Source organism: Salmo salar, chromosome ssa06 (genome assembly GCF_905237065.1).
Source record: "Salmo salar chromosome ssa06, Ssal_v3.1, whole genome shotgun sequence".
Classification (NCBI taxonomy): Eukaryota; Metazoa; Chordata; class Actinopteri; order Salmoniformes; family Salmonidae; genus Salmo; species Salmo salar.
In genome coordinates this window covers 28,102,909-28,244,276 of record NC_059447.1, presented here as the reverse complement: position 1 = coordinate 28,244,276, position 141,368 = coordinate 28,102,909, and the positions used below count along the sequence as shown (strand labels likewise).

Here is a 141,368-nt window from a genome sequence, read left to right as displayed (position 1 = left end):
CCAGGGTCATTTGACCAGCCCTGACCAGCCCTAACCAGACCCCTCATACACTACCTGTCAATCAGCCGGCAGTTACATGTACGTTATTGCCTCTGGCACCTTGAGGTCTCTCACATTCCTCCTCACATTGGATTACCCTCTCTGTGATGTGATTTTGCTTAAACAAGGACTGTGATTTGTGGTTGTCTTACCTACCTTAATTGAATGCACTGACTGTAAGTCTGTCTGCTAAATTACCAAAGTGTACATGTAAAATGTAAATGTGACCTGGCCCTAGCTTCTCTGTCTGATTGTCACACTGTACCCCTCCCACCACTGACATCCCTCTTTCTTTTAGAACTGAGTCAATACAGACTCAAGTTATTCTATTTTACTCAATACAGAGGTCCTCACTACAATATTTTACATTTATTCATAATTAATACCAATAATGGCTTAGCATTTAAATAGCTCTTTTCCTTTAGTCTCAAAGTGCTTTGGACAAAGCAATACTTCAATATTTGTCCTGCTCTAAAGCTCTTGCTGTCTACCTCATCCACATCCCAGGGCTGCCTCCTCAACAGAAAGGGCTTTACTCCCTACTACACCAGCTTTCTACTGCACTAACTACTCTCCTACCCCACTAGCTACTCTCCTACTGCACTAGCTATCCTCCCAATGCACTAGCTACTCTCCTACCCCTCTAGCTACTCTTCTACCCTACTAGCTACTCTCCTACCCCACTAGCTACTCTCCTAAAGCACTAGCTACTATCCTACCCCTCTAGCTACTCTTCTACCTTACTAGCTACTCTCATACTGCACTAGCTACTCTCCTACCCCTAATAGCTATTTTCCTACTGCACTAGCTACTCTCCTACTACACTTGCTACTCTCCTACCCCTAATAGCTACTTTCCTACTACACTAGCTACTCTCCTACCCCTCTAGCTACTCTCCTACTACACTAGCTACTCTCCTACTACACTAGCTACTTTTCTACTACACCAGCTACTCTCCTACCCCACTAGCTACTCTCCTACTACACTAGCTACTCTCCTACTACACTAGCTACTCTCCTACTACACTAGCGTTGTACTACACTAGCTACTCTCCTACTACACTAGCATTGTACTACACTAGCTACTCTCCTACTACACTAGCTACTCTCCTACTCTACTAGCTACTCTCCTACTACACTAGCTACTCTCCTACTACACTAGCTACTTTCCTACTACACTAGCTACTCTCCTACTACACTAGCTACTCTCCTACTATACTAGCTACTTTCCTACAACACTAGCTACTCTCCTACTACACTAGCTACTCTCCTACTACACTAGCTACTCTCCTACTACACTAACTACTCCCCTACTACACTAACGTTGTACTCTACTAGCTACTCTTCTTCTACACTAGCGTTGTACTACACTAGCTACTCTCCTACCACACTAGCTACTTTCCTACTACACTAGCTACTCTCCTACTACACTAGCTTTAGCCCACTGCCCCTCTAACCTGGGACGAGCAGACTTTGATTGACAGTTTCCGTGACTATCGTTCAGGTAGAGAATGGGATCAGATTAAGGACAGAGGCACGATGATGAGAGAGATGAGTGAGAGGTTTGAGTCCCATTTACATTTTAAACACCCCTCTGCCCCTTGAGGAAGGAATACTCCAGCGTAAAGGGGAAGGGGCCTCAGAGGGAAAAGACAGATTGCTTTTTAAAAGATCACCAGATTGCACTGGAGAGTAGAGAAGACTTATTATAGATGTCTGTAAGTCTTTTGGGAGTTCTTACCCCAAGGCAGGGACGCAAGGAGTCCTTTTGAGCTTGTCAATCAAAGCACAGGGCATCTTTTATAGATTTTCATATTTCACTTGAAATCTTAATTGACTTGTTTTGACTGGGTATGACACCGTCTACAAAGACTGCTGTGGGCTTTTCAGTCATACTGTATGTGTAAAATATGGTTCATTTGAAAAGGGAAATCCATATGATTTTATGGATTTATTGTACATATTCTCACCCCCTTGGGTGTTTATATTTTAACAAGTTCCCATTTACTAGTGGAGTAGCCGCCCAACCCACAGCATGCTGTGTGCAGTACTGTATTTTAATGGCTTCTGCGCCAGAAGACAGCGCTGACGCTAATTAGCAGACATTAAACACTGTTATGGATCAGATTTAAACAGGCAGGGGGATCGGGCCTGGCCTCCATCACACAACACCTGCTAATGAGCCAATCACACAAAGAGACAAGGGTTAAAGGGGCGGGCATCTACTCAATGACCCAATCACATGCTAATCCCCAGGAAAAGATGCCTCCTTTTCTCCATTATACTGAGGCTTTGCATTTCTGAGTGGGGGGAAATGAATAGAATTCCCACAACACAAAATAAAACAATAGCAGCATTTCCCAGGCTGCCCAGACATCACATGGACATGGGTATGCATTTAGGTTGTGGGTAAGATCCAAAACAGCAGAGGTCCAGGGTCAGATCAGGTGATGGTGCATAAGTTAACTCACGATTCACGAACATAACTTTATAATTGTCTTCTGAACTACCTCATTACTACTTCATAACTTCTTCAGTTATGCATTCATGACTGCATAGAGAGAGATGCTGAGTCACTGGATGTGTAGGGCCCCTTAGGCTCTGGCTCAGCACTTAGGAGGTTGGAAAAACAAACTCTTCACTCTGTAGTTCGTCTCCTCTCTATCACTCCTCTGAGTGGATAGAAACTGTGCCACGCCACTGAGACTCCAGAGAGAGAGATAAAGAAAAGGGGAGATAAAAAGGGAGGGAGAAAGAGGAGATATGTAGAGAGACAGAAAGAGAGAGATAAGTTGAAAGCGCTAAAGAGATGGAGAGAGGAGTAAGTAGAGCATGGTTCTCCTCAGTATAAGAAGACTGACTGTGTCTCTGCCATGGATTTTTGAATTAAAGGAAGGTAGGTCGCTCCAGGCTCTATAGAGAGACCACTTCACATTCCTGAAGCTCTTGCTTTTGTTTTCACTTCCTTGTTCCGTTTAAAAAGTTGCTCTCCTCCTTCACGACCATTCATCATGTATTTCCCACAAGGCAGTGGTGCTGTCTCCCACCGAATACTGGACCACCCTGTCCACTCTCTCTCTCTCTGGCTCTCTCGCTCACCCAAATATCGAAGGCTGGGTCACATGTAGCATAGGTAAAGGGGTGTACATTGGTAAAACACAGATATCAGATGTAAATTGTGTAGACTACTCATCCTTCCCTCCTTCATAACCTCTCATGTTAAGACTTCTTTGGTGACATTTCCAAAGTCGTATCTAAGTATGTACACACAACGGGATAATATCCGAGACTCGCTATGTACAATAATAAAATATGTATCCTAAATTCACTTTGTTACCACTTTCATCTCTCACTTGTATATGCCTAGTCCAGCTAGCATAGAATCTCCTAACAGACCCAACAGGTGAACACACAGACATACAGACTTCCATTACAGCATCTAGCTAAGTGTACAGTGTGTGTTGTAGGGTAACAGTGTTACAGTGTTATGAGAGCTCACCTATCTGTTCCGGTCTGTGTGTCTGTGTCTGGACCTGGGCCTGGACCTGGGCTGCATGCTGCTGCTCCTGCAGACTCTGGCTGTCCACTGAGATGCCGCTGTCGCTGTGCAGCTTCTCCCCCTCCGGCGTCACCGTTTGATTGGCTGCTGTGGCTTGGTGGTTGTTAGCCGGCTGTTTGTTCTGCTTGCAGCTGTTCCACCTGGGAAGGTGTGAACGGAGAAGAAGTGAGTCATGCCCGCAACACTGTGTTCCCAGAAGTGGTTTAATTGATGTGATGCACGTAATGGACGTTTTGTGGTTGGGATGGTCATCAGGAAATGTGGAAGGGACGAGGAGTGATCAGTCATCAAACATCTCTGAAAGTCTTCCAGTAAACCTAAAGGACCAGCAGGGAAACAAGCCTTCTGGCTTCATAGTGGTTTTATCCTCAGTCATTTTTACTGTAATGTTGTCTCTGGCTGGAGCAGCCTCCTAGTCGTAATGATCCAATCTAATCAATCAGTCAATCAAAGCCTTTTAACAGACAGTGTTGGACCTGTTTATACAGTGGAAGGAGATAGATATTAAAGAAGCCCCGTAACTGTTTGTGTTGATGAAGTAGCCACTCGGATTTCAACTGGACTGCACTTTACAATCGATACTGGATTTGATGATGAGCTTGTTTACTTGGTACATGGTGTGTTTGAATCGGCGTGTGTGTGTGTATGTGTTGTGTGCAAATGCTTGTGTGTGTGTGTGCGTGCGTCTGTGTGCGTCATTTCTAATGTTTAATATGTCACTGACCTCTGTTAATCATTTTACTCTGAGTGTGTGACCTTTGAAATGCATTATTTGTGTGTGTGTGTATGTGCGTGCGTGCGCGTGTGTGTAATCATGTGGTGTAACTGGGTCAATGTCTTGCCATTCCACAACAGGCCTGAATATTTCACCATACAGTCGCTCTCTATCTGGCTCCCTGCCTTTCTTTAGCCATGGGCTACATCACTCAAACACCATCCTGCCTGTCATTCCCCTTCCCTGACTAGTCAACCTCTCTGTCCTAGTTCACTCTCTCCCTCCTCCAGCCTGAGCCCACTGTCTGCATACATGTATCATCCTCCCTGCTTTGTCTCTGGTCCTATCTGTGTGATAGCTGCTTCTATCTGTGTGATAGCTGCTTCTATCTGTGTGATAGCTGCTTCTATCTGTGTGATAGCTGCTTCTATCTGTGTGATAGCTGCTTCTCCCTGTGTGATAGCTGCTTCTATCTGTGTGATAGCTTCTTATATCTGTGTGATAGCTGCTTCTATCTGTGTGATAGCTTCTTATATCTGTGTGATAGCTGCTTCTATCTGCGTGATAGCTGCTTATATCTGTGTGATAGCGGCTTCTACCTGTGCTCATATCCTATCTCCCTGCTTTGTCTATGCTCCCACTCCATGGCCCCTCACCTTTTGAAGACGATGTAGGCCACCAGCCCCACCACCACAGCAGCCAGGATGGAGCAGTATATGGGGATGAGGTTCTCGTTGAAGCCCGGTCTGATGAAGTGAGGGCTGGGGTGGGCCGTGGTGCTCTCTCCCCCTGGGGAGGGGCTGCTGGAGCTGTCTGGTGGGAAGATGTCTGTGAAAGAGGGGGAAGACGGGTCCTGGGGAAAGGTGGGAGACGTGTAGGACGGGAGGAGAGGATCTAAGGAGAGTGAAGGAAAAGAGGAAAAAGGAGAGATTGCTATTATATAAGACAGGAAGAGGTCATTTTCATATGAGGTCATTATTTTATGGTAAGAATGTTTTATTTAAAAAATCACACACTTAACCAGCAGTAATAATAGCCAGTTTAGGAATACATTATCATTGGCTAAGCAACGTACATCAAGTCTCCTTGGAACCAGCACATTGTACTGTAGTTAGCACACCGGTATATCAAAAAGGGAATTTACAATGAGGACCAGGGAAATAAAAACAAACAAAAAAGATACTTTTCCCCATAATGAAAAAATAAAATGTCATAAACTATAACTGTATACATCCTTCTTCAAGTAGTTCTGAGCCTGGGTTTAGTCACGACGATGTCCCTAAGCAGATGTTTGAGTGACAGTGCACACATGTGAACGCTTGTTCCTATAGGCAGATGGGCTCCGGCTAAGATGCTATCTGGAGAAAAAAAAATGTTTCAAGAGGAGGGGGAGATGGGAGGCAAACTGTCACTTACCCACATAATAACCCAAGCCCAGCAGCACATCATGACTCTCTCACCAGGGCCGCATCCCAAAGGGCACCCTATTTCCTACATAGTGCATTACTTTTGACCAGAACACATAGGGCTCTGGTCAAAAGTAGTGCACTATTATATAGGGAATAGGGTGCCATTTGGGACTCACTCCAAGTTCTTCTCTATATGGGAGCATGACTGTGATCTCTGTACATAACATGGCACACACCATGTGGAGTACCCGCAGTACAAAGTCAGGGGCTTTAGAGGGTCAGTGTGTTCAGCTTAACCTCTGGTGCTACAGGCTAGGCCTGGGAGGGCAGCAGTAGGAACTCTCTCTCTCTCTCTCTCTCTGCTACTGGAGGGGTCTGGTTTTCATCACTAAAGAGGAGACATTTTTATAAATTGTCCCATTTCCTCTCTCTCTTTCTGTTTCTCTGTAAATTGCATTAATGATCAACTGCTATTTTCCAGTGTGCCAGCAACACCATGGCTGCCCAGAGGCCTTCTGCTTCTGCTTCCCTTGGCAACGTACATACAGCACAGGACAACTCAGTCATGTTCTTTGTAGTGGTTACCCTGTTATCTGCTGTGTCACGCACTCCTACTGTGTGTGTTGTGTAATAAAACTGTTATGCTTCAAGCATTAGATGTAGCTACAGTATGTCTGCCAGTATCCACACCTCGAGGGGAGTGTGGTGGATGGTGGTGGTGGTGGTGGTGGTGGGGATATGAAGGAGTAATCCCCAACAGAACAGAACCCCATACAGGCTTCCTCAACTCTCAAATAATATGATTTTCCTGTGTTTTATAAACACCGGGTCAGACCTAAAAGTCGGAAACATTCCACAGGGATGTTGGTCTGTTGACACCAGGCAGGATGGGTCCATGGACTCATGCTGCATACGCTAAGTCCTGACTGCCATCAGCATAAAGCAACAGGATCCGGGATTCGTCGGACCAGGCGACGTTTTTCCACTTCTCAATTGTCCAGTGTTGGCGATCGCGTGCCCACTGGATACGTTTCTACTTGTGTTTAGCTGATAGGAGTGGAACCCGGTGTGGTCGTCTGCTGCAACAGCCCATCCGTGACAAGGATCGACGAGTTGTGTGTTCCCGAGATGTCATTCTGCACACCACTGTTGTACTGCGCCGTTATTTGTCTGTTTGTGGCCCGCCTGTTAGCTTGCACGATCCTTGTAATTCTCCTTCGTTGTTGCTTATCCACAAGCTGTTGTCGCCCACAGGACTGCCGTTGACTTGATTTTGTGTTTGTTGCACCATTCTCTTCGTAAAAAGCACAGGAGGCCAGCTGTTTCTGAGAGACTGGATCCGGCGTGCCCGGCACCGACGATCAAACCAGACTCAAAGTCACTTAGGTCACTCGTTATGCCCATTCTATCATTCAATCGAACAGGAACTGAATGCCTCGATGCCTGGCTGCCTGCTTTAGATAGCAAGCCATGGCCAAGTGACTCACTGTCTGTAGGAGTGATCCATTTTTGTGAAATGTGGTGGTGTACGTAATAAACTGGCTGGTGAGTGTATCTTTCCACACTATGAGTGAGGTTGGTATAATACTGTGAAATTGTGAAAATTATGATAATGCCATTTTAGTTAAAGAGCTGTTTGAAAATACTGCCTGAAATGTCTGCCTGTTTTGGTGGGATGGAGTTTTGGCCTGCCTGGTGACATCACCAGGCTGTAAATTAGTTAATAGACCAATAAGAAAGAGTTCCAAACAGCCAATAACAGCTAGTTTTCAGTTTTCCCCACCCCACTTGAGAAATTGCTCTTTACTAAGAAGCTATTTTTCTTTCTTTTTGACCATTTTAATTCAAAACAATCACTGTAAAGTACTTAATTGTTACCCAGAAATGATCTGATATTGAGATAAAAATGGCTGCAATGGAACTTTAAGAACACAGTGAAGTATGAAATGGCAGTTCTGGTCAGTGATGTGGTCTCTTGACAGATTGACACAAAGGAAAGCAGTGAACCATCACAATAATAACGAACTGTCAAAATTCAGCACTTCTTTTTATTACTGACAAGGCTGTTTTTCAGGTTTTTTTCTACACATTGATTGAATGCATATTTATTTACGCTCCCCAGGGACACTGATGGGAGTCTTAGGGTACATTTGTTAAATTCTGCAGCTTGTTAAGACTCAGATATCTCCTAGCTGTTTCCTTGGCGATGACAGGACATTCCTTTGTCAGTAGGGAGGGATAGGTTTACTGAAACTGTAGAGAATACCGTTCCACACTGGACACTCCCTGCTCACAGCCACGTCACACCAAGACACAAAAATAAACTCAACCTATTTAAAGGCATGGTATCGATTTCAGGGAATTATTTTAGGCCAAGGTCAGGTCACAAGTGTGTGGCCAGTGGGAATGGTAGTCACGTTTCCAGTCTGTCAGTCCCAGTGCAGGTGTAACAGAACATGCTTGAACTTTCAGGAAGTGCGCTTCTCCTTCCATCTCTATTCACCAATCAGTTACAGTCGGTTTAGCATTATGGTGATAAAACAAGAGGATCCCAAAGATGAGATTTCCACAATCACTTCAAATTCAACTCTTTCCACTTTTTCCACTGTGAGTCATACAGTGCATGCAGCGACTACGTCAGCCATATAATTCTACAATGACCACACACACACACACCATTTATTCACACCTTTGGAGACGGTGTGTGTGAGTTCTGATAGCCGTGTCCATTTCATCCGGTACCCTACGGATGGCAATCTGGGGTGATCACAGTGAGTCAGAGTGACTCAACACTCACTGTCACCAACACAAGCTTGGTCTTTTCCTCCTTCTAGCTGTATCTCTTTTTTCTCTCTTTCTTTCTATATTCCATCTGAACCCCTTGCCCTCTTTCTCTCTGTTTTTCTCTCATATCTCATGCTTACCTGCATGTATGTATCAACCCTGTGCTGATCTAGAAAGTAAGGCAGTTAACTGGGAAATAAACCTGCGGCTCCAGTGCCTGTCTCGGTCGGCCTCTGCGTGTTACCCGTGTTTTAACGGTTTTATTTCAGCTTCAATGGATTTTAAACGTCTCTGAAACAAATAAAACTTCCCTGAGCTTTTATGAGCCCAGGCCTGTGAATAACTGTTTATTATAGGGAGTGGAGGAGGATAGAGAAATGCAATTTAATTGTATTTTATTTGACATTTTAGTTTTTTTATTGTAAAGTTAACCCTGTACAGTGCCTTCAGAAAGTATTCACACCCCTTGACTTACTCCACATTTTGTTGTTACAGCCTGAATTCAAAATGGACTAGATAGATGTTTTCCTCACCCATCTACAGACAATATGACATAATGACAAAGTGAACATGTTTTTTGAATTTTTTTGCAAATGTATTGAAAATGAAATACAGAAATATCTCATTTACATAAGTATTCACACCCATGAGTCAATACTTTGTAGAAGCACCCTTGGCAGCAATTACAGCTGTGAGTCTTTCTGGGTAAGCCTCTAAGAGCTTTCCAAGCTCTGTCAAATTGGTTGCTGATCCTTGCTAAACAACCATTTTCAGGTCTTGTCATAGATCTTCAAGTAGATTTAAGTCAAAACTGTAACTAGGCGACTCAGGAACATTTACTGTCTTCTTGGTAAGCAACTTTAGTGTAAATGTGGTCTTGTGTTTTAGTTTCTTGTCCTGCTGAAAGGTAAATTAATCTCCAAGTGTCTGGTGGAAAGCAGACTGAAGTTTCCTCTAGGATTTTTCCTGTGCTTAGCTCCATTCCATGTATTTTTTATCCTGAAAAACTCCCCATTCCTTAATAATTACAAGCATACCCATAGCATGATGCAGCCACCACTATACTAGAAAATATGGAGAGTGGTACAGGTGTTGTATTGATTTGCCACAAACATAACACTTTGTATTCAGGACAAAAAGTGAATTTCTTTGCCACTGTCAGGCTGTGGGTAACTGGTGCATGCAATCAGGCACAGGAGAGCAGAGATGAGTGTACAAGGTAACTTATTCCACGAACAGCACCAGTATAAAACAAATACTAAAGGTGCGTGAAATTACCGGTCACTCGTAAATAACGGGCGTAATAACGAACCCGGCAAACAATACCAGCCAACAAGTAACAACCTGAACATTATATACAAACACGCACACAAACATGGGGGAAACAGAGGGTTAAATACATGAACATGTAATTGGGGAATAGAAACCAGGTGTGTAGAAAACAAAGACAAAACAAATGGAAAATGAAAAGTCGGCGATGGCTAGAAAGCCGGTGACGTCGACCGCCGAACGCCGCCCGAACAAGGAGAGGGACCGACTTCGGCGGAAGTCGTGACAGCCACGTTTTGCAGTATTACTTTAGTGCCTTGTTGCAAACAGGATGCATGTTTTGGAATATTGTTTTATTCTCTACAGGCTTCCTTCTCTTCACTGTCAATTAGGGTTAGTATTGTGGAGAACTGTTTTAAAGTCACCATTGGCCTCTTGTTGAAATCCCTGGTAACTGAGTTAGGAAGGACGCTTGTATCTTTGTAGTGATTGGGTGTATTAATACACCATCCAAAGTGTAGTTAATAACTTCACCATGCTCAAAGGGATATTCAATGGGATGTTTAACCTATCTTCTAATAGGTGCCCGTCTTTTTGCGAGGCATTGGAAAACCTCCCGGGTCTTTGTGGTTGAATCTGTGTTTGAAATTCACTGCTCAACTGAGGGACCTTATGGACAATTGTATGTGTGGGGTACAGAGATGAGATAGTCGTTCAAAAATCATGTCTAACACTATTATTGCACACAGAGTGAATACTTATTGACTCAAATACATTTCAGCATTTCATTTTTAATTAATTTGTCCAACAACAACAAAAAAGTATAGAAACATAATTCCACTTTGACATTATGGGGTATTGTGTGTAGGCCAGTGACAAAAGATCTCAATTTAATACATTTTAAATTCAGGCTGTAACAACAAAATATGGAAAAAGTCAAGGCACTGTATTCCCTCCTTGGTTCCTTGCAGTCAAGTTGGGGTGGAGGACAGTTATCAAACATACCACACGCACAATGACCTCTTTATCTATCAGAGAACACTCTCCCACTGTCTCATTACGGCCTATCTCTATCTGCCTAGGCCTCTTGTAAACACCACACACACACACACACACACACACAGACAGACAGACACTTCTCTCTCCCCGGATTAAATTATTCAAGTTGGCGTTCTGCTTTCCATAGAGAGTGAGAGTTAATAGGGAGAGTGGGGGTAGAGAGAGAGTCAGAAAGGGACAGTATTAGGAGAGTGTATGGGAGCGAGTAGGAGGGGAGGGGGAGAGAGGAGGTGAGAGGATGGAGGAGTAGAGGAACAGAAGCGCTGCTGTAAAGTGCTCTGATTAGCAGGAGTAATTACACTGCAGCAATGAAGGCACTGAATGACCCACTCCTCCCCTCATCCCTTTTCCCCCTCTTTTCCCTCAGCCTAACCACTCAAGGCTGCTTCGGGGAGAAAGGGAAGAAGGAGAGAGGGGAGAAGAGAGGCTGAGAGAGAGAGTGGGGAAGAGATAAGGAGGGAGAGACAAAGAATGTCTCCCTATTTATCTAAGAAGGGTCTGTAGGTGATAAGCTGAGTCATGAACAGCTAAACTTTAGTGTTTAAGGAATTGTGCAACAACCCTGTCTCACACACAGTCTGCACACTCACCAACACACACAACCACATGGTGGAGGAGAGAGACAGCTGAGCTGAGAGATGAAGAGAGGAACAGAGAGGGAAGGAGAGAGGGAGAGATGTGAGCTGAGAGAGGATGAGAGAGAGTTGTGAGCTGAGAGAGGATGAGAGAGAGAGTTGTGAGCTGAGAGAGGATGAGAGAGAGAGAGAGAGAGAGAGAGAGAGAGAGAGAGAGATGTGAGCAGAGAGAGATAAAGAGAGGGGGAGAGAGAGAGAGTGTCTGTCTAAGTCCGTGTGGGTCCTGCAGTGTTCAGTGCTCATAAATGTCAGCCAGCGAAACCGGAGTGTGAGCAGGAGAAACCCCAGCACTCTTATCGACCCTCCAGTCCACACAGAACAGCACATCTGATGCCCCCCCCCCCTAATCATTCTCTCATTGTGAGTGATCGCCACTCGGAAACAGCTGGATATGAAGGGAGTATGTGAAAATGCCTGCTGCAGCTACTTAAACACACGTGAACACACACACACACACACACACACACACACACACACACACACACACACACACACACACACACACACTGTGTCAGCAAGATTGAAATCTAGTATCACACACATTGACTGAGTTAGACTCAATCAGATCAAGCGTTAACTGCTGAAGTCTGGATAATTTTTTACTGCAAAAACGGTTTGAATGGTCCACTGGCTCCCAGAGGCAAGATTTTGATTGGATGTTACGTTTCAAGAACCCTCCCCCATACGCCCGTAGAAGGGGTGCTGTGTGTTATGTGCGTCACTGTTATCCCATCCTGTAGCTCTAACTCCAAAAAGTTTTGGGACACTGTAAAGTCCATGGAGAATAAAGAGTACCTCCTCCCAGCTGCCCACTGCACTGAGGCTAGGAAACACTGTCACCATCGATAAATCCACGATAATTGAGGATTTCAATAAGCATCTCTCTACAGCTGGTCATGCTTTTGTTGTGTCTTTGGCTATGCCGGATTAAGTGATATGACATGCTATTCTATAAAATAATTTCTCTGTAATTAATATTACCTGATTAAGCTAATCAGGTTAATGTAATTAACTAGAAAGTCGGGGCACCACGAAAGAAGGTTTATAGAGCTGTTATCTTCCGAATAAACTCTTAAAGACCTGGTAATCTTTTACATCAATAGCAGTCAATATTTAATCGTCACATTATTCAGTGTCATCTGAAAGTTGTAAATTCTTGGTTATCTTCACGAACCCTGGCTAACAAGTTGAATCAGCAATACAAATTGGTTTAATTATTTATTTACTAAATACCTAAATAATCACAAAGAATTACATCTACACAGAATGGATCATACATTGATTACAAATTATGTCATAAAGAAAATGTCCCTGGTGGATGGAGCCGACATGACGGCTGGTTACACAAAAGGAAAGGGGGTTGGGTTTGAATGAAAGAGTGGGAAGACTGAGGAACAAAGGGTAGCTGCCTACGGCCCGATAGAGACATAGCTTCTCCCTATCGTAAATAGAGAATCTTATGCATTCTGGAAAAGGAAAATGCAATAAATATTTACTCTGAGCTGCGCTTCGATCGGTTGGTCGTAAATGGGAGGCAGGGTTGTCCAGCATGGATCTCTGGTCCTCTGAAGACTGTCTAGTGGTGAACTGGAGCATGGTAGAATAGATACTCTGTCCGTCCTCTCCTAGCCCACGTTTAGCAGGCGGACGGGGTAGCACTTCTTTAGTGAATAAGAGTTCAAAGGTAGGTCGTCACCTTCACATTGAAATTTGATGCCAATTTCGTTAGGTTCTTGCTGATGTTGGCTTAGTTCTGTAGGTGGTCTTTGTCCTTTCAACGTGGGGACTGCCAGTCCGCACGTCCTTGGAACAGCAAGTTACATTTTGGTCAAGGGGCTTATATAGGATTGGGAGAGAGGGTCGCGTTTCATAGTTTACACCCACTGTCTGTTCACATGGGCGGGGCCACTGAGTTGGCAGAGTTTACTCTATGACAAACCGTTCTCTCATTAAGAAGCTAAAATTACATTTCATCTTTTCACAAATAGTTTCATACTTAAACATTTAAATTGCACAACAATTCCATGTGAATCTGATAACTATAATGTGTAGACTTTCCAAGATACAGTTTATGTCGTCCTATCATCAGTAATCATGTCTCAGACGCCAACTGAACTGACATATTCATTAAGTCCCAACGCATACTTTCAACTGGTTGGATTAACATAATATGGTTCCGTTTCCCATCTTTTGATGTCACCAGACTCTCTCTCAATGTTAACAAAGAGATTTTCAATAGTCACATCGGTAGAGAGAGGAAAAAGGGGAAAGGTATTTATGGGGGTCATAAACCTCCCCCTCAGGCCGTCATGACACTTTCCTCCTGGCTACCCCAACCCCGGCCAACAGCTCCGCACCCCCCGCAGCTACTTGCCCAAGCCTCCCCAGCTTCTCCTTCACCCAAATCCAGATAGCTGATGTTCTGAAAGAGCTGCAAAACCTGGATCCATACAAATCAGCTGGGCTAGACAATCTGGATCCTCTCTTTCTAAAATTATCCGCCAGCATTGTTTCAATTCCTATTACTAGTCTGTTCAACCTGTCTTTCGTATCATCTGAGATTCCTAAAGATTGGAAAGCTGCCGCGGTCGTCCCCCTCTTCAAAAGGGGTGACACTCTAGACCCAAACTGTTACAGACCTATATCCATCCTGCCCTGCCTTTCTAAAGTCTTCGAAAGCCAAGTTAACAAACAGATCACTGACCATTTTGAATCCCACCGTACCTTCTACGCTGTGCAATCCGGTTTCCGAGCTGGTCACGGGTGCACCTCAGCCACGCTCAAGGTCCTAAACGATATCATAACCACCATCTATAAAAGACAGTACTGTTCAGCCGTCTTCATCGACCTGGCCAAGGCTTTCGACTTTGTCAATCACCGTATTCTTATCGGCAGACTCAACAGCCTTGGTTTGTCAAATGACTGCCTCACCTGGTTCACCAACTACTTCTCTGATAGAGTTCAGTGTGTCAAATCGGAGGGCCTGTCCGGACCTCTGGCAGTCTCTATGGGGGTGCCACAGGGTGCAATTCTCGGGCCGACTCTTTTCTCTGTATATTTCAACGATGTCGCTCTTGCTGCGGGTGATTCCTTGATCCACCTCTACGCAGACGACACCATTCTGTATACAGTTGAAGTCGGAAGTTTACATACACCTTAGCCAAATACATTTAAACTTAGTTTTCACAATTCCTTACATTTAATCCTAGTAAAACTTCCCTGTTTTAGGTCAGTTAGGATCACCACTTTATTTTAAAAATGTGAAATGTCAGAATAATAGTAGAGAGAATGATTTATTTCAGCTTTTATTTCTTTCATCACATTCCCAGTGGGTCAGAAGTTTACATACACTTAATTAGTATTTGGTAGCATTGCCTTTAAATTGTTTAACTTGGGTCAAATGTTTTGTGTAGCCTTCCACAAGTTTCTTAATATATCCACATAATTTTCCTCCCTCATGATGCCATCTATTTTGTGAAGTGCACCAGTCCCTCCTGTAGCAAAGCACCCCCACAACATGATGCTGCCACCCACGTGCTTCACAGTTGGGAGGGTGTTATTCGGCTTACAAGCCTCCCCCTTTTTCCTCCAAACATAACGATGGTCATTATGGCCAAACGGTTCCATTTTTATTTCACCAGACCAGAGGACATTTCTCCAAAAAGTACGATCTTTGTCCCCATGTGCAGTTGCAAAACGTAGTCTGGCTTTTTTAACGCAGTTTTGGAACAGTGGCTTCTTCCTTGCTGAGCGGCCTTTCAGGTTATATCGATATAGGACTCGTTTTACTGTGGATATAGATACTTTTGTACCTGTTTCCTCCAGCATCTTCAGAAGGTCCTTTGCTGTAGTTCTGGGATTGATTTGCACTTTTCGCACTAAAGTACGTTCATCTCTAGGAGTGTGAATGTGTCTCCTTCCTGAGCGGTATGATGGCTGTGTGGTCCTATGGTGTTTATACTTGCCTACTATTGTTTGTACAGATGAACGTGGTACCTTCAGGCATTTGGAAATTGCTCCCATGGACGAACCAGACTTGTGGAGGTCTACAATTTATTTTGATTTTCCCATGATGTCAAGCAAAGAGGGACTGAGTTTGAAGGTTGGCCTTGAAATACATCCACAGGTACACCTCCAATTGACTCAAATTATGTCAATTAGCCTATCAGAAGCTCCTAAAGCCATGACATCATTTTCTGGAATTTTCCAAGCTGTTTAAATTAGTATATGTAAACTTCTGACCCACTGGAATTGTGATACAGTGCATTATAAGTGAAATAATCTGTAAACAATTGTTGGAAAAATTACTTGTGTCATGCACAAAGTATATGTCCTAAACGACTTGCAAAAACTATAGTTTGTTCACAACAAATTTGTGGAGCGGTTGAAAAACGAGTTTTAATGACTCCAACATAAGTGTATGTAAACTTCCGACTTCATCTGTACATCTGGCCCTTCTTTGGAAACTGTTAACAAACCTCCAAACGAGCTTCAATGCCATACAACACTCCTTCCGTGGCCTCCAACTGCCCTAAAATGCAAGTAAAACTAAATGCATGCTCTTCAACCGATCGCTGCCCACACCTGCCCGCCCGTCTAGCATCACTACTCTGGACGGTTCTGACTAGGTGTCTGGCTAGACTGTAAACTCTCCTTCCAGACTCACATTAAGCATCTCCAATCCAAAATTAAATCTGGAATTGGCTTCTTATTTCGCAACAAAGCCTCAATCTCTCACAGTGCCAAACATATCCTCATAAAACTGACTATCCTACCGATCCTCGACTTTGGCGATGTCATTTACAAAATAGCCTCCAACACTCTACTCAGAAAACTGGATGCAGTCTATCACAGTGCCATCCTTTGTGTCACCAAAGCCCCATATACCATCCACCACTGCGACCTGTATGCTCTCGTCGGCTGGCCCTCGCTACATGTTCGTCGCCAGACCCACTGGCTCCAGGTCATCTATAAGTATTTGCTCGGTAAAGCTCCGCCTTATTTACATTTACATTACATTTAAGTCATTTAGCAGACGCTCTTATCCAGAGCGACTTACAAATTGGTGCATTCACCTTATGATATCCAGTGGAACAACCACTTTACAATAGTGCATCTAAATATTTTAAGGTGGGGGGGTTAGAAGGATTACTTTATCCTATCCTAGGTATTCCTTAAAAAGGTGGGGTTTCAGGTGTCTCCGGAAGGTGGTGATTGACTCCGCTGTCCTGGCCTTATCTCAGCTCACTGGTCACCATTGCAACACCCACCCGTATCACATGCTCCGGCAGGTATATTTCACTGGTCATCCCCAAAGCAAACACCTCGTTTGGCCGCATTTCCTTCCAGTTCTCTGCTGCCAATGACTGGAAAGAATTGCAAAAATCGCTGAAGTTGGAGACATATCTCCCTCACTAACTTGAAGCATCAGCTTTCTGAGCAGCTTACCGATCGCTGCAGCTGTACACAGCCCATCTGTAAATAGCCCATCCAACTACCTACCTCATCCCCATATTGTTTTTATTTACTTTTTTTGCTCTTTTGCACACCAGTATTTCTACTTGCACATCATCATCTGCACATCTATCACTCCAGTGTTAATTTGCTAAATTGTAATTACTTCGCTACTATGGCCTATTTATTGCCTTACCTCCTTACTCCATTTGCACACACTGTATATAGATTTTTCTATTGTGTTATTTACCGTACTTTTGTTTATCCCACGTGTAACTCTGTGTTGTTGTTTTTTGTCGCACTGCTTTGATTTATCGTGGCCAGGTCGCAGTTGTAAATGAGACAGACTTTCTTCTATTTCTCCATTCCCCCAGCGGTTCAGACGCCGGGCACCAACCACAGCAGGGATTCCCTTCAGGGATTCAACCTGAACATCCGTCGTCGCCCCTGAGATGACTCTTTTAACGGGTGCTCTACTCTGAAGTTCAAAACACAAAACTTCTGTTGTCCGGATTCTTTTGAGTCCCACTGCAATCTTCCACTGCTCTTCAGAAATACAATGAATCAAAATACGCCATTTTAGACACCTCAAACAGGTTTCCCACATATCCATCCTTACTCAACAAACGCATCCCAACAAGAAGCAATTCATTATCATCCACACACATATCTTCCACTCCAATTTTAGACAATTTCAACAAGAGTGACACACAGACGTGTGGACTACAGCACATCTGTCCTCATAGACCACCGGGGTGTCTTGGGAACAGAACAGTCATGGCAATAGTTCGACGGCGTCCACATGTTTACGTGTGACCTTATGGGTGTATGACTGTGGCTCCTTTCACATGTCAGAGTCCCCCTGACACACCACACAGGGCAGGGTCACCCAGAGCCACCCCATACTGCCACTACTGTCCCTAGCACTGTCCCTAGTCCTGTCCGTGGCCAGCGGAATACAACACAGGGTCACAGAGAAGAAGACAGAGCCCCGAGGTCAGAAGTGAGAGGCGCTCTGGTTGTGTGCTGTCTTTATCTCCACTGCTGGTGGTCCTCTATATGCTACAGCACAAGGCTGCATTGTACCCTACTGTACATCACTCATAATAGAAGGTCTGACATAGATGTTCACTCACTGTATGAGGCACACATGGTGCGGTTTGACTAGATTTCTGAAGTCCCTATGACTCTCTGACTCTCACGCAACTTATGAGTGATATAAGTGATATTCCCAATTCTCATATTTACTACTTTATTTTTTAGAGTCAGTGAGAAAGAGAGAAAATACTGTATATAGACATAATATGACATTTGAAATGTCTTTATTCTTTTGGAACTTCTGTGAGTGTAATGTTTACTGTACATTTTTATTGTTTATTTCACTTTAGTTTATTATCTACTTCACTTGCTTTAACAATGTTAACATATGTTTCCCATGCCAATAAAGCCCTTGAATTGAATTGAGAGAGAGAAGAAGGTGAGGAAAACAGAGAAAGGAAGAGAGGACACAATCTCTTACACTTTCATGTCTGGACTGGTTCATGTGATTATGAATTAGGAAGGTTCTGGACTGGTTCATGTGATTATGAATTAGGAAGGTTCTGGACTGGTTCATGTGATTATGAATTGGGAAGGTTCTGGACTGGTTCATGTGATTATGAATTAGGAAGGTTCTGGACTGGTTCATGTGATTATGAATTGGGAAGGTTCTGGACTGGTTCATGTGATTATGAATTAGGAAGGTTCTGGACTGGTTCATGTGATTATGAATTGGGAAGGTTCTGGACTGGTTCATGTGATTATGAATTGGGAAGGTTCTGGACTGGTTCATGTGATTATGAATTAGGAAGGTTCTGGACTGGTTCATGTGATTATGAATTGGGAAGGTTCTGGACTGGTTCATGTGATTATGAATTGGGAAGGTTCTGGACTGGTTCATGTGATTATGAATTGGGAAGGTTCTGGACTGGTTCATGTGATTATGAATTGGGAAGGTTCTGGACTGGTTCATGTGATTATGAATTGGGAAGGTTCTGGACTGGTTCATGTGATTATGAATTAGGAAGGTTCTGGACTGGTTCATGTGATTATGAATTGGGAAGGTTCTGGACATGTTTGTGTGATTATTAATTGGGAAGGTTCTGGACTGGTCCATGTGATTATTAATTGGGAAGGTTCTGAACATGTTTGTGTGATTATTAATTGGGAAGGTTCTGGACATGTTCATGTGATTATGAATTAGGAAGGTTCTGGACATGTTTGTGTGATTATTAATTGGGAAGGTTCTGGACATGTTTGTGTGATTATTAATTGGGAAGGTTCTGGACATGTTTGTGTGATTATTAATTGGGAAGGTTCTGGACATGTTTGTGTGATTATTAATTGGGAAGGTTCTGGACATGTTCATGTGATTATTAATTGGGAAGGTTCTGGACATGTTTGTGTGATTATTAATTGGGAAGGTTCTGGACATGTTTGTGTGATTATTAATTGGGAAGGTTCTGGACATGTTTGTGTGATTATTAATTGGGAAGGTTCTGGACATGTTCATGTGATTATTAATTGGGAAGGTTCTGGACATGGTCATGTGATTATTAATTGTGAAGGTTCTGGACATGTTCATGTGATTATGAATTAGGAAGGTTCTGGACATGTTTGTGTGATTATTAATTGGGAAGGTTCTGGACATGTTTGTGTGATTATTAATTGGGAAGGTTCTGGACATGTTTGTGTGATTATTAATTGGGAAGGTTCTGGACATGTTCGTGTGATTATTAATTGGGAAGGTTCTGGACATGTTTGTGTGATTATTAATTGGGAAGGTTCTGGACATGTTTGTGTGATTATTAATTGGGAAGGTTCTGGACATGTTTGTGTGATTATTAATTGGGAAGGTTCTGGACATGTTCATGTGATTATTAATTGGGAAGGTTCTGGACTTGTTCATGTGATTATTAATTGGGAAGGTTCTGGACTGGTTCATGTGATTATGAATTAGGAAGGTTCTGGACATGTTTGTGTGATTATTAATTGGGAAGGTTCTGGACATGTTTGTGTGATTATTAATTGGGAAGGTTCTGGACTTGTTCATGTGATTATTAATTGGGAAGGTTCTGGACTGGTCCATGTGATTATTAATTGGGAAGGTTCTGGACATGTTCATGTGATTATTAATTGGGAAGGTTCTGGACATGTTCATGTGATTATTAATTGTGAAGGTTCTGGACATGTTCATGTGATTATTAATTGGGAAGGTTCTGGACATGTTCATGTGATTATTAATTGGGAAGGTTCTGGACATGTTCATGTGATTATTAATTGTGAAGGTTCTGGACATGGTCATGTGATTATTAATTGGGAAGGTTCTGGACATGTTCATGTGATTATTAATTGGGAAGGTTCTGGACATGTTCATGTGATTATTAATTGGGAAGGTTCTGGACATGTTCATGTGATTATTAATTGGGAAGGTTCTGGACATGTTCATGTGATTATTAATTGTGAAGGTTCTGGACATGTTCATGTGATTATTAATTGGGAAGGTTCTGGACATGTTCATGTGATTATTAATTGGGAAGGTTCTGGACATGTTCATGTGATTATTAATTGGGAAGGTTCTGGACATGTTCATGTGATTATGGTGCTGGGATATGTGTCCTATTTTTTCCTCACTACCTTCTACTCTCTCTCTGTCTCTCTCTCTTTTGATCTCTTTCTATCTCTTTCTGTCTATGTGTCTCTCTCTCTCTCTCTTCTCTCATTTTAATCTCCCTCTCTCTGAACAGAGATGTCCCTGGCTGATCAGAAGCAGGTGTTTCTGCCTTTTTGAGAACCCAGAAACAGCTGTCAGTGAGGAGGAGGAGTCTGCCTCCTAAATGACACTTTACTCACTATGTAGTGTACTACTTTTGACCAGGACACAATACGGGCTCTGGTTAAAAGCAATTCACTATATAGGGAATAGGGTGCCATTTTGGACATAGCCTATGTGTGGGTGAGAGAGTGTTTCCTCCTCTCCTGATCTTTCTGGGTTTATCTTTTCTCAGTCTGTTTCACAACTAACTGAGAACTGCCAGCCGCGGGCAAGAGATGAGAGAACATTAAAAGAAGAGCGATTTATGACCCCCATCTGCCTGACAAGCATCTCCAGCACAGTGTAGCAGGTGTCCACGGATAACCCACTTGCATTTGCAACGTGGCATTTCTGGCCCAGGCAGCATCCAAGCCCAGCACACAAACCTCATAAGTCCCCCATCCAAAAAGTAACTAATCCTAGTAAGTGTCCAAGTTCCAAATTCCGAACCTAATATCCAAAACCATTACGGAAATCTTGTTTCCAAAACCCAAAATGAATGTCCATGATCCAAAACCAATATCAAGCCTTATTTGTATCACCTATACGAAACCTTGGAACATTCTAGTCCTACTGTACCAAAGGTCATCTGGAGGTGGCGTTAAGGACTTCTGTTATAAAGTTGATCATTTCCTTCATACAGTATATTTACTGGAACTCAAACCTGCTGGTCCCATAAACCTAACCCAGCCTGTGGAGCCAACCCAGGTCCCATAAACCTAACCCAGCCTGTGGAGCCAACCCAGGTCCCATAAACCTAACCCAGCCTGTGGAGCCAACCCAGGTCCCATAAACCTAACCCAGCCTGCTACCAGGGAGCTCCATATCTTGTAGCCCTAGCAGCAGTGGACCTCCCAGAGGCTGGGCTTATTATTCACTGACATGCCTGATTTCATGCCACTTCCACCCTGCTGGATTGACAGCTTCCTGGGTATGTGCTCCAGTGCTGCAGCCTGCCCTGTAGTGCATCTGTGTTCACCGTGCCTGCAGAGGGAATACCTGGCCTCTAGTGAGAGTTTGGAGATTATGCACTGTCTCTGTGTTGACACTCCACCACTTCTTGACCTCTGTGACCGCTGTTCTGTTTTTTCTGCCGTCTGACAATTTGGCCTGCATGGCCCTCTGACCCTGACTGTAGAACAGACACATGTGGAAGTCACCCCTGTTGACCTTCTAAATTCACATGGGAAAGAAAACATTGTGATAGAGACATACAGGCCTTTACTATACGACCCTGATAGGACAGGAGGGCAAAAGTTACCATAAGTTCCCAGACGTTACTGCTACTGGCTAGCGTGCAGGTTGTGTGTGTGTATGTTGCCGTGAGTGTGCGTTGGTTCTCTTACTGTGGCAGAGGGAGTCGCTGACGGGCGTGCAGGCGCTCAGCTCCACCTCGATGCCCTCATCACATATGGTGCAGGGCAGGCAGGGGTCCAGGGAGCTGTCCCGGTCGGAGTAGGTGTCGTCTATACACTCCTCACACATCGTGTCGTGGTTGTGCTCGCAGTGTGCCAGCACGCCCTGGCCTGCCGGGCACACCGTGCAGGGCTCGCAGCGCCCAGACACCTCACTCAGGTAGTAGTTGTAGTCACACACGCAGATGGCATTGTTGGAGTCAGTGCAGGGCGTCTGCATGCGCATCAGACCTGTACACATGGTGCAGGGGATACAGGTGTCTGTGTGGCTGTAGGTCTCTGAGTAGGTCTCACCTGGAGGAGAAGAAAGAAGAAGGGGATAGAGAACGATGAGGGGAGGATGAGACAGAGGGGTGAAGGGGAGAGGGGGATGGAGGGAGGAGAGAGGAAAAATGTATATGAGGAGGAGATGAGAGAGACAGTCAGTCAGTCTAATGACATGAATCATGTTTACTGCTGCTGTGTTCATCGAGAGGGGGGACACAGTGATCCAGTGGGTTCTGGATGATTTGTGTTCTGAGACATGAAAGGTGCTCTTGTTGAGGAAGGAGTCTGAAGCCCGCCGCGCTCATTACTATATTGATCTCTGTGTGGACTGTACCGACTGTACTGTAATGATATAGCTCTCTACTGCTCTGAACAGACGATGAGATGGCCTGTATTCAAAGTTAATCAAGCTGGGTTTGGCACAAATGATCACTGATCATTAGATGCTTGGCCACTCTTCATCATTTTAAAGTATGTTTCAAGCTATTTCTGAAAAGAATTCATACGTCTAACAATATTGAGATGTATTAACTTAGCGCACGCCATACGCATGTTTCCCATTGTAAATCAGACTTGTCATGAAACTGTGCGTGTGTGAACAAGCATTATAACTCTGCCAGGAAAACGCCCTCCATTCACCTGACTATAACACCCTTTATTTGCTGTATGATTTGGAACTGTTGGAATTGGGCCATGGGACGGCAGTTTCTAAAAGAGCAATGGCGAATTTGATCACATTTCTGTAGAGGTGTGGGCAGAATGTTTTAGTCTTTTACAGTGATGTTTTCAAACTAAACATGCATGCTGCCTATACTGAGTGACAAACACTTTATTGATTGTATATTCAGAAATGTTTTAATTAAATGCTACTTCTTTGCAAAAGACTAATTGTTTTGTTTATCAATAGATTATTGTGTTTCTTCAGTATCTCCTGCCTTGGGTCTCTGAGATGTCGCGCTCCTATCGCACAGCAATACTGTAGCATATACCCATACTGTCAAGTCTTTTACACAAGCTACCGGTATATTTACTGTGTAGGAAGAATGTATTCATCTGTTTCAGTAATTTATGCTGTATCTAGCTGTAAAGGGCAGTAATTTATTCTGTATCTGGCTGTAAAGGGCAGTAATTTATTCTGTATCTGGCTGTAAAGGGCAGTAATTTATGCTGTATCTGGCTGTAAAGGGCAGTAATTTATTCTGTATCTGGCTGTAAAGGACAGTAATTTATTCTGTATCTGGCTGTAAAGGACAGTAATTTATGCTGTATCTGGCTGTAAAGGGCAGTAATTTATTCTGTATCTAGCTGTAAAGGGCAGTAATTTATTCTGTATCTGGCTGTAAAGGGCAGTAATTTATTCTGTATCTGGCTGTAAAGGACAATAATTTATGCTGTATCTGGCTGTAAAGGACAGTAATTTATGCTGTCTCTGGCTGTAAAGGGCAGTAATTTATTCTGTATCTAGCTGTAAAGGGCAGTAATTTATTCTGTATCTGGCTGTAAAGGGCAGTAATTTATTCTGTATCTGGCTGTAAAGGGCAGTAATTTATTCTGTATCTGGCTGTAAAGGGCAGTAATTTATGCTGTATCTGGCTGTAAAGGGCAGTAATTTATTCTGTATCTGGCTGTAAAGGACAGTAATTTATTCTGTATCTGGCTGTAAAGGACAGTAATTTATGCTGTATCTGGCTGTAAAGGGCAGTAATTTATTCTGTATCTAGCTGTAAAGGGCAGTAATTTATTCTGTATCTGGCTGTAAAGGGCAGTAATTTATTCTGTATCTGGCTGTAAAGGACAATAATTTATGCTGTATCTGGCTGTAAAGGACAGTAATTTATGCTGTCTCTGGCTGTAAAGGGCAGTAATTTATTCTGTATCTAGCTGTAAAGGGCAGTAATTTATTCTGTATCTGGCTGTAAAGGGCAGTAATTTATTCTGTATCTGGCTGTAAAGGGCAGTAATTTATTCTGTATCTGGCTGTAAAGGGCAGTAATTTATGCTGTATCTGGCTGTAAAGGGCAGTAATTTATTCTGTATCTGGCTGTAAAGGGCACTAATTTATTCTGTATCTGGCTGTAAAGGACAGTAATTTATTCTGTATCTGGCTGTAAAGGACAGTAATTTATTCTGTATCTGGCTGTAAAGGACAGTAATTTATTCTGTATCTGGCTGTAAAGGGCAGTAATTTATTCTGTATCTGGCTGTAAAGGGCAGTAATTTATTCTGTATCTGGCTGTAAAGGGCAGTAATTTATTCTGTATCTGGCTGTAAAGGACAGTAATTTATTCTGTATCTGGCTGTAAAGGACAGTAATTTATTCTGTATCTGGCTGTAAAGGACAATAATTTATGCTGTATCTGGCTGTAAAGGACAATAATTTATTCTGTATCTGGCTGTAAAGGACAATAATTTATGCTGTATCTGGCTGTAAAGGACTGTGACACTTTCTGACAGAGAAAACGGTGGCCAATTGTTGTGGACTTCAATTCCAAAAATAAAACGCATTGATTTTTGTTCTTCTCACTAACAGCAAATGGTTGCATCTTGTTATTATGTTTTTATGAATAAGCGTGTCCTCATATCCCCCATTTGCACAACATACTTACTTGTCTGCTTGCAATACAATACTACAACCAATAGAAAATGTGCGTGGAGGAAAGCACAAAAATGACAACTATTGCGTCCAAACTGGCACACGCATGTTTTGTGGTATATTTTGTAGCTACGCAATGTTTATAAAGGAGGCCTCTGATGACTATTTCCTGAGCCAGTTGTAGTTGTCTTTATGAAGTTCCATTAGTAGAATGTGCTCTTCAGGAATGTTGGTGCTAGAAGTTGAGCCATGAAGGTGTTGACCCCAAACTGGGTTATTCTCATGCTGAGTGTTCTTAGCGGTACAAAGTCATCCATTAATATTGCATGTTCTTATAGAATTTTTTTCAGATATAATTGGAACCCTGCTGAATTATTCAGAGTCTGTTATTTTCGTGGCTGTAGGAGATGAGAGTGACGTTTGGTGGGAGAGGAGGGGAGAGGGAGGAGAGGGAGGAGAGGGAGGAGAGGGAAGAGAGGAGAGGAGAGGATAAGAGAGGAGAGGATGAGAGGGTGGAGAGGAGGAGAGGAGAGGATAAGAGAGGATAAGAGAGGAGAGGGTGGAGGAGAGGAGAGGATAAGAGAGAACAGGAGAGGATAAGAGAGGAGAGGAGAAGACAGTGGAGTGGAGGGGCAGGCTGGTTTGAATAACAGAACAGCGGGATCCCCACCGGATATAGGGTTCCCCAAATCCCTCTGTACTCCTGTGTGATGCTCTTCTAAATGGGGAACAGGAGAGAGGAGGCATCTTCTGCAATCTGTTCAATGTAGAGCTTTAGAGGCTTCCCTTGCTATTAGAAACAGCAAGTGACGCATGTTTTTGTGTGTGTCTGCATCTGCGTGTGTGTGTGTGTGTGTGTGTGTGTGTGTGTGTGTGTGTGTGTGTGTGTGTGTGTGTGTGTGTGTGTGTGTGTGTGTGTGTGTGTGTGTGTGTGTGTGTGTGTGTGTGTGTGTGTGTGTGTGTGTGTGTGTGTGTGTGTGTGTGTGTGTCAGGACGAGCAGTGAGAAGTGTTGGATGGCAGTTGTGTTCAGTAAGAGAGAGAGAGCGTATTGCTGGTGTGAAAAGCCCTGCAGCAATGTCCCAGTACTTGCCTTGCCTTGTAAGCTCCTCCAGCATGTAAACACAAGCACAGGCTGAGCCTAATATCTCTAACACCTTGTAAACAGCAGCACAGCTTACTACCTGACAACACAGGGTGTCATCTCCCTTACTTTAAACACAGTAGAAACAGAGAATGTGAGAGTTAACGGCATTGAAACATTAGTGGAGGATAAACAGAACAGGATTGGATAAAACAGGCTCATACTGTGAGAACAGGATTGGATAAAACAGGCTCATACTGTGAGAACAGGATGTTATTTCCTCTGAGTTTCCAACTCCAAAATTGGACCATCAAAAAGACCATCAAATAGTAAATATAAATTCATATGTGACAGGGCAATGGAGAGACCTGAGGTTGAGCTCCCTCCACTGACAGGTGGTGGCCCAGGTCCTGAGGTTGAGGTCCCTCCACTGACAGGTGGTGGCCCAGGTCCTGAGGTTGAGCTCCCTCCACTGACAGGTGGTGGCCCAGGTCCTGAGGTTGAGCTCCCTCCACTGACAGGTGGTGGCCCAGGTCCTGAGGTTGAGCTCCCTCCACTGACAGGTGGTGGCCCAGGTCCTGAGGTTGAGCTCCCTCCACTGACAGGTGGTGGCCCAGGTCCTGAGGTTGAGCTCCCTCCACTGACAGGTGGTGGCCCAGGTCCAGTGTTATTGTTCTCACATTTCTCTCAGCAGTCATTTGGCAGTGAGTGGTTCAGATGGTGGTCTGGTCTCTTTATATGGCTCTGGCTAGAGGTAGCAGAGCAGCTCTGACATTGACTGAGTGAGTGGGGCCTTCGATCTGGCGGATAAATAACTGACCTTAGGGTAAATAATGATTTGAAGTAGGACTCAGAGCCTTTGTTTTCTTTTCAGTCAGGCTTGACGGTACAACCTTTCCTCAACCTCCCCAATTATCCCGCAGTGCAACACGCCTCTACCTAATTTTAGCTCGCATGCATAAATCCCTATGCAGTCATGTTATATAAACATGTCTAAACATGACCGTATGCTCCAGAACCACGCACATGTAGGAGAGAGAGAGAGTAAAAATCATTTACCATGCCTGTCACCACCTGAGACCATGCAGAACATTAAGGTTAGCAACATCTTTCCTCTCTTCCTGAATATGATCCTCATGGTTCCTGTCAACCAGACCACCCTCCTCTAGATATCTAGCAGTATGATCCTCATGGTTCCTGTCAACCTGACCACCCTCCTCTAGATATCTAGCAGTATGATCCTCATGGTTCCTGTCAACCTGACCACCCTCCTCTAGATATCTAGTAGTATGATCCTCATGGTTCCTGTCAACCTGACCACCCTCCTCTAGATATCTAGCAGTATGATCCTCATGGTTCCTGTCAACCTGACCACCCTCCTCTAGATATCTAGCAGTATGTTCCTCATGGTTCCTGTCAACCTGACCACCCTCCTCTAGATATCTAGCAGTATGATCCTCATGGTTCCTGTCAACCTGACCACCCTCCTCTAGATATCTAGCAGTATGTTCCTCATGGTTCCTGTCAACCTGACCACCCTCCTCTAGATATCTAGCAGTATGATCCTCATGGTTCCTGTCAACCTGACCACCCTCCTCTAGATATCTAGCAGTATGTTCCTCATGGTTCCTGTCAACCTGACCACCCTCCTCTAGATATCTAGCAGTATGATCCTCATGGTTCCTGTCAACCTGACCACCCTCCTCTAGATATCTAGCAGTATGATCCTCATGGTTCCTGTCAACCTGACCACCCTCCTCTAGATATCTAGCAGTATGATCCTCATGGTTCCTGTCAACCTGACCACCCTCCTCTAGATATCTAGCAGTATGATCCTCATGGTTCCTGTCAACCTGACCATCCCTCCTCTAGATATCTAGCAGTATGATCCTCATGGTTCCTGTCAACCTGACCACCCTCCTCTAGATATCTAGCAGTATGATCCTCATGGTTCCTGTCAACCTGACCACCCTCCTCTAGATATCTAGCAGTATGATCCTCATGGTTCCTGTCAACCTGACCACCCTCCTCTAGATATCTAGCAGTATGATCCTCATGGTTCCTGTCAACCTGACCACCCTCCTCTAGATATCTAGCAGTATGATCCTCATGGTTCCTGTCAACCTGACCACCCTCCTCTAGATATCTAGCAGTATGATCCTCATGGTTCCTGTCAACCTGACCACCCTCCTCTAGATATCTAGCAGTATGATCCTCATGGTTCCTGTCAACCTGACCACCCTCCTCTAGATATCTAGCAGTATGATCCTCATGGTTCCTGTCAACCTGACCACCCTCCTCTAGATATCTAGCAGTATGATCCTCATGGTTCCTGTCAACCTGACCACCCTCCTCTAGATATCTAGTAGTATGATCCTGTCAGCAGTTAGTGATTGAAGGCTGATGGATGTAGTGTAAATGTGCCAATTCAGCCTGAGAAGGCCCCTCCTCTCACATCGAAGTGTTTCGACCCCATTAGATTAGCATCATTAATAATGCAGGTCTGGACATCCTTAAGCTTCTCCTGTGTCCATCCTCTTTCATCTTCTCCTTTGTCAGCACTATCCTGCTGTGTTCTTCTAGGGGACCATGGCCAATGGCCATTTCCCCACTAATGTCAGACAGCTTTCCTTCCTTAACTCTTTTCTCTCTTTCTGCTATGCTAACATAACATACTGACCTTTCACTGGCTCTTGTTTCTCTGTAGGGCTATACGTTAAACGTTCTAAAACATGCATGCCGGTTTCTATTTGTCTTTTAAAACTTGAAACATTTATTTAACAGTGTGTAATTATCGCCACGCTTCAGTTGTCTGCTTGGCTCGACCCCAAGGTTTACAACATCTGTTTGGGGTATTATTAACATTCCTATAATGCTATTATTAGGATATTAAAAAGCGAAGTCATATCTGGTGACAGTTATGTGTTATCCCTCATTAGCTCACCTAGTGTTGTTCGGGGGTCAGTGGAGTAATGCAGTAGTTTCCGCTGTAGGAGCCACTGAGGACTCTCAAACTAATTTCTCCTCATTCCCCCATTACCCACTGATCCACAATCAGTCAGTCCTCTTTTACGCACTCCATTGACTAAGGAAGCTGTGGTTCTCCTCTTTCTATGTCCTTCTCTCTCTCTGTCTCTCTCTCTTTCCCTCTCTCTCTCTAAATCCCCAACTGAACCCCATTCAGTCAGAGGACTTTCTAAACGCTTCATTGACTGGCCTTTTCTCTCTCCATCCCCACTGATCCCCAGTCAGTTGCAGCCCCCTTTGTGATGCTTCACTGAGAAGCAGCTCTGGATGTGCTGTGTCCCATGACAGGCAGAGAGAGAGAAAGTGGAAAGGACTGATAAATATTTTAGCGGTGCTGACGTTGGCAGGCGTCTAGACCTGAAAGGATAGGGCAATGAGGAGGGGAGGTGTTAGCAGGACAGGAAGTAAAGTATCCAGAGAGGAAGAAGAGGTAAATAAAGATGCTCCCATATTTACCATGAAACAGGAAATGGATGCTCTGAATGTTTTTTCACCTTTTAAAATATTAATACTTGTGCTTTATGAAATACTGCTTCTATCTACGTATACAGATTTTGTTATTCAGGTAAAGGTCCGTGTTTTCAGCCACTGACATCCATTTATAACAATCTCAGGCCCTATTTTTGTTAGTGTTTCAGGGATGCATCAAGCACATTAAGATTTTATTGGGACTAACAAAAATGGACAGGCAGAGAACAATTGTAAATTGGCTCAAATTATCACAAACTAATGCAATTCTGCTAAATTGTGGAATGTTTACCACATTATTGATACCATGTCTGTATCGTGGCTCAAGATAATTGTTTTCAAGGGCTTCCCGAGTGGCGCAGCGGTCTAAGGCACTGCATTGCAGTACTAGAGGTGTCACTACAGATCCGGATTCGATCCCGGGCTGTGTAGCAGCTGGCCGTGACCGGGAGACCCATGAGGTGCGGCTGACTTCCGGGTTAAGCGAGCAGTGTGTTAAGAAGCAGTGCGGCTTGGTGGCGTCGTGTTTCGGAGGACGCATGGCTCTCGACCTTCACCTCCCCTGAGTCCGTACAGGAGTTGCAGCGATGGGACAACACTGACAACACTGTTTTCTGCATCCCTGTGTAGGATATCAAATGGGCGTGGCGCACTGGTATAATTAGTCTGTTTAAATGTGTAAAGATGCAGTCATGTAACACCATGCAAGATGAATGAGCAGACCCTGCTCTTTGGTGCTTGATGCTCCCTCAGACCAGTTTTGTCCCTGTTACAGCCGATGAGTCACATAAAGACTGGTAGGGAATGAGAGTGGAGCGCTCACTAGTGCTTTATCATTTCCCATGAAAAAAAGTGACATCATTTATACATTTTAATTTATTAATTAAGGACTCTTAGGGCAGGGTTCAGTCAAACCTTAGAATACAAGTCCATATTAGGATGTCAAGCGGCTCCAGTTTCCTGCTGTAATCCATCACTTTGTGTAATTTGCTGATAATAATGATTAATTAGTCTCCATTCCTCATCCCCTCCTCTTCCATTTCCATTTCCCCTCCCTTCCAGTTGTTCTTTTACCTCTCTATGTATACTCTCTGGTTGGCTGTTCACCAACTGTCCAGCTGCTGTGGATGAGACTTTGATCTTAAACTGCCAAGCTCCAGGAATGTTTGGAGGTTATATTAAATAGTATGTGCATACCATGTCTTTACACAGGCCAGTGTGGTGTCTGTAGGAGCTTGTTATGGTAATACTATACCAAGCAGAAACACAGACCATCTTCTGACTAAATGACTTAATTGATCTAATTTTAGACCTCGTCTGTTCTGTGTCCTGCTCAAATTGTGTTGGAAACATTGGCATTCCTGGGAATTGTAAAGGACCTCAACTGAAGAATACTTTGTCTGTGAATTGTCACAGTTGTGAAAGAAGATCCTATTTGTATGACTCAGTCAACAGAGCAGACCTGACACCAATCAGGAGTCACAATACACTCTGACATTCTGCTCATCCACCACAACCATGCAGTGACCTTTGAGAACTACACTTTGACTTATAGAAGTGCTGTAGAATCCAGCTGACTCTCTCTCTCTCTGGATTCTATTTCTATGCTATGCAGTGACCTATGAGAACTACACTTTAACTTCTACTATGCATCTTAACTACTGTAAAGGACAACAACAGAAAGAGAGTGAAAGAGAAAGAGAGGGAAAATGGTGAAACAAACCCTAAGATGAAGTGCATATGTATGTTTGCATAAAGGCTCTTCCTCTCTGTAAGACGTTCTAGCACAACATTGGCACCTCTCCCGTCCCGTTTTATCCTCCCTCTGAATCAGTACTAATGGTTTTCAGCCTGAGTTGTAAGTGAACACATTTGGCCCCACTTACAGCCATCAAACATAGGAATTCCTGCCTGTTTCTAAATAACACTTTGTTATTAAAGCAGGGACAGAAGGCTTTTTTTAGTAATGTGCAAATTGGACAGTAACATTTTTGTTCAGGCTTTTTTCTGTTTTGATTGGATGGTTTTAGACGGTGGGGTATTAATGTGTAAATTGCTATTGATGGTGTAAATGAGTGCATTTAAGGTGAAATGTATAGTGTAAGTCCAAACAGTGTAAAAAAAGTTGTAATATACTGTATATATACTTTTTTAAATTCATTTTCGGGATATAAAAACACATTCAGTGTGTACTTAAACGACTAAAACCAGACATAAAGTGTGTAAAAAAGATAATGGACCTATATATTTTTGATAACATAATCATTGAGAACTAACAATCCCCAAAATAAAAACTAGACAGTCAGGGAGAATTGAAAATTCTAAAAACAATTAATTTAGCAGTATAGATTTTGTTATTATGTTTGAGCAAAAGAACACAACATTAGCCATTCTTTACCCCGCCAAGATGGGGGCTTCGAAAATTATGACGCGCTGACGGCCAACCGCGCCCCCTGACGCGCCCCCTGCCGCGCCCCCTGCCACGCCCCCTGCCACGCCCACCACCTAAGCCCCTTTTTGATCCAGAAGAAAACCTCTAGTTGTGCAACTGAAAATAGCTGTGTGTGCGTGCCTGTGTGCATGTGCATAATACAGTATGTCTGTATAGATGTGTACTTGTACATTTGAAGGATGAACTCACTGTCAAGGCACTGGGCGCAGACGGTCTGGTTGGCACCACACCTCCTCACCACCCCCTCTCCAGGTGGGCACACCTCGCAGCACTCTCCACCCTTGGTGTACTGGCCTGACTCACAGGGCACCTGCACCGCCCGCTCCGTCTTAGAAGCCACCAATACCCCAACCTGGCACAGACAGAGGAACAGACAGAAGGGTGTTAAAGCAGAGTTCACCCATAATACTGGCTCATAGAGGGGAACGTTTTGGAGGCAAAAATGACAGACAGATGTGTATTACAATCATGTTCCTAATCTAACCTCGTATCATGATTCGCAATAAATAATTTAGTCTACATTTAAATCACAGACAAATTCTTCTACAGAGCAATACATTGTCCCATCCTCAGAGAGCCTTTAAAGGCACATAAAGGCAAGCCTCAAGGTGCTCACCCATGACTGGTCCAAGTAACACCTATAAGCATATGTGCCTTTCACACTGAAGCTGTCAGTCTGCAGGGTGTTTACAAAGGCTCCTGAACCCATTCATTTATAAGGAGAAGATCTACCTTTGTTTTTCTAATACTTGATTTGTGTTTTCTTCCCCATAGGGGTTACTCTCCTCCTTATTTATTCGCTTGTAGTGCAAATGTTAGTTGAATACTGCTGGCTGGAGCGTACTGCAAGTCCAGGCGGGGCTGTTTCGGGAAGTAAAGCATTTGAGGAGCTTAACTTTTTCTTTAAGGCCAAGACAAACGGAGCTGTCTATGGGGCTATTGGTCAGACTCAGTACTGTTGATGCAGGCCCTGGGAGAGTTAACGTCCTTGTTTTTCTCTCTAATTGCTAGGTGTGGTAAAAGACAGATTCCTCTCTGGAATTTGCATAACAAGTCCTCATATTGCGCAACTTAAAACTATAAATTCACACACGCACGCAAAGGCCTACACACATCCTGCTTCCTGCTACACACAATCTTCTCTCTGTCTCTTTTTATTTCCACTCTTTTTCTCACTGCCTCTCGCCACTTTCCCTCTCTCTCCCCTTCTTTGTCACTTCCTCTCTCTCACTCTGATATAAATGCCAAACAGCTTCACAGGCACAGGACTAAAGCATGTTTTCATACATACAATACATTTAAATAAGGAAACAATAATGTGAAGCACATTCTGAAGTCATAATCATCAAAACCATTAGACTCAAACGCTTTAATGTTTAATGCCTCACATTTTACTAAGAAAAACTGCTGGTCTCTCTCTCACTGAGATGCCTTCTCTCTCTCTCTCTTTAACTGTCTCCCTCTCTCCCCCTCCCTCAGCCCCTGCTTTCATTCAGAAACAGATGCACTGAGAGCAGCCGCCAGCACAGCTCTCTCTCTCTCTGTCCATTGACTCTCATCCGCGCTGTACATTTCTCCCTCTCTCTCTTCCCTCTCTCTACCTTCTCTGTGTGTGCGTGCGTGTCTGTGTGTGCGTGCGTGCCCCCCCCAGTGATATCCCCCACATAATCTCAAACCCTCTCAAGGGCGCAACTTTGGTTTTAGAAGTGGGGGGACATAACTTTTTTATTTAATTTTTATCCAGTCGGATAAACACTCCAGTCTACCCGACCGCTTGGAGGCATCTGCATGGTCCTAAAGCACACCGTTGCATCGTTTTGTACCACAATCCAATGATAAAACTGAGGAGGACAAAAATGCAATTTCAGAACCCCCCCGTCGTCCTCAGTGAAAGTTACACCTGTGACCCCTCTACTCTTGGCATGTCTCCCTCTGTTGGGGAATTACCCAAAGCATTGTTAAACCACACATAAGCATATTTTCTTATCCTTACTAATTTATGCAAACCTTGGCTCTAAACCTCTGTTTTTATTTGAATATGGTCTTACACTATAATCACCAGGTCGGTGAATGTGAACTTGGAATGCCGCCCAAACCCCCAAGTTTATCTGTATTTGTGTGCATCTTGTCAGTGAAATAAACTGGCAATTTACCAGCTTCACCTCTGATAAGGAGCCTGCTACTCTCAACGTGATCTGAGTGACTGAAAGGTGCTGCATAGTCAATCCGACGTCTGCATTGGCCGTGCAGCATTTAGGGTGATATGGCCTCTGCAGAAGTCAGGGTATTCATACTTCTTGAGCTTAGCGGAGCAGCGCCGAACTGTTGTGAAGGAAGTTGTCAAGGAAGTGAGTTTGTGTTTATACAGGACCTCCTGACCTACAGTTGAAGTCGGAAGTTTACATGCACTCATGTTGGAGTCATTAAAACTCGTTTTCAACCACTGCACAAATTTCTTGTTAACAAACTATAGTTTTGGCAAGTCGGTTAGGACATCTACTTTGTGCATGACACACGTAATTTTTCCAACAATTGTTGACAGACAGATTATTTCACTTATAATTCACTGTATCACAATTCCAGTGGGTCAGAGGTTTACAAACACTAAGTTGACTGTGCCTTTAAACAGCTTGGAAAATTCCTAAAATGATGTCATGGCTTTAGAAGCTTCTGATAGGCTCATTGACATCATTTGAGTCAATTGGAGGTGTACCTGTGGATGTATTTCAAGGCTTACCTTCAAACTCAGTCCCTCTTTGCTTGACATCATGGGAAAATCAAAATAAATCAGCCAAGACCTCAGAAAAACTATTGTAGACCTCCACAAGTCTAGTTCATACTTGGGAGCAATTTCCAAATGCCTGAAGGTACTACGTTCATCTGTACAAACAATAGTACGCAAGTATAAACACCATGGGACCACGCAGCCGTCACACCGTTCAGGAAGGAGATGCGTTCTGTCTCCTAGAGATGAATGTACTTTGGTGCGAAAAGTGCAAATCAATTCCAGAACAACAGCAAAGGACCTTGTGAAGATGCTGGAGGAAACAGGTACAAAAGTATCTATATCCACAGTAAAACGAGTCCTATATTGACATAACCTGAAAGGCCGCTTAGCAAGGAAGAAGCCACTGCTCCAAAACCGCCATAATAAAGCCAGACTACGGTTTGCAACTGCACATGGGGACAAAGATCGTACTTTTTGGAGAAATGTCCTCTGGTCTGATGAAACAAAAATAGAACTGTTTGGCCATAATAACCATCGTTATGTTTGGAGGAAAAAGGGAGAGGCTTGCAAGCCGAAGAACACCATCCCAACCGTGAAGCACAGGGGTGGCAGCATCATGTTGTGGAGGTGCTTTGCAGCAGGAGGGACTGGTGCACTTCACAAAATAGATGGCATCATGAGGAGGAAAATTATGTGGATATATTGAAGCAACGTCTCAAGACATCAGTCAGGAAGTTGAAGCTTGGACGCAAATGGGTCTTCCAAATGGACAATGACCCCAAGCATAGTTGTAAAGTTGTGGCAAATTGGCTTAAGGACAACAAAGTCAAGGTATTGGAGTGGCCATCACAAAGCCCTGACCTCAATCCTATAGAACATTTGTGGGCAGAACTGAAAAAGTGTGTGTGAGCAAGGATGCCTTCAAACCTGACTCAGTTACACCAGCTCTGTCAGGAGGAATGGGCCATAATTCACCCAACTTATTGTGGGAAGCTTGTAAAAGGCTACCCAAACGTTTGGCCCAAGTTAAACAATTTAAAGGCAATGCTACCAAATACTTATCAAGGTGTGCGCTACTGGTGGAGAAGTCAGGTGCAGGAGAGGAGAGAGTTGTGAACAGGCACACACTTTATTAAGGCAGAGGCAAAATAAACCGACAGACGCCACTGCGTCAAAACCTCCAGCCAAAGTTAAAAGTGTAATGCGCGAAACAGTCACAAAATACGAGCAAATGTTGTACAATAAACATCCCTCGAAAAAGCCACAGACAAACGGGGAAAAACCCAGCCTGGCGCGTACACACAAACACGTAACAAAAAACAATATCACACAAAGACATGGAGGGGAACAGAGGAATAAATACATGCAGTGTGATTAGGGAATGAAAACCAGGTGTGCAGGGAACAAGACAAAACAAATGGAACAATGGAAAAATGGAGCGGCGATGGCTAGAAAGCCGGTGACGTCGACCGGGGAACGCCGCCCGAACAAGGAGAGGGGCCGACTTCGGCGGAAGTCGTGACAATACTAATTGAGTGTATGTAAACTTCTGACCCACTGGGAATGTGATGAAAGAAATAAAAGCTGAAATAAATCATTCTCTCTACTATTATTCTGACATTTCACATTCTTAAAATAAAGTGCTGATCCTAATTGACCTAAGACAGGGAATTTTTACAAGGATTAAATATCAGGAATGGTGAAACTGAGTTTAAATGTATTTGGCTAAGGTGTATGTAAACTTCCGACATCAACTGTACCTATCATCAACCAATCATGTCAATGAGGACCTATACGGAGCCCTCCGCATTGTCACAGAATTTGAGACGCGCACAGCGATGCGGTACGGAGCTCATTTTTGTCTCTGCATGCCTCCCCTCCGTAGACTCCGCAATTGCATCACACCATCCATACGGAGCCTCCGACCACATTTTCGGATCAAGCATAAATTGGCTTTAAGTCTTTAACTCAAACGTGTAGAATAAGACAATGCCCTCACAGACACACACACACACACACACACACACACATGTAAATGCACACACCAGGTCACATCCCCAGCCTTGAGATGCCTGCTTTGCACTCTCCCCGATTTCATAGTCAATTAGAGACTATTTCTGAATCTAATTCTACAAACATGCTCTATACTACCACAATGTTGTAAAGAAGCTGTCAAAACAGACTGCTCCTGAGTCATGTAGAGGGCTGTTCACATGGTGAGTGAGTGAACAAGCCTTATTAGACCAGCAGGTCTTGAAATATCAGGAGCCTATGACAGCCACTCAGCAAATAATAGCAAATAGTTTGTAATCATCCCCATCACCATTATCATTATCATCACCCAACTATCGAAAATTCACATGCATGTCATGAATTGCTCAAAACTTTCTGAACTTCAGATAAGTCACTACCTCCACTTCAACAGAAGCCTACTGCCAAAAAAAAGAAAATATGGGTATTTTAGGATTTCATGACAGGTTCATTCATAAAAACTGTTATTAGATCACATACGGACTGAAATGTTAAGGGTTTCATCAGTCATCAGTAAATGGCAGCGATCGGTTTCATATATGCATACTCAGTGTTGGGGAAGCTACTCTGAAAATATATTTTACCAAGCTACCAATTACTTCACACTGGAAGAAGTTAAACTGGGTATATGGGTGAAGTAGGCAATCATTTTTTTTCCAGCATTAAACCTGCCTAATTCTCACTTGAAACATTCGTTTTTTGGTTTCTTAGGCTAAATTACACATTCTGTTAACATATGACCTCAATTGCAATTTGTTATCTATGGCATTTTAGGTGCACATATTAACGTTTTTTAAGAACTAGTTTGGATGTAGTGAACTACTTTTTCAAAGTAACTTTAGTTAAGTCAAATATATATTTTCTTAAGGGTAGCTTTAGTGTAGTTTAACATCTTCCAGTGTGAAGTAATTGGTAACTTGGTCAACAATATTTTCAGAGTAGCTTCCCCTACACTAAGTATGCATATTTACCGATGACTGACCAAGCCTTTCATTTCAGTCCGTATGTGATCTTATCACAGTTTTGAATGGACGGACCTGCTATGAATTCCTACATTGTAAAAGGAACCTTGGGCTATGGCACCTGCCTATGAAAACCTTCCAGGATGGTTGTTCTATAAAGGATTCAGATGAAGAGCATAGGGAACTATAACTGTTATTATGATCAGTTCTGAGATGGGGGTGGTAATCACCTTCCCTCCAGCAGCTCTCCTCAGATTAGTATCGTGACTAATTTGCCAGCATTAGATGGAGAAATACGAGGGACAGTGCAGGGATCCCCAGTCCAATGCAACTACAGTGTTATAACGCAAAGTAATAAAATGCAAACAATGAACACGTTTCTCCCATGCTACCTATTCAATCAAAATGAAATATATCTTTATGAAATCAGAGTTATAAATCATGCCACTACTCACCACTCCAAACAACATCACCAATGATAAGGTACCCGCCATGCTTCGGTTTCCTACAGTGTCATAAACAAATAGACTATACTAAATGGATACTGCAAAGGAACATACAGGACGAATTGTTCATTTTAATTCCAGTGGAAATTCTTTATCAATGAGTCCGCAGTGAATTCCCCATGCTCTTCGCTGCCGTGTAGCGTTCGAGACCTTTTGAGAGTGAGATGCGTCGCATTAGTAGTTCACTGGTGCGTGCGTGCAGCGTCCAGGCGCAGACTGACTGTACTAAGCGCTATCCAGCAGTGCACTGCGGAGGCAAGAGTCGTGCACGAACTGAAGAGAGGCACGTCCACTCTTTCCCGATTTACCCTGTGACTTCTACAGTAGACGACTTGAACGATTTACACCTGGGATCATCAACTAGATTCAGACGCGCGTCAATTTTTTCTTGAGTGGAAGGTTGGGGGGCAAGAACATAATAACAAATAATTTGTAGACTTCAAATTGACCGCATTAAGCCCAAACAGATATAATATTTGACTAAAACATTATAATTCCAAACCTTGCTTGCATTTGTATATGGTAATGTGTCTCTATATTATACATGGAAATACTTGGGAACAGATATTCCAAATTAAAATAACTTGGAGCTGATTTACATTGTTTTATGTCCAACAATGAAAATGCAACAAAAAAAAACATAAAAAAACACCTGCAGTACAAATTCGGCACTCGGGCCGCCAGTTGGGGAACCCTGATCTACATAGACAAGAGACACGGATCAACTGGAGTCACTTTTCTGACACTTCATCTATCTCTCTCTCTCGCTTTCTCTCTATCGCTCTCTCTCGCGCTCTAGCTTTCCCTCCAAAGTGTTGCATTGCATGTTGTTTGCCAAAGAAAGCATCCCCGGAAATCTACCTGAAATCTACTGGGTAGATGCGTTTTTCACATGCAGTTTTGTTGATCATTTCTGATTGATGTGGTCTGTATTACTGCGTCAACTGTATATTAATGAATGAATTTCATGAGCTGGTGCACACCCCAAAAGTTGGTAGAGGTGCTGACCAACGGCGAGCAAACTAAGCAACAAAAAAAAGAGAGTCGCATACTCTATATACAAGCTCCCGGTAATGTATTGGGTAAACCACTAACGTTTTGGCATCACTGTGCCTTCTTCAGGGTCTGGTGTCAAGCACATCATCATTCTAGGCACAGCTTGATTCTTGCGCTTTTTACATGTTCACCTAGTAGGCTACGGTACGTAGGCCTATAGCCTACAATATTTACCAGCTGCACCCCAAAAATTAAATATATACAGTATATGTAGCGAACAAAAGAAGTGGGAAGCAAATCCAGACGTGAAAGGCAAACACCCTGCTCAACGCGCCAATAGGGTTAACCCACTTGGTGGGAATTGTAAAGTGGCTCATATATTGAGGACCGCCATACTGCCCCTTTCGAGCCGGCAGGCACGTCGACTTTCTTTCAAACCCCTTCACAAGTATCTCTGCCTTTCGATGGCCCAACGGCCGCCACCCGACTTGACACCAACGTAGTGAACAGAGGGATCGGCAAGCGAATCCTGGTCTCCGGCGTGAAAGGCAAACCCCCTATGCATCGCGACAATAGGGTTAACCCACTTGGTGGGAATTGTAACATGGCTCAAAGAGCTAGGCTTTTTACCAGCCACACCACAGTATCTTACACAATATAATGATGCACCACAAGAGGGAGACTGCTTCACTTGCATAGTTGGTCATCCCTGAAGTAACACTACTGTGAATGATCAGACTATCAAGGTAAGACAGTTCAATGAGGGATGTGCACTTTCAAGAAAGAAACAACTGAATTAATATTGACTCATGCTTTACAATCCATTTTATAACATAATTTCATGTCATGTAATTTCATACCAAGGCTTACAACCGTTGACCTACCACTTGTACTTATAGTACCATGACACAATGCCATATGGTAAGTGAATAGAGTGAGCGAGAGTGTGAATTTTCAATTGAGCAATTATGCTCATACACACACCTCTGGGATATGCTCTGTATTGAACCTGTCCATCAAAGCAGATCACATGGTCCATTATGTGGAGTTTTTGGACAGGCTCCATAGTCCTTGATGGTACACTACATTTGGGAAGGCCACTGAAAGACCACTAATGCACATCTGAGTTCTATAATTGTGTTTACTGCTCATTGAGGTATTTACACTTAAATGCAAACCAGTGTTGATGGCTATTGATCTCAGACAATTTGGCCAGCAGAAGCCACCAATCAGGTTGCAGCACACTGAACCTGCTACCGTCACGTCCCACCTCCACTCTAACCTTATTGTCCTCCTGACCCTGTTTGGCACCACCCCTTCTGTACCTATCAGCTGAGGGGGTCTGCTCTACTCTATGGGCTGAAGCCCCCTTGTATTGGCAGGCTGGTTGGGTTTCACTGTTGAGATCTGAATACTCTCCTTTATTGATCTCTGGACACATCAATGATCCCACATCCTCCCAGAAGACCAGCCCCCACTCCTCACACCCCCATGTCCCTCATCCAGAGGACACGGACCAACCAGTCACTTTAATCTAAAACATTGCATAGGAAATACACAAGTAAGAAAGTATTCTACTGTGTCACTGACATTTACAGATGGTGTCACTCAAGTTGTTTTTTGTTTGTATACATGTAGCCACAATATGACTCTTAAGACTATATTATTATCCATTATGGTAGGTGGTAGGCCTACCATAGTTTGTTGTCATACACTTGGTTGGTTTGTTAAGATGATTGCCATGGCAACTTGCTAGTGGATAAACAGCCCATTGAAAGAGGTGATGATGAATATGATGGTGATTACATGGTTATGGAGGTGTATAGAACTTATAGCTGAAATGTAGCTATCCAACTGGCCATAAATAGAAAAAAGCGAGTGAATGAGAGCTCTTTAAGTAGTGTTATGTATATGCTGCTGGTGTGCTGACAAGGCCTTCTATGAGTCATACATTATTCTCTCCCCACATATCCTGTTCCTGTCCTTATGATTAGTCAGCATACTGTAAGCCAATGTCATTCCACTCGGCAAGGTCACTCATAAAATACAGTCTTGATAAAGATTTGATGAGGCTGAACGTTTTAAAGGTTTGAATTGGTAAAGTAGCTGAATGGCCTATTCATTAGAATAAGTAATGAAACATGATAAGTTTCTTAAAGTACCTTACTCATGACTTTGCCTCATACAGTCTGTTACAGTTTGGTATGGTAACATGGACAGTCTCACTAAGAGACTAGAGAGGGTTGTGCTGAAAGCCTCAAAGATTACTGGCTGTCCTGGGACCTTCCCTCTGTGAGCTTACTGTACACCAAGCGCACCTTCAAATGTGCGGAAAAAATAATCAACGACCCCTCCCATCCATCCAATTACCTCTTTCAGCCCCTCCCCTCTGGTAGGCACATAGGTCATTCACCACCAAAACTGAACGTTTTAAAAACAGTGTTTTTCCCGCAGCAATCAGATCTTTGAACTCCCTTCAATAATATAGAGCTACACTAGATGGCCAAAGGTATGTGGACACCCCTTCAAGTTAGTGGATTCACCTATTTCAGCCACACCCGTTGCTGACAGATGTATAAAATCAGGCTCACAGCCATGCAATCTCCATAAAAAGACAGTGGCTGTAGGATGGTCGGTACTGAAGAGCTCAGTGACTTTCAACGTGGCACCGTCATAGGATGGGACCTTTCCAACAAGTCAATGTATCAAATTTCTGCCCTGCTAGAGATGCCCCAGTCAACTGGTGTTGTTATTGTGAAGTGGAAACATCTAGGAGCAACAATGGCTCAGCCGTGAAGTGGTAGGCCACACAAGCTCACAGAACAGGACCCCCGAATGCTGAAGCGCGTAACTCCTATTAATCATCTGTCCTCGGTTGCAACACTCACTACCGCATTCCAACCTGCCACTGGCAGCAACATCAGCACAAGAACTGTTCGTCGGGAGCTTCATGAAGTGGGTTCCCATGTCCAAGCAGCCGCACACAAGCCTAAGATCATCATGCGCTATGCCAAGTGTTGACTGGAGTGGTGTAAAGCTCGCCGCCATTGGACTCTGGAGCCGTGGAAACGCGCTCTGTAGAGTGATAAATCCCGCTTCACATCTGGCAGTCCGACGGACGAATCTGGCATTGGCGGATGCTAGGAGAACTCTTCCTGCCCCAACGCGTAGTGCCAATTGTAAAATATGGTGGAGAAGGAATAATGGTCTGGGGCTGTTTATCATGGTTCGGGCTAGGCCCCTTAATGCTACAGAATACAATGGCATTCTAGACAATCTGTGCTTCCAACTTTGTGGCAACAGTTTGGGGAAGGCCCTATCCTGTTTCAGCCTGACAATGCCCCCGTGCAGAAATGGCTTGAAGAGATTAATGTGGAAAATCTTGACTGGCCTGCGCAGAGCCCTGACCTCAACCCCATCGAACAACTTTGGGATGAATTGGAACGTCGGCTGCGAACCAGGCCTAATCGCCCAACATCAGTGACCGACCTCACTAATGGTCTTGTGGCTGAATGGAAGCAAGTCCCCGTGGCAAAGTTCCAACAACTAGTGGAGTTAGAGCCTATCAGCACAGTGTACTGGAGTTAGGGCCTATCAGCGCAGTGTACTGGAGTTAGAGCCTATCAGCACAGTGTTCTGGAGTTAGAGCCTATCAGCACAGTGTACTGGAGTTAGAGCCTATCAGTACAGTGTACTGGAGTTAGAGCCTATCAGCACAGTGTACTGGAGTTAGGGCCTATCAGCACAGTGTTCTGGAGTTAGAGCCTATCAGCACAGTGTGTACTGGAGTTAGAGCCTATCAGCACAGTGTACTGGAGTTAGAGCCTATCAGCACAGTGTACTTGAGTTAGAGCCTATCAGCACAGTGTACTGGAGTTAGAGCCTATCAGCACAGTGTACTGGAGTTAGAGCCTATCAGCACAGTGTACTTGAGTTAGAGCCTATCAGCACAGTGTTCTGGAGTTAGAGCCTATCAGCACAGTGTACTGGAGTTAGAGCCTATCAGCACAGTGTACTTGAGTTAGAGCCTATCAGCACAGTGTACTGGAGTTAGAGCCTCTCAGCACAGTGTACTGGAGTTAGAGCCTATCAGCACAGTGTACTGGAGTTAGCGCCTATCAGCACAGTGTACTGGAGTTAGAGCCTATCAGCACAGTGTACTGGAGTTAGAGCCTATCAGCACAGTCTACTGGAGTTAGAGCCTATCAGCACAGTGTACTGGAGTTAGAGCCTATCAGCACAGTGTACTGGAGTTAGAGCCTATCAGCACAGTCTACTGGAGTTAGAGCCTATCAGCACAGTGTTCTGGAGTTAGAGCCTATCAGCACAGTGTACTGGAGTTAGAGCCTATCAGCACAGTGTACTGGAGTTAGAGCCTATCAGCACAGTGTACTGGAGTTAGAGCCTATCAGCACAGTGTACACTGAGGCTGGGACCGGGCAGGTAGAGGCTGATCTCAGAGGTGGACTGTTCCGTATGAGGTCACAGCCTGGTGTGCATTTCAGCATGGAGTGGAGAGAGTGGACACCACATGTGTGTATCTATTGTTATGAAGGAAATAGGTTATCACCTGAGAATGGTTACAGAAAAGCCCAACATCTAAAAACAAGAAATATGGTTCCCTTACATAAAAGAGCAGCGGTTCAAATGTGGACTTTAGCCAAGACTGCAGCAGGGGAGCATTTTTCATTGGCCAGCCATCTTTGTGTTGTCACATTAATTTTGGCATTTACCGTAACCCTGACAGATTGATGGATTTCTGTGTTCAGATCGGATGTCAAGGGTTCAAAGAGGATGATGAAAAAGGATGCACAAAATGAGGATCCCATCAGGACCATTATATAAATGCCCCCTCTCCCCCTTAAAGTGTTATTATAGGAACCACATTCAGGTGGAGTTGCTTAGAAACCTGAAGATTCTTCATTGTTCTGAAATCTGTTTTCATTAGAACATCAGGTTATTGGGGGGGGGGGATCCGTGCATGACTCCATGCTCCCCCCTCAATCATAATGCGATGCTAAGTGCATTAGTTATGTGTTAATTAGCCCTCTCGTTAATGGGCTGACTAATGATATCCATTCTGTTTTGGGGCCTGCGGTCAACAAGTCCAAAATCACAGATGACTTTATCTCTCCCTCTGTTTCTTTTAGGGAATATTCCTTTGTTCTAGTTGTGTGTGCATGTATAACTCTCCCCTGTGAGTATTTTGCTAGATTGAGTCATGTTTACTATGCTTTGTACTGTGCCGAATTCCTCTAACTGACATGGACAGTGAATTCAAATGACAGCTCTGTATAAAATCAAAGGGAAAAATCAAAACGCATAGAACATGTTATACAGCACCCTTCATCATGCATTGTGTGGCTATACTGTATCTTCAAAGTGTAAACTCATACCTCATGTCTCGAGTCACAGTCCTCCTCTTACATCTGTGAGGCCAGTGGGAGTTGGGCTGGGGCTGGTAGGAGGCACTAACCATGACCAGACTTTGACCCAATCTACCCCTTGACTCTGTGGCTCAGAAGGGAAAGCTAGTGCAGAGTTATGGGTCATATTATAGCTCCCTGAGATGCTCATTCTATCTGGGAGGAGACAAGGGAAACCAATCCAACCACTGTCCAAGCCCAACCGTTGTCTCCACACAGCCCGTGATGGTGCAATGTGTTTACACTGACTCGACCCACGCACCCACTAACACCACCTTTCTCAGCTGACTAACCCAGCACCCACAATACTAACATAAACAATGGGCAGGTGTTATGTAATGGTTCTGAGTAGTTGTAAAGTCCCTCGACCCTGTTCCTGGTTACAAGCCTGGCGACAGGCCCATGTCGCCCTTCCGGCTCACGCCCGCTCCCCTGCTGTTATCTCGTAAGGCAGCAGCACGAAACCAAACAGAATCAGTGGTCAGGGTTGTGGCAAGGTGCACTGAGGCTGTGGAGACCAAGTTGTTAAGCACCTGACCTGTTAGAGGGGATGATCCTGAGGATATCACAGGGAAGTGGCCATGGCTCCCTGTGTTTGTACAGGTGATAGAGACAGACCTGTCTATTACAGTATGGTCTATCTGGCCATTAGAGCATTGAGGAGTGAGAGGGTGTCAGACAAATACAGACATGGTGGTCCTCTGTTGGCCCTGAGGATGTGGTCTGAGAATTCAGCAAACAGGATGGAAGTCCAGTGTGCCCCTGACATACCCCAGATGTAAGAAAGATGTTGTCTGTAAGCAGGCAGGTCAGCTAATAAACACAGCATCCCGTTTCCATTTGTGGGATAGATGCTAGGTTGTTCATGTTGTGTGGGTAGACTAGAATGGAAAACTCCCCACTGGGAACACACTGGTTGAATCAACGTTGTTTCCATGTAATTTAAATGGAATTACTTTGAACCAACGTGGAATAGATGTTGAATTGACGTCTGTGCCCAGTGGGTCCTGCCTCCCTTCTCCTACTGATTGTACAGAGTGTCGTAGAGCACATGGGGGCACATGTAGGAACCCAACCTGGTGGATGGATGCATAGCAGTATTTTGCAACTGGACACTCACCACCACATACTGGCAACAGAAAAGAGAGGAGTGATTGTCTTTAGTCTCCCTCCTGCTCTCCCCTCCCATTCTAATCAGTCTGGTTGAGCTACTAGCTCTAATCAGCTAAATGGATGGTCTGCTCTGGGTGAATATTGATGATGTTGGGAGGTGGGGACCTTAACCTCCCCTGGGGTCTTCTCTGGGGGAGGGAGATTATTATTGCATATTGTTGTGGCAGAATTAGAATTTTCCACAACAATACTGTTATTATTGTATTGTGTAAAATGGTGTGTATAACATTTCAAGAACATATCAGTAATGTATTTTATTATGAGTATATCAGTATCTGTAGTTTGCTATTTGCACTATGATATGGTTTCATTTGTATCTCTCAATACATACAATATGTATTGAGGGGAGGGGGGGGTTAAGGCATCGCAGCTATTTTGTTCTGGACACACGCAGCTAGTCATGTATTCAGCATATCAAACAGTGGAATGATCAAAGTGTCTTAGTGTATGTGAGAGTGCATGGGAACTAAGCCAGGAGACCATCGTTTAAACCTCTCATCCTCTGTATGAGTGTCCTGGGATCCTTAACAACCACTGAGACCAAGACCTCCACTGGATGTCTTCTTCTTATCTGTGAAATGGACAGCACCAGGGAGGAGAGGAGATGAGATGAGATGAGATGAAATGAGAGGAGAGGAGAGGTTACTGGGTTCAAGATAATAGAGGGGGGAGAAAATGGGTGAGAGAGGGGGCTGAGAAGGGGAAGAGATGAGTGTAGCAGAGAAAGAGGAGTCGAACTGAAAGAAAGAGCAAACGAGGGAAGGAGGAAAGGAGAAGTGTTAACACAGACAATCTTAGTGATGCGTATTGACAGCCAGGCACAGAGAGGGATTAATCTGATTGGTTGGTGGCCTGGTATTGAATAACCATCAGTGATAACCTGATCTCCTCTCTCTTCCTCCCTGCTTCCTTCCTTTCCACAATGTGATCTGATCTCAGGCTCTCATTGAACTCTGCAGGCACTGGACTTCCTCAGCTCCATTCTATTGAATAATATTTACTAATGAATTATTACATTTAATAGGATATTCAAAGTGTGTGCCTGATCCAATGAAATAAACCATATGAATAAATAATACGCCAATTGTGAAATGGCAATCCAAAGAATGCTTACTTACGAATCCAAAACATCCAAACACAAATGTAGGCCTACATTATGTTGATGTGTGTGCTTCAATATGTATTTAGTTTTGTTTGTGTGTAATTTTACTTGCCACCCAGGGCGGATGTGGAAAGATAAAAGTGTGCGTGTGTGTTTTCAAATCAAATCAAGTTTTATTGGTCACATACACATGGTTAGCAGATGTTAATGCGAGTGTAGCGAAATGCTTGTAAAGAAATAATACATAAAAAAACTAAATACAGCATAGTTTCCTAAGAACGCGAAGCGAGGCGGCCATCTCTGTCGGCGCCGGATGTCTGTCTGTCTGTCTGTCTGTCTGTCTGTCTGTCTGTCTGTCTGTCTGTCTGTCTGTCTGTCTGTCTGTCTGTCTGTCTGTCTGTCTGTCTGTCTGTCTGTCTGTCTGTCTGTCTGTCTGTCTGTCTGTGTTGCATATGCTTATTTGCACGGGTCAGTCTAACCACTTTGTTTGCCTCATTGGCAGTGATCAAAGCCTTTAACCTTGTGTGGCTGGGACAGGTTCAGTCAAGCAGCACACCTGGCTTCAAGCTAATGTCCTGGAAATCCCCAACAAGCAAACGAGGAGAAAGTAAATTATCTCTGTGTGTGTGAGTGTGTGTGCGTTTGCATGGGTGTGTGTGTGTTTGCGTGCATGTGCATGTGTTTGTGTGTGTTTGTACAGTACGTGTCATGCAAGTGTTTATACAGGATGTGTTTGTGGCAGTGTGTGTGGCATGCTTATGTCTCTATTGTTTTTGCAAATGGATGCTAGAATTTGCACTTTAACTCTTTCCCATTTCTCCTCCTCCTCTCTATCCTGCTGTATTTTCATCATCTCTCTCTCTAATCAGCAGCCCAATAAACCTCATCATAGACAACCTTACATGCTGCATCCCAACAGACTATATACTGCTCTTTGTGTCCCTTATCATTCCAGCCACAAAGCAATAGCCTTGCTGTTATATCATCACAGGGTCCTCTCTATACAAACCCCATCCGTATCAGAATTGTTTACAGGTGAAAAAGACCGTCCAACAACAATCACAGAAGTATCCAGACATGCCATTTCATAACAGGAAGGAATTCATATTAAGCTTTGTTATTGTGGCCACAGCTCTTGAGGCAACAGAGAAAGTTTTTCCATCCATCCCACTGCATCTTCATTCAGTAATACATGATGAGAAGTAGAGTTTATTAAAATGTCTGAAGGTTCAATAGAGCTCAGGGTCGGGTAGAGGTAAACCCAGTCATCGACTAGGAGAGGGTCTTCTCATAGCCTTCTTCTCAGTGGATTTGTAGCATCAACCCTGTCATAAGTTGTTAATGTACAGTATGTAGCAGAACAGTGGTTGAGATTGATGATTTAGCAGGTACCAGTCCCTAAGAAACAGACGCAGATTCAAAATGAACTGGAACTCAGTTTCACTGGTGCCCAATTATTAGCCTTAATTGTTTCCTGCAAAGTTGTACTTGAGGTTTCCCCCGACCTGGGATTTGCTGGTGGGGGTAGGGGGGACAGGAGGGGTTGTGGAAGGTTCAGTTCTTGAATAACTAGATAGTTAAAATAAAATAACATTTTATTGGGCACATACACATGGTTAGCAGATGTTATTGCGAGTGTAGTGAAATGCTTGTGCTTCTAGTTCCGACAGTGCAGCAATATCTAACAAGTAATCTAACAATTCCACAACAACTACCTAATACACACAAATCTAAGTAAAGGAATGGAATAGGAATATATACATATAAATATACGTATGAGCAATGACAGAGCAGCATAGGCAAGATGCAATAGATGGTATAAAATACAGTATATACATACATATGAGATGAGTAATGCAAGATATGTAAACATTATTAAAGTGGCATTATTAAAGTGACCAGTGATCCATTTATTAAAGTGGCCAATGATTTGAGTCTGTATGTAGGCAGCAGCCTCAATGTGTTAGTGATGGCTGTTTAACAGTCTTATGGCCTTGAGATAGAAGCTGTTTTTCAGTCTCTCTGTCCCAGCTTTGATGCACCTGTACTGACCTCGCCTTCTGGATGATAGCAGGATGAACAGGCAGTGGCTCAAGTGGTTGTTGTCCTTGATGATCTTTTTGGCCTTCCTGTGACATCGGGTGCTGTATGTGTCCTGGAGGGCAGGAAGTTTGCCTCGGTGATGTGTTGTGCTGACTGCACCACCCTCTGGAGAGCCCTGCGGTTGTGGGCGGTGCAGTTGCCGTACCAGGCGGTGATACAGTCCAACAGGATGCTCTCAATTGTGCATCTGTAATAGTTTGTAAAGGTTTTAGGTGACAAGCCAAATTTCTTCAGCCTCCTGAGGTTTAAGAGGTGCTGTCGCGCCTTCTTCACCACACTGTCTGTGTGGGTGGACCATTTCAGTTTGTCCGTGATGTGTACACCAAGGAACATAAAACGTTCCATCTTCTCCACTGCTGTCCCGTCGATGTGGATAGGGGGGTGCTCCCTCTGCTGTTTCCTGAAGTCCACGGTCATCTCCTTTGTTTTGTTGACGTTGAGTGAGAGGTTGTTTTCCTGACACCACACTCCGAGTGCCCTCACCTCCTCCCTGTAGGCCGTCTCATCATTGTTGGTAATCAAGCCTACTACTGTAGTGTCGTCTGCAAACTTGATGATTGAGTTGGAGGCGTGCATGGCCACGCAGTCATGGGTGAATAGGGAGTACTGGAGGGGGCTGAGCACGCACCCTTGTGGGGTCCCAGTGTTGACGATCAGCGAAGTGGAGATGTTATTTCCTTCCTTCATCACCTAGGGGCGGCCCGTCAAGAAGTCCAGGATCCAATTGCACAGGGCAGGGTTGAGACCCAGGGCCTCAAGCTTAATGATGAGCTTGGAGGGTATTATGGTGTTGAATGCTGAGCTATAGTCAATGAACAGCATTCTTATATAGGTATTCCTCTTGTCCAGATGGGATAGGGCAGTGTGCAGTGTGATGGCGATTGCATCGTCTGTGGACCTATTGGGGTGGTAAGCAAATTGAAGTGGATCTAGGGTGACAGGTAAGGTGGAGGTGTTATGATCCTTGACTAGTCTCTCAAAGCACTTCATTATGACAGAAGTGAGTGCTGCGGGGCAATAGTCATTTAGTTCAGTTACCTTTACATTCTTGGGTAAGCCAAGCGGTCTCTGTTTCAGGCCAGGTGCCAACCAATCACAGCTGATTTATCGCCAACACACAACCCAAGTAGATAAACATTATGACAGTTGTGTCCAGCAGCTTTTTAATAACAGCTTGTTTTTATTCATATGAAATCAGAGAGCATATGGCCCTATGCATATTAAGATGCACTCTTTATGGGGTATAGAAGTTCAGGCCTCCCCCTGATCTACAGTGTACCACCTCAGACAGACATCGACCCCTTGGGGCGTCATGACATTGGAGCGTGGAGAGGGGAAGGGAAGGATGGCTGATTATTTTTCACCAAGTCTAAATCATCCCTCTCTCGCCCTCCCTCCATGCCTGCTTCTCTCCCTCCCTCCTTTTCCCATCCTCTCTCCACCTGGAAAAATAGCAGGCGGTGAAACGTGATCACGTATGTGTGTGTGTGTGGGGGGCGCTGGGCTGGGCGCTGGGCTGGGCGCTGGGCTGTCCTACTAATGGAGATGAATGTGGGCTCAGGACTGTCTCCTGGGCCAAACGGCCACTGCACTGCCATCACGCTGAGAGATCCATTTCTCTCCAGCTTCCGTCCGAGCTGCAAATCTTTTTTAATGAGTGGGGAGGACTGAGACTCACAACTGGAGCTGGAAGATTGGGGGGGGTAGAGAGAGGAAGAGAAGAATAGTGACTGGAGGACTATCCTATGCTGAGTCGCCAGAACACGCTAACATCTGCTTTTCAGGGATGGAGTATTTTCAACCTAACTTCCGTTTCCCCTGAAAATCGGAAGTGGGAACTTCGCTTTGACGTCTTTCTATGCCTCCTACGTTAGGCTATTGGAGGACTGACGTAAGATAAAGGAGGATGGATGATAAAGCAAGAAAGAGAAAGAGGGAGGAGTGGATAAAAGGGGTATTGATATTCATGGGGGAATAATGCAGTGAGAGACACAGAGAGAGACTGACAGAGATAAAGAGATCATGATTGCAAACAAGTCACCTCTTTGGCTCACCGTGTGAGGAAGTCTTGCAAACACCAAATCTGCTCATCACCACTCTTTCCCTTCCTCCTCCCTTGTACACTCTTAGAAAAAAAGGTGCTATCTGGAACCTAAAAGGGTTCTCCGGCTGTCCCCATAGGAGAACCTTTCCACAGAGGGTTCTATATGGAACCTAAAAGGGTTCTCCGGGCTGTCCCCATAGGAGAACCTTTCTATATGGACCTAAAGGGTTCTCCGGCTGTCCCCATAGGAGAACCTTTCCACAGAGGGTTCTATATGGAACCCAAAAGGGTTCTCCGGCTGTCCCCATAGGAGAACCTTTCCACAGAGGGTTCTATATGGAACCTAAAAGGGTTCTCCGGCTGTCCCCATAGGAGAACCTTTCCACAGAGGGTTCTATATGGAACCCAAAAGGGTTCTCCTCCTCCTCTCCCTATTCCTCCCCCTTTCTCTCACTCTCTTTCTCTCTCTCTCTCTCTCTCTCTCTCCGTCACAGACCTGAAGTGTTTCCTAACCATGTGACCTGAAGAGGAAAAACTCCAAGCCCTTATTTATGAACAGTAGCTACCCAATGTGAAGACCTACAGTATTTCCCTTCCAGTTGTGAATCAGCCCAGTTCCACTGTACATGTTCTGCTTCTGCTGTAGAGAGATGAGTCATCAGCCAGTGGGCTGAGGCTGGGGCTGCAGCACCTGCAGACAGTCACAACACCACAGCACAGTCAGACAGTTTTTCATCCTCAGCTTACCCACCACCTAAGAGGGTCACGGCTCTCTGTCTTTGTTGCTGTCAATTCTTTTTACATTGACTCGAACAAGTCATCCCATGAGCAAACACAAAAAAAAGAGTCGCCCCTTGGATGGTATGATATGTTTCATGATTTAATATGTTACTTTTATGGCATGGACCCTGATATGTCTGTCTTTATACAAGCCTCATAAGATAAATAAAATAATCATCTAGGAAATGATCAACAATAACTGAATTAAAATGACTGGTATCTTGCATAATAATGTAGTGAAATATTTCATGTAGTGAATAGATACAGTAACCTATGTAGGAGACCAACCCCCCACAATTGCTTATCAGAGGGCTCCCTCTTGTGGAAACACATGACATTATGAAGTTAATATACTGCCTCACCATTAGCATTAACTCCATCAATAAATCAATACTGTTAATTAGTTGTTACCTGAACAATGATGTGAGGGCATCATTAGATAAAACAAACGAATCTATAACTTATCATTTATGTTATTGTTGAACATCTCTCCTCTAGCAACTTTCCTCCACTTCTGCCTCCCCTGCATCAGAGGGAACAGCAGGCTTCTGTGTTGCTTTACTTTTGTCACTGAGTTCCTGTATGATGTCACAGCTGCGATCCAGACTCTGTCTGAGGTCCAGCAAGTCTCTCTGCATGCCTTCCAGGATGTCCAGCTTAGACAGCTTCTTGTCAATGGATGACAGCACCTCCTGGCCACCATTATTTACAAGATCCTCCCCAACATCATTCATCTCTGGGCTGTTGCTGGTGAGACAGTCCTCCTCCTCTACTATGAAAGACCCCATGGTTTTCTTCCACACCATTTCATAATAGGAGTCAATGAAGGATTCAAGCTCCTCCAAATTACTGTTCCCCCATTGGTCAATCAAGGCCTGCAGGCCTCCTGTTCTGGCAATCTCCTTGAGGGTCCTGTCCCTCAGCCTGGGGTGTCCAAGGGACTGTATATCCACAATGTCTTCCTGTTTCTTCACCAGCATTCTTTCTGGTTCTTTGGGTTGCTCGACCAGGAGGAGAGCTTGGTGTCCTGGAGAGAACAGGGTGACTGGTTTTCTACCATTCTGTCTATTCCATCTCAGATGATGGCTCTGAGTAGATCCAGTGTGGAGACAGTCTGGGAAGTTCACCACTAGCGTCTGTCTGCCCCCCATGTTCCACATCAGCCCCTCCTGATTCCCCTGAAGCACACTGCCCATGCTGGACAGAAACCCCTCTACATCCAGGATGGAGTGATTTGCTTCAGTCCACCATCCTCCGCTGGCCTCTGGTAGTGCCAACTCCTGTCCACCAAAGTCTGGGGCTCCTGAGTCATCTGGGGTTAGAAGGTCCTCTGAACTAGCCACCTCACACACTGCAACACAAGAGAGCTCTGTCAGAATAAATAGTAAATACATCATGAAATGATGCACTGTAAGTTCTATCTAATGTGCATCAGTCTTGCTTACCATCATGAAAGGGAGGGTCTGTGTGGTTTGCTACAAGGACCTCTATGCCCTCTCCCATCACTCCATCCATCTCTGGCTCCTGCATCAATGTAAGACTCTTCCCAACCTGTTCTCCTCTCTGTAGAACCTCCAGCCTCTCCTCCACCAGCATCTCCTCTATCTTCTGTAGCAGCTCAGTGACCTGTGCACCAGTCCCCTGGATCTTACTGTCCAACACGTGATATCTGTTGCCACACTTCTCGACAAGCCTCTGGAGGGGCTCTCCCTCACTCTCAATGCGCTGCTCGATGGTCGTGTCCCCCAGCCAATCCCCAAAGGTGAATAGGACCATGGTTCTATTCCATACTTTCTCTCCGAGCGCCTCCAGGTGTTTTTCTGCTGTTCTCCAGACAGTGTGGCTGAAGGAGGAGCTCACATTCACAACCACCAGGACCACAGTTACCACAGAGGCTGAGGGAGACATCAGGGAGCCAGGACCCAGTGACAGCCAGCCTGGTGGGTCCAAAACTGTCACAGTCTTACCCCTGACCTTTCCTTGTCCTTCCACACAATCAGTGGCATGGCACCCTACTTTAAAGTGCTCTCTGCCCAGGATGGTGTTTCCAGCAGAGCTCCTGCCTGTGTTGCGGCCACTCAGCAGCATTATTCTCAGCTCTGAGGGACAGTAGAGCTCCCCTGTCACAAACAAATAAGAATACTGTCATGTATAACACGTCTACTGTGGACATAAAATGTATGAATACAAAGTGTTTCATTCACATTGTCAGATTTAAAGCTCTATGAACGAATGGAAAATGTTCATCCTAAATATTTCACACCAATATGAATAGAATCAGACACCTAAAGTGCATTTTGAGAGAGATTGATTTAGCTCACCTAATAGAGATCTGGCAGTCTCTCTTTGTTTCTGCCTCCTCGTCAGTCTCTCCCCTGCTCTTTTCTGTTCTTCCCTCCTCTTCTCCTCCAACTCCTGCAGAACGCCACCCTCAATCTTACAGTAACAACTGCTGCTGCATGACATCAGTTCCTCAATCTTTTTCATCAGTTCCGTGACCTGAAATCCTGAGTTGCTTCTATTGTTGAGGACATGATACCTGTTGCCACACTTCTCCACAAGCCACTGGAGGGCCTCCCCCTCACTCTCAATGTGCTGCTCGATAGTTGTGTCTCCCAGCCAGTCCCCAAAGTTGAACAGGATGATGATGTGAGCCCAGACTGTGTCTGTGATGAGCTCTAGGTGCTCCTGCACAGCTCTCCTGTAGGTCTCTGTGAAGGACCGGTCCACACGCACCATCAGCAGGAGGGCATGTGGACCAGGGGAGCAAAGAGATACACTACACACTATCTCCTGTCTGTCAAAAACAGGACTATCCTGAGAGAAGTAATTCATCCACCAGCCTGGAGTGTCCACCACAGTGACTTGTCTCCCGGCAACATCCCCTGCTCCCACCATGCATTGCGCTGTTCTCCTTCTGACCTCAAAGCTTCCTCCTTGACCCAGGATGGTGTTTCCTGCTGAACTCTTCCCTGAGCCCCGAGCTCCAAGCAGCACGACTCTGATTTCGGAGAGATGACATGACTCCCCTGGTAGAAAAGAAGGAAACAATGCAACATCATAATAGATAGTGCTTTACGCTGTCATTTTTTACAAGGAGCACATGTGCGCCTAAGTTGGAAAATGTAGGAGCACACAAAGAAATGTAGCAGCACAATGAGAAATATTTTTTTATTTTTTATTTTTTATTTCACCTTTATTTAACCAGGTAGGCCAGCTGAGAACAAGTTCTCATTTACAACTGCGACCTGGCCAAGATAAAGCAAACCAGTGTGACACAAACAACAACACAGAGTTACACATGGAATAAACAAAAGTACAGTCAATAACACAATACAAAAAGTCTATATACAGTGTGTGCAAATGGTGAAAGGAGGTAAGGCAATAAATAGGCCATAGTAGCGAAGTAATTACAATTTAGCAAATTAACACGGGAGTGATAGATGTGCAGATGATGATGTGCAAGTAGAAATACTGGTGTGCAAAAGAGCAAAAAAGTAAATAAAAACAATATGGGGATGAGGTAGGTAGTTGGATGGGCTATTTACAGATGGGCTGTGTACACCTGCAGCGATCGGTAAGCTGCTCAGATAGCTGATGCTTAAAGTTAGTGAGGGAGATATAAGTCTCCAACATCAGCGATTTTTGCAATTCATTCCAGTCATTGGCAGCAGAGAACTGGAAGGAAAGGCAGCCAAAGGAGGTGTTGGCTTTGGGGATGACCAGTGAGATATACCTGCTGGAGCACGTGCTACGGGTGGGTGTTGTTATGGTGACCTGTGAGCTGAGATAAGGCGGAGCTTTACCTATCAAAGACTTATAGATGACCTGGAGCCAGTGGGTCTGGCGACGAATATGTAGCGAGGGCCAGCCAACGAGAGCATACAGGTCGCAGTGGTGGGTGGTATATGGGGCTTTGGTGACAAAACGGATGGCACTGTGATAGACTGCTTCCAGTTTTCTGAGTAGAGTGTTGGAGGCTATTTTGTAAATGACATCGCCGAAGTCGAGGATCGGTAGGATAATCAGTTTTACGAGGGTATGTTTGGCAGCATGAGTGAAGGAGGCTTGGTTGCGAAATAGGAAGCAGATTCTAGATCAATTTTGGATTGGAGATGTATAATATGAATCTGGAAGGAGAGTTTACAGTCTAGCCAGACACCTAGCTATTTGTAGTTGTCCACATTTGAGGTAATAAAGCTAGAATCCTTCATTTTTGAATTCCAGGTCTCACAGCAAAGTATTTTGGCACATATGCAAGTAAAATGGTCGCACTGTAGAGCCCTGATAGAACAGAAATATTCTAAAATCTACTGTTGACAATATGGCAAAGCATTGTGTCCTAAGAACCATCTCAGTGATTACTCACCATTGAGCAGAGATCTCTGTTTCTGCATCTTCATCAATCTCTGCTGAGCCCTTTGCTCCACTATCCTCTTCTTTTCCTCCACCTCTTGTAAAAGCAGTCCCTCCATTTTAAAATAGCTGTCACTATTTTCTGTCACCAGTCTCTGCATCTTCCTGGACAGCTCTGTGACCTGATTTCCACCTGGTCCACTCTTCAAGTTGAGGCAGTGATACCTATGACTGCATTTCTCCACCAGCCACAGGAGGGCCGTGCCTCCTCTCTTGACTTGCTGCTCCATGTGCATGTGTCCAGGCCAGTCACTGCAGGTGAAGACGACCATACAGTGACTCCACACTCTCTCACTGAGGAGGGCCAGGTGCTCCTCTACAGCCCTGCGACGCTTCTCACAGAACACTGAGTTTGCCTTAATGACGATAAGGAAAATATGGGGTCCCGGGGTGCACAGAGAGACACTGCGCACTATTTCCCTTTTCACCTGCTGAGGCGTGTCCTGCACCTTGAAGTCACACCACCAGCCAGGTGTGTCCACCACAGTAACCCACCCACCTGCCACCTCTCCCACCCTCCTAGAGCACGTGATCCGCTCCTTGATGACAAACTCCTCCCTGTCCAGCAGCACATTGCCCACTTCGCTCTTCCCAGAGTTTCTGCCGCCAAGAAGGACAACTTTCAAGTCTGAGAGAGACACAAACAGGAGACGTGAGAGACAGAGTTACTGTTCATGCTAGTGCACATTTTGTGTTATACTGCCTGACATTAAGCTTCCATTTTAAAGGGACTGTCATTCCCACAATGATTAACGAAGAAATTGTAAAAAACACACACTTATAGTCACAAGTACATACACAAACACACAAACGTACAGTCCCAGGTACACACACAAACACACACACTTATAGTCACAAGTACATACACAAACACACAAACGTACAGTCCCAGGTACACACACAAACACACACACTTATAGTCACAAGTACATACACAAACACACAAACGTACAGTCCCAGGTACACACACAAATATACAAACGTACAGTCCCAGGTACACACACAAACACACACACGTACAGTCCCAGGTACACACACAAACACACACACTTATAGTCACAAGTACATACACAAACACACACATGTACAGTCACAAGTACAGTACATACACAAACAGACACAGATAGCATGCACCTGTGTGTGTATTACGCCACTATGAAACTACTGATAACGTGGTGTATTGACAACTTGATCAGATGTCTGTCACATGTTGCTTTATCGCACACAGTATGTACCTGCTACACACAGTATGTACCTGCTACACACAGTATGTACCTGCTACACACAGTATGTACCTGCTACACACAGTATGTACCTGCTACACACAGTATGTACCTGCTACACACAGTATGTACCTGCTACACACAGTATGTACCTGCTACACACAGTATGTACCTGCTACACACAGTATGTACCTGCTACACACAGTATGTACCTGCTACACACAGTATGTACCTGCCACACACAGTATGTACCTGCCGCACACAGTATGTACCTGCCGCACACAGTATGTACCTGCCGCACACAGTATGTACCTGCCGCACACAGTATGTACCTGCCACACACAGTATGTACCTGCTACACACATTATGTACCTGCTACACACAGTACATGGGGATATCATGGGGATATCATAAAAACATGAATAGTTGCTTTAAGTAATTGTAATGTTGCCTAGAAATATCAGTACACGCACCACATTGATAGAAGAGGGCAGTTAATCATCTTAACTTACATTAAACTGGCCATGTTAGGGTTAGAGTAATACTTTTACACTGATTGACGCTAAAGTTATTAAAAACAACTACAAGCCATGTGTAAATAGTCCTTTATATACAGTACAACCTTTTTCTCAAGTTGATATGTAAGACAATTAAGATGAAAAAACTTACCATATGTTGATGATTCTCTGGTTGCCATTTCTCTTGATCTTAAGCTTTATCTGTGCTTAGTTTCTCCCCAAAATTGTTACAATCCAACTCATTTTAGTCATCATGTCAATGCCCAGTAACAGTCCTTTTACTTCTGGCTTACAACAAGTTCCTGAAAGACTGGGGTGTCGCTTTTACTCTGAAGGGAGTGTACACTTGCCTTGATGACTTGTGATGTCTTTATGAGTCTGAAGGTGGGCAGTAATAAGCAGTAATAATGTTGTGTTTATAACCAAATGGGAAGATGGTAATTACGAGTGGTGAAGTTGTAAATATGAATGGAATGCATGAGAATAAACTGAGAATAAAAATGGGTTTAGTAGAAAGCAGATTATTCAGTAGACATTCCTATCGGTCCTAGACTATGGCGACATCATCTATATAAATGCAGCTGCCACTTCATTAAAGCTGTTAGTTGTAGTTTATAATAGCGCACTGCGATTTATTACGGGTGACAATTTTAGTACTCATCACTGCATTCTCTACAAGAATGTTGGTTGGCCCTCTTTAATGTCACGTATGTTGATATATTGCTATGTTTTCATTTATAAAGCCCTTTTACAAAAAGACCCACTGTTCTTAACATCATTACTAAACTGTGGACATACGAGCTACCACACCCGATCTCAGGGATGGCTAACTCTGGAAATTCCTTTGGTCTCTACTGAGTTTTCTTGCACCTTAATTGTGGATCAATTGGCCTCTAGGCCAATTCAGAAAGCTGATTGAGGACCTTATTACTGATGAATGTGTTTGTTTTTTATGACCGTGTTTTTCTTTCTGCTTGCATTTTGTATTTATATTTTGATGTGTGTATTTTCTGTAATTTATGTAATTCAGGGCTAATCTGTAAAATAAACCTTGGTCTCAGTATGACTCACTGATAAAGGTTAAATAAAAAAATGTACTTCCGAAAATGCTGGTATCAAGGTAATTTCCTTAGTAGGTGATGTCATAGTTCAGCATGTGGGGGAAGTTGGAGCTCAGGGATGACAGAAGAGCTTCCCAATAGTAATTACCAGTTGGAGGGCCATTCAACTGGATTTTTACCAGTCGTATATGTGGTATATACTACTTTCCCACTTGGTTATGAATGCAGCATAAGTAAGGAGCCAGCCATTTATTGCAGTTAAAGAGACATCAACAAGCCACTCCTCTGAGTCAGCATGCCTTGCAAAAGTAAAAGATAAGGAAGAAAAATACCCAACTTTATGACATGACTCATCCGTCTGAGTTTGTCATCTGCCCAGTCCACCTTTGTCATTGATGCAGTACATCTGTACAGTTATTATTTTATGTTGACTTGCCCATGACTGAGAGGCAGTATATACATCATGTTGTTAAGCATGTCTTAATGAATTGGTGCAGTCTGATTCCAGTAGGTAAAAACTGCAATCTTGCATACCAAACATTCATTTTGACAGCATTCCTAGAAAAAAATGGCAAACTATGCAATGGACAGACAATTGTCCATTGTTTTAAAATACTGCTACTGGAATTGTTTGTTGCTACAAAGTTGGATTGTTCATTGCAGTGTCACCAATAACGACCCAAACCTCACCTATATGTCTATAGTGTTTGCCATTCAAACAGATTATCAATAATCTCAAAGAAGGGAAGAAGAAAGGGAAAGGATGGATGCATTTCAAAAGTATTGGAACAGGTCCCTGCTAGTATTTTCTTCCTGATTTTTCTCGCTCCTCCCACCTCTGGTTACACCAATCAAAAACATTTCTCTGTTCATACGCTTTAGCTAGCAAGTTAGCCTTTTTAGCATCTCTGTTACACAATTGTGTCTTTAGGTCAAACCTGATTCAGCTTATCGAGAAGAAGGAACTAGCAAGCTAGCTAGTTTCTTCAACAGCCATGGGTGTGCAAGTCAAAGTCGAATACTGGTATGTTTATTTTCCATTTATTGGATTATTCGGCATTTTTTAAAGCAGCTCCCATGCGTTTTAGGTAGCTACTGTAGCTACAGTAGCTAGTAGCTCGAACCAGCCACCTTCATAGCGCAGAATACCCACTCTTTTATTATGAAACGGGCTATGTTTTATGCTAGCTAACGTTAGATGAATGTTTACCTTAGACATTGCTTGGACATTTCCTCCCAACTACTTTAGGGTTAATTATTCATCACTAAGCTATGTTTTTGTTTTGTCGTTGTCTTTAGCGGTGGATGAGGGTACGAGCCCCGCTATCAGGAGCTCGCGCGGGTTGTCACCGCGGAATTCACTGAAGCGGAAGTGTCGGGCTTCGTAGGAAGACAAGGTAAGTTGGTCCTTTCTACATAGCCTACTACAGACAATACAGGTACGTACAGTGTTGGTAAGTACACTAATAATGTGAAGTATTTTGACATCGCTACATGTTCTTCTGTGTAGCTATATACTCACTGGACAGTTTATTAGAGAGGTCTGTGTTACCCTCATGCAGGGTTAGTGCAAAGGTTGAGCGAGTGGTGACAGTGGCAGTGATGGGAGCGCACTGCCACAAGGACCCCCTTTGCCTCCAGAACAGCCTGAATTATTTGGGGGAATGGATTCTTCAAGTCAGACACATTCCAAAGAGATCTTGGTCTCCACTGATGCGATGGCATCATGCAGTTGCTGCAGATTGGATTGTGGTACATCACCGCCATCAGCCTGTACCATTGACACCAGGCAGGATGGGTCCATGGACTCATGCTGCTTACGCTAAGTCCTGACTGCCATCAGCATAAAGCAACAGGATCCGGGATTCGTCGGACCAGGCAACGTTTTTCCACTTCTCAATTGTCCAGTGTTGGCGATCGCGTGCCCACTGGATATGTTTCTACTTGTGTTTAGCTGATAGGAGTGGAACCCGGTGTGGTCGTCTGCTGCAACAGCCCATCCGTGACAAGGATCGACGAGTTGTGCGATTTAAAATGCCATTCTGCACACCACTGTTGTACTGGGCCGTTATTTGTCTGTTTGTGGCCCGCCTGTTAGCTTGCACGATCCTTGACATTTTCATTTGACCTCATCAATGAGCTGTTTTTGCCCACAGGACTGCCGTTGACTGGATTGTTTTGGTTTGTCGCAATATTCTCGGGAAACCCTAGACACTGTTGTTGTTGAAAAGCCCAGGAGGGCAGCCGTTTCTGAGATGCTCGATCCGATGTGCTTGGCACCAACGATCATACCATGCTCAGTCACTTAGGTCACTCGTTTTGCCCATTCTTCTAACATTCAATCGAACAGCAACTGAATGCCTCTGCCGGTCTGCCGCCTTTATACAGCTAGCCATGGCCACATGACTCACTGTCTGTAGGAGTGAACCATTTTCTTGCACCTAATAAACTGGCTGGTGAGTGTATGTCTTTACTATATTCTCAGACTACATTGTTTTCCTTGATTTTATGCTTTTCTTTCTGCAGGCAGTTTTGAGATTGAGATCAACGGGCAAGTAGTTTTCTCCAAGCTCGAAACAAGTGGCTTCCCATATGAAGACGACGTAAGTTGTTAACTTCTTACAAGGCTGTCATTTTATTGTCTGACACACTGTGTGTGTCAACTGCCAATGACTACCGCCAATGACACAAGATGTCTTGTCCCCCTGCAGATCATGGACGCTATACAGAAAGCTCATGATGGCAAGCCAGTGGAGAAGATCACCAAGAGCCGCCCGCCTTGTGTCATCCTGTAGATCTCCTCTCCCTCTATTCTCCAACCCTGCCCTCTCCTGACAGCAGCATGCTGAAGACAGGACAGTGCGCATCCATCACTGCCACTGTCATTACTCACTCAGCCTTTGCACTAACCGGGCATGAGAGTGACACACAACTCTACGTTGAAACTACACTAGCAGAGTTGGACTAAGACCACTGTCTTTGATTTAGAGTACAACCTGTCATAAGGTTTTGTTGTGCCTTCTCTCTCCCCTCTCTCTCTGCTCCCATTGAGGTGTTCCAGGACTTATATGATTACTGTAGCCCAAAGCTGAAAGGTTTATAGTATGATGACCCCAGTCCTGGCAGCTCCTATGTTATGGGATCAGAGAAATGGAGGAGACCGTAAGATCGAGGGGCAGACGGGTTGGGGGGAGCACCCTGTTATATTCCAAAAGCCTCATTGCCTGGCAGACAGTTACTGCCTGATTGTTCTAATTCCTCTCAAATAATACAGCACCATCATTGGCCAGACATAAACAAAGTTTTGATGAACGTAAAAGAGAAATGTTATCGAGTACCAAAAGCAAGAAGGGAAGGAGCTCAATTATTTTCATCCTTTTGTGAAAATAATAATATCACCAAGCTCTAAGCATCATAAGCCCTGTTTCACAACTTGTATCCTTTACCCTACTATGATGATGAACGTGCTGCTTGAGCCTGTCAATGGAATGTTTGTCAATTTTTTTCATAAGATGTGTTCTAAAGTTTATGATGTGGAGACACTTTAAACAAGGTCGAAGCTTAGACTTTTAAAAAAAATTCTGTTTGGTTCTGTCACTACAACTTTTATTTATCTTTAAAACGAGTGTATCTCAATGTCGGAACTTGGATGTAATCAAGGTTTTTATCTTCAGTTTTGTCCATCTTATAGCTAATCGGCCTGGATCATTCCAGGCAGTGTCTTTAACAGTGAACTATACCTCTGTTTTGAACTGTTCTCTTTAGCTGAAACGTGAGAAATACCGTAGTAGCCAAACCTCTTGTGAATTTGCAATTGTATACTGCCACTGAATCATAGATGATGCATTTTAATTGACTCTGTGGCTTTTATATATGATCAGCTTTACTATTAGTAGAGCTGACGTTGCAAGTAGATAAATCCTCAGATGTTTTGAAAGCCATCTCTCACTGCTCTGTCTATAACTGACGACACCTCATCAGCCCCTGTTTATGCGCACAGTTTATTGAATATCATCTCTGAATAAATAAAAAAATCTGTTGCCTGGGGCTGTCAAGTATGAATATCCATTGGGAGAACTTCTATCACAAAATAAAGTTATGGATTATTTAACTGTATAAATATGTTAGTATTGTCATAAACGTGTCATGCTCAAAACTACTTAACATGTTTTTTCTTCTCTTAGTTTCACTTCTGTAATAACTACTCAACTCCATTAGAATGGAGAACATGTCAGTTCTAAAGGGCTATGTAATAACATATTACCATATTATTAGAGTATTGCCTCATTCACAGGTCTGAACTCTCCATACAGTACATCCCCATGGCAACATAGCACCTCCGGTGTGTTACTCAGGTCTCAGTAATTACTCTGTTGTTGATGCTCACATTCATAATGCCACTGTCATGTGATCATTCTATGGGGGAACAGCTGTAGGCTACACCCATGCTGTAATGTCAACACAGAGCCAGCCATGACAACTGCAGTAGGAAGAGAAAAGCCTTTGGAGCAAGGAGCATCTTGGTACGTTTCATACATTGCGCCTGCATTGATCAAACCCTGCTGACTGGCTACAGTAAAGTGTGTCCGAGTTTATCTTCCTGTATTGAATGTGTTAAGCAGGTTTGCGGTCAATTTTAATTAGATTCAGGAAGTTAACTAAAATTATAATTCCACATTGAATAGAAGTTCATGGCAATTGGAATTTACATTTCAGTTTTCTTCCTGAATTAACTGCTGTTCAGCTCAAAATACCACTGTCATCAAGCTAGCTATGTACTTCTATTAACTGAAATGTTTCCCAACTCACTCTGAGTAGGAATAGATCCTCTCAGATATGACATTTTGTGGAGGTGTTGTTCCTGCATGTTATGGTCTTGACACTACACACATGGAATCCAATACACTGCCCAGCTATATTATTGTCTCAATACACATTTCAATGTTTTTCTAGAACTTATCCATTACTAAAGAACAGAATATAAACTTCAAATAACTCAAGATGATGAGCCTTTGGTGTCTCGATTGTCAATGGTTTTTGTTTTTGCAATGTTTTGTTGTTTTACATGAAAAACAGTTAGCTATCATGTAGTAACTTGCCTGTTTCAGTTGATCACTGGCCCAACCCTACCTGGGACAGTAAACCTGTAATCCACTATACCCTTTTAGACTTACTCATGACTAAGGAGGCAGGTTACGATTGCTCCTATTGTATTTACATATTGAGGATTCTTACTCCTCCTACATCAGTCATCCAGGCAAAACACCTTTACATCAGCGAAGCACAATCAAGAAGAAAGGAGTGAGAAGAAGAATCTGGGTCAAAAGCCATGGGTGTGGTGCAGATCAGAGTGGAGTACTGGTAGGTTTATATTCATTTATATTTGGGAGGATGCGTTTGTTTAACCAAGAGGCCGGAAACTATGGAAGTCATGGAACATTTACATTATGCAAACTATGGAAATATGGCAACTGCCATACCTTTTAACACTCAGGTTGAGTCTGTATGTTGTCGTTTTTATGCCGTTTTAATTATTCATCACAGTTTTGGTTTTCTATCACTGTTTCAGTGGCAAATGAGGGTACGAGCCCCGCTACAAGAAACTTCAGCAGGCTGTCGCTGTGGAGTTTCCTGAGGTGGAGGTGTCAGGCTTTGTAGGATGAAAAGGTCAGCTGGATAACCAGTCAATCACATTTATATTCTAAACCCCTTTTTACATCAGCAGTTGTCACAAAGTGCTATACAGAAACCCAGCCTAAAACCCCAAAGAGAAAGCAATGCAGATGCAGAAGCACAGTGGCTACAGTGAAATATATTGTTGTAATATATGTTGTAATATTTACCTATTCTTTTGGTAAAATACCAGTTTTCATACCTGTTTTATGTATGTGTCCATCAAGGTTAAACCTACATATTGTTTTGAAGAGAAGTGTGATGCTGTTGTTTCTGCAGGCAGCTTTGAGTTGGAGATCAACGGAGAGCTGGTCTTCTCCAAGCTGGAAACAGGTGGCTTCCCCATGGAAAAGGATGTGAGTACTGGAAGCTTTCTCCTCTGAAGTTGCAGAACTGTCAACTTCAGCCAGTTTGTTTACATCACTGAAATTGACACAAATGTTTTGAAATTGGCACAAATGGTCTCAACAATGTGTATGCCCCTTCAGGTCAGGGACGCTCTCCAGAACACCTATGATGGCAAGCAAGTGGAAAAGTGGACCAGAAATCGCCCACCTTGTGTCATCCTGTAGATCTCAATTCCCTCCTTCCTCCAACAGTTATCACTCAGACCAATGCTGCGGTCTGTCACCACTCACACAGCAGAGACTCTTTTCTGTTCCTTCTCTCTCTGCTCCCATTGCAGTGTTCCAGGACTTTATATGATTACTGTAGACCAAAGCTGAAAGGTTTATAGTATGATGACCCCAGTGCTGGCAGCTCCTATGTTATGGGATCAGAGAAAGGGAGGACATGGGAAGACTGGTTGGGTGGAACTTCCTTATTCCAGATCTTCTATGCCTATCTTTCTTACAGCACCATCATCAGCCAGATAAACGATCAATTTGAGCTGCTGAAGCCTGTCTCACGTTGTGTTACTGTGTATTGATCTCCCATATTGCAACTGATGCTTTGCAATTAGCTTTAAGTAGAACTGGTCAGTTGAGTAGATGAATTGCTTGTTATGGTAATGGAGGCCACCACCCACTGGTCTGTCTGCTACACTAACGAGACATCAGCCCATGTTCATCACACGCCATTTGAATTATCATCGCTGAATACTGTTATTGATTGCTGATGACAATGTTTGATACCCACTGGGAGGACTTCAATCTTGAAATAAAATAAAATGACATTGTTGGTTTTCTTCCTAATTGTTGTCATGTTCAGAACCCAGGCTTTACTGGCAACACAGGAGGAAGGAGGAGACCGCAGCCCATACAGACACTTGTTTTCACTCAGGCACATTTGTACACTAGAGGGTGACACATGCAACATCCTTTGCCTACAGTTTTCTATTACTTGCCATACTCACCTCAGTGTTAAAAAGTCCTATTCTGTAAAGTAATATTTGCTGAATTAGTTTTCACATTTATCTGACTTCTACAGTATGTTCTGCATAGTGTACTGTCTGTTAAATTCCTTTTGCTTGGTTGATGGTTTTGCACTTTGGCCCTTTATGAGTTTCTGCTCCTTGGGCGGTAAGTGTCTGACACTGGCTAGGTGGGTCCAGGCTACAGGCTCTGGTAAGGAGTGATAATTCATGCAAGCCTGCTTGCTCTATGCCTGATAGAGCCTATCGTCTCAGTCTATGAGCTCCATAGTACTGTCACCGCCATTTTGTGCCACACAATTCCCCTATCAGAACTTTATGAATTGAAGCATTCAAAATTAGCATTGTGTAATTCATATATGATGGGGTTGCCATGATCATTTTTGCAAGAGACCCCTCCATACCAGTCAACAGTAATTTCTCAACTCTGTGAAGTATGAATTTTTATGGTGTTATTGGTTTGTCATATGATTTGTTAGAGGAGATTCCCTCCTGCATCGGTTTCGATCAATTATGAAGCTAGTAAGTGACTGTATGTCACAAGAAGGATGCAACCAACAGCCTCTTTAGTTTGTCAATATTGTAGCTAATGGCCGGGAATACATTGTTCCTTGCGGGGATTGAACCGAGGACACCATGACTCCCAAGACAAACAACCCCAAGAGAATAACGTCCTCATCTATGTTCTGCATATTACGTACGATAATGCTAAAGAGGTACAGTACAGAGGCATATGGACACAGCAGATGGCCCTCCACTATTAATGATTACTGCCCTGTGCCACAGCAAAATCGCTATTTTCTCTATCCCTGTCCGTCTCTCTCTCTCGCTCTAACTCTCTCTCTCTCTCTCTCTCTCGCTCTCTCTCTCAGGCTTCTCCCCTTTTGATTCGTCCTATTATTTATTGTTTTCTCAGTAATTCAATACCTTTGATACTCCCTCAACAAGACACTCTATTATCATTCCCAGAATGCTTCAGTTCCTGCTTATAACGTTTAATTTACATATACATAACATAAAAGGCTGATCAGATCACATGTTCACAATGAGTACATTACAATACCATTTAGCTCTGAGACAGATGCCATAAATTGAATGGGAAATAGCATAGGCGCTATAGTAAATGGGGAAAAATTGTGAATGCAAAAGCCCAAGTGCAGTGAACATCTAGAGCCCTGAAATTCAACTCGAAGCCTTGAAGACAGTTCCACACCATTTTTTCATTGTTCCCCTCTAATAAGGGACTGATTTAGACCTGGGACACCAGGTGGGTGCAATTAATTATCAGGTAGAACAGAAAACCATCAGGCTCCGGACCTCATAGGGTAAGAGTTGAGTACCCCTGCTCTAAAGTAAACACATGGGTGTGGTCCACTGCTTATCTAGTAACCCCTCTGTCATGAGCATGGATGAACACACTGTCATATTTCTAATTTCCAATTCATGCTTTTCACAGATTGATTCAGCATTAATTGACTACTGGCAAGAATGGTGGTGGTGCATCAATAACATTTGCGTTTAAAGTAACAACAGTTGTTGAGTGGTAACAGGGGATGTTATTGATTTCCTCAAGGTTACCTTGCCAAAAAAAAGAAAGATCCAACAAGCATTGAGCCAGTTATTAAAAATGCATTTCATACCGGGCTATACGGTTTTTCAATTACAAGGGCCGGCATTTACAGTAGTATAAACATTTTGTTATTTCCTTTACAGGAGGTGCACAAAATAGAGAAAGTTCCTCACGCATAGCTGGAGAGATCGTTCATACAGGTATTCACATACAAATACAGATACAGTATGCTGTGTGTTTTGTAGAATCAGAGCAAATGGAAATATAGTTAAATATTTCAATCTCTGTTCATCTCATTAAAATCCAGGATGGATGTCCCTCTCCTGTCTCATAGAGGTATGGTACAGGTCACCCACAGACCACCACTATTAGGGACTCTCTATATTTGCATAAACAAGATATATTTACTTGTTTCTACGTATGTTGCTGTCATGAGTTTCTACTATTTGAGAACCAAGACCCAATCAAGGCCCTAAATGGATCAAGGTTGATCTGATGGTCTGAACGTTAAGCCACATGGTGATGGGGGAGCTACAGTAGGTCATACAGTATGACATGTGTCAGTGGGGGCCTGGGTAACACTTTATTTGGATAGTCCATTTGTAGATGCTATACGGACTATCTACAGACTATCAGTAACATTTCAACTAACTATCTACTAACCCTAGCTCTAACCCTAACCTTAACCGTTATCCTAACCCTAAACTTAACTCTAACCCTAACCTTACTCTAACCCTTATTCTTAACCTAACCCTAACTGTAATATTAGGCAAGGAGTTGCTTATTAACAGATTGTTGATAGTATGACCATCTGTAGACCATCTACTGATGGAAAATCCGGACTATCTAAATAAAGTGTGACCGAGGCCTGCTTATAAGTTTGACAGCTCTTAATGGAAAAAAGTTTAATTTAATAATAAAACCCACTCAAGGTCATCATGAGGGGGAATCCCTCCTTTCATAGAAGGGAATCCATAGTACGTAAACAAGATGACGTCAGAAGTCAAGATGCTCACGTCCTGATAGAGTGCCCCTTTGCATACCCCCTTTCCCCTCCATGCAGGGTGAAGCTGGTCCTGTTGGTCCATACAGGTTTGGTCTCTCTGGCACCCTGTGTCCTGACTTGGCAGCATTCCAAACAGAGATGGCGGAGGGGAGAGAGGAGGGTTGGGATATCCCTGGCCCAAGGTGGGCCACATCGATAGGGCTGTTAGTCTGTCACACAGGCCTTATCTCTCTATCCCCTTTGGTGCTGAACGTAGTACAGCGTTTCTTGCCCCGGCGTACTTTCAAATGGGTGTTCCCTCCATTTTCTCTCTTTCTCTCTCTGTGCCTCTCCATCAGCCCCAGGTCACTCTATCATTGGGTACGTTTACGTTAGCATCGTGACGATCAACCTATTTCTACTGCCACAGACTAGGCTGAATCACCTTGGTGCAGGTAAGGGTGTGGCCTCCCAGTCCGGGGGTTCGTTACTGGGGTCTGTCATTGAGGGGGCTTGGGGGTCAGTGATATTGAGTGGAGTACAGGTGAGAAAAGGTGGGGATTTGAATGAAACATGTGACAGACAACTTTATCTAACTTTCCATGTATCTGAGGTTTATACTAAAATTGTATCATATATGCCTATCAGTGAGAATACATTTTTAGAATGACATAGCTGCAAGTTGGAGTTTGTCTTTCTACAACCCAAGTCTCTCAATTAGTCTGTTGCTAACTAACCTTACAATGACCCAGGTGTTTTTTTCTTGTTTGTAATTGGTACAAAAATTACTGTAAAATCTAACCAGCATTATGTGTGAGTTGTATAGTACAATTTAAGCTCTGTAGTGTTTGGTTGTGGCCCGTGATGTTTCAAATAACAGCTAACATCACACTTCTCTTCATCAGTTTATTTAGTGATGGTATATGTGAAGAAAGTTGTCTTTTTTAAGTTTTCCCGCTCACCTTAATTTAGTGGTCGACGGGGGTTTAAAAAGCTCAGGGTCACAAGGTTTGAGAGACTATGGCGGTAGTGAACAGTGTCTTCTTATCTGTCCATCAGCCTCTGTTGTTCCAATGTTATTCACATTTGCATAGTATTTCTAATCAGCATTGTTTTATGTGTATTTGGAGCACTACATATTTATTGTGTAACCAGATATATGAAGACACAATTTTAAGTTAATACACATTAAAATATTCTACTTCTCACTGTACACTTAAAGATTTGTACTGCCTGTCATTATACCACGAGTTACCACCAGCCTTTTTTTTTCTTTACTGTTTTTGGAGTAGAGTAGATCTGTTAAATTACAAGTTACTGTACAAAATAGTTGTTACAGTATGAGTTGTAATATTGTAAGTTACCGTAATGGATGACTAGAGCACTAGGGTGTCTGTCTGTCCTGAGGAGGGCGTAACCCAGAGATAAGACTCTGTGAGTCTCCTACTCAAACCACTGCAAGGGCCACACTGTCTCAACAGCTGACTCATGGTTAGGAGCACGGCTCATAGGGGCTGTGACATGAGCTGGTGGTATCTTGATTAAATGGGCCTCAAAATGTGTCAGAAGTGTGTTTATAAGGCTTACTTGTGTAGAGGTTCATATGCCCTGTTGGTTGGGCCTGTGACACATTGTGACCAATTTGGGTTCACTGTGTGTTTGAGTAGCCCATGAAAACATGACAAAAACAGTCCATTTAGAGTTGGCACCAGATTACCCCAGATAAAGTTTACCCCAGATTATCCCAGTTAGAGTTTACCCCAGATTACCCCAGTCAGAGTTTACCCCAGATTACCCCAATTAGACGTTACCCCAGATTACCCCAATTAGAGTTTACTCCAGATTACCACAGTTGGAGTTTACCCCAGATTACCCCAGTTATAGAACTGATGCAGGGGCAGTTGAGTCTCAGGTATTCCCAGAATTATTCTTCAGGCCCAGGGCCATAAGCCCCATCCCTCCCACAAAATGGTCACGATAGAGCTGAGAGGTCTAGACTAGAGCAAGGTCTTAATCGATGTCACTGTTTAACCATTGATTGTGACATTAGAGGGAATCCCCTTAGCTCTTCGGAGACTAAGCCATTGATACGTTTATATTTATAAGGCCATACTGAGACAGCTCCCTTTTCACCTGTGTACCTACGTTGTCCAGCAGAAAAGTGACAACTATTGCCTGCGCTCACATGTGCATTGTTGACTGTGCCTAAGGCCCGTACAGAGCTAGAGGGAAAAGGTTCATTGTTTTTTAAATATTTTTTTATTTAACTAGGCAAGTCAGTTAAAAACAAATTCTTATTTACAATGACGGCCTACCAAAAAGCAAAAGGCCTCCTGCGGGGACGAGGGCCTGGGATAAGAAAATAAAAAAAAATACAATATAAATATAGGACAAAACACACATCACAACAACAGAGACACAACACTACATAAAGAGAGACCTAAGACAACAACATAACAAGGCAGCAAAACATGACAACACAGCATGGTAGCACATAACATGAAAATAACATGGTAGCAACACAACATGGTAGCAGCACAAAAACATGGTAGAAACATTATTGGGAAAAGTCAACAGCACAAAGGTCAAGAAGGTAGAGACAACAATACATCACACAAAGCAGCCACAACTGTCAGTAAGAGTGTCCATGATTGAGTCTTTGAATAAAGAGATTGAGATAAAACTGTCCAGTTTGAGTGTTTGTTGCAGCTCGTTCCAGTCACTAGCTGCAGCGAACTGAAAAGAGGAGCGACCCAGGGATGTGTGTGCTTTGGGGACCTTTAACAGAATGTGACTGGCAGAACGGGTGTTGTATGTGGAGGATGAGGGCTGCTGTAGATATCTCAGATAGGGGGGAGTGAGGCCTCAGAGGGTTTTATAAATAAGCATCAACCAGTGGGTCTTGCGACGGGGATATAGAGATGACTAGTTTACAGAGGAGTATGTGCAGTGCGTGCAGTGCAGTGATGTGTCCTATAAGGAGCATTGGTGGCAAATCTGATGGCCGAATGGTAAAGAACATCTAGCCGCTCGAGAGCACCCTTACCTGCCGATCTATAAATTATGTCTCTGTAATCTAGTATGGGTAGGATGGTCATCTGAATCAGGGTTAGAGGAGCGATTACGATAGAGGAAACCAAGTCTAGACTTAACTTTAACCTGCAGATTTGATATGTGTGAGAGAAGGACAGTGTACCGTCTAGCCATACTCCCAAGTACTTGTATGAGGTGACTACCTCAAGCTCTAAACCCTCGGAGGTAGTAATCACACCTGTGGGGAGAGGGGCATTCTTCTTACCAAACCACATGACCTTTGTTTTGGAGGTGTTCAGAACAAGGTTAAGGGTAGAGAAAGCTTGTTGGACACTAAGAAAGGTTTGTTGTAGAGCATTTAACACAAAATCCGGGGAGGGTTCTCTGCCCCTTCCATTTGGAACAAGCTTCAAGTAGTCCTGGAAATTACAAGAGCTCCTACATTTAAATTTGTTTAAAGCAAGGGTAAACACTATGATATAAAATGAAGTGAGGGGCTGTCAGTGTTTTGACCCATAGTTGCACGACACTTCCCTAAACCATGTTGTTGCTTTTTTTAAACTGTAGTGTTTTGCTTTTTTGGCCAGGTCTCTCTTGTAAGACATTGTTCATTTCAATGGTAAAATAAAGATCAAATGCATGTCTGTATTTCATGTGTCTAATTCTAGTGTGTTTGTGTTTATTAATTTATGTCAATGTGCATTCACATTACAGGGTATGCACAAACGTTGCTGAAAGTTTAAGGACAGACGAAGCAAGCACTGACACACTCCAATGGAGAACGATCTGTCTTTTGGAGAGGTGGATGAAACACATTTTTATTGCAGTAATGCAGTAAATGGGATGGGCAAATATGAATTGTCAATTCAAAGTATTTGTAGCATTTTATTTACATCTTTTACTTTGACCATTATCTCCCCCCCCCCCATCTTTCTCTCTCTGATTCCATCCAGGATGTCATGTCCTATGAGGAGGAGAGTGACTCTGCTTTCCCATCTCCGATCAGACCGTGAGTGCTCTCCCCTCTTAAAAGTTCATTTTTTAAGTCTAATTAGCATTTCCTTATACAAGAAGTCCAACCTGAACAATATTTGAAGGAATTAAATGAATGGGTGAAAGAGTCTAAAACAAGATATTGTGAATGCAGCTACATCAAGTGGTTGTCTAGATTGTCAGTGAGAGTGATCAGTAGGGCTACTGTAAATGATTATACAACACCACCCCCCACTGGTCTAAACCAGCATGACATCCTTATCTGAGAAGGCAGGACTGATAATGCAGAGCTTGCCCAAGTCTCTCACTGAAGTCACCAATCTCTGGTAACACAGCCAGCGAATGGTTCTGAGGCTAATATACAGACATCATACAGGCTTTTGCTGCCCCTTTTGGCCAGAACGCCAAACACCAGGAGCTGCAGGTACTTCATGAAAGAAAGGAGCACAACCTGGCCTGTTGTCTGTAAGATCTGGTGAGACATGGACAGGTGTTGAGGAGCAGAACACCTGCGTCCCGTACCCCCCCTCACTAACCTGGTTCTCCCCCCTCCCCCTCCCTCCCCAGGACCCCACCGGGCCACAGTGGCAACTATGACCTGGAGCAGAGCAGGCAGGAAGAGGACAGCGACCAGGCCATCCAGAGCATCGTCATTCACACCGACCCAGAGGGTGAGCACTAAACGCCCATCAACACATTCTCTACTCCCCTCTGTATGTCTCTCCTACACAAGTACACCTCCTATGGAGTGCTAGGACTGAACACTACCTCTCTGTATTTCAGCCTATCTGAACCTGAACACCAACGCCAACACCAGAGGGGATGCTCAGGTAAGCCCCATTTGGGGTATAGCATCAAATAAACGGATACCTAGTATATTGACAAGGAAGTTGCCATTTTGAACCTGAGCATGATGTTGTGTGTGTGTGTCTCAGGCCTATGTGGAGCTGAATGAGCTCATGGGCAACAGCTGGCAGGAGACTGGCCGCTGGGTGGGCTATGAGGAGAATTTGAACCCAGCAACGGGCAAGTGGGGCCCCTCCCACGTCTCCTACCTCACCTTCAAGAGTCTGATCCAGCTTCGCAAGATCATGAGCACAGGTGGCTATCTGGAACAAATTCACTGTGTTTATCACTCAATCTATAATAATTTCTTGACATAATCTGGATAATTTCATGATGTTATTAGCAAATGAATCTTTTCTCAGAGCCACCATATGAAACCGTATTTCCAACAATAGATGACAGGCAGCAACAGGCCATGTTTGACCTATCCCAAAACTCTGTCTGTGTGTGTTCAGGTGCGATCATTCTGGACCTGCAGGCCAGCAGTCTGTCTGCTGTGGCTGAGAAGGTGGTGGATGAATTGCGGAGCAAGGGTGAGATCCGTGCCACTGATAGAGATGGCCTGCTGAGGGCTCTACTGCAGAGACGCAGTCAGTCTGAGGGAGCTGGAGCTCGACCCCTGGGAGGAGACATCGAGATGCAGACATTCTCTGTCACCAAGCAGGTAACACTAGGCTTAGGATCTATATCCCACCGCTAAATCTAAATATCATTCTAGCACTTCATGACTTCATTTAACCTCTCTTCCTCTTTCTTTGATAAATCTATCTTTCTCTCCCAATATCTCACTAACTGACCTTCCTCCCTTTGCTTTTCAGAGAGATACAACTGATAGCGTGGAAGCCTCCATTGTCCTCTCAGGTAAATCGTGTGTGAAAAGTGAAATACAACTCACCACCAACTTTTTACATTTATTTTACTAGGCAAGTCAGTTAAGAACAAATTCTTATTTACAATGGCGGCCTACACTGGCCAAACCCGGACAACGCTGGGCCAATTGTGCGCCGCCCTATGGGACTCCCAATCACGGCCGGTTGTGATACCGCCTAGAATCGAACCAGAGTGTCTGTAGTGACGCCTCTAGTACTGAGATGCAGTGCCTTAGACCGCTGCGCCACTCGGCCCAACTGGATACTCTGCCTGATTTGCCTATTCAACCATTTATTCTAAAGAATATGGAGACTGTAATCTAAGCTCTATATGTGTGTGTTTGTTCCAGGGGTGATGGACTCCCTGGAGAAGCCTGTCGTGGCCTTCGTCAGGCTGGGGGACTCTGTGGTGATAGAGGGGGCCCTGGAGGCCCCTGTGCCGGTGCGCTTCGTCTTTGTGCTGGTGGGCCCCAGCCAGGGAGGAGTGGATTACCATGAGAGTGGCCGTGCCATGGCTGCCCTTATGGCTGACTGGGTGAGAAAATAGGAGTGGAAAGAGGGATGGGACTTATTAAGGCCAAGGAGCGCAAGGGGGGAGGGGAAGAATGAGGAGATGCTTCATAGTATCTAGATAAATCTTTTCAGTGTTTTACAATAGCTAACCATGCTTTCCCCACGTCTCTGGTCCTACAGGTATTTAGTCTGGAGGCTTACCTAGCCCAGACTAACAAGGAATTGACCAATGCCATCGCTGATTTCATGGACTGCAGCATCGTCATCCCACCCACTGAGATCCAGGACAAGGGCATGCTCCAGCCAATCATTGACTTCCAGAAGAAGATGCTGAAGGACAGACTCCGCCCCTCTGACACCCGAATCATATTTGCTGGCGGGGCCAAAGGTCAGTCACACAGACTAACCCTGTAGTTACAACTAATCTAAATCTACATATAACTTGTTAATTCAATTTCCAAATTAGGGATTGTTTACGTTTGGCCTACATTTCCTTCTAATATGTTTTTCCAAATAAAATTGATGTTTAGAAAATGCAGAGATTCTGGAGATTCTAGTCTAAACACATCCAAAACACTTGCTCTGTCTGTGCTCATTTTGAGTCATTATTTGTTTTGTTTTTGTATCCAGCTGATGAGGCCGATGAGGAGCCAAGAGAAGACCCGCTGGCCCGGACAGGCATTCCCTTCGGCGGGATGATAAAGGACATGAAGCGGCGGTACCGCCATTACATCAGTGACTTCACAGACGCCCTCAACCCCCAGGTCCTGGCTGCTGTCATCTTCATCTACTTCGCTGCCCTGTCCCCTGCCATCACCTTCGGAGGCCTGCTGGGTGAGTTCATGTCTGAAGGAGGGACCCACCTAGTATCATAGAGGACAGGAGCACTGACTGACTCTATATAGGATTTGTGGGTAGGCCTGCATAACAACATCCCCCTGACCTCTGCCTCCAGCCGATAAGACGGAGCACATGATGGGCGTGTCTGAGCTGATGATCTCCACCTGCGTCCAAGGCATCATCTTTGCCTTCATCGCAGCCCAGCCTACACTGGTCATCGGCTTCTCTGGACCACTGCTGGTGTTTGAGGAGGCCTTCTTTGCGGTATGTATCATAGAACTTTCACATAACAGCTCAGTGAGCCCTAGCTCTGACCCCCGATGACAGTATGCTGAGCCATCACTGCTTCATGTCCTCAGGATGTCAATCATATTAGACATGATTTGCATTGGCTATTATGATAACTATGAATTTCAAAGTTACAATGCAAGTACATCATTAACACAAACAACTTATTTTTATAAATCCCATTGTCTAGTTCTGCAAGTCCCAGGAGATTGAGTACATTGTGGGCCGTATCTGGGTAGGCCTGTGGCTGGTGATCATCGTGGTGGTTATCGTGGCCGTGGAGGGCAGCTTCCTGGTCAAATTCATCTCCCGCTTCACGCAGGAGATCTTCTCCATCCTCATCTCCCTCATCTTCATCTACGAGACCTTCAGCAAGCTCGGCAAGGTACCACACATCACTCCACCTCATCTCCTCACATCCATCCCAACATTTACATCCATCCATCATCCTAAGCACTTTTTTATACCTCAACTGTAAATACAAAAATAAAACCTGTTTTTCTCCTTTCCTTCACACCCCTCCTGTCCTCTGCTGCTAATTCATCTACATACCTACTTTTCTTCTCTTGTTATTCAGATCTTCAAAGCTCACCCTCTGGTTCTGAACTATGAGCACTTGAACGACACCCTGGACAACCCTTTCCACCCGGTGGTCAAGGAGGAAGTAAAGCATCTTGATGATGGCAACATTACAGTGCTCGAGGTCATACATGAGAGGGCCTACCCCAACACCGCCCTGCTTTCCATGTGTCTTATGTTCGGGTGTTTCTTCATCGCATACTTCCTCCGTCAGTTCAAAAATGGCCACTTCCTCCCTGGACCGGTAAGAGCTACAGCTGTTTTCAACAGTGATGACTACTGTATGTCTGTGAGCAAAGCGAACTTTTAACAACCTGGTGCTTACACAGTATTTTACTGCTGGACAGTATTGAAGAGAGATGAATCAGGATAGGGTCTTTTAGGGCTGGAGAGCCCCCTCTGTGTTCTGTGTGTGATAGCCTTCACTTCATATGTTTTCCCTATCACCAGATTCGTCGGATGATTGGAGATTTTGGTGTTCCCATCGCCATTTTCTTCATGATCGCTGTGGATATCACCATTGAGGATGCCTACACTCAGGTTAGTGATGTATAGGTTTGTGTTGCCTTGACTAAAAGGTGATCTCGGTGTATAACATATTACTCTATCCTTAAACTGTTTCATGTAAAAAGGGATATCTAGTAATAGATTAAATGCAGCATACAGTGAGGGAAAAAAATATTTGATCCCCTGCTGATTTTGTACGTTTGCCCACTGACAAAGAAATGATCATTCTATAATTTTAATGGTAGGTTTATTTGAACAGTGAGAGACAGAATAACAACAAAAAAATCCAGAAAAACGCATGTCAAAAATGTTATAAAATGATTTGCATTTTAATGAGGGAAATAAGTATTTGACCCCTCTGCAAAACATGACTTAGTACTTGGTGGCAAAACCCTTGTTGGCAATCACAGAGGTCAGTCGTTTCTTGTAGTTGGCCACCAGGTTTGCACACAGCTCAGGAGGGATTTTGTCCCACTCCTCTCTGCAGATCTTCTCCAAGTCATTAAGATTTTGAGGCTGAAGTTTGGCAACTCGAACCTTCAGCTCCCTCCACAGATTTTCTATGGGATTAAGGTCTGGAGACTGGCTAGGCCACTCCAGGACCTTAATGTGCTTCTTCTTGAGCCACTCCTTTGTTGCCTTGGCCGTGTGTTTTGGGTCATTGTCATGCTGGAATACCCATCCATGACCCATTTTCAATGCCTTGGCTGAGGGAAGGAGGTTCTCACCCAAGATTTGATGGTACATGGCCCTGTCCATCGTCCCTTTGATGCGGTGAAGTTGTCCTGTCCCCTTAGCAGAAAAACACTCCCAAAGCATAATGTTTCCACCTCCATGTTTGACGGTGGAGATGGTGTTCTTAGGGTCATAGGCAGCATTCCTCTTCCTCCAAACACGGCGAGTTGAGTTGATGCCAAAGAGCTCCATTTTGGTCTCATCTGGCCACAACACTTTCACCCAGTTGTCCTCTGAATCATTCAGATGTTCATTGGCAAACTTCAGACGGGCATGTATATGTGCTTTCTTGAGCAGGGGGACCTTGCGGGCGCTGCAGGATTTCAGTCCTTCACGATGTAGTGTGTTACCAATTGTTTTCTTGGTGACTATGATCCCAGCTGCCTTGAGATCATTGACAATATCTTCCTGTGTAGTTCTGGACTGATTCCTCACCGTTCTCATGATCATTGCAACTCCACGAGGTAAGATCTTGCATGGAGCCCCAGGCCGAGGGAGATTGACAGTTCTTTTGTGTTTCTTCCATTTGCGAATAATTGCACCAACTGTTGTCACCTTCTCACCAAGCTGCTTGGCGATGGTTTTGTAGCCTATTCCAGCCTTGTGTAGGTCTACAATCTTGTCCCTGACATCCCTGGAGAGCTCTTTGGTCTTGGCCATGGTGGAGAGTTTGGAATCTGATTGATTGATTGCTTCTGTGGACAGGTATCTTTTATACAGGTAACAAACTGAGATTAGGAGCACTCCCTTTAAGAGTGTGCTCTTAATCTCAGCTCGTTACCTGTATAAAAGACACCTGGGAGCCAGAAATCTTTCTGATTGAGAGGGGGTCAAATACTTATTTCCCTCATTAAAATGCTAATCAATTTATAACATTTTTGACATGCGTTTTCCTGGATTTTTTTGTTGTTATTCTGTCTCTCACTGTTCAAATAAACCTACCATTCAAATTATAGACTGATCATTTCTTTGTCGGTGGGCAAACGTACAAAATCAGCAGGGGATCAAATACTTTTTTCCCTCACTGTATGTATTTTGTGTGTCCCCTGGCAGAAACTTGTGGTGCCCAAGGGTCTTATGGTGTCCAACCCCGATGCCAGAGGCTGGTTCATCAACCCCCTGGGAGAGAAGAAGCCTTTCCCCGCCTGGATGATGGGGGCGTGTTGCGTGCCAGCCCTGCTGGTCTTCATCCTCATCTTCCTCGAGTCCCAGATCACTACGTTAGTAAAATCGTCTTCATGTCCATAGTCCCTCCACAACCGCCAAGCCTCCTCTCATTGTTTGACCTCTGACCTTTCTAGGCTGATTGTGAGCAAACCAGAGAGGAAGATGGTGAAGGGCTCTGGTTTCCATCTGGACCTGCTCATCCTGGTCACCATGGGTGGCATCGCCTCCCTGTTTGGGGTGCCCTGGCTGAGTGCCGCCACCGTGCGTTCTGTCACCCATGCCAACGCCCTCACTGTCATGAGCAAGGGACCCAAGCCTGAGATCGAGAAGGTGCTGGAGCAAAGGATCAGCGGCATGCTTGTGGCTGCCATGGTCGGTAAGTGCTACCATATAGGTTACTGAGATTTAGCTTATGCAGTCGATCCCGACGAACAGACAGAACACTGGGTGTCTAAAGAATAGGTCAGCACAGTCCTTTGTTGAGCTCCTAATAATGTCTGAGAAATGTTCGTTGTTCCTGCTATTCCCAGGTGTGTCTATTCTCTTGGAGCCTATCCTGAAGATGATTCCCATGACGGCTCTGTTTGGAATCTTCCTCTACATGGGTATAACCTCACTCAGTGGGATCCAGATGTGGGACCGAATGCTTCTGCTTATTGTACCCAGGAAATACTATCCTGCTGACGCCTACGCACAAAGGGTATGCTGCCTCTCTCCACGCCCCAATTGTCCTCCTTTCTGTTTCATAATTTTATATCATTATTTAATTTATGAAACATACCAGACAATTCCTACACAATAACACACTGTGGCAATCACAACGTAATTATCTGAAAAATCATACATTTCCTTTGCACTAACAAGTTTTACACCACAGTAAATATCAGGGGCGAAACTTTGGTTTTAGAAGTGGGGGAGACATCATTTTGTATTTTATTTTAATGCAATCGGATAAACACTCCAAACAGCCTACCCGACCACTCGGAGGCGTCCACATGGTCCTAAAGCACACCATTGCCTTGTTTTGTATCACATTCCAAAGATAAAACTGGGGGGGACAAAAATGCTATTTCAGAATGTGCCAGTCCCCAGTGAAAGTTATGCCCCTGGTAAACATAAGTATATATCCAATGTGTTGCCCCTGTCTTAACCCTCCTTCTCTCATCTCCTTACTGCAGGTAACTACTATGAAGATGCACTTGTTCACTCTGATCCAGATGGTGTGTTTGGGAGCTCTCTGGATGGTGAAGATGAGTGCCTTCTCCCTGGCTCTGCCCTTTGTCCTCATCCTCACCATCCCCCTGCGCATGGCCATCACTGGAACACTCTTCACTGACAAGGAAATGAAATGTGTAAGTGGCACACACATGTTTTAATGTGGTTAACTACAATCACAACACATACATATGTTTTGGGTAGGAGCCTGGTCCCAGGTTAGTACCTTATGTTGTCATGCCGATGAGTGGTCAGAAGATTTAGCTAAATCACATACACATGAGAACAGTATGGACCTGATGGAATCTGCAGAGAACATTTTCAAAATACCTATTCAGCTGTTGATCAATAGAATGTCAGTATAGCTATTCATTTTCTACATATTGGGTTCAGTATTATTTGTATTGGAAATGCTATATTTCAAATCATTTCAGGATGTTTAGAATAAATTCTGCCTCTAATAAATCAGTGTGACTCAACTAAACTGTGTGTTTCTCTAATGAGACTGTGTGATCTGTTGTAGCTGGATGCCTCTGATGGCAAGGTGAAGTTCGAAGAGGAGCCAGGAGAGGATATGTACAACGAGTCCCCGTTGCCATGAACACCTGGACACGATCTTTCACTTCTCAACTCGCTGCGAGGATCCAGTGAACTCAAACAATGCTTTAATAGGGACCGGTGTCTAACACATTTATTAGTATGTGCCATCAAAAAATATTCTTTAGGAAAATGTATTTTTAGCCAACTGTCCTGAAACCTCATTGCAATTGGGTATGTTTGTGTGCCAAGCTAAAATGAAGGTCTCGGGTAAGCATTCAAACCTTTTTAATGACAGATAGCCTAATATTCTACACTATTAATATGACAATTAACATTTATCTCTCAAATACCCAAATAATGCCAAAAATATAATCCCATCACTATTAGGCAGATAAATAGATAAATGCAATATTATAAGTCACACGAAAATGCTTTCTATGGGACTGTTATTTTAGCCTTGGTTCTGTAGCCTATTTTATACCCTAGTTACATTACTCTCCCTTGTTAGTTTGGTTTTATGCTTCATTGTGATTCATTGTGTGCTTATTGAATGAAAGTATTTTGTAGATGACCTTTTGTTCTTGCTGTTTTGTTTAGTTGCAAGCTAAAGTGTGAGTATGGAGTTAAAATCATCTTAGTTCTATTGTTGGGTGTCCAGTGGTGTCACTCATTCAGTTCTTATACCTAAATACATATTTACTTCAGGATGTAATGCTTTCGGGATGGCTAAGGTGAGAGGGATACATATAGGAAAATGATTGATTAATCACTGAATGAATTGTAACAATATAATGATTATGTGGGAGAGAAATGTGTAAATATGACAAATGAATCACAGCAATAAGATCTGACTATAGGCCCATTGCACTATTTTTTCATTGATCAGGGACAGGTGTAAAAGGACAGCTGTATATTTGGTTTATTGTATGTGGATGTGTGTTTGAATCACTGTACAACTGCTGTTTTGATTTTCACCCAACCAATTAAAAACATTTTAAACCCTTTCATTTTTTTATTTGAGACATTCCATCACTTTATTCATCAATGGTAGGAGGGCTGACAGTGCTGGTCCACAGGAGCACTGAGAAGGGCGCCACTCCAACACGGTTTAACGAGGCTGTGCGCTCATTGGAAAGTCATTTGTTTCCAATGGATCTGGCTGTCTGGATTGGATGGCTGGATTACGCCCACAAACTGACAAGGTGGAGTTGGAAGAAATTACATGAGTGAGAAAATGAAACCGTCAAATAGGCTACTAGACTTTGCAAATAGGAGCACCACTAAAAGTATAGGCCTATCCATGGAATACAATTCCAGTATCGTTTTCGCAATCTGTCAACAGAGTTAGCGCTGGCATGAATATGTTTATGACACTTTTTTCTCTCAAAATGTTCAGTAGGCTTTAACACTGCAGATTGTTATTAAATGTTATAGTTATTATGCTATAATTTGTGGAATTACTTTGATGTAACAACAGCTGACTAAAGTTCCACTTAGATATAGGCAGCTGTCTGGGACAAATAACTTTTACTAAAGTATCGGTAGTCTAAAAGATTTGCACTCGCTCATTGTCCTCGGTTGGCAACGGCGGGTCGGAGAGCTAAATGTAGAAAAATAGTATGGCTGTGGGTGATGCGTTCGGCAGCGGGGGAGAGATCGAAAATGCGGATGTCTTTGCTAAGAGAAATGGTCGGATCGAGAGAGCTACGCGTTGAGTGGAAGGAGAAAGCAAGTGAGATGGAGGCGGGGGGAAGTTCCCATCTCTGCGGGGACTGGAGCGCCTGTGCCCTGGACTGGCGGCGCAGTGCTGGCTAACATTCAACCCAACCCTTGTTCCACAACGAGCTCTACTCACGCTGAGACAGGTAAGGCTCACAGCCACCTCCGTCAATTCGACTGCTCAAAAAATATATAATCAAAATTATTTCCACAAACAATTTACGCTCAATATGGTTTATTTTCTCCCTTGAGTAATTTTAAAAGAACACCTCATCTTGAATGCGTTGTGTTAGCAAAACACTGACTACTGTAGGGTAGACCATTCCGAGGTCGCCATACCCGAATTTCCTCTCCTTTACCACGGGTAAGAAATGCGAACTATAGGGTATACATATGGTATAAATGTATAACATTTGCATTGATTATGGATCACCGTCTATTTGGAATTTAATTCACCAATGTATCTTATTTTCTGCTAAGAATTGATTATTTCCGCGCCGAGACCTCCATGCGGTTGTTGACAGAACCAGCCGCCTCTCTGGTTAGCCATCATGGATCTCAGTTTAATATCTCACCGTGTGGGCTCGCCCTCTATCTCGCTTGACAACCATCATTGCCAACCTGCGAAAACCAGTCTTTGGTACTGTTATAGTTGCCTATGATCCTGGTGCGGGCAGGTTAGTTGCACACCCAGGCTTACTTTAAACCCCATTTCTTGCTAAGCATGTAGTGCGCCATATGAGCTTGTCACGGTCGGTATCCTAACTGACTCTCGCTTTGCCTGTAGCATGGCGGCTCTGGAACCATCCTCGCGCCAGTGAACCATTTGCAATCTCGGATGTACAAATATTTCATTCTGTGTGGTGTCAACTTGATACAATGTAGCCGCGGATTGAAACCTTGTGAATGATGATAGATTGTAATTACGTATCCTCATTTCAATTCTGAAGATTAGCGAAGATTGTTACCATTTATTTCCCTTTTTCTTCATTCGTGTGCCTCAGTCTTCATGACCCATCCTCGCCACACGGCTACAAAACCTGGTTTACCCCGTGTTCAACAACAGCTGAAAGAAAAGTCGGGGTGGATAGAACCGTTTCACGGTGAGTTTGTTCATTTAAATCGTTGTTTTTCAAGAAACACAACAGTGAATTTGTCTGTCTGAGATGAATGATTTTCTAAACATGATTCTCTTTCATGGAGACGAGGTCAGTGTTCGGGTCGCAGTCGTTTGGAACTGGATTTTTTCCTATGGGTTAATGCAAAACTAGTAACGTTAGGCCAATAGGTAATATTTTGAACGACCAATTACAAATGCATTTATCTAGTTAACGTTCCCTGCTATATTGATTGCACCCTAAATGTATATACAAAATAAAAACGTAAATCATTATCCATGGTGAATCCCCTGAAGTTAGCCAAGCTTTAGCTAGCTACCATAAAAGTTGACTGGTCTGGTGGTGGTTTTCATATTTTACATTTACAGTAGCTGGCTAACTAGCTACTATACCTTTTTAAACCTTAAAATATTTAGATTATTGTCATTTAATTAATTTTGCAGGTGGCCACCGTGTTGCCTAACATATTGCTGTAAATTAATGTAAATCTGATGGTTGCTAACATAATATAGCTAGCGAGTTAGCAGCTAGCTAACCATTGCATTGAACCAGCGTAGTGCGGTTGTAGCTAGCTAGCGCGGTCGTTGGCTCGGTTGGGGTTTGTCTACCCCCCGAACCATCTTGTCATACCAGGATATTACTTTTAAATTTCCCCTAAACTGCATTGATTTATTGGGACACTAGCTAACTATGTCCAACCACTGTTTTAAACGCATCATTAGACCAGCGATAATTGTATCCCCCCTTAAACGCCCTGGCAGTCCAACACAAGCTCGTGCGTACCATATCACCAAGAACGGGTAAACAACAGGCGGGGTGCTGACTGCAGAGTCGCCATCACATATCCCAAATCGGTTACGCCTCGCGCAAGAATGTCCTGCTTTTTCGAGTCTTTTTCGGTTTGATTATGGTTGCCTGCTGCGATACTAAAACGATTAAAGCATAGAAACGGGTCTCTGATGACTATTCCCAACAATGTAATTTATTATAAAGCGTAATATGTATCCCTCTTTGGCCCCTCACAAGAGTCGGCCGATAGAGATTCAAGGCAGAGGCAGGTTTCAATTTCAGCTCAATGTTGCTAGTGTGGTTTTGTCGAGTGGTTCATTTGGTAGTAATGTTCCCTGGCCACCATTCCCCTTCGTTGGAGACCGAAAGCAGATCTCCCGTCCATAGTCAGCTGGTTGCCTACAGCTGCCTCTAAACGTTCGCTTCCTCCTTCTGTGGAACCTCCCCACCACCACTCCGAGAAAATCCTCCATTACCGATCGACAGAAAGCAAAATGAGTTGCTACTTTAATGTAGAATAAGATAGCCTATTTTCCAAATCGACATACAGAGAACATTACCAGTCGTAGCCTTCTGCGGTGTTATTTGAGATGTGAAACCGTCACAAGCTATAGCCTGTCTCACCGTGTAGCGTAAACGTTTAGGGGCGGTGTAATAAACATTAATAACCATCATGTCGAGGTCGATTTTAATTTCCAGGATTTTAAAAGGCTGGAATTTCTTACCTAATAGCTTGTTTGGAATGATTAAAAGCAGTCGGATTATCTCTGTCCAATAAATCTTGTTTTCAGTATCACATTTTACACACTTAATGTAATATGCAAGTCAATATACTAGTAGAATGATTTACATTTTTATTAACCTCTAACCTATGCCATTTCAAATGTGTTTAACCTCCAAGCATTATTTTTTCACACATATTTCCTAATATCACAAGGCATAGCATTGGCCAAAGTAGTTTTCTGTTACTTTCTCACATTTGCATGCATTAGGTGGATGCATAGGTAACTTGGCTATTATGTATCCTGTGTAGATTTTTTTTTTGTTGCTGGCACAGTAGTGAGAGTAAATTGTTGGTAAGATTAATAATGACTCACTGCACCTTGTATATTATTGACATCCATTAAAAGAAAGGGATAGTGTTTTATTAGGATCTGTTTTGTTTATGTGCAGGTTAAAGAAAGTACAGATGAATGGAGAAATGGATGCGTCCACTAAAGACCAAGGTGAGATCATAGTCAATCAACGTGAGATCATAGTAGTCAATCAAGGTGAGATATAGTCACAACATGGAACTTCTTCCTTCCATCCCCTTCAGAATATTGTGCAAAATGGAGAGATTCATGATTTATTTTCACTTCAGCCAGGATAATGGTTACAGGACAGGTAAGCTGATGTGTGTGTCCTTGTGTGGCTATAGTGTGGACGCAGGACGACCTTCTGAATCTGCTAGAGGCCATGAAAGTCAATCTTCCCCAGAAGGACCTGGCCAAGTACAAGACATCGGAATCCCATCTGGACTGGGAGAAGGTGGCCTTCAACTCATTCACAGGAGAGATGTGCAAACAGAAGTGGAACGAGGTCTCCAAAGTGGTACGCCATGTGTCTATTATGCTATACTGTGGACTGGGGTATTGTGTATTTGAGAATAAAAGTGTATTTCCAACTCTTGTCAGTTCAATATGTACATACTGCTTCTTTCCTCTGCAATGCGTTTTATGTTGTTGTTCTGTGTCTTTGATTCAGATCCGTAAATTTCGCACATTAACAGAGCTGATTTTCGATGCCCAAGACTTCATCAAGAACCCGTATAAGGGCAAGAAGCTGAAGGTGAGCTGCATATCCACTTTTTATGATAGTGTCTAATACTTTCACAGGTGACACATTATTTTCTTAGCAAATTGTCATCAGATGACTGATTTGACTGTCTTTTTGTGTGTAATTTTACTCATATTTGGTATTGTTCTTTTGTTTTATTTTTCACTGAACAGAAGCATCCAGATTTCCCTAAAAAGCCCCTGACGCCATATTTCCGCTTCTTCATTGAGAAGAGGGCTAAGTATGCCAAGCTGCACCCTGAGATGAGCAACCTAGACCTCACCAAGATCCTCTCCATGAAGTACAGAGGGCTGCCCGACAAAAAGAAGGTCAGAAGCAGGGAGAGAGTGGGAAGGAAAGGAAGAGATGCAATTAAAGGGAGGGATATAGTGACGTTTGGGATGGGGGGTAAATATGGCCTCCCTGGTAGATACAATTTATTTGAACTGAGTAATTTGCTGACGTTGCTCATGGTCGACTGACTTGTTTTTTGACAACAGAAAAAATATCTAGAAGACTTCCAGAAAGACAAAGAAACGTTTGGGCACAGCATGTCAAAGTTCAGGTAAGGTTCAAATTTAGGTTATCTGCAACTGGAGTAAATATATATTTGAAGGGGGATTTCTCCATTGTGTTTTAATTTGCTTGATGAGTATGTTTATTTTTATTTAACCTTTATTTAACTAGGCAAGTCAGTCAAGAACAAATTCTTATTTACAATGACAGCCTACCAAAAGGCAAAATTAGGTTAATGCAGGTTTAAAAATATATACTTGTGTATTGGTTTTAAAGAAAGGCATTGATGTTTATGGTTAGGTACATTGGTGCAACGACAGTGCTTTTTTTGCAAATGCGCTTGTTAAATCAACACCCGTTTGTCGAAGTAGGCTGTGATTCAATGAGAAATTAACAGGCACCACATCGATTATATGCAACGCAGGACACGTTAGATAAACTAATAATATCATCAACCGTGTGTAGTTAACTAGTGATTATGTTAGATTGGTAGTTTTTTATAAGATAAGTTTAATGCTAGCTAGCAACTTACCTTGGCTTCTTGCTGCCCTTGCGTAACAGGTAGTCGGCCTGCCATGCAGGCTCCTCGTGGAGTGCAATGTAAGGCTGGTGGTTAGAGTGTTGGACTAGTAACCGGAAGGTTGCAAAAATGAATCCCCCCCTGAACAAGGCAGTTAACCCCCGTTCCTAGGCCATCATTGAATAAGAATGTGTTCTTAATCTGACTTGCCTAGTTAAATAAAGGTGTAAAAAAAAAAAAAATCCACAAAAAAAATCGGTGGCCAAAAATACCGATTACCGATTGTTATAAAAACTTGAAATCGGCCATTATGATTAATCGGTCGACCTCTAATTCTGACTTAATGAAGCTCAGCCATGTGCTTCTTGTCAGTAACAACCACATCATCAACATTAAGGGACATGGGCAGCTGTGAGGAGGAGGGTTTATTCTACATGTCTTTAACTGTTTTCCAGAACTTCTTGGGGTTAGACCCATAGAGAGAGAACTGCTCCTTAAAGTAACTAACTTTGGCCTTCCGGATAGCCTGAGTGCACTTATTTCTCATTTGCCTGAACGAGAGCCTGAGTATGCGTGTGCCGAGCCTTTCGCTTAATGCAATTCTTGAGGTGGAGTAACTGCAAGATCACGGTCAAACCAGGGGCTGAACCTGTTTTTTAATTTTCTTTGTGTGCACGTTTAACAATACCACTGAAAATATCAAAAAAGAAGGTCCAAGCGTCTTCGACAGGGGATAAAGCTGATTCTATACCATTTTAGAGGCCAGTTCATGAAGGAAGACTTGCTCATTTAATATATATATTTTTTTAGCAAGCGTCTATGACACATCAGGACAGGTCGTTTCACTGACCAGCCATTACAAATGCAGGCTGTAAAACAGTGTTCATTAAGGTCAGAAAACACCGGACTGATACCGATCAGGATTATTTGTGAGGATAACATTGAGGAGAGTAGCCTTTTCTGGGTGTTTGGAGTCACAAGTAAAAAGTAAAATATCATTGTTATGCACTTTGTTTTTTTAAAGTTTTTTTCTTGGCTTTCAAAATAGCATCAGACCAAACACTACTCACCCAGTTCCAGGTTGGACGGTATCCTCAGGTCTCTGCTGTTTGTTTGCTAGAGCACCCTCCGTATAGCTTGGAAAAAGAAAACCTTGGTAGCAGTAATCTCTCCGGTTAATTCTGGTCAAAATTAGGTTTTAGGATCGAAGACCATGCTGTGGAGGGTAGCATCCTGCATATGTCCCTGCCGAAAAATCTAAGTTTTATCTAACTCCAAGTCTATCCTTTTGTAAAAAAACATGTTGAAAAATGAGAGCTCACATGCAGCTGTCTCTCTCTCTCACAGTAGTCATTGGGTTTCTGTGTGATTATAGGGAGGACCATCCCGACCTGGTGGAGAGCATGGCAAAGAAAGGTTCTAATGTGCCAGAGAAACCCAGGACGCCTCAGCAGCTATGGTACAGTCACGAGAAGAAGGCCTTCCTCAAAACACACGCAGACGTGAGTTACGCTTTTCAGGACCGTTTGTTAGCACCTACAAAAACACAAATGTTCACACTCAGTTCAACTTCAGCATGTTAGCATTATCTCCATCTGAAGCAACATATATGTTCTTGAATCTAAAATATCTGTTACTAGGCGACCACCAAAGACATTAAAGACAGTCTTGGGAAGCAGTGGACACAGCTGTCAGACAAAAAGAGACTCAAGTGGATTGCCAAGTCCCTGGAGATGCACAAAGCATATGAGGTGAGAGCATCCTCAAATATGAGGCACAAGACTCTGAAGATGGCCAAATTACTGCCTGACTTGGGTATTTCCAAGAGGGTTAATTGATTTTTAACCTGTGACCCCTGTTTGTTTTCCACAGGAGGTGATGAAGGGCTTCATTGAGACTCACCCAGAGCTCAACATGAGCAACGAGGACATCGTCAAGTCCACCCTCACCAAGGCTGAGAGACATCTGAAGGACAAATCTGATGGCAGGCCAGACAAACCACCCCCGTGAGTACTAATCCCCACCAGCACACTTTTAATCTCACCACTGGGTGATCACCCTGTTAACTGGACATGGTGACGAGGTTTGTGACCGTGTTGTGTATTCTGTGTGTGTTTTAGGAATGGTTACTCCATGTTCTGTGCTGAGTTGATGTCCAGTATGAAGGACGTGCCCAGTACAGAGCGCATGGTCATGTGCAGCCAGCAGTGGAAGCTGCTGAAACAGAACGAGAAGGACGGCTACCAGAAACGCTGCGAGCAGGTCTGTACTTCACTAGCAGGTGGACTGTTCACTCCAACGTTGACTTTTTGGACATACTGTCAGAAGTCTTAAGTGCTCAAGTTTTCACAATTCTGTTTTTCAGAGAAAGAAAGAATACGAAGTCGAGATGAACCGGTTTCTTTGTGTAAGTTTGTTTTTCTACATGTATGTGTGGGTCTATATACAGTTGAAGTCGGAAGTTTATATACTTACACGGAACCCAAACCGGCTGCGCGCGTGTGCCATCGTGCATAAATTTATTTTGGCCCCCCCACACCAAACGTGATCACGACACGCAGGTTAAAATATCAAAACAAAGTCTGAACCAATTACATTAATATGGGGACAGGTCGAAAAGCATTAAACATATGGCAATTTAGCTAGCTTGCACTTGCTAGCTAATTTGTCCTATTTAGCTAGCTTGCTGTTGCTAGCTAATTTGTCCTGGGATATAAACATTGAGCTGTTACTTTACCAGAAATGCACAAGGTCCTCTACTCCGACATTTAATCCACACATAAAACGGTCAACCGAATCGTTTCTAGTCATCTCTCCTCCTTCTAGGCTTTTTCATCTTTGAACTTATATGGTGATTGGCATCTAAACTTTCATAGTATTACCATGACGACCGGCAACACAGTTCGTCTTTCAATCACCCACGTGGGTATAACTAATGAGGAGAAGGCACGTGGGGACCTGCTTCTTTAAACCAACGAGGAGATGGGAGATGCAGGACTTGCAGCGTGATCTGCGTCAGAAATAGAAAGGACTTCTATTTTAGCCCTTGGCAACGCAGACGCTCGCGAGCAGTGTGGGTGCAATAATTGAATAACAGATTTCTAAATTTATTTTGCAATGCTCGTGCACGCGACGCTTGCGGTGTAGTCAGGGTATTAGGTTGGAGTCATTAAAACTTGTATTTCAACCACTCCACAAATGTTTTGTTAACAAACTATAGTTTTGGCAAGTCGGTTAGAACATCTACTTTGTGCATGACACAAGTAATTTTTCCAACAATTGTTTACAGACAAATTATTTCACTTAAATTCACTATCACAATTCCAGTGGTTCAGAAATGTACATATACTAAGTTGACTGTGCCTTTAAACAGCTTGGAAAATTCCAGAAAATTATGTCATGGCTTTAGAAGCTTCTGATAGGCTAATTGACATCATTTGAGTCAATTGGAGGTGTACCTGTGGCTGTATTTCAAGGCCTACCTTCAAACTCAGTGCCTCTTTGCTTGACATGGGAAATTCAAAAGAAGACAAGACCTCAGCCAAGACCTCAGAAAAAAATGTGTAGACCTCCACAAGTCTGGTTCGTCCTTGGGAGCAATTTCCAAACGCCTGAAGGTACCACATTCATCTGTACAAACAATAGCACGCAAGTATTAACACCATGGGACCACGCAGCCATCAAACCGCTCAGGAAGGAGACGCGTTCTGTCTCCTAGAGATGAACGTACTTTGGTGCGAAAAGTGCAAATCAATCCCAGAACAGCAAAGGACCTTGTGAAGATGCTGGAGGAAACCGGTACAAATGTATCTATATCCACAGTAAAACGAGTCCTATATCGACATAACCTGAAAGGCCGCTCAGCAAGGAAGAAGCCACTGCTCCAAAACCGCTATAAAAAAGCCAGACTATGGTTTGCAACTGCACATGGGGACAAAGATCGTACTTTTTGGAGAAATGTCCTCTGGTCTGATGAAACAAAAATAGAACTGTTTGGCCATAATGACCATTGTTATTTTTGGAGGAAAAAGGGGGAGGCTTGCAAGCCGAAGAACACCATCCCAACCGTGAAGCACAGGGGTGGCAACATGATGTTGTGGGGGTGCTTTGCTGCAGGAGGGACTAGTGCACTTCACAAAATAGATGGAATCATGAGGATGGACAACTATGTGGATATATTGAAGCAACATCTCAAGACAGCAGTCAGGAACTTAAAGCTTGGTTGCAAATGGGTCTTCCAAATCGACAATGACACCAAGCATACTTCCAAAGTTGTGGCAAAATGGCTTAAGGACAACAAAGTCACAAAGCTCTGACCTCCATCCTATAGAAAATGTGTGGGTAGAACTGAAAAAGCGTGTGCGAGCAAGGAGGCCTACAAACCTGACTCAGTTACACCAGTTCTGTCAGGAGGAATGGGCCAAAATTCACCCAACTTATTGTGGGAAGCTTATGGAAAGCTATCCAAAACATTTGACCCAAGTTAAACAAGTTAAAGGCGATGCTACCAAATACTAATTGAGTGTATGTGAACTTCTGACCCACTGGGAATGTGATGAAAGAAATAAAAGATGAAAGAAATAATTCTCTCTACTATTACTCTGACATTTCACATTCTTAAAATAAAGTGTTGATCCTAACTGACCTTAGACAGGGAATTTTTACTAGGATTAAATGTCAGGAATTGTGAAAAACTGAGTTTAAATGTATTTGGCTAAGGTGTATGTAAACATCCGATTTCAACTGTATCTAGTGAATGAGAGCAGAGGCAGTATGTATGTTATTTACTCAGTGTCTGTCTGTCTGCAGAGTATATCAGAGGAGGAGCAGCAGCGTGTGCTGGGGGAGCAGAAGATGATTGGCTTTAAGAAGGGCAGCGGGGGCAGCAAAAAGAAGAGCAGAGCAAAGGTAAGTCCCACAATGCGTCAGTATCACTCATCAGCTCCGCATAGTACACAATAACAATCATAAGGAAGTATGAAATGGAGATGACTGATAAAATTACAATCTCAGACAAAATAGATATTGACTGTAGTATGCATTATTTCAGAGGGGATCAATAAAGTTGTATTGAATTGAAAAAAGCTCCCATCGCTTAAATTGCAGCCTAGCCCAGAGAAGCCCAAAAGGCCCATCTCGGCCATGTTCATCTTCTCTGAAGAGAAACGTCCCAAGCTGCAGCAAGAGCGACCAGACCTGTCTGACAGTGAGCTCACCAGGCTGCTGGCACGCATGTGGAACGAGCTCTCAGATAAGAAAAAGGTACACACCCCAGTTTAATAAACACTACCATAGTGCAGCTGAGGGAGGGTTCTGAGCAGTAAGATGCAGTATATAAATATCTATGGTATAGAATAAATGCAGTACAATGCATGACCGCATCAATTAAATGGCATCGGCTTGTGTCGATGAAAGGGGATTTCTGGTTTCAGCCTCTACCTGTGATTGTTAGCTAACTAACTGACGTTGTCTTCCCCCTGTAGGAGAAGTACAAGCGCCTTGAGACGGTCCTGAAGGCAGAGTCTGTGAAGAAGGGACACGAGGAGCGCAGCCGGCTGCCAGACACCCCCAAGACTGCACAGGACATCTGGCAGCAGAGCGTCATAGGAGACTACCTGGCCAGGTTCAAGGTGGGTGACACAACTATGGCCTTGGATCAGGACTGCCTTTTAAAGCATGTCAACTCCTCCTTCTCCCCCTGTCCTGACTATCTACTTCATTCCTCCTGTGCTTTACAGAACGACCGGCCAAAAGCCCAGAAAGCCATGGAAGCCACTTGGAACACCATGGAGAAGAAGGAGAAGATCATGTGGATCAAGAAGGCAGCTGAGGACCAGAAACGATACGAGGTAAATGGAATCCAATGTGTCTGAAAGGCAGAGGTGAGCCCCAGAGATTTAAGTTCCCTTTGAGACTTACTGGCATTCTTTTTGCTGACAGAGGGAACTGAGTGAGATGCGCTCTCCTGCAACCATCATTGCCTCAGGGAAGAAGATGAAATTTGATGGTGAACCCAAGAAACCCCCATCGTGAGTATTTCTGATGGAATGCTTCTGTCTGTGTTTTTGATAAACTTACTTCACTGTGTTCACCTATAACTATATTGATGTAGGATATGTAAACGTACCTTTCAGGAATGGCTACCAGAAGTTCTCTCAGGAGATGTTGTCCAACGGAGAGCTGAACCACCTCCCTATGAAGGAGCGCATGGGGGAGATCGGGGGCCGCTGGCAGAGGCAGCCCCAGAAGGAGAAGGACCGCTACAAAAAGATCGCTGAGGAGAAACAGAAGCTGTACAAAGTAGAGCTGGAGCGGTGGCTGGCGGTACGCCGTCTTTGATTTGTTGCAGACACTAAGTCAAAATCAAATGTATTTATATAGCCCTTCTTACATCAGCTGATATATCAAAGTGCTGTACAGAAACCCAGCCTAAAACCCCAAACAGCAAGCAATGCAGGTGTAGAAGCACGGTGGCTGGGAAAAACTCCCTAAAAAGGCCAGAACCTATGAAGAAACCTAGGGAGGAACCAGGCTATGAGGGGTGGCCAGTCCTCTTCTGGCTGTGCCGGGTAGAGATTATAACAGAACATGGCCAAGATGTTCAAATATTCATAAATGACCAGCATGGTCAAATAATAGTAATCACAGTGGTTGTCGAGGGTGCAACAGGTCAGCACGGCCAGGTGGACTGGGGACAGCAAGGAGTCATCATGCCAGGTAGTCCTGAGGCATGGTCCTAGGGCTCAGGTCCTCCGAGAGAGAGAGAAAGAAAGAAAGAAAGAGAGAATTAGGGAGAGCACTCTTAAATTCACACAGGACACCGGACAAGACAGGAGAAATACACCAGATATAACAGACTAAGTGCATTTAACATCCTATCAATTCTGTGCCTGTAATGACCTGACAAATTAAAATGTCCCTGCTTTCACAGAGCTTGTCCTCACAAGAAAGAAATGTGTACAAGGAGTACAACTCACAAGTAAGTTGTCTGTGCTATTCTATTATGTGTTAGAGTGAGAGTTATCACAAACTCTCCCTGTAGTTGCTGGCAAATTAACATGTAAACAAACTGAGTGTTAATCTTAATCTCCTATTGTCTTCCTCAGAAAAGAAAAACCCCAGTGAAACCAGGAGGCACTGCAGCCAAAGTTAAGGCCAAGGTAACCAAGAAGTCGGTAAGTCCCAGCTCTGTTCAGTTTATCATTACCACTCTACTTTTACTACTCTGCTCTTAAGTCAAACATCATTCATCTCTGACAATCAATCTTCCCCCCAGGACACAGAGGACGAGGATGATGATGACGAGGAGGAAGAGAAGGAGGCTGCCTCATCAGATAACGATTCGTCCAGTGCAGAGGACAGTGAGGAGGAAGATGATGATGATGACGACGTTAGTTTTCAGACTTGTGTGAAATTCATCATTGCTGTTGGAAATTATAATGGTGCCCTTGACTGACATGACATGAGGCTAATGTTCTTGTTTTGCGACACCGCCTCTTGCAGAATGAGGAAGATGATGATGACGACGATGATGAGGCGGAGGATAAAGAGAACAAGTCAGAGGGAAGTAGCAGCAGTGATTCGAGCTCAGTGGAGACGTCGGACTCTGATTCAGACTGAAACACTGGTCTGTTGTGACCCAAGAGAGACTGAGCAGCGCTGAGCCAAGAGTTCAGGGAGCGCTGCCACTGTGCCGGCCCTGCTCTCTTCACAACCCACCACCAGAGGGAGCCCCTGCCCCACCATGTCCATTTCTCACTTGCTTTCTCTTTTCTGTGTTTCTTCATTGGTGTTCTGTACAAGGAGGGTGAAGACCCTACCACCACCACATCATGCCCTTCATCTGTTATTCCTCCAACCCTGCCTTGACCTGCTCCCCTGTCCAGCCCACACAACGCTGGGTTTAGGTGGGGACAGTTGGCTTCCTTTCTATATTCTGTGGCTAATAGGTTTCTATTAGCTTTTTTTTGGTGACTGTTGATTTTGGCCCCATCCTGCTTTGTCAGTGTCTGTCAGATGCTAGAGGCCACGGTTACAAAGGGGGGAGCGGGGAGTTGTGAACAGGCCTCCTAGAGCCAAAGAACCTATTTGTCTGGGGGATTATTTTGGGGTGGGGGGTGCAGGGGACCAAATAATTGCACTCTTGAGAATGTTTCCTTTAGTCTTTTGTTCTTCAGCGCCTCTCAACTTTCTTCCTGCTCTCAATGTGTATGTTTTAATTATTAGGTTCTTAACGAGGTGGTATCTTCAGGAAAAATTAAGCCATTATGAATGTCTCTTGTTGTTGCTGGAAATTTAGAGGAGATGTATTCATCCACAGTTTTTGTTAGATTTGGATGCATTTAGAAAAATGGCTTTTACCTGTCAGGTGTTGACAGGTGTTCAAGTTCAAAGGTGACTGACAGTCTATTTATTTATGCTACATAGAAATGCGTCCAAGCTATTTTGGGGGACAATTTCAAGGGTCTTTGTGGAGCAAGTCCAAGACAATTCTTTTTGACTTATGTTGGTTCTCATGTTGATTTTTCAGTTTAGATTTGTTCGTCCACTGGCCTGTTGAACAGAATAAATAATGAATGTTTCTTAGTGGTATCAAAGGAATATATCGTTTATCGATTAAGAGTTTTTTTTTTTGCTTGCCACTCTTACAGAGTAGTTATTTTTGCCCGGACTGCAGATATGAGATTTAATTCCAAACAGACTATGTTGTGCAATTTAATATTGGTTTTGATTTCTTCCTTGAACCACTGTTTTACACTTCTATTTGATCTAAAGCTGATTTAATGAATTTGTTTTAATAATGTCGAGGGCTGTGGTCAGTTCCATTTGAAATCAGGGATAGATTGAAATGGATCCATTTAGTTCTTTTAAATAAAATAAAATTGACCCCAACCCCGATATTCTTTTAGTCGAAGTATCCCAAAAAAGCTTTGCACTTAATGTAAGCCTGTCCCATACTTCCTGTGGTCAACAGTCAACTGTTCAGCCCCTTCATGTGTTTGTGTGAGAGCGACTGCATTGGTGTGTGCTGTCTGCATCCTGTGTTTGACTGTGGCTTCGATTATCTACCCTTCTCCATGTGTGTACTTCTCCACTCCCCAAGGATTCAAAAACATTTGCTTGGTGAGAGAATGGGCTGGACGGAGTTCCTAAAAATGTTTCTTACACCAGTCGCATGCTTTTAAATCCTTGTGGGGCAGTGAACGAGTTTGCACTTAGGGGAGAAGGGTACAGAACCCGACTGCAACCTGTGAAGGATGTATGTCCCATTACCACACAAACACCTTGATGTAGATTTTTTTTAATGCCCTTTTCTCAAAATGATTGAAGCCGAGTCATGTGTGGTCCTGTTGGTTACCAGCACAAGGACATGTGCGTTAGACGACCCACTGGACAGGTTATGTCATAAGTTTAACTTGTTTCCAGGACAGTACAATGGGTTAACAATGGCCCCAGTTTTAAATGGGACTGAGTTAGTCCATTTCTAAATCTCATAATTGTTGACTGAATAACACCAGCATGGTGGGCTATATATGATTTGGTGAAGGGAATGTGGGAAATGTTATGGAGGGTGGGATACTGGATTCGGGAAAAGGGATTTGGGGAAAGGTGTTGCCAATGGGGATACAACATACTGTTGTATGGTATTTGTAAATATTGCTTTTTTGTATTGTGCGGAATTACTTTGATTTGTAGTTTGATTTATTTGGCCAAGTCTTGTCAGTGGCTCCATCTGAGGCGTGAGTCCATTGCTTGCAGGGGAAATGTTTTTGATTGTATTTGTCCGTTTTTAGTTATTATCTCTCCCCATGTTGGTTTCTTTGTATAAATGACTAAATGAGAACGGCTTTACAGATTTGTACTGCTGATCATTTGACACATTTTTGATGTTTTCTATAGCGGAGGGTGTTATGTCCCTGCTATTTAAGCATTTGGCAAATAAACTTGGTCTTTAATAAAGTATACATATTACAGTCATAATTTTTTTACAAATGGTTGTAGGTGTTATGTGATGGATGTTGAAGACAATTGCCTACTGAAAATGGATAATGGACCACTTCAAATAATATGTTCGAAATGCCGACCAAACAATAGTGTCCTAAATAAATGGATAAATGAGAATTTCTTCAGATACTTACAACTAGCTATACCCTAATCTATGATTTGGTTGTTTCATGAGAACTAATCGATAAACGATAACCGTGATTATTTCACCTCTTCCCTTTCCGTCAATAACACAAATGGCCACTCGCGAGAGGGGGCGGATCCAGACATCCGAGGTTTTTTCTATTTAATTATTGCATATCCAATTATAAATTCAATGTATGCACTTGAGTTGATTAGAAGTTAATTTCCTTTCTCTGCCATTTCCCCCCTACTCCAGGCCAAGTAAAACGGCACGGAGAACCTCGGTGATCGTTTAGTGGGGTCTGTTAAGAAGGAAAATGGCAGCCTCTTTTTACATTTTCTTATCATTTCCCTTTGACTGCTACAACATGTATCATCCTAGCTAGATACAACGTAGCAAAGTAATCTATTGTCAATGTCCAGCTAAACTGTAACGGCTACATCATAGATTGGTCGTTGATGGTGAGTGCGAGCTGACCAGTATGATATTCTCTGTAAAGAAATAATTGAAATAATTGTACGTACCCGTATTAGTAAGATTATGTGCAATGAGCTGATTTGTTAGCTAGCTATGTTTTTGCTATCGGTAGCAGATATTAGGAAAATATTTGTTTTTCTAACTAGCTGTCTATCAGTTGTTACTGCGTTCTATCCTAGCTAATATCGAACGTTACGGCTAGCTACTACGTGCTAGCTAGCGCTGTCTTAATGCTCACTAGTCTCTAGACAATACAACTGTTCTGGCTTTACTTTCGTTTTTGTTCTGGTTCTGTCTTGTATTGTGTAGCCGCAACACCAAATTTACAAATTCAGTGAAATGTATTTGTTTATTTGTTTCAACAGCTAACCAAAACAATATCAGGCAGTCACCTCTGCCAACTATTAGCGAAGAAGAGGTCTCAACTGAGTGTCGGTGCTCCTTTGTAAGTGTTGATTCAGTCTCACTCTGGGACTTTTGTTGGGTTTTGTCCAACAAATGGATAATCTCTTGTCTCATCACTTATGTGTGTATTTCCTGTTTTCAGCTCTGTTGTCCCCATAGCTGTGCCATGTAGAAGGCAGTGATTCGCCTGTAAACTTTTGCAAATGAAAATGGAGGATATGTCTCTGTCGGGCCTGGACAACACCAAGCTAGAGGTGAGTAGTGGACTACACTTTTACCATCCTATCATGTTTGGTGGTAGTTGTCCTGCTTTAAAACAGGAAGTTGCTCATGTAGTTTCCTTTCCTTTGTGACTCTGCTTTGTTTTTTGCTGCCCTCCACAGGCCTTGGCTCAGGACATCTACTCGGACCTGGTGGAGGACGCCTGTTTGGGCCTGTGTTTCGAGGTGCACCGTGCTGTCAAACAGGGCTACTTCTTCCTGGATGACACGGACCAAGAAAGCATGAAGGACTTTGGTTAGGACCAGAGTGCTTTCTCCTGGGTCTGGTTATCTGGTTCATCTCTCTGCCTTTTAATTTGTTACTTTATCTTTAATGTATGTTCTTGCCTTGCTCCGTAGAAATCGTTGACCAACCAGGAGTGGACATTTTTGGGCAAGTGTACAATCAGTGGAAGAACAAGGAGTGTGTGTGTCCCAACTGCAACCGGAGCATTGCTGCGTCCCGCTTTGCCCCTCATCTGGAGAAATGCCTGGGCATGGGGCGCAACAGCAGCCGCATCGCCAACCGCAGGTCAGCAAGGGGCACTGGACATGGACAGTGCCCCCTACACTACAATGTGACATAGAAAACAAACCAATACATTCCTCAAGTGAATGGGCAATTCTGATCATTTTCTTGATATTGGTCTACAGAATAGCAAGCAGTAACAACATGAACAACAAATCGGAGAGTGATCAGGAAGACAATGATGACGTCAATGACAATGACTGGTCGTATGGCTCAGAAAAAAAAGGTGTGAATCCCTGTCTGAATTTTTTTGTGTGACTTTAGCTGAACAAGCACGTCTATGCCTGTCTTACACCCCTCTATTTTCCCTCTACAGCTAAGAAGAGAAAGTCAGATAAGGTATTTTTACATTCTTTGAAACAACATGTACCTTTGGTAAGTTTCGTTGCTGTGGAGATATTTATTCATGTTTTGTATGTTGTGTTTTTGTCCACATGTAATTGCAAGGGGGCCAATAGATAAAAAATAAGGATTTCTGGTATCCCTCTGTCCTTTCTGCTAGGGCCGGGATGATACCAGTATCGCGTTACTATCGTGGCAAGGAAACTTCTTTAGGAAAACAGCCCCAATGTTTGAAACAAACATCATTAAGTTGCTATCCAGTCACATTTATTTATTTTACAAGCTATAGTGCAAATTTTACAAACGGCAGCTTTTTAAAGGACCAAATAGTTAGCTCTGCTTTGTGTTAAAATTTTTCCCATGGAATTTTTTTTGCCATACTGATATTGTCCCAGCCCTACTTTCTGCTTGCAAGCATGGCAAGGATGAACATTTTCAAATTTTTTTTTACAAATTCAATTGGATCAAGGGGTGTGTGCTTCACTTTTCCTGTTGCATGCTTCGCTAGTTGTTTGTGATATGTTAATCTAGATCAGTGTGTATCTAAATTGACAGTTCTTCTCTTTTTGTGTATTATTTCCTTAGAATCCAAATTCACCCAGAAGATCAAAATCTGTAAAGCATAAAAATGGTGAGTATAACGTTACCTCTTGTAAGATGCAGATGAAGTGACAACCCATGTAAGATGCAGATGAAGTGACAAACTAGAAGCTGTGTGTCATTTACATTCCCTGAATCCTGACTGCATAATGCATTTCCCATCTGGAATGTAAATATTTTCCAATTGAAACACATGATTAGAATGGCAATTTTTCTTTTTTAATCTTAGTGGCAATCAGCAGTTAAAACAATAACAAGGCATCGTCCTCGCCCCTTATTCGGTAAAAGGCTGAGGGATTGTGCTAGAAATATTTTACCACTCAAATTAATAGAAAGAGCTATGGATACAAGGACTCACCATCGCGATATCAAAGTTATAGTTTTGAGGCTGTATAGTGTTTTGTTAACAAACATTGGAGTACAACAAGTTCTGATGGAGTATGACAGTTTTATTCTTCAAGAATCAATGGGTACATATCATTAATTTATAAATCCTAAAATGGATGTAGCAACTGCAGATTGCCTCTTTTAAATGTTATTTGTCAATATCAGTTCTCAATCAGCATTTATTTTACTGAAATTCACACTGATATTCATACTGCATTGCATACATTTCTATTTATATAATGCATTCTGATATACAGAATATTATATGTGTATGGTCTCATTGTGTTTTGTTTGTCGGGAGTTAGAATGTGGGAATGTTCTAGAGTCCAAACTCTCTGTAGCCTTGAAATGGAAGTGTGTAGGTGAAGTCGAACATAGAGCCCACTCCTGAATACACCCAATTTATGCCCCTACTTTGTGTGTTTGTGTGCGTGAAAGTTTTAGAGTAGTTGGTTGAATGGTTGGGGATGTTTTACACTCTGGTCGTTTCAGCATTGCTGGGTCCAAAGCCTTGTTGCAGATCAGGAAGCTCCATGCGTGCTGTTGAGAGATGATGCATTTCCTCAGTGATCGGAAGGGGCTGATTACTGCCGGGCCAGCTCTATAATGCCCTCACCCACGTCAATGTAGGGTCAAAGGTCAACCCGAGAAGGATCTGGGAAAGAACCCTGACGTTTTAGGGATAGTATATCAGGAAAAGAGTGCCTGGAGTTTGAACTTTCGTTCCTAAGGAAATTAACCTTAGCAGAGACCCAGGGTGTCTCCAAAATCCTCTATTGAGAATGTTAATGTGGCCTTCTGGATTCTTCACGATAGATGGCCATTGAAGGAGTCTGCTGCTTAAATCCAGGTCAAATGCACAATGTTAGCAGAATACTGATGTAGTACAGTATGAAAAGGATCAGAAGCAGCATTGAAGATCAGGATAAGCAATTTAGATATAAGGCAAAAGCCGACTCTTCGTGCTCCACAATCTCCTGTTTGCTTGATGATTTTAATTTGACATGGATCATGGTGCAAAGCTAATGAGCTTAGAATGACATACAGGAAGCTGACAATTGTGTGCAATAAACCACAGTTCAGCCTCCAGTTTTCAGTTCTTTGTATGTAATGTATCAATTTATTTTCTGTATTGTGTTATATATTGTTTAACTAGTTCGACACTTGAGTGAAAAAATCATGTCCGATGATAGTCTGGTCCCAGTAATGATAGACTACAGTCATGTCTCTAAAGCAGACCAGCTGCTTTTCTCTTAGTTTCTCAGGTGACTCAAGTCCTCTTGTGCATTATCCTATCCATTATCTACTTGACATATTCATGCTTTTGTTTGCATTTATTTTTGTTTTGTATCATGTCTTCATTGATTCTTGATTTCCTGATTGTCCATGTTTCTTTAAATGGAACTGAAATGAAACGGTGCTGCTAGCTTCTATGGAGCATCAAGGATGTTCCTATGTAATAAATGACCTGAACTCAATCCACACCAGTTTGATCGACCTGTCATTTGTGGCTTTGGCCCTTAAAGTGCTGCTCAATTTCAATCACAGATTGATTAAAATATATTTTGCCTTATGCTTATGCATAAATATGCTTGCTATTGTAGCACGTACATAATAATCATGTTCTCTTAACTCACTGGTCAATAGCTAGAGACCTTTGCTTCATCCTGTCATAAATTGTACATTTTACGTATGTTTTCTCAGACATAGGAATCAATTTTTTGTGACATGTAATATTGTGGATTTTGCACAAAATGTAATCACTGCTGTATTTCATGGTTGGTGGTGGTTGTGTGCATCATCTGTGTCTTTGGGAGTCAGTGGCAAGTAGACTGATAGATCATATGCTGTTCTCTTTTTCAGGGGAGCTTAGTAATAGTGTCAATGCAGATCCATACAAGGTAACCAGAATCCATTTTTCTGATGGTTCACACCTACATATCTATTAGTGTGTTGATGTCTGTTATCGTTCTCTCTCCCTCACTGCAGTACAACTATAACACTGGCATCAATTACGAAACTTTAGGCCCTGACGAACTGAGGTCTCTGTTGACAACAGTGAGTCATTTTCATTTATCCATTCTACCATCCATCCACAAGTCTAACTGTATATCAGATCATATCTAAAATCTCAAGACATTTATCAGCAGTGTGTATGACTGGCTTGTCTCTAACTACACTGCCCCCTGTCTGCAGCAATGTGGAGTGATCTCGGAGCACACCAAGAAGATGTGCACCAGGTAGGATTTACTCTGCACGCAGACACAGCACATGCACCTCTAATAGTCTTGTCATTTCCACCTAACGTCCTATCAGCTACACGGAGTGCACACGCATACCTTTATCACACAAACTCATTAATACTTTTTGTTTCTCAAGCGCTGGCACTAGATGTTAGCTTGAGTCAAAGTTGCTGATTATGATCATGATGAGCCATTCAGGGTTGTACTGTGCCAGACAGACATCTTCCTGGAAGTTTGATGTCAATGTCAGGACGTCCTGTGTCCATCCCTCAGCCTGCCCCTTAGTATGGACCTTACCAGGTTCTCAGAGGTGTTTGTTAAACTAGCTAGTAAGGAAGGTCTTCTGTGACTTGAATGACGTGTGTTCCGGACAAGTGGTAAACCTGTGGCCCAACTCCATTATGGAGGCTGCCAACAGACACTCATGGTTACTGTTCTGCATGTTGTTTCTGTGAGACCTTTAACATGATCAGTTTCATTGGTGTGTTGTGATCATGTGTAGTTGGGACTGATTTTTGGGGTACACAAGTGGCAACTCTATATGATTCTCAATTATTTTCCATTTCCTTTCTAACAGTATTTAGATGATTGGGGTTGGTTATTGGCTAATTTTCTTTTAAAAAAAAATGTATACTGAACAAAAAATATAAACTAAACTTGTAAAGTGTTTGTCCCATTTTTCATGAGCTGAAATAAAATATCTTAAATGTTAAGCTACCTCCCAACGTCATTTTGGAGAATTTGGCAGTACATCCAACCGGCCTCACAACCGCAGACCACCCGGCTTCTTCACCTGCGGGATAATCTGAGGGGGGGAGGGGGGGGGGTAATAAAAAGTATTTCTGTCTGTAATAAAGCCCCTTTTTGGGGGGAAAAACTCATTCTGGCTCCCCAGTGGGTGGACCTACAGTATGCCCACCCATGGCTGCGCCCCTGCCCAGTCATGTGAAATCCATAGATTAGGGCCTGATTTCCTTCTATGAACTGTAACGCAGTAAAACCTTTAAAGTTGTTGCATGTTGCGTTTATATTTTTGTTCAGTATAATACCAAATTGTGTAAAATTAGTGAAACAATTCATATTTGATTGGACTAAACAACAGATATTTTCCAATTGGACTATGTAAGACCCTGATTGGACACTGCCTGCTTTACGTGGTGAGAGACTAACTGGACACTGTCAGTGAGCAAACAATCTCTAACCTCCAAACTCTGACACCTGACCCATCATCTGATTGGTCACTGGCAGTGTCTTTCTGTCTCCCACTCTTGTCTCTGCCGTGGCCCTGGGTAGGCGGGGCCACTGTGCATTGTGGGCAGATGTTTCTCAGGTGTTTGTAATGCCACGTTGTGTCCCTGCCAGGTCCCAGCGGTGCCCCCAGCACACGGACGAACAGAGGAGGGCCGTCAGGGTGTTCCTCCTGGGGCCGTCCGCGTGAGTGTGCCCCTCCCCCGCCCCTCAGACCTCCATTGGTTCTGACTGGTTTATTCCTAGAACTGATATATTCGATCTTGATTGGTACCTGTGGTGTCCCTAAATGTACAGGTGTTTGCTTGAGGAGTTGTATTGAATGACTATGTATTTATTGTGGATGTTTTGTGCCAGTTAGATGGACAGGCCTTATCATTGTGGGTGGACTATGTTAGTTTGCTACTGTATGAGCACTCATGGGGCCAACTGTATGGCCTGGATGTGTACTACAGTAGGTGTGCTGTATGGCAGATTGAATGGCTCCACCATGTGTACTGCTGCTGTCTCAGTGGCTGGTCTGATCTGAGCGGCTGTTGTCTCTGTCAGGTCGTCTCTGCCCGATGCAGACACAATGGTGGAGAGTGACTGCTACGACGCCTCAGATGGACAGGTTCTCATGAGTCGCCTACAGTGGGACGGATCCTCAGACATCTCCCCCTCCGATTCAGCCTCCTCCAAAGCCAGTAAGAGAACCGAATTCAGATCCACATTCTGTACGTTCATTACAGTGGAAGTCGGTCTCATCTCATCCCCCACTCCCGATCTCTCTCCCAGGCACCAACAACTCAGACTCTAAGAAGCCCAAGAAGAAGAAGAAGACGTCTCTTGGCCTAAACAGCACAGGAGGAGGGGGCGGCAGTGGGAGTGGAGGCGGCAGCAGCTCCCAGAGTAGTCTAGTAGGCCTATCCAACAGAAAGAAGAAGCCCAAGCTTCCTGTTCCCCCTGCCCCCAGTATCTATGACAACCTAAACTAGGGTAGTCCCAGTCTGCCCCCCCCCCCCGCAGAAGGTGACTGGATGGTGACATGGAATTCTGAACCATGCTTCATCCACTCATCCAGCTCCCCAGCCTGTCAAGTCATGGTCTCATACCTAACAGAGGTACAGATACCTGTGTCCTCTCAGTGGCAAAGATGATAACCCATTAACTCACATCCACTCACACACACATTAATATCAGCCCTGATTAGCCCAGGGGTTGTAACTTCTCTTTATTCATAACTGGACACAGCACCCCTTCATTTGAACGCCATTCTTATTTGTTTGTTGTTGAAGACAATATTTTGCAATTCCAGTTATAAAGAAACATGGGTCATAGATTATTCACTTTAATTATGTTTTTGTTAATCAGTGATTTTAGGCTTCAGACATGGACCAATCACACTCCGCTTTTTTGCACTCTGATCTGTTTTCTCCTGAAAACAAACATTGCTTTCTTTTTGACTCTGTCTCTGTTTAGGAGGGGACTTGTGGACTAATTGCATCACCTTACGACTACAGCTTTGTTATTGTGGTGGGGGATGCCAGTGTCATCTTGTTGTTTCACCAGTATTGGGGTACTTGATGGTGGCTTTATCCGTACTAGCATTGTATTGCACAGTGGTGTATGTGTGGGTGCATGTGTGTATGAATGTTTGTTGTGTAAAGTTGACTGTTTTCCATGTTGTGGGCCTGTGTGTGTGATTTCATTTGTTTTCAGATTACTATGCATCTCTGAATGTGCCATTGTGGTTGAGTCAGTATATGTATAATTTTGAATATTTAACTTTTTTGGTTTACATTGACTGTGTCAAGTGAGAATCTGTATTTAATGTCTGCACTCAGTAAATGCAGATGTTGACATGTATCATGGAGTGAGCCCGTGCGTTTTTGTATACCGATACATGTGGTATGAACTATGTAAAAGAATCATGATTTAATTGGATCTTGTATACATACACAGCTTCATGCTAAACAGTGCTTCTTCCCTGTCTATCTTTACTGTTTCATACTCAGTCTGAATTTTCTCCAACCTGCTTCTGCTGCAAATCATAATATCACTCTATACAGGTTGTAGATCTCGCATTGCTTCCTGTTGAATAATGCTATAGTGGAGTCAACCTGCTTTTTTCTCAATAATACTCTAGGTCAATCTGCATCACTTGACTTGCAAAGTCTGTCTCTGCTTACGTGCAGTGTCTATGCGCTTGTAGGAATTCAAATCTGCCGCCACTTGCAACAGAAGTGCAATGGCTGTTGCATGGGATATTTCAGACTGTTATTCTTGCCCTTTTCAGTTTTACTCTAGCTAATGAGTTAAGTTTGATATTGTTATTCATTCCTGTTTGAGAGGCCCACCAGACTACTTGCTAGGGAGAATCTTATATACCCTGAGTTTTCATTTAGAACATTCAGCCAGTGATTAAGTATGACATCACTTTAATGTGCACTAAAAGAATCAACCTTCACGTGAAAAAACACCTATTTTGGGTATGGCTGATTTCATTTGTCCCTCTTTACGGACAGGGTAAAGAATGGCCTGTATTACTAATGCTGCGTAACTGTTTATTTGTGTGTATCAGTGTGTCTCTGAACAATATGAGTGTGGACAAATGACGCAATAGAAAAAGTGTCTTCACAAAACAAAAACAACTTTTTTCATGCACGTGTGTGTGTGCGCATGTGCAAATATGTCAATTGTATTTTAATGTGATGCACAGCTAGGTTCTCTTTATATCCCAGTTCCCCATGTGTACAGAAGTTTCTTTGTCTGAGTAAAATCAAGTGCCATTCAGATTTCTTGCGTTCTGTCATTTTGTCCAATATCAGACATACTCCCTCTTTACACAGGGACTGATTGGTTTGAATGTCTTTAAATCTGAATCACAGCACTGAAGCCAGAGGAAAACAATCGGGATAAAGAGATTTTCCCTGTCATCTGTGTCACATTCCCCAACAGAAATCCTGATGTGTCCGATGTGGTTTTATCCCATTCATTCTATGTACAGTAAATACATATTTACAGTATTTTCTAAACCAAACATGTTGCTTATTTTCATGCATTAACTTATATGGTTTAAAATAAAAGATATTAACGTAGAGTAATTCAAGCAACAAAAATCCTTAAACTGTTTTGCCTTGCAATAAGGCAGTTGTTACAGTCCACAATAACTAAGGTGAAAGCTCATTCCCAAAGAACTGGAAAGAAAGTAGAAATATAACCAGCACTCCATACATGGCAAGTGGTTTCAAAGTTGCTCTAGAGTCAAGTCTTTAGTTGTATAATCTTAATTTTGTTTCCGTTGCAAATGAGGAAATGAATTGCTCGTTCAAACACGTACTACAAAAAGACAAAACATTTCTGGAACGTTAACATGTATATAATGACGAACAGGCTATGTGAAGCCAAACTGGCCAGAAGATATTGCTGACACAGTGGACCAAGCAGCCTGTGGTCCTGGGTGTGATGCTGATGGTTCTGCCCTATAAGGACCAACAGGAGCTGGGCCCACTCAATGTTTTTCTGAGAAGCAAAATTACAGCTCAGTATTATCTCTGCTTCATACTAACAAACACACATTCCAGATAACTTGAATCTCTGCACATACAATCAATCTCACATTATGCTATTTGCTGGTGCATGCACAAACACACCCACTCTAAGGATTCCAGTTGAGCTCTATGGTGTCTGAGGCAGAGGCCCCCTGACTCCATTCATCCTCCTGACACAGTTGTTATTCCTTCTCATTCTCCTGCCCAGATGAGGGACCTTCCATCCTGCCTCCTCTCCCGCTCACCGGCTGTGCATTCCAAAGATGAGGAAGCTGAAGAACACAGTGACTCCCACCAGGGAGATGGTAGCAGGGGCGGTGAAGAACTGACGGTAGTTGATGCGGAAGTACCAGACCACGGCTAACATCACCACAAACACAGGCACCACCAGGCTGCTGGTGCTCAGAGCCAGGCCTGCAGCCCTGATTCCCCCACTAGCCCCAGAGCGAGCTGCCTCCTCTGGGCTGGCCTCCCGCAGCACCTGGGACACGTGGCAGTGGATCACACTGTTGTGAGAGATGTTGAGGGAGAGCAGAGTCCGTTTGGGATCCTGAAGCAGCTGGCCCTGGTAGATCAACTTGATCTGACGCTCCCGCCCCGAGAAGTACTTACTAGAGAGGAGAAAGAAATGTCTCTAAGACTGTATGGGAAAGATATGCATGTTCAATAAATCAAAAAAGGTTAAACACAGAAAATGTATAATGAGAGCTGCCATATAATACTGTAATGACCCTGGGTTTATAAGCACGGAAATTGACTGCCACACGAGCATGCTTTTACGGCAGTCGATAGTGCGCTGGACTTCGGGCTAGAAGGTCGAGGGTTCGAGACCTGCACCCTGCTGTTTCATTACAATACTAACCTCTTCAGTAGACCCACTGTATCCTGGGGACTCAGGACTGCCACCTCTTCTGTGTCATTCAGGAACTTCAAACGAACCGTGATGCTGGTGCAGGAGACCACTGGGCTCAGCTTCTGAACCTTCTCTTCTTCCTCATAGTCATCCTCTTCCTCATCATCTTCATCATCATCATCATCAGGCTGGTATGTCTGAGGTTTCTTCCCCTGGATATTCAACAGCAGGTCCACTCCAGCCCCTGCAGTCCCCTCTCCTGTTCCCTCACCATCTTCCCTCTCAGACCCAGGCTCCCCCTCCTCTGGCTTGTTCTCCTGGGAGGGTGGAGGTGTTTGCTGCTCTGGGGTGTCTGCACTGGGTGGCCCTCCACTGTAACTGTCATGGGCCCCCAGCCCGATTAGAGAGGCGTGGGCCCCGACTGTAAGTATGGTGCTCAGGATGTGGTCTCCCCGATCTTCCACTTGCGTGGAGAGCCAAGCCAGGACCAAGGCCAAGACCAGGAGTAACACACCGCTTACTGCAGCCACCTCGCCTCCCATCCCATCCATTGTCAGTGCACACACCGCCATCTCTGTCCTTAGTGTCTGTGGTATAGCAAAAGAGAAGTGAAAATAGTGCATAGATACATATGAGTAGAAAGCCTATGACCTGTATTACAACTGTCAGGGACAGAGACCTGTATTACATATGTCAGGGACAGAGACCTGTATTACATATGTCAGGGACAGAGACCTGTATTACAACTGTCAGGGACAGAGACCTGTATTACAACTGTCAGGGACAGAGACCTGTATTACATCTGTCAGGGACAGAGACCTGTATTACAACTGTCAGGGACAGAGACCTGTATTACAACTGTCAGAGACAGAGACCTGTATTACAACTGTCAGGGACAGAGACCTGTATTACAACGGTCAGAGACAGAGACCTGTATTACAACTGTCAGGGACAGAGACCTGTATTACAACTGTCAGAGACAGAGACCTGTATTACAACTGTCAGGGACAGAGACCTGTATTACAACTGTCAGGGACAGAGACCTGTATTACAACTGTCAGGGACAGAGACCTGTATTACATATGTCAGGACAGAGACCTGTATTACAACTGTCAGAGACAGAGACCTGTATTACAACTGTCAGGGACAGAGACCTGTATTACAACTGTCAGGGACAGAGACCTGTATTACAACTGTCAGGGACAGAGACCTGTATTACATATGTCAGGGACAGAGACCTGTATTACATATGTCAGGGACAGAGACCTGTATTACAACTGTCAGAGACAGAGACCTGTATTACAACTGTCAGGGACAGAGACCTGTATTACATATGTCAGGGACAGAGACCTGTATTACAACTGTCAGAGACAGAGACCTGTATTACAACTGTCAGGGACAGAGACCTGTATTACATATGTCAGGGACAGAGACCTGTATTACAACGGTCAGGGACAGAGACCTGTATTACAACTGTCAGAGACAGAGACCTGTATTATAACTGTCAGGGACAGAGACCTGTATTACATATGTCAGGGACAGAGACCTGTATTACAACTGTCAGGGACAGAGACCTGTATTACAACTGTCAGGGACAGAGACCTGTATTACAACTGTCAGGGACAGAGATTAAGTGCTACTTCAAAGCAACCGTCTATAGTTTCGTAAGTGATGGCCTGGAAATGTTGTCACAAAAGTTAGCTATCTAACCGTAGCTACCCATCTAACTAATGTCAACCCAGTTAAAACACGTCACTAATGTGTTTACTACTACATTGTGCATCCGCTGGAGAAGCTAGATACAGAAGAAAAATGTTTTTCAATGTTTATGCTAACGTTAGAAGACATATTGGAGGTTAACTAGCTAGGTATTAAGTTAGCTAGCTAGCTAGTAATAGCAACAGGGACGACCTTCGTTTGCTAACTTTCACTACATTGTCAAAATGCTTTCTATCGATGTTCTTATTAAATGCACACACCAGTTATATGCGCATTTGAATATAAAAGGTGCGCTTACCTGCTATGTAGTCAAATCATGTTTGACGACATGCTACCATGCTAATTTAGCCACAGCCCCGATAATAAAACTGGAGTAGAGGGCCACATAAACACAGATGACGTTACGCCACCAGCGCGTAGGTCGGTTAGTGCTTTCAGGGATCCTTGGGACGTCCAACTCTTGTGTAGCTGGCACGCAAACGGGCACAAGCAAGGAAACAAATACTGGTATGAATCTAAAATACTAAAAAGTTTCCTCTCCTCGTATTCTCTCTCCTTCATGTGCTGAAAATAGAGTACAAATGAAAGCAATAGTGTACCTGTCTGTAGTGTGTGGTTGCTTTCACCTGTGCAGATGAAGCAGCCTGGGAAGTAGTTGAGAGTCATACAGTCTGAGTTGTTGTCAATACATTCTGAGATGTCTTTTCATTCCTACCAATCGTCCATACAAATACAATTCATACAAGAACATAAATTAGTTCAGAAAAATAGTATCACATTTTCATAGGCAAAATAGAAAGTTGATTTATTAATAAATTAATACAGAAAACACAAATTATTGCAACCATTCTTTTAGTTATTGTAAATGCAAATCATTCTCTCTCTTGGCTTCTGTCCCATGTGTTCCACTTTATTCACCGGATCTCCCCGTCATTCCGAAGTAGTAGATACTCCATCAGAGAGCTGGGGATGTCCAATCTACTGATAGTTGCGTCGATACCTTTTCCTAAGTGGCGGCGCAGAGCACAGCGGCATAGGTGCTGCAGGGAGCGGGGCTGGCTAGTCATCTGCCTCACAGAGTCAAAGAAACCCTGGTGCGTCTGGGAGAGATGGTGAGGGATGGTGTGGGAAAGGGAAGAGGACATTAGATGGTTCAAGCAGTGAAGGAGAGAGCTGAAAACGGAGGAAAGGACAAACCTCATGTATCTCAAGAGGGATAGACTGCATCCATTCCTCACAGGAAGGGACAACAGCATAGCAGTTCAGCATTACCTCCAGAGTGGCAGGGGAGAGGAGGCAGGGTTTCAGCATCTATATGGAGGCATTCTGTGGGTTATTATTATTATTATCATGCCCTCCAAAATATATTGTCTACGTAGAATTGCTAGCTTTAAAACATTTTCATTGTGCCCCCAAATGAAATAAAATCAAGCTTTTGCTGGTGCACGTCTTTCATCCCAATAAAATATAATTAAATGGGCCCAAATGCAGCCTCCAACTGGCATTTTTACACCCAGCTTGGCCCAACTCACTTTTCCAATTGCCCACCCTGACATACCAAGCTTTTACCGGCCTTGGCACCGTGATTTAGGAGGGAGCGTGCTACAGCCTCAGGATGCTGGTCTGGATAGTCCTCCACCACCTGCAGACAGGAGAAGGAGAATACGTCTGTCTTATCTACCACTCACTGATTATGAAAATTATAAATATAATTAAATAACCTTATGTCCAAATGGATCTTACACTATGACCACAGAACTCTCCTTAGCACCCTCATGCCCCCCCCCCCCACCACCACCACCATATGGGCCGCCCTTAACCCCACCTGTAACAGACAGTCCATGGGTGTGTATCCTGCACAGTTCTGCACATCTGCTTTGGCTCCATGTTGTAGTAAAATTTCTACAATGCGTGGGCTGCAGTTACTACAGGCGTTGTGTAGAGGTGTGTGGTGTTTCCTGCCTGCAGTGCAGGGGTCAGCCCCAGCTCCCAGTAGCATCTGGACCACGCGGAGGTACCGCCCAGCCTCGGCAGGCCTCTCAGCCCCACCACAGGCTGCATTCAGGGGGGTCTCCCCCTCACGGTTCCTGGCTGACACGTCAGCTCCATGGGACAGAAAGAGCTTCACATGCTCCTCCAGACCCCGACGAGCCACCACATGGAGGGGCGTTAGCTTTGTTTCACTGGTCAACACATTGACCTCTGCCCCACCCATAACCAGCAGCTCAGCACACCTGAAGAGAGTAGAGACACAACCTTATGATCTTATCATTCATTAGCACCCACATCAACAGACCCGCCTGCCATATAACTTTTAAAACATTCCGCTATCTATAAATAATAGAAATGATCACCAGGCATAGTGTCAGTATGGCTAAGAGCGCTGTAACTCACTGAAATGTCTGGGCTGTGCTGCAGAGGTGAAGGGGTGCACTGCCGTCTTCTGCCAGCAGGTCAGGGTCTGCTCCGTGGGCTAGCAGCAGCTGGACACAGCTGTCATGGCCACCTATACAGGCATCATGCAGGGCTGTGCTGCCACCAGGGTCAGCATCCACCTCCGCCCCTCGAAACAGCAGCTCCTCCACACAGCCTGAGTGTCCCTTGCTGGCTGCCAGACGCAATGCAGATGTCTGCTTGATCTTGGAGCTCATGGTCCACATCCCTGTCAGAGGGACAGAGAGTATGTACATTATTTACCTAGCAGATGCTCATAGCCAGAGAGGCTTAGGTATGTTTAGAGGATAGAATAAAGAGAGTTAATGAGCAGTGATTGGGGAATGATTGGAAGATCTATAAGAAAGGCACAGATAGGTCTAACAAAAAGACAACAGTGAAGCATACAGTAAAGGTGAGTTTATATTCTCTGCGTTTGACACCTACCCAGCTCTGGAGCCCACATCATCTCCTCATGTACTGTTTCCATCAGTGCGTTGACCATGCAGGGGTCCTTTAACACAGTGTGCACTCCCTTCATGTCCCCACACATGAATGTGTTGTGGATTGTGGTGTCTCTGCATCGGGCCTCATAGACCCGGATCTCCTGGAGGCCCCGCTGCTGTCTGGGAGGGGGTCTGGAGGCCCGGGACACAGGTGGCCGGCTCATGGCCCTCCTGTGAGCCAATGCCTGCCGCTTATCCTCCCACTCCTGGAGCTCCTGATCCACTTTCAGAGAATGCAAGGCGGCAGAGCTGAAGGCAAATGTGTCCCTGGACATGACACCCAAAGCTGGAGCAGAATCTCAAGCAACCCACCTAGGTCTTTGAGCAACACATTTGAAACAGTTCCAATTTTAGTTGCTTACAGTGGACACAACATGACTCAGTGCAACAAATTTGACTTAGACACTGACTGAAAACCTACTGTTATGGCCAATACTAAACGAAAATCAGGACAGAGACAACAGAGACAACTATTTATTTTGTCACTGGTCTTTGAAGATTGCATTTACATAGTATCAATGTTGTGTGAATATAGAATTCTACTCACCTTGAACTTGTAACCACTGTGAAATCAGATTTTTTTCATGTGAACTCAAGTAAGTTACTATACAAAATATCGTACATTTGCTGTTGTGGATAATGTCATTTGCTTTCGACTACTTCATGACGTGTTTTACAGACACGTCCAAATGTCCTTTCACAAGATACTGTTGCCCCAATACAAGTTTAGTGCCTGTTATAAATAGACGGGGAACGCAATCTGATATTCGGGGAACTGCATTAACTGAGATAGTCAGCAGGTGGCGACAGTGACGACCCATCTCGCAAACGTCACGCAACGTAAACATTGTTTACGTAATCACGTTCTACTTGAACGTGGCGGTGCCAATCTCACATTTACAACACCTTGCTTTGCTTGAAAAGTTATACTTTTTTTTTTTTTTTACCGCAGCAAGTACTAGATGGCTGAATTAAATGACATCTACACTTTCGATTGATCTTATGTATCAATGTACATAGACAGTTAGAAAATACATTCGACACGAGATCGCATGACTGCTATGGTCCCCAGGTCTGTAGCTGCCACAAGTTTACAAATGAGAGAAGCTTCTAGCTAGCTTGGCACGTAGCTAACAGTGTTAGCCAGCCATCTAGTTTGCGAAATGTAATTTACATCTAGCACGTTCTTAGTTGATGCTATATTTGAAGATGTCTTTCTTTTTCGACAGACTTGCAAGTGGAATGGATTATTTAACGTTGGGGAGGACTTCGATGATGAGGTGCTGCAAACTGATTTACACAGTCAGTGATTACCACCTGCTGATATGATAGTTATGACAGATTATAGTCCCCAGTATAAATTCTCAGATTGACATCACAGGTAATGTAGAGTACTGTTGTGGAACCTTTTAGTCTGAACACCTCTGGCTTTCTTTAAATATGAGTTATACAAGTGTGTGTGTGTGTGTGTGTGTGTGTGTGTGTGTGTGTGTGTGTGTGTGTGTGTGTGTGTGTGTGTGTGTTTAGGATCTACTTGAAATGAACTGGTCTGCTAGCACAGTGTCCTCTGCAGCACAGTCCTGTTTCCTCCGTTCAACTGCAGCATCAACTCCTGCTGCCTCCTATGGCCAGAATAACTCACATCAACCATCCACAGAAGGCATACTTGCCCATAGGGGCCTGTCGAATGGCCCAGGGTCAGAGAATGCAACACCGAGCAGTGTAGGGCAGTCTGCTGCTTTGGGTTTGAGACATCTCTCTACATCTAAACCACTGCCCTCATTCCCTCTTCCCCCTCTCCACCTTCCTACACTGAGTAGGGGACCGTGTACAGTTACCCAACAGAGCTCCTCACCAGCTCAACAGATGAAGTCAAACACAACAGGACAGCAAGAGGCCCCCTCGCTGCAGGATGACTTTGATGATTGGGGATGTTGACCTGGCAGACCTAGATGAAAGTGATCCACAGATGAGCACTTGGGCTCAGGTCCGAGGAACTGCTTCAGCTGCAGATCTAACCAAGCCCAGCGATGACTGTGCCCACAGCCTGTGGTGGTGCTCAAACCAGGCCCAATGTGGGTCTGAGAGGATTCAGTACCTCTAACCAAACTTCTGGTCTTCCCAGTAGTAATATACTCCACAGGTCCTCATTCCCTGGCCCCTTCGCCTCTCCCCGCCCTGATCCTAGTGCTACTTTCCTCCTAGCTCCACCCCAGAGCCCAGTGTTTCCTGGCCTCACCATGGCCTCCAGCCCCTTCCCCAGGCCTGTGACCCCCAGGCCAGTCAGAGTGCTTCCTTCCCAGGTACAGAGGCCCTGGGCTACACCTCTGGCTCAGGGATGCAGCCTTTTTGACCCCATCTCCCCAGCCCCCTCTAGTAGGTTTGGTGAACCCATGCCTTCCCCCAGTCTCACCCCCCATTCCCTCCACACGCCCCTCTTCACTAACCACTTGATTCAGCTGGTGTCCAACTCCAACAAGACCCCACAGAGACCCCATTCTGACCACATCCGGCCCAATACCCGCCGCTTCCCCGGGCCTGCAGGAATCCTACCACAACAGGTCTCTTTCTGCTTCTGTCCCTACCTCTCTGTTTATTTGTAGTCTAACTAATCTCAGCAGTCAGCAATGTGCTTGGTTGTGATACTAAGCTACTGCGGGTTTCCATTCTCTCTCCTTAAAGCAGCTCCGTGGGCAGAGCCTGGATGACATTGTGGTGGCCATTCCTCAGACACCTGCACATGGGGCCGTGGCTCGACTGCCCAGTCAGGTACTATCACACTGATGTGTAGCCTATACATTTACAGAATGTATCATGTGTCATGATATTAATTAACCTTTTTGTCCATTATTTATTATATCATGTTGCTTTATGAACATGTGTTGTGATGTGTCTGGGTTTGTGTTTGTAAAAAAATGTCCATGTTCCCAGCTCTCAGAATGAGGAAGAGGATTTCAGTGGAGGTCCGTGGGCAGCGATGAAGGCAGAGATGGGATTGGACGAAAGGAACTCCTCCTGTTTTCTGCACTCTTACAGCGTGGCCATGGTCCTCCGCAAGGTGACCAGCACATTTATCGTTCTTCAATTTACACAGCCTATGGTAGAGTAAATGACATGCAAGGTGACTGAAAGGCTAACCGTGTTCAGGCTGTGCGTGGCCATGTACCCTTCAACAATATGCAGAATTTAACATAGCATATTTAATGTTAGAAGCTTTAAATGCCATATCATCTGGTGCAAAAATGTAACACTTGCGTAACACCGTTTGCATAATTTGACTTCATGAGCATGTTTTTTTGCACCCAGGGCAGCCTCCCTGATAGAAGTTGATGGGGTGTTTTTCTCTATGTTAATGGCCCTTGTCTCTGTGGTGGCGGTCTATCAGTATAATCAGGACAAATGACAGGCCTGTTCCTGTGGTGGCGGTCTATCAGTATAATCAGGACAAATGACAGGCCTGTTCCTGTGGTGTTAGTAGTTATTATCCCAATCATGATCACACATGAATCATCTTAATGGTTATTCTGTTGTTTTCCACAGTCTTAATGTGCCACTGCTAATGGCAACTCTGCATGAGTAATTGAACAGTTTAATTAATTAAAGTTAATGATTGGCAGTTGTTTGAACTTGTTTTGTAGTGCTCTAATACAAAGGTCTCTGTCACTCACTCACTCACTCACTCACTCACTCACTCACTCACTCACTCACTCACTCACTCACTCACTCACTCACTCAGGCGGTCCTGAAACAGCTGGCGAAGAACAAGGTCCCCAACATGGCTGTGGTACTAAAGAGCATCCTCCACACACACGCTGATGCCAAGGCTGTGTTCAAGGGATCCCACAGGGAAGGCCTACTGGTGGTAAGGTTGTGCTTGTAGGTAGAACTGGTCACACAGCCATTGTAGTGAGTGTGTGGCTGGCGGTTTGTGTGTACGCCACTGAGAAGTCACCTGAATTCGCTTCACACACCATGTGATTCAGTAGAAGACATCTGGTTTGTTTCATTGTCCCTAGGGCCCTCTTTCCTCAATTTTTCTGTCTCGTTCTCTCATTTTCTTGCAGTTCCTCTCTCTTTCTCTGTGAGTACTGCTTGAACCTAGCAGGTCATCATGGCCCCAGGAGAGCCAGCGTGAGGACTCGTGAACACATCTATATAGTAGATACTTAACCTTAGTGTTGTGCTTATTAGTGATTCTATCATCATGGATCAGCGTCAAATGAACGGTTATTGGCTACATTATTACCTACATGCTGATCACCACGGACTACTAAGTCTCAGTCATCTGTGCATTTCCCTCCTGAAGTGTGTCCCATGGTGCTACCTGTCAACAGATTACCACCGGAGGGGGATGCACTGATTACTACACTAACTGTTGTCATTAGTAGGAATAATGTGATCAGTGTGCTCCATGTGGTATGAATCAATCACATGTATTTTATAAAGCCATTCTTACATCCACAATTGTCACAGAGCGGTATACAGATACCCAGCCTAAAACTCTAAAAAGCAAGCAATGCAGAAGCACAGTGGCTAGACCGGTAGAGCACAGTAGTAATATGTGTGTGTGTGACTGACTGTAGGAGAGATGCAGGGCACAGTGCACCGGCGCCTCCTAGAGGACAGACTAGGGGAGCTCAAGACAGGGGCTGTACTGCTGCTCAAACAGGTAGGACTTCCACAGGCCACACACCTCACTATCTACTAGTGTTTCATTGCAAATCATTTGTTGGATTCTTCAAAATGATTGATGAGCCACTCACAATAAAATCACAAAAATAAATTGTGTGTAAAGTTGATCATTTTTGCACTGTTAGATGTAGACCCATAATTAGTTGTCTCTTCATGAAGGTGGGTGTGTTCTCTCCATCCCACCGTAACCACTACCTGAACGTGACACCCAACAACCTCCTGAGAATCTACCCTCCTGACGGCTCGACCCTGTCCTCCACACAGACCCAGCTGCTCCCACTCCACCTGGTGAGAGACCACTACCAAGGCCTGGAGGACATATTGTTGTTATCCTAGGCTGTTGGGAGTTTGATCTAACAATGACAAATCATTGATGAGTAAAACTTGGTGTCTTGACAGATGTTTTGTATTTGTTTGTCTAACTCCACTGTTGAATGTAGGAGCCAATGTTGGAATCACCTGATCAGTCCTCCAGTGTCCCAGGAGTCCCTGTGTCTCAGATGGAGTTGTTCTATGATGATGAAGAGGATGTTCGGGCCCCACTGGTCTCTGCAGACTCTGGAGCTGGCTCCTCTAGTGTTCCGCAGGGCCCCCCTGCTGCACCACTGGACCTGTCCTGGGACGCATGTGGGACTTGGATATGCATATGAGTGTATGTTCTTGGTAAACCAATCAGCAGCTCCACCCTGTGTGTTTGTTTGATTGAATTTGTCTCTGTGTGTTGTGCAGATGACCTTGATGAGCTTCTTGGGGAGTTGCCTGTTGAGTCCTACTGCCTCTGACACCTGCCCACCTACCCCTTACAGATAAGGTACCTTTATACAGGGGAGATGTGGGACAACTAAACCGTCACTTACATGTGAATTTGAGTTTGGCTCATTCTGACTGCACGTTGGATGCCTTTCTCCCTGATTCCCCCGGAGAATCTTGTTGCCTGAAGTGCTATCATTTTGTGTTTGGTGTGCTGTGACCATTAATCTTACCGGTATAAATTGCATGTTGGCTGTGTGGGGGGAGGGGACTCTGAGGTGTTGGGAACTGGGACTGTCCCTCCCGCGTCTCCCCAATTTCAATGAAGCTTCACTACCCCTACTGCTATGGGTACATCCCCTACTGTTACGGGTCCATCCCCTACTGCTACGGGTCCATCCCCTACTGCTACGGGTCCATCCCCTACTGCTACGGGTCCATCCCCTACTGCTACGGGTCCATCCCCTACTGCTACGGGTCCATCCCCTACTGCTACGGGTCCATCCCCTACTGCTACGGGTCCATCCCCCTACTGTTACGGGTACATCCCCTACTGTTACGGGTCCATCCCCTACTGTTACGGGTCCATCCCCTACTGCTACGGGTCCATCCCCTACTGCTACGGGTCCATCCCCTACTGCTACGGGTCCATCCCCTACTGCTACGGGTCCATCCCCTACTGCTACGGGTCCATCCCCTACTGCTACGGGTCCATCCCCTGCTGCTACGGGTCCATCCCCTACGCTGGCTACTGGGTCCATCCCCTGCTGCTACGGGTCCATCCCCTACTGCTACGGGTCCATCCCCTACTGCTACGGGTCCATCCCCTACTGCTACGGGTCCATCCCCTACTGCTACGGGTCCATCCCCTACTGCTACGGGTCCATCCCATAGACACAGTCATCCCCCTGTTTGAAGACCTGCTGGCTGATGTTTTGTATATTTTTTTACGTCACTGTGCAGTCTCCTCTAAATCATAGCTAACTACTGTATGTGCACATAATGTCTTGTAAAACATGTGTATATATTAAAGACTGTTCAATAATACACTATACGCAACTGAAATGGTCTCTGATTTTCTTGTCTCTCTAATTTGCGGTCTTGGATTGATTGAGAATTAAAATGCATGAGAATGCTCTTACTAATAGGAACAGTATATGGAAAATCAAACATTACAATTAAATGTCCATTTAAACCCTGGCTTGATTGATCTACACTTCTGGTTTAATTGCATCGTGGTGGTGTGCTGTAATTAGGCACCGGTGTTGCAAGATTTCATTGGAGAGGCAGAGTATCCTGCTGTTCATAGCCATTAATTGGAACTGCAAATCTTTTTTTCAATTTAAAGTTTTTAAACAGTTTTCTTGTCTTTCAGTCAACTAACACTATTTTAAACATTGATGGCGCTGATGAAACGTGGTGTGAACTAAAGTATCAGCCTGAAGTGAAGGACCTTCAACATTGTCTCCTGGAGCCTTCTGACTGTCAATCTGTACCATGCGTCTTCTATCTCCATTTCTGTCTTATTGCTATCTCCTCTGTCTCTCCTATCCTCTGGCTATGTTCTGTTCTGGTCCAGCCTGTTTACCATGCATTACAATTGTGTAGAGACTTTCAGGGAGGGATTTTCTGGGGTTTTAGTCTCTGTGGAGTTAAATCCTTCTTTCCTGCATGGCCAAATATATTCATCCAGCTCTGTCTGGTGGGTGCACTGGGCGGCTGGGACAGTCACAGCCTGACAAATGGGGTCTTATCTGGGCTAAACCAGCAGGATGGGAGGCCCACGCCAAAACTTCACCACCACCAACCCCTCCTCAGAGGCATCACTAAACACCCAGATCAGCCTTACTTTCTGTACTACCCCACCCACCCCTCCAAACTTCACTTGTAGACAGACTGACCTACAGTTCAAATCACCTTGCATCCTAATTAACTACTCAATATTGACCAGTCACAACATTTTCCCACGATACATCACTGTTTTGATGCTCTCGAACACGACCATGGTCTTTTACTTGTGGAACTTTTGGTCATATATCCCATTTTCCTTACCCGAACATGTACTACCAGTAGGGGGCAGTGGCTCACCCCCCACTGCTGTGTTTTGCCTTACAGGCAGTGTCGGTGTCTATGTAAGACTTATTAAAGTCTCAGCTGGTAAGATCTGAGCTGTTGGAGGGTAAACTCTACTGTCGTCTGCACATGTTCCAATTATATATAGGTGTAACAAGGTGGGTCTAGCCGGCTCAGGTCCAGTGCTGTACTTTGTATTCCCATGCTGAAACCAGATGTGTGTGTACATACTGCCGTTCAAAAGTTTGGGGTCCCTTAGAAATGTCCTTGTTTTCCATGAAAACATACATGAAATGAGTTGCAAAATGAATAGGAAATATAGTCCAAGATATTGACAAGGTTATAAATAATGTATTTTTTATTGAAATAATAATTGTGTCCTTCCAACTTTGCTTTCGTCAAAGGCTCCTCCATTTACAGCCTTGCAGACCTTTGGCATTCTTGTTGCCAATTTGTTGAGGTAATCTTAAGTGACTTCACCCCATGCTTCCTGAAGCACCTCCCACAAGTTGGATTGGCTTGATGGGCACTTCTTACGTACCATACGGTCAAGCTGCTCCCACAACAGCTCCATAGCGCTGAGATCTGGTGACAGTGCTGGCCGCTCCATTATAGACAGAATATCAGCTGACTGCTTCTTCCCTAAATAGTTCTTGCATAGTTTGGAGCTGTGCTTTGGCTCATTGTCCTGTTGGCATGGTGTTGGAAAATGGAGTGATAGCCTTCCTTCTTCAAGGTCCCTTTTACTCTGTACAAATATCCCACTTTACCACCACCAAAGCACCCCCAGACCATCACATTGCCTCCACTGTGCTTGACAGATGGCGTCAAGCACGCCTCCAGCATCTTTAAATTTTTTCTGTTTCTCACGAATGTTCTTCTTTGATCCGAACACCTCAAACTTAGATTTGTCTGGGAAAAAGTGTTATGGCCAATCTTCCTCTGTCCAGTGTCTGTGTTCTTTTGCCCATCTTAATCTTTTCTTTTTATTGGCCAGTCTGAGATATGGCTTTTTCTTTGCAACTCTGCCTAGAAGGCCAGCATCCCGGAGTCGCCTCTTCACTGTTGACGTTGAGATTGGTGTTTTGCGGGTACTATTTAATGAAGCTGCCAGTTGAGGACTTGTGAGGCATCTGTTTCTCAAACTAGACACTCTAATGCACTTGTCCTCTTGCTCAGTTGTGCACCGGGGCCTCCCACTCCTCTTTCTATTCTGTTTAGAGCCAGTTTGTGCTGTTCTGTGAACAGCATTGTACGAGATCTTCAGTTTTTTGGCAATTTCTCACATGGAAAATGTGAGGAAGGCAGAAGTTTTACGTGTCACCATCATTTATTTGCGTCGTTTAACTTATTTTTCGACTTATTTTGTACATAATGTCGCCACTAACGTCTCTTATAACCTAAAATAATTTCTAGACATCAGGACTGCGATTACTCACCACTGACTAGCAGAATACTTTTTTTTCGTTCACCAGTCTGACGAGCCTGACGCGAAGGATATACTGCTTCCTCGGGAACAGGCCCAGATCCCTGTGATTTGCGTGAAGAGGAGGTGGAGAAAAAGGGGCCGAAGGGCGGGCTCCCTTCTGAGAATTCGTAGGCGATCGAATAAACCCCCACTTCCTTCCATTCTGCTAGCAAACGTGCAATCTTTGGAGAATTAAATCGATGACCTACGCAGAAGATTAAACAACCAACGGGACATTAAAAACTATAGTATCTTATGCTTCACGGAGTCATGGCTGAACGATGACACTGTCAACATACAGCTGGCTGGTTATACGCTGTACCGGCAGGATAGAACAGTGGCGTCTGGTAAGACAAGGGGCGGCGGACTATGTATTTTTGTAAATAACAGCTGGTGCACGATATCTAAGGAAGACTCTAACTCAGGCGAGCAAAAGCTCGAGAATCTTATGATAAGCTGTAGAACACACTACCGTAGCTGTTTACGTACCACCACAGTCAGAGGCTGGCACTAAGACAGCATTGAATGAGCTGTAATCCACCATAAGCAAACAGGAAAACGCTCACCCAGAGGTGGCGCTCCTAGTAGCCGGGGACATTAATGCAGGGTAACTTAAATCCGTTTTACCAAATTTCTATCAGCATGTTAAATGTGCAACCAGAGGAGAAAAGAATTCTGGACCAGCTCTACTCCACACACAGAGACGCATACAAAGCTCTCCCTCGCCCTCCATTTGGCAAATCTGACCATAATTCTATCCTCCTGATTCCTGCTTACAACCAAAAATGAAAGCACCAGTGACTAGATCAATAAAAAAGTGGTCAGATGAAGCAGATGCTAAGCTACAGGACTGTTTTGTTAGCACAGACTGGAATATGTTCCGGGATTCCTCCGATGGCATTGAGGAGTACACCACATCAGTCATTGGCTTCATCAATAAGTGCATCGGTAACGTTGGCCCCACAGTGACCGTACATACATACCCCAACCAGAAGCCATGGATTACAGGCAGCATCCGCACTGAGCTAAAGGCTAGAGCTGCTGCTTTCAAGGAGTGGGACTCAAACCTGGAAGCTTATAAGAAATCCCGCTATGCCCTCCGACGAACCATCAAACAAGCAAAGCGTCAATATGGGACTAAGATCGAATTGTACTACACCGGCTCTGGCGTTTGACGGATGTGGCAGGACTTGCAAACTATTACAGACTACAAAGGGAAGCAGAGGCGTGAGCTGCCCAGTGACACGAGTCTACCAGACAAGCTAAGCTACTTATGCTCGCTTCGAGGCAAATAACACTGAAACATGCATGGTAGCACCAGCTGTTCCGGGAGACTGTGTGATCATGCTCTCCGCAACCGATGTAAGACCTTTAAAAAAGTCAACATTCACAAGGCCGCAGGGCCAGACGGATTACCAAGGCGTGTACTGCGAGCATGCGCTGACCAACTGGCAAGTGTCTTCATTGACATTTTTAACCTCTCTCCCTGTCCGAGTCTGTAATGCCAACATGTTTTAAGCAGACCAGCATAGTGCCTGTGCCCAAGAACATTAAGGTAACCAGCCTAAATGACTACCGACCCGTAGCACTCACGTCTGTAGCCATGAAGTTCTTTGAAAGGCTGGACATGGCTCACATCAACACCATTATCCCAGAAACCCTAGACCCACTCCAATTTGCATACCGCCCCAACAGATCCACAGATGATGCAATGTCTATTGCACTCCACACTGCCCTTTCCAGCACCCATGTGAGAATGCTATTCATTGACTACAGCTCAGCGTTTAACACCATAGTGCTCTCAAAGCTCATCAACAAGCTAAGGACCCTGGGACTGAACACCTCCCTCTGCAACTGGATCCTGGACTTCCTGACGGGCCGCCCCCAGGTGGTAAGGGTAGGTAACAACACATCCGCCACGCTGATCCTCAACCCGGGTGCGTGCTCAGTTCCCTCCTGTATTCCCTGTTCACTGATGACTGCACGGCCAGGCACGACTCCAACACCATCATTAAATTTGCCGATGACACAACAGTGGTAGGCCTGATCACCGACAACGATGAGACAGCCTATAGAGAGGTCAGAGACCTGGCCGTGTGGTGCCAGGACAACAACTTCTCCCTCAATGTGATCAAGACAAAGGGGATGATTGTGGACTACAGGAAAAAGAGGACCGAGCACGCCCCCATTCTCATCGACGGGGCTGTAGTGGAGCAGGTTGAGAGCTTCAAGTTCCTTAGCGTCCACATCACCAACAAACTGACATGGTCCAAGCACACCAAGGCAGTCGTGAAGGGGGCATGACAAAACCTATTCCCCCTCAGGAGACTGAAAAGATTTGGCATGGGTCCTCAGATCCTCAAAAGGTTCTACAGCTGCACCATATAGAGCATCCTGACGGGTTGCATCACTGCCTGGTATTGTAACTGCTCGGCCTCCGACCGCAAGGCACTACAGAGGGTGGTGCGAACGGCCCAGTACATCACTGGGCCAAACTTCCTGCCACCCAGGACCTCCATACCAGGCGGTGTCAGAGGAAGGCCCTAACAATTGTCAGACTCCAGCCACCTTAGTCATAGACTGTTCTCTCTGCTACCGCATGGCAAGCTGTACCGGAGCGCCAAGTCTAGGTCCAAGAGGCTTCTAAACAGCTGCTATCCCCAAGCCATAAGACTCCTGAACATCTAATCAAATGGCTACCCAGACTATTTGCATTGCCCCCCCCCCCCCTCCCCCTCTTTTACATTGCTGCTACTCTCTGTTGTTAACATCTATGCATATTCACTTTAATAGCTCTACCCACATGTACATATTACCTTGACTAACCGGTGTCCCTGCACATTGACTCTGTACCGGTACCCCCCTGTATATAGTCTCACTATTGTTATTTTACTACTGCACTTAATTACTTGTTACTTTTATTACTTATTCTTGTCTGTATTTTTTTAAACTGCATTGTTGATTAGGGGCTTGTGAGTAAGCATTTCACTGTAAGGTCTACACCTGTATTCGGCGCATGTGACTAATACAATTTGATTTGAATAACCTTCATTTCTCAGAACAACAGAATAAAGTTATTTGTTTCTAGCCATTTTGAGCCTGTAATCGAACCCACAAATACTGATGCTCCAGATACTCAACTAGTCTAAAGAAGGACAGTTGTATTGCTTCTTTAATCACGACAACAGTTTTCAGCTGTGCTAACATAATTGCAAAAGGGTTTTTTAATGATCAATTAGCCTTTTAAAATGATAAACTTGGATTAGCTAACACAACGTGCCATTGGAACACAGGAGTGATGGTTGCTGATAATGGGCCTCTGTACACCTATGTAGATATTCCATAAAAAATCAGCCGTTTCCAGCTACAATAGTCATTTACAACATTAACAATGTCTTCTACATTGTATTTCTGATCAATTTGATGTTATTTTAATGGACAAAAAATGTGCTTTTCTTTCAAAGACAAGGACATTTCTAAGTGACCCCAAACTTTTGAATGGTAGTGTATATACTGAACAAAAGTATAAGCGCAACAACTGAGTTACAGTTCATATAAGAAAATCAGTCAATTTAAATAATTTCGTTAGCCCCTAATCTATGGATTTCACATGACTGGGCAGTGGCGCAACCATGGGTGGGCCTGGGAGGGCGTAGGCCCACCCACTGGGGAACCAGATCCAGCCAATTATAATGGGTTTTTCCCACAAAAGGGCTTTACTGCAGACAGAAATACTCCTCAGTTTCATCAGCTGTCCGGGTGGATGGTCTCAGATGAATCTGCAGCTGAAGAAGCCGGATGTGGAGGTACTGTGCTGGCATGGTTACATGTGGTCTGCGGTTGTGAGGACGAAGTTGACGTACTGCTAAATTCTCTAAAACGATGTAGGTGGTGGCTTATGGTAGAGAAATCAACTTTGAATTATCTGGCAACAGCTCTGGTTGGCATTCCTGCATTCAGCATGTCAGTTGCGCGCTCTGTCAACCTGAGACATCTTTGGCAATGTATTGTGTGACAAAGCTGCACATTTTTAGTGGCCTTTTATTGTCCCCAGCACAAGGTTCACCTGTGTAATGATCATGCTGTTTAATCAGCTTCTTGATATGCCATACCTGTCAGGTGGATGGATTATTTTGGCAAAGGAGAAATGCTCACTAACATGGATATTAACAAATTTGTGCACAAAATTTCAGAAAAATAAGCTTTTTGTACATATGGAACATTTCTGGGTTCTTTTATTTAAGCTTATGTAATATGGGACCAACACTTGACATGTTGCGTTTTTTTTGTTCCGTGCATTCGGAAAGTATTCAAACAGCCTTGTTCTAAAATGTGTTAAATTCTTTCCCCCCACCCCCGCATCAATCTACACACAATACCCCATAATGACAAAGTGTAAACAGGTTTTTAGAAGTGTTTGCAAATTGAAACTGAAATACCTTATTTACATAAGTATTCAGACCCCTTGATGTTTCTACAACTTAATTGGAGACCACCTGTGGCAAATTCAATTGATTGGACATGATTTGGAAAGGTACACACCTGTCTTTTATAAGATTCCACAGTTGACAGTGCATGTCAGAGCAAAACCAAGCCATGAGGTCAAAGGAATTGTCCGTTGACCTCTGAGAAAGGATTGTGTCGAAGCACAGATCTGGGGAAGGGTACCAAAACATTTCTGCAGCATTGAAGGTCCCCAAGAACACAGTGACTTCCATCATTCTTAAATGGAAGAAGTTTGGAACCACCAAGACAGGGAGGTGACCAAGAACCCGATTGTCACTCTGACAGAGCTCCAGATTTCCTCTGTGGAGATGGGAGAACCTTCCAGAAGGACAACCAGCAATGCAGCACTCGAACAATCAGACCTTTATGGTAGAGTGGCCAGATGGAAGCCACTCCTCAGTAAAAGGCACATGACAGCCCGCTTGGACACCTAAAGGCTCTCAGACCATGAGAAACAAGATTATCTGGTCTGATGAAACCAAGATTGAACTCTTTGGCCTGAATGCCAAGCGTCACGTCTGGAGGAAACCTGGCACCATCCTTACGGTGAAGCATGATGGTGGCAGCATCATGCTGTGGGGATGTTTTTAAGTAGCAGGGACTGGGAGGCTAGTCAGGATTGAGGGTAGGATGAACGGAGAAAAGTAAAGAGATCCTTAATGAAAACCTGCTCAGGACCTCAGGACAACGACCCTAAGCACGCAGCCAAGACAATGCAGGATTGGCTTCGGGACAAGTCTCTGAACGTCCTTGAGTGGCCCAGCCAGAGCCAGGACTTGAACCTGATCGAATATCTCTGGAGAGACCTGAAAATAGCTGTGCAGCGACACTCCCCATCCAACCTGAAAGTGCTTGAGAGGATCTGCAGAGAGAATGGGAGAAACTCCCCAAATACAGGTGTGCCAAGAAGACTCGAGGCTGTAATCGCTGCCAAAGGTGCTTCAACAAAGTACTAATGTGATATTTCAGATTTTACTTTGTCATTATGTGGTATTGTGTGTAGATTGATGGGGGGGAAAAAAATATTTTAACTATTTTAGAATAAGGCTGTAACATAACAAAATGTGGAAAAAGTCAAGGGGTCTGAATACTTTCCGAATGCACTGTGTATGTAATATAGAGAGAGATATATCTCTATCTATCATTGGCTGAAACATCCGCCCTTTAACTTCATCACTCCAACCCTGCTGTAGTAATGAACCAGTGCCACTCTCCTACTCCCTCACACTCCTCATGTTCAATACTCCCTAATTATCTTCTACTAAGAGCTTATTATTTTTCATAAGCCATTATGTTATGAAAGAGTAATTAACTTACTTGTTCAATCTCCACAAGCGTATCAGGGACTCTTTCATTAATTATTTGATAAAATGTCAACACAATACTCTCCTCTGTGGTCTTCTTTTCACTCGAACCATGGGATAGAGGAGGCCTTTTATCTCTGGTGGAAAAGGAAGTTACCTTTCTATAATTTGCAGGGTGACTCATCATGATTGTGATTCACATTAATAACATAACTCAGAGGTTTAGAGACTTATCCACTGACTTCTGAGTGAAAATGGATGACAGAGTATTTCGCATTCCATGGCAGGTAGGGCTGAGAAGTGCCAGGGACCTCCCGATACGATATATATTGCGATTCACACAATTCTCTCTATATATATATTGTGATTTGATATTGCGATTCGATGTTCTAAACATATTGCCACGTCTGCTGCAGAGAGATGAGAGAGAGCCATGAGAAAAGTGTTGATCAGTCATGGAATAAAAGTGCTGAAACATGATGGCTCACTCATTAAAAAGAAGATGGAGAACAAGCTATAGGATGAAAAATACAGAAGTTTTAGCGCCGGTACAGCCGACTAGTTCTAGCTAACGCAACCTAGCAAATAAATTAATACATTGATACTTGGAGTGAAATTATAGTGTGATAGTAACTTTTTAATATATTTTCATCACTAAATTGGCAGGTTATGAACACCCTCAGGTAGATGTCAACGCTTTCCAGTGTGAGGAGTTAGACAGCTGCAAGAGGATGAAATTAATGGCATTATGCAGTGCAAATTTAACAATGCATACTGTAGGAAGACTACAATATCCTGGCTGAGTGGTTAGTTTTATGTAATTGCATTAGTATATGACTTTGGGTAAGGAAACTGCTGCTGCATCCTCTAGAATATCCCTTGTAGTTGGCTAAATGGAGAAAAATGAATCCACTCAAGATGGATAGCATTTGCTAAGTACAGAAAAGGTGGTAAATAATAAAGACTTATCTCCAACCCAGGAGACGGCTAATCCCTGTAAAACTATGCTCATTACTTCAATGGGAAAGGGGAGATTTGCGTAATTAAGTCGTTAAGGAGCCAGCAACCCCACAGCTGTTTGGGACCACTGCAAATTTCATTTGAGAGAAATGTGATTGACTGATACAGGGGAGGACTGGGACCAGAAATTGGCCTTGGCATTAACACACCGGACCATTTTTTCCCTTGAGGCCCCCAGTATTAGCAAGAGAATGATCATTTTGCGCAGTTAAACAGGCCCATTGGCTATATATGGACCAGCCCAACTGGCATTTGCCTGAAATTCCAGATGGCCAGTTCGCCACTGATATTTGTGTCAGTGTGTCAGGCAGTGTGTGTATCACAAGTGCTCACAGACTTTAATTTTTACACTGAACAAAAATATAAATGCAACATTCAATCATCTCAAATATTTTACTGAGTTTCAGTTCATATAAAGAAATCAGTCAATTGAAGTAAATAAATTAGGCTCTAATCTATGGATTTCACATGACTGGGAATACAGATATGCATCTGTTGGTCACAGATACCTTTAAAAAAAGGTAGGGGTGTGGATCAGAAAACCAGTCAGTGTCTGGTGTGGCCATCATTTGCCTCATGCAACGTGACACATCTCCTTCACATAGAGTTGATCAGGTTGTTGATTGTGGCTTGGGAAATGTTGTCCCACTCCTCTTTAATGGCTGTGTGGAGTTTCTGGATATTGGTGTGAACTGGAACACGCCGTCGTACACGTTGATCCAGAGCACCCCACACATGCTCAATGGGTGACATGTCTGGTGAGTATGCAGGCTATGGAAGAACTGGGACATTTTCAGATTCCAATAATTGTGTACAGATCCTTGCGACAAGAGGCCGTGCATTATCATGCTGAAACATGAGGTGATGGCGGTGGATGAATGGCAGCACGACAATGGGCCTCAGGATCTCATCACGTCAAATTGCCATCAATAAAATGCAATTGTGTTGCTTGTCCATAGCTTATGCCTACCCATACCATAACCCCACCGCAACCATGCTGCACTCTGTTCACAACACTGACATCAGCAAACTGCTCGCCCACATGTCTGCCATCTGCCCGGTACAGTTAACCGGGATTCATCTGTGTAGAGCACACTTCTCCAGCGTGCCAGTGGCCATCGAAGGTGAGCATCTGCTCACTGAAGTCGGTTACGACGCCAAACTGCAGTCAGGTCAAGACCCTGGTGAGGATGACGAGCATGCAGATGAGCTTCCCTGAGACGGTTTCTGACAGTTGGTGCAGAAGTTCTTCAGTTGTGCAAACCCACAGTTTCATCAGCTGGAACACTGCTGCGGGGACTTGCTTCCATTCAGCCACAACAGAATTAGTGAGGTCGGGCACTGACGTTGGGCGATTAGGCCTGGCTCGCAGTCGGAGTTCCAATTCATCCCAAAGCTGTTCGATGGGGTTGAGGTCAGGGCTCTGTGCAGGCCAGTCAAGTTCTTCCACACCGATGTTGACAAACCGTTTTGCTTTATGCACGGGGGAATTGTCATGCTGAAACAGGATATGGCCTTCCCCAAACTGTTGCCACAAAGTTGGAAGCACAGAATCGTCTAGAATGTCATTGTATGCTGTAGCGTTAAGATTTCCCTTCACTGGAACTAAGGGGCCTAGCCCAAACCATGAAAAACAGCCCCAGACCATTATTCCTCCTCCACCAAACTTTACAGTTGGCACTATGCATTCGGGCAGGTAGTGTTGTCCTTCCATCCGACAAACCCAGATTCGTGTTTTGGACTGCCAGATGGTGAAGCGTTATTCATCACTCCAGAGAACGCGTTTCCACTGCTCCAGAGTCCAATTGTGGTGAGCTTTACTCCTCTCCAGCCGACGCTTGGCATGTGTATGGTGATCTTAGGCTTGTGTGCGGCTGCTCGGCAATGGAAACCCATTTTATGAACAGTTATTGTGCTGATGTTGCTTCCAGAGGCAGTTTGGAGCTCGGTAGTGAGTGTTGCAACCGAGGACAGACGATTTTTATGCGCTTCAGCACTCGGCGGTCTTGTTCTTTGAGGTTGTGTGGTCTATCACTTTGCAGCTGAGCCGTTGTTGCTCCTTTTCCACTTCACAATAACAGCACTTACAGTTGACAGGGGCAGCTCTAGCAGGGCAGAAATGTGATGAACGGACTTGTTGGAAAGGTAGCGTCCTATGACGGTGCCACGTTGAAAGCCACTGAGCTCTTCAGTAAGGCCATTCTACTGCTAATGTTTGTCTATGGAGATTGCATGGCTGTGTGCTCGATTATATACACCTTTCAGCAACGGTGTGGCTGAAATAGCCGAATCCACTCATTTAAGGGGTGTCCACATACTTTTGTATATATAGTGTATCATCACTTGACTCTAAGTTTACTTCGATATGATAGTTATTCTATCAATATTTGCTCATAAAGGCGCTTCCACCGACATTATTCGCATAATTAATTTTACTGACACAAAAAGATCCCAACATGAACGAACATTGTCTGTTGGCATTTCTAAAATTGTACTGGAATGTCATGTTTCCATCAAATGTCAGGTAATTCATCCGCATGAAATGGTTGGATGGAAACGTGGTTACTGACACAGACCCCTAGCGCAAAGGTAGGTCAATCTTCCAGGTATCTGTAGCGAATAGGCATAAAAAGTCCTTGCGGTAGCCTATTATATGGATAATATAACTCAAACTTACCATAAAAGAGAATGAATCACACAGGCATGCAAGTTGTGTTGTTCAAGGATGCTCTGTTCAGGCAAAGATTATGACTACAGTAACTGCCCCTGTCATTTTTGGTTCAGGTGTGTAAACCCATCATTTGCCATGCGCCAAACCACTTTCGCTGCATAGGCCTACAGAGCTTGAGCCGACATATCTACTTTACATGCCTCAACCGTGGTGGTCCCACAGTTGACGATGAATGTATATAAAAAAACGATGTTGGGTTTAAAAAGAAAGAGGGATGCAAAGTTGCTAAGTGTGTCTCTAATATCTCTGTCTAAATGACTGCTGCCTCATTCCCAGATTTACAAACCAAATCTAGTCAACCTAGGCTAATTCAGGCCTTGGGTGGTCTGCAGGCAAGTCCTCATTTTTCTGTTCAGAAATGAAGAGCAAAAGTCTGGCCTACAGCCAATGGATATCTGAATTGCCTACCCATTGGTCAAAATTAGCTCTGGCGCCAACCACATTGTTCACAAACAATGCTGCTGCTGTAGCATTCAGGGGTTGGCCAGTTTTGCCATGCTCTCTCACATTTTATAGCCTAGCCTATGTTTAAACAGACTATTGATTTCTAGATAAAGATAATTGAATGCTTCCTTGTCCACCCATATAGTGATCATGTAAGCAGTAGGCTAGTTAGTTTATTGGGAGGGCAACAGGAAAATTGAGATATTAAAACTGTGAATGTTACATTGCATTCTGGGGCCCTAAGCAAGATTTGGTTGGGCCCCCAACGCAAAACATTTCAGTTGCCCCCCTCTTGATGGTGGAGAGAGAAATGTATGTTTTAAAGTACATTTCCTGTAATTCTACACATTTTGCTATGGGGGCTAGAGAAAATGTTGCCGTTTTAATGCAAGTTTTCTGCAGTCCTACACATTTTGCCATGGGGCGGAGAGAAATGTTTTCAGCCATGACTTATGCCATGTTAATGATATCTGAGTGAACGTGACTAACAAAATCAATGGGGGTCCCCTGGAGGTCAAGGCCCCTGGGAATGCGTGCCCGGTTGGTATTTGGACATGATAACTGGCTAGACTTACCAATCTAAAAAGTTCTCCCATGTCACCCTGTTCCTTCACACTCTCCACTGGCTTCCATATGAAGCTTCCATTTGAAGACCATGGTACTTGCCTATGGAGCAACTAGAGTAAATGCCCCTCCCTACCTTCAGGCTATGCTCAAACCCTACACTCCAACCCGTGTACTCTGTTCTGTCACCACTGGTCTCTTCGGTGAGAGGGCAGCTCCCACTCAGCCCAGTCCAAGCTCCCCTCTGTCCTGGCACCCCAATAGTGGAACCAGCTCCCCCCTGAAGCTAGGACAGCAGATTCCCTGCCCATCTTCCCAAAACATCAACAACAACAACAAAAACTTTCATGAACTAACACTCGCACTTGACTTCCCCCCTTACAAGCTCTGACTTTGCTGACAGCTACTACTTACTATGACTGTGATATGTGGTTGTCCCACCTAGCTATCTTAATGTGAATGCACTAACTGTAAGTCACTCTGGACATTAACATGTGAAAATTGTTAGCTCACGTTGCTAATTGTGTGACTGTCAGTGACTGACAAAACAAGAGACAAACTGATGATGCACAACCAAGTTTCAAGCTTTTACTATTCTAATTCTCAACAGTAAGTTGAGACACCAATTGAGTTCCCAAAACCTGCTTATGTTGCTTATGCCTGGAACCGGCATATATTTAAGAAATAAGGCCTGAGGGGGTGTGATATATGGCCAATATACCACGCCTAGGGCTGTTCTTATTCACGACACAACGTGGCGTGCCTGGATACAGCCCTTAGCCGTGGTATATTGGCCATATACAAAAGAAACTTGAGGTGCCTTATTGCTATTATAAACTGGTTTCCAACGTAATTAGAGCAGTAAAAACAACTGTTTTGTCATACCCGTGGTATATGGTCTGATATACCACGTCTGTCAGCCAATCAGCATTCAGGGCTCGAACCAACCAGTTTATAATTATCTTCTTATTGGCTAGCCATGTACATGCTCTCACCACTCCAAAGCACCTAACTCCATGTCTGTTTCTATTTCATCAAATTTGTAGCCATCTCCATTTACTATGCTCTTCTTCTCTTTTTGCACACATAGCCACACTCATTTCTCTTCTCAGTCCCCCTCGGTCTCCCCTTGTCTCCTTGTATTACTTGGCACATGCAGCCCTGCTCTCTCCACACTATACCCCTGCCACCCCCTCTACCGACACACACTGTTACATATCTCTGGGTCAAATGTAGCTTCAACACACAAGTTCTCTCATACAGACTCTTTGTGATATATCTCACTCACGCTAACACACAAACACAGGGATACACAGAACACACACATTTGGGGTTATGTCTCTGCATACTTCTCTCTGTGTGTGATATCTCTGTGCAATCCTTGCCTGCTGGGCACAAAATGCAGTGTTTGTTATCAGTGGGGGAGTGAAGACTTTCTCTCTTTCTCTTGCTTCCCCTCTCCTTGCCAACCCCCCCTCCTTCTGTCTCTCTCCATCCCTCTCCACCACTCCTCATGCGTGATCTCTCTCCTCCACCTTTCTCTAACCATCCGTCTCCCTGACAATCTGCGTCCTGCATCCATCCGTCAGTCGGTTAGTGGTGAGATGGGGAATATGAAAACAGGCGGGCGGAAAAGAAAAATGAGAGCAAGAGGGAAAGAAAAACAGAAGCAGATTCAATAAGAGACTTCACTGTGGAGAGGAGGAGTGTGTTTGTGTGTGCTCTATCCTCTCTCTCTCTCTCTCTCTCTCTCTCTCTCTCTCTCTCTCTGCGCGAGCGTGTGTAAGCTTGTGCGTCTCTTCTGGCTCCACTGTTCTTCACTGGCTCCATGGATGAGCTGGGAAGAGGAGGGAGAGCGGAATCAGCGGATGCGTCTGGCCAGAGGAGAACGGGAGGAGTTTGGATCGGCATGCGCGACAAACTGGCGGCGCTGATCATCAGTGGCTCTATCTCCATCCCTCCCTTCCCCCTCTCTCTCCCCTTCTCTCCCTTTCTCTCTCACGTGCACACACACTCTCAGACTCACACACACTCACACACAGGCTGGATGTCATCTCGCTAGACTGAACAAGAGGTGCTTAGACTTGTCATTAGTCGCACAGGGAGATCCAGAGAGTTGTGTGTGTGTGTGTGTGTGTGTGTGTGTGTGTGTGTGTGTGTGTGTGTGTGTGTGTGTGTGAAGTGGGGACACTGAATACACAGAGGCGGCTTTGATTGGCTCATGGCTTAAATGACTCTCTCACTCTGTGTCACAGTGGACTTACCTCTGGGATCCTGACAACGAAAACGGTCGCTGAGAGAAGGAGAGAGGGCGGGGGGATGTTGGAGGAGTGGAGGGGGGTTTCAGGCACAGAGAGGCTGGCATCCAGAGTAACTAGGGACAGAGAAAGAGTGGAGGCACGGAAGGAAGGGATGCCCTATTCTCTCTATTCTTCACGCTCTCTCTTTTCTATCTGGAGTAAGGACTTGGGGGTTGTGAAGATCTCTGCCTCATGTGCTCTTCCTCTCTCTCTGTCTGTAGGTCTGTCTTTGGCTTGATTCTCTGGGTTGCTTTATTTTGCTCTGTGTCTCTGTTTGTCACTCTTTCTGTGCTGCAGGTGTGTATGTTTGGGACACTCCCCCTCTCCCCTTTCTCTCTTTCTCTGTGTGAACTGAACGTGTGATTATGTGTTCCTATTCTAGGGGGTAGTTCAGGGCTCTCATTGCATTGCCTCTCTCTCTCTCTCTCATTCTTTCTCTCTCTCTCTGTGTATGTGTGCGTGTCTCTGTAGGTGTCTGTGTATTGGGGCGTCCTTGGCTGTGGGACCGGAGGGGTCATGATGGACCTAAAGGAGAGTTGTGGCAGTGAGGGGAGCCATGAGAGCTCCAGTCTGCACCCGTCCTCCTGGCAGGCCTTCTCCCACACCAGCACGCTCCACGGCCTGCGCTTCATCTTCCCCTACGGCCGACCAACACCTCGCCGCCTGCTCTGGGCCGCCGCTCTGCTGGCCTGCCTGGGCCTCCTGGCCCTGGAGAGTGCCGAGCGCCTGGCCTACTTCCTTTCCTACCCCCATGTGACGAGCGTGGATGCCGTGATGTCGGGCAGCTTGGTGTTCCCTGCCGTCACCGTGTGCAACCTCAACGCCTACCGCTTCAGCCGCCTGTCCCGCAATGACCTGTACCACGCTGGGGAGCTGCTGGCCCTGCTGGACGTCCACCTGAGGATCCCTGAGCCCCAGCTGGCCGAGCCCCACGTCCTGGCCTTCCTCACAGACAAGGCCAACTTCACCGCCTACAGGCCCAAGCCCTTCAGCATGCGTGAGTTCACCGAGAGGGTGGGCCACGACCTTAAGGAGATGATGCTCTACTGCCGATACCAAGGCCAGGAGTGCAGCCACAAAGACTTCAAAATCGTAAGTCTACTCATAGTCTCCCTGTCTTTGCTCAGGTCTGGCATGGGTCAGATCTGCTGCTACTGCAGCGCAGTTGAGTCTCTCACTCAGAAGGCGTTGTCTGTCAAGTGTTAATGTGTGTTCTGTGATATGGTCTACAAGTTTTCAAAGACTGGTAGAGGCTTTTTCCCCTCTGAGTTGTCTTGATGTATGTTGGTAGCTGATGCTGTTTCCTCCCATGCTACTGTGCACTGGGTCCCCTGCTGTGTATCTCTCTTGATATTTTTGTGCTTCCATCTACATGTTGTTTTTGAGTGATTGTGTACTGCAAGCACACACTCTGCAGCTGTCCTGCTATTATCTTCTTTATTTCATCCACAGGAGAGCTCTTGGGGTTTTGACAGTCTGTGCTACAAGTCTCTTGATAGTCCCCATAAATATGGAATAAGTAGTTTGTCTTTGGGCTGAACACATGTGATATCATTTCAGATTTCATGGAATGACAGCTCTTGTTTCCCAGTTACAGCTGTTGTTGCCCAGTTACTGCTCTTGTCCACATACAGCTCTAGTTGGCCAGTTACAGCTCTAGTTGGCCAGTTACAGCTCTAGTTGGCCAGTTACAGCTGTTGTTGGCCAGTTACAGCTGTTGTTGCCCAATTACTGCTCTTGTCCTCATACAGCTCTAGTTGGCCAGTTACAGCTCTAGTTGGCCAGTTACAGCTCTAGTTGGCCAGTTACAGCTGTTGTTGGCCAGTTACAGCTGTTGTGGCCCAATTACTGCTCTTGTCCTCATACAGCTCTAGTTGGCCAGTTACAGCTCTAGTTGGCCAGTTACAGCTGTTGTTGGCCAGTTACAGCTGTTGTTGCCCAGTTACTGCTCTTGTCCTCATACAGCTCTAGTTGGCCAGTTACAGCTCTAGTTGGCCAGTTACAGCTCTAGTTGGCCAGTTACAGCTCTTGTTGGCCAGTTACAGCTGTTGTTGCCCAATTACTCCTCTTGTCCTCATACAGCTCTAGTTGGCCAGTTACAGCTCTAGTTGGCCAGTTACAGCTGTTGTTGGCCAGTTACAGCTCTTGTTGGCCAGTTACAGCTGTTGTTGCCCAGTTACTGCTCTTGTCCTCATACAGCTCTAGTTGGCCAGTTACAGCTCTAGTTGGCCAGTTACAGCTGTTGTTGGCCAGTTACAGCTCTTGTTGGCCAGTTACAGCTGTTGTTGCCCAGTTACAGCTGTTGTTGCCCAATTACTGCTCTTGTCCACATACAGCTCTAGTTGGCCAGTTCCATCTCTTGTTGCCCAGTTACAGCTGTTGTTGCCCAGATACAGCTGTTGTTGCCCAGTTACAGCTGTTGTTGCCCAATTACTGCTCTTGTCCACATAGATCTCTTGTTGGCCAGTTACAGCTCTTGTTGGCCAGTTACAGCTCTTGTTGGCCAGTTACAGCTCTTGTTGGCCAGTTACAGCTCTTGTTGGCCAGTTACAGCTCTAGTTGGCCAGTTACAGCTCTTGTTGGCAAGTTACAGCTCTTGTTGGCCAGTTACAGCTCTAGTTGGCCAGTTACAGCTGTTGTTGCCCAGTTACTGTTCTTGTCCACATACAGCTCTAGTTGGCCAGTTACATCTCTTGTTGCCCAGTTACAGCTCTTGTTGGCCAGTTACAGCTCTTGTTGCCCAGTTACAGCTGTTGTTGCCCAGTTACAGCTGTTGTTGCCCAGTTACAGCTGTTGTTGCCCAGTTACAGCTGTTGTTGCCCATATACAGCTCTAGTTGGCCAGTTACAGCTCTAGTTGGCCAGTTACAGCTGTTGTTGCCCAGTTACAACTATTGTCCACATACAGCTCTAGTTGGCCAGTTACATCTCTTGTTGCCCATTTACAGCTGTTGTTGCCCAGTTACAGCTGTTGTTGCCCAGTTATTGCTCTTGTCCACATACAGCTCTTATTGCCCAGTTACAGCTCTTGTTGCCCAGTTACAGCTCTTGTTGGCCAGTTACAGCTCTTGTTGCCCAGTTACAGCTCTTGTTGCCCAGTTACAGCTCTTGTTGCCCAGTTACAGCTCTTGTTGCCCAGTTACAGCTCTTGTTGCCCAGTTACAGCTCTTGTTGCCCAGTTATAGCTCTTGTTGCCCAGTTCCAGCTCTTGCCCAGCTACAGTTTGTAGCCCACAAGTTCCCCAGACCATTCACAGGCTGTAGTATATGTACAGGTTGTTGCTAATGAGTTTTCCTCAGTGCTTTTTGTCTTGTAGCCATAGAGCCGTAGCACACACACAGGCCCTGCTGTAGACATGCCTTTAGGCTCTGATCTGCTTTGATGAGGTTCCCTTTGAGGAGTGTAATCATGCTTATCATTAAAGGAGAATATCAAAGACATCACTCTCTGTCTAAACTAGCATACTGGCAGCTTGTAGATTGTCTGAGTTGAGGCTTCCAGGTCGCCCAGTTTTGTAGTCACAGATGGATTCATATCTTGATTTTTCATCTCGGGACACACTCACTGTCACTGCACAAAGACTAACTGGCAAGGCAACAGTGATGTGTAATGTAATAGCTTCACTGGTTTTATTGGGGTGGTCTCAGTGACTCATTTATAATTCTGTCAGGAATTAGTCATTCTTCAATGGTGAATCTGTAACCTAGTAATCTTTTGGGAATCTCTGTTTGGACAATATGTAATTTCCTATTAACTCTGTTGGATCCTTTGGGTGTAAATATTGACCTAAGAATGCTCTGTAGTCATACTTGCTAGTCCCTGTAATGGTTTATGTACTAGTGACGTTTCTTCAAATCAAATTGTATTGGTTACATACACATATTTAGCAGATGTTATTGCGGGCGTAGCAAAATGCTTGTGTTCCTAGCTCCAACAGTGCAGTAATATCTAACAATTCACAACAATGCACACAAATCTAAAGTAAAAGATAGGAGTTAAGAAATACAGTACCAGTCAAAAGTTTGAACACATCTACTCATTCTAGGGTTGTTTACACTATAGAATAATAGTGAAGACATCAAAACTATATAATAACACATATGGAATCATGTAGTAACCAAAAAAGTGTTCAACAAATCAAAATATATTTTATATTTGAGTTTCTTCAAAGTAGCCACCCTTTGCCTTGATGACAACCTTGCACAGTCTTGAAGGAGTTCCCACATATGCTGAGCACTTGTTGGCTGCTTTTCCTTCACTCTGCAGTCCAACTAATCCCAAACCATCTCAATTGGGTTAAGGTCAGGTGATTTTGGAGGCCAGGTCATCTGATGCAGCACTCCATCACTCTCCATATTGGTCAAATAGCCCTTACACAGCCTGGAGGTGTGTTGGGTCATCGTTGAAAAATATTTTGATTTGTTTAACACTTTTTTAGTTATGACATGATTCCATATGTGTTATTTCAAAGTTTTGATGTCTTCACTATTATTCTAAAATGTAGAAAATAGTAAAAATAAAGAAAAAACCTTGAATGAATAGGTGTGTCCAAACTTTTGACAGGTACTGTATAGAAATATTTGGACGAACAATGTCGGAGTGGGATTGACTAATATACAGTAGAATAGAATTCAGTATATACACATGAATTGAGTAAGGCAGGATGTAAACATTATTAAAGTGACTAATGTTCCATTATTATAGTGACCAGTGATTCCATGTTTATGTATATATGGCAGCAGCCTCTAAGGTGCAGGGTTGAGTAACCGGGTGGTAGCCGGCTAGTGATGGCTATTTAACAGTCTGATGGCCTTGAGATAGAAGCTGTTGTCAGTCTCTCGGTCCCAGCTTTGATGCACCTGTACTGACCTCGCCTTCTGGATGGTAGCGGGATGAACAGGTAGTTGATGTCCTTGATAATCTTTTTGGCCTTCCTGTGACATCGGGTGCTGTAGGTGTGCTGGAGGGCAGGCTGTGTGCCCCCGGTGATGCGTTGGGCAGACCGCACCACCCTCTGGAGAGTCCTGCGGTTGCGGGCAGTGCAGTTGCCGTACCAGGCGGTGATACAGCCCGACAGGATGCTCTCAATTGTGCATCTGTAAAACTTTGTGAGGGTTTTAGTGTCCAAGCCAAATTTCTTCAGCCTCCTAAGGTTGAAGAGATGCTGTTGCGCCTTCTTCACCACACTGTCTGTGTGGATGGACCATTTCAGATCGTTGTGATGTGTATGCCAAGGAACTTGAAGCTTTTCACCTTCTCCACTGCGTTTTGTTGACGTTGAGGGAGAAGTTATTTTCCTCGCACCACTCTGACAGGGCCCTCACCTCCTCTCTGTAGGCTGTCTCGTCATTGTTGGTAATCAGGCCTACAACTGTTGTGTCGTCTGCAAACTTGATGATTGAGTTGGAGGCATGCGTGGCCACGCAGTCATGGGTGAAGAGGGAGTACAGGAGGGGGCTGAGCACGCACCCTTGTGGGGCCCCTTTGTTGAGGATCAGCGATGTGGAAGTGTTGTTTCCTACCTTCACCACCTGGGGGCGGGATAGGGCAGTGTGCAGTGCGATGGCGATTGTATCGTCTGTGGATCTATTGGGGACGTATGCAAATTGAAGTGTGTCTAGGGTGTCAGGTAAGTTAGAGGTGAAATGAATCTTCACTAGCCTCTCAAAGCACTTCATGATGATAGAAGGGAGAGTTACGGGGCGATAGTCATTTAGTTCAGTTACCTTTGCTTTCTTGGGTACAGGAACAATGGTGGACATCTTGAAGCAAGTGGGGACAGCAGTCTGGGATAGGGAGAGATTGAATATATCCGTAAACACTCTAGCCAGCTGGTCTGCGCATGCTCTGAGGACACAGCTAAGGAGGCCGTCTGGGCCAGCAGCCTTAAGAAGGGTTAACAAGTTGAAATGTCTTACTCACGTCAGCCACGGAGAAGGAGAGACCACAGTCCTTGGGAGCGTGCCGCGTCAGTGGCACTGTGTTATCCTCAAAGTGGGCAAAGAAGGTGTTTAGCTTGTCCAGGAGGAAGACGTCGGTGTCCGCAACGTGGCTGGTTTTCCCTTTGTAATCTGTGATTGTCTGTAGACCCAGCCACATACGTCTTGTCTCTGAGCCATTGAATTGCGGCCCCACTTTGTCTCTGTACTGACGTTTTGATTGTTTGATTGCCTTAGAGAGGGAATAACTACTCTGTTTGTATTTGACCATATTCCCAGTCACCTTGCCATGGTTAAATGCACTGGTCTGCGCTTTCAGTTTTGCGCGAATACTGCCATCTATCCACGGTTTCTGATTTGGGTAGGTTTTAATGGTCACAGGGGGAACAACATCTGCTATACACTTCCTGATGAACTCAGTCACCGTGTCAGTGTATACGTCAATGTTATTCTCAGAGGCTACCCGGAACATATCCCAGTCCCATATCCCATACCCCGCGTGATCAAAACAATCTTGAAGCATGGATTCTGATTGGTCAGACCAGCATTGAATAGACCTTA

General features: G+C 44.1%; 10 protein-coding genes, 1 long non-coding RNA gene and 1 pseudogene across 30 annotated transcripts in view; 7 read left to right on the top strand and 5 right to left on the bottom strand.

The window, feature by feature from the left end:
• The window catches only part of LOC106601618 (tumor necrosis factor receptor superfamily member 16), a 43,481-nt gene extending 4,856 nt beyond the window's left edge, over window positions 1-38,625 (bottom strand). The window contains exons 1-5 of the mRNA XM_045720128.1: window positions 38,256-38,625; window positions 32,269-32,431; window positions 22,122-22,484; window positions 4,969-5,206; window positions 3,538-3,737 (exon numbers count right to left, since the gene is read on the bottom strand). Of these exons, the coding sequence (XP_045576084.1) occupies window positions 3,538-3,737; window positions 4,969-5,206; window positions 22,122-22,484; window positions 32,269-32,431; window positions 38,256-38,294 (1,003 nt within the window). The 5' untranslated portion in view covers window positions 38,295-38,625. The remainder of the gene's footprint in view (window positions 1-3,537; window positions 3,738-4,968; window positions 5,207-22,121; window positions 22,485-32,268; window positions 32,432-38,255) is intronic.
• A 13,384-nt stretch (window positions 38,626-52,009) lies between these two features.
• On the bottom strand, window positions 52,010-59,027 carry si:ch211-214j24.15 (GTPase IMAP family member 8). Its single transcript, XM_014203275.2, has 5 exons — window positions 58,239-59,027; window positions 56,300-56,974; window positions 54,252-54,959; window positions 53,376-54,050; window positions 52,010-53,281 (listed from the first exon to the last, which is right to left on the bottom strand). Exons 1-5 carry the CDS (start codon window positions 58,264-58,266, stop codon window positions 52,425-52,427), a joined length of 2,943 nt encoding a protein of 980 aa, XP_014058750.2. The 5' UTR covers window positions 58,267-59,027; the 3' UTR covers window positions 52,010-52,424.
• Window positions 59,028-60,002: 975 nt separating this feature from the next.
• Window positions 60,003-63,195, top strand: LOC106606858 (migration and invasion enhancer 1-like). The gene is made up of 4 exons (XM_045720127.1): window positions 60,003-60,172; window positions 60,448-60,545; window positions 61,675-61,751; window positions 61,860-63,195. The coding sequence occupies exons 1-4, from the start codon at window positions 60,144-60,146 to the stop codon at window positions 61,941-61,943; spliced, it is 288 nt and encodes a 95-aa protein (XP_045576083.1). The 5' UTR covers window positions 60,003-60,143; the 3' UTR covers window positions 61,944-63,195.
• A 189-nt stretch (window positions 63,196-63,384) lies between these two features.
• LOC106606857 (migration and invasion enhancer 1-like) lies at window positions 63,385-66,009 on the top strand (annotated as a pseudogene).
• Window positions 66,010-68,971: 2,962 nt separating this feature from the next.
• On the top strand, window positions 68,972-81,878 carry LOC106606856 (band 3 anion exchange protein). 2 transcript variants are annotated; one of them, XM_014203255.2, is made up of 20 exons: window positions 68,972-69,203; window positions 72,496-72,582; window positions 72,735-72,790; window positions 73,342-73,445; window positions 73,558-73,604; window positions 73,710-73,875; window positions 74,076-74,284; window positions 74,439-74,481; window positions 74,840-75,024; window positions 75,183-75,390; window positions 75,633-75,836; window positions 75,958-76,106; window positions 76,321-76,515; window positions 76,708-76,953; window positions 77,160-77,249; window positions 79,005-79,171; window positions 79,253-79,494; window positions 79,649-79,818; window positions 80,297-80,470; window positions 80,857-81,878. In XM_014203255.2, the coding sequence occupies exons 2-20, from the start codon at window positions 72,556-72,558 to the stop codon at window positions 80,932-80,934; spliced, it is 2,760 nt and encodes a 919-aa protein (XP_014058730.2). In that variant the 5' UTR covers window positions 68,972-69,203; window positions 72,496-72,555; the 3' UTR covers window positions 80,935-81,878. The 2 variants fall into 2 exon arrangements, with proteins under 2 accessions (XP_014058730.2, XP_014058731.2); XM_014203256.2 differs by having other exon boundaries at window positions 69,106-69,129.
• Window positions 81,787-83,695, bottom strand: LOC123743419 (uncharacterized). The gene is made up of 2 exons (XR_006770189.1): window positions 83,561-83,695; window positions 81,787-82,067 (listed from the first exon to the last, which is right to left on the bottom strand). It is a non-coding gene; the product is annotated as an uncharacterized lncRNA (long non-coding RNA).
• On the top strand, window positions 82,620-97,316 carry LOC106606865 (upstream binding transcription factor). Of its 3 annotated transcripts, none has more exons than XM_014203274.2 (22): window positions 82,620-82,738; window positions 83,597-83,695; window positions 85,673-85,725; window positions 85,920-86,092; window positions 86,246-86,329; window positions 86,491-86,646; window positions 86,818-86,882; window positions 88,729-88,855; window positions 88,994-89,104; window positions 89,226-89,359; window positions 89,474-89,615; window positions 89,719-89,760; window positions 92,163-92,261; window positions 92,460-92,615; window positions 92,837-92,983; window positions 93,092-93,202; window positions 93,294-93,382; window positions 93,488-93,677; window positions 94,285-94,332; window positions 94,460-94,528; window positions 94,630-94,743; window positions 94,857-97,316. In XM_014203274.2, exons 3-22 carry the CDS (start codon window positions 85,689-85,691, stop codon window positions 94,971-94,973), a joined length of 2,211 nt encoding a protein of 736 aa, XP_014058749.1. In that variant the 5' UTR covers window positions 82,620-82,738; window positions 83,597-83,695; window positions 85,673-85,688; the 3' UTR covers window positions 94,974-97,316. The 3 variants fall into 3 exon arrangements, with proteins under 3 accessions (XP_014058749.1, XP_045576064.1, XP_014058748.1); XM_045720108.1 differs by having other exon boundaries at window positions 82,646-82,738; window positions 85,673-85,770; XM_014203273.2 differs by lacking the exon at window positions 82,620-82,738 and having other exon boundaries at window positions 83,335-83,695; window positions 85,673-85,770.
• A 326-nt stretch (window positions 97,317-97,642) lies between these two features.
• Window positions 97,643-106,750, top strand: atxn7l3a (ataxin 7 like 3a). Of its 7 annotated transcripts, none has more exons than XM_014203261.2 (14): window positions 97,647-97,943; window positions 98,325-98,404; window positions 98,507-98,618; window positions 98,748-98,880; window positions 98,985-99,156; window positions 99,279-99,379; window positions 99,470-99,528; window positions 100,081-100,126; window positions 102,346-102,383; window positions 102,472-102,540; window positions 102,679-102,722; window positions 104,088-104,159; window positions 104,523-104,659; window positions 104,751-106,750. In XM_014203261.2, the coding sequence occupies exons 3-14, from the start codon at window positions 98,568-98,570 to the stop codon at window positions 104,948-104,950; spliced, it is 1,122 nt and encodes a 373-aa protein (XP_014058736.1). In that variant the 5' UTR covers window positions 97,647-97,943; window positions 98,325-98,404; window positions 98,507-98,567; the 3' UTR covers window positions 104,951-106,750. The 7 variants fall into 7 exon arrangements, with proteins under 7 accessions (XP_014058739.1, XP_014058736.1, XP_045576070.1 ...); XM_014203263.2 differs by having other exon boundaries at window positions 97,651-97,943; window positions 99,470-99,492; XM_014203264.2 differs by lacking the exon at window positions 104,088-104,159 and having other exon boundaries at window positions 97,643-97,943.
• Window positions 106,608-110,495, bottom strand: tmub2 (transmembrane and ubiquitin-like domain containing 2). Its single transcript, NM_001141788.1, is given in 3 exon segments — window positions 106,608-108,117; window positions 108,369-108,946; window positions 110,377-110,495. Coding segments are annotated over 2 exon segments (933 nt in total). The 5' UTR covers window positions 108,932-108,946; window positions 110,377-110,495; the 3' UTR covers window positions 106,608-107,747.
• A 356-nt stretch (window positions 110,496-110,851) lies between these two features.
• Window positions 110,852-113,774, bottom strand: LOC106593052 (ankyrin repeat and SOCS box protein 16). 4 transcript variants are annotated; one of them, XM_045720110.1, is made up of 7 exons: window positions 113,565-113,762; window positions 112,959-113,335; window positions 112,473-112,740; window positions 111,904-112,312; window positions 111,637-111,720; window positions 111,276-111,350; window positions 110,852-111,178 (listed from the first exon to the last, which is right to left on the bottom strand). In XM_045720110.1, the coding sequence occupies exons 2-7, from the start codon at window positions 113,290-113,292 to the stop codon at window positions 110,993-110,995; spliced, it is 1,356 nt and encodes a 451-aa protein (XP_045576066.1). In that variant the 5' UTR covers window positions 113,293-113,335; window positions 113,565-113,762; the 3' UTR covers window positions 110,852-110,992. The 4 variants fall into 4 exon arrangements, with proteins under 4 accessions (XP_045576066.1, XP_045576065.1, XP_045576067.1 ...); XM_045720109.1 differs by having other exon boundaries at window positions 111,276-111,389; window positions 113,565-113,761; XM_045720111.1 differs by lacking the exon at window positions 111,276-111,350 and having other exon boundaries at window positions 110,968-111,251; window positions 113,565-113,774.
• Window positions 113,775-113,858: 84 nt separating this feature from the next.
• LOC106593053 (homologous recombination OB-fold protein) lies at window positions 113,859-119,513 on the top strand. Of its 8 annotated transcripts, none has more exons than XM_045720122.1 (10): window positions 113,860-114,089; window positions 114,247-114,398; window positions 114,545-115,578; window positions 115,700-115,786; window positions 115,941-116,075; window positions 116,754-116,879; window positions 117,601-117,686; window positions 117,869-117,997; window positions 118,150-118,336; window positions 118,439-119,513. In XM_045720122.1, the coding sequence occupies exons 3-7, from the start codon at window positions 115,048-115,050 to the stop codon at window positions 117,634-117,636; spliced, it is 915 nt and encodes a 304-aa protein (XP_045576078.1). In that variant the 5' UTR covers window positions 113,860-114,089; window positions 114,247-114,398; window positions 114,545-115,047; the 3' UTR covers window positions 117,637-117,686; window positions 117,869-117,997; window positions 118,150-118,336; window positions 118,439-119,513. The 8 variants fall into 8 exon arrangements, with proteins under 8 accessions (XP_045576080.1, XP_045576078.1, XP_045576076.1 ...); XM_045720120.1 differs by having other exon boundaries at window positions 118,150-118,361; XM_045720124.1 differs by having other exon boundaries at window positions 113,859-114,089; window positions 115,703-115,786; window positions 118,150-119,513.
• Window positions 119,514-134,325: 14,812 nt separating this feature from the next.
• LOC106606842 (acid-sensing ion channel 2) overlaps window positions 134,326-141,368 on the top strand; it is a 501,752-nt gene continuing 494,709 nt past the window's right edge. The window contains exons 1-2 of the mRNA XM_045720107.1: window positions 134,326-134,643; window positions 135,341-135,961. Of these exons, the coding sequence (XP_045576063.1) occupies window positions 135,386-135,961 (576 nt within the window). The 5' untranslated portion in view covers window positions 134,326-134,643; window positions 135,341-135,385. The remainder of the gene's footprint in view (window positions 134,644-135,340; window positions 135,962-141,368) is intronic.

What these genes read in the sequence shown, in the direction of transcription:
- atxn7l3a (XM_014203261.2), top strand. Translation starts at nt 98,568, where the DNA reads ATGAAAATGGAGGATATGTCTCTGTCGGGCCTGGACAACACCAAGCTA. An exon ending in AGCCGCATCGCCAACCGCAG is followed by an intron (nt 99,157 to 99,278) that starts GTCAGCAAGGGG and finishes ATTGGTCTACAG; the next exon opens with AATAGCAAGCAGTAACAACA. An exon ending in TTCCTCCTGGGGCCGTCCGC is followed by an intron (nt 104,160 to 104,522) that starts GTGAGTGTGCCC and finishes TGTCTCTGTCAG; the next exon opens with GTCGTCTCTGCCCGATGCAG.
- si:ch211-214j24.15 (XM_014203275.2), bottom strand. Translation starts at nt 58,266, where the DNA reads ATGGCAACCAGAGAATCATCAACATATG. An exon ending in CAGAGAATCATCAACATATG is followed by an intron (nt 56,975 to 58,238) that starts GTAAGTTTTTTC and finishes TGTCTCTCTCAG; the next exon opens with ACTTGAAAGTTGTCCTTCTT. An exon ending in GACTGCCAGATCTCTATTAG is followed by an intron (nt 54,051 to 54,251) that starts GTGAGCTAAATC and finishes TGTTTGTGACAG; the next exon opens with GGGAGCTCTACTGTCCCTCA.
- LOC106593052 (XM_045720109.1), bottom strand. Translation starts at nt 113,292, where the DNA reads ATGTCCAGGGACACATTTGCCTTCAGCTCTGCCGCCTTGCATTCTCTG. An exon ending in AGCACAGCCCAGACATTTCA is followed by an intron (nt 112,313 to 112,472) that starts GTGAGTTACAGC and finishes TACTCTCTTCAG; the next exon opens with GTGTGCTGAGCTGCTGGTTA. An exon ending in TCCCTCTTGAGATACATGAG is followed by an intron (nt 111,179 to 111,275) that starts GTTTGTCCTTTC and finishes CATCTCTCCCAG; the next exon opens with ACGCACCAGGGTTTCTTTGA.
- LOC106606865 (XM_045720108.1), top strand. Translation starts at nt 85,689, where the DNA reads ATGAATGGAGAAATGGATGCGTCCACTAAAGACCAAGGTGAGATCATA. An exon ending in AGATGCACAAAGCATATGAG is followed by an intron (nt 89,105 to 89,225) that starts GTGAGAGCATCC and finishes TGTTTTCCACAG; the next exon opens with GAGGTGATGAAGGGCTTCAT. An exon ending in AGCTCTCAGATAAGAAAAAG is followed by an intron (nt 92,616 to 92,836) that starts GTACACACCCCA and finishes TTCCCCCTGTAG; the next exon opens with GAGAAGTACAAGCGCCTTGA.
- LOC106593053 (XM_045720123.1), top strand. Translation starts at nt 115,048, where the DNA reads ATGACTGTGCCCACAGCCTGTGGTGGTGCTCAAACCAGGCCCAATGTG. An exon ending in TGGCCATGGTCCTCCGCAAG is followed by an intron (nt 116,076 to 116,753) that starts GTGACCAGCACA and finishes TCACTCACTCAG; the next exon opens with GCGGTCCTGAAACAGCTGGC. An exon ending in ACAGGGAAGGCCTACTGGTG is followed by an intron (nt 116,880 to 117,600) that starts GTAAGGTTGTGC and finishes GACTGACTGTAG; the next exon opens with GAGAGATGCAGGGCACAGTG.
- LOC106606856 (XM_014203255.2), top strand. Translation starts at nt 72,556, where the DNA reads ATGGAGAACGATCTGTCTTTTGGAGAG. An exon ending in CTCGAGTCCCAGATCACTAC is followed by an intron (nt 79,172 to 79,252) that starts GTTAGTAAAATC and finishes TGACCTTTCTAG; the next exon opens with GCTGATTGTGAGCAAACCAG. An exon ending in GCTTGTGGCTGCCATGGTCG is followed by an intron (nt 79,495 to 79,648) that starts GTAAGTGCTACC and finishes TGCTATTCCCAG; the next exon opens with GTGTGTCTATTCTCTTGGAG.